We start from the raw sequence: 143742 nt of genomic DNA, 5'->3' as shown, positions 1-143742 counted from the left end.
TGACTTGTATGTAGTCAACTTGTCCTATTGTTTAAGATGGTAGCGCATCCTGACGGCCTTATTGAGGCTGTCAGGATGCGCTACCCCTCTATTAGAGCAGCTGTATTCAACTGCCCAGAGCAAAGCATGTTCTTTGCCTGCAGAAGCCAGAGGCTGGTTACTCAGCAAAGCTAAGCAGGCCTTAGCCTAGTCTTTCCTTGGATGGGAGACCAATTTGAAAAGGCCTAGGGTGCTGTTGGTGCTGCTTTTATGCTGATCAGCAAGGGGCGCTCATCCCCTGACATGTATGGTTGCAAAATTCCTCTTATAACTATGCAAACTTCAGACAGTAAAAAGAAACAACATTTTGATCAAGCAATCAAGCGATCCTCGCAAGAAGGAGCGATTTGGCCTATTGTTAAGAATGGTAGCGCATCCTGACGGCGGGTATTGAGCTTGTCAGCATGCGCTACCCCTTTGTTGGAGCAGCTTTATTAAGGTACCGAGAGCAAGTATGTCTTTTGCATTGGAGTCTGGTTCCTCACTAAAAGCTAAGGAGACTAGAGCCTGGTCTGTACTTGTTTGGATGACCAATACGAGAAGACCTAGAATGCTGCTGGGGCCAGTTATTTCTTGGCCGACCAGCAGGGGGCGCTGAATCCCTGACTTTTATGTAGTCAACTTGTCCTATTGTTTAAGATGGTAGCGCATCCTGACGGCCTTATTGAGGCTGGGATGCGCTGGTTAGCAGCTGTATTCAACTGCCCAAAAAGCATGTTCTTTGCCTGCAGAAGCCAGAGGCTGATTACTCAGCAAAGCTAAACAGTCCTCAGTCTGGTCTTTCCTTGGATGGGAGACCAATTTGAAAAGGCTTAGGTTGCTGTTGGTGCTGCTTTTATGCTGATCAGCAAGGGGCGCTCATCCCCTGACATGTATGGTTGCAAAATTCCTCTTATAACTATGCAAACTTCAGACAGTAAAAAGAAACAACATTTTGATCAAGCAATCAAAAGGTCCTCATAAGACGGAGCGACCTTCAGGTGAGGAAATAACCTGGAAATAAAATGTTGTCCTTAATCCCCACCTTAATAATCAACTTGGCCTAGTGTTAAGGATGGTAGCGCATCCTGACGGCGGGTATTGAGCTTGTCAGCATGCGCTACCCCTTTGTTGGAGCAGCTTTATTAAGGTACCGAGAGCAAGTATGTCTTTTGCATGGAGTCTGGTTCCTCACTAAAAGCTAAGGAGACTAGAGCCTGGTCTGTACTTGTTTGGATGACCAATACGAGAAGACCTAGCATGCTGCTGGGGCCAGTTATTTCCCCAGCAGCGACCAGCAGGGGGCGCAGAATACCTGACCTTTTATATAATCAATTTGTCCTATTGTTTATGATGGTAGCGCATCCTGAACGCCTTATTGAGGCTGTCAGGATGCGCTACCCCTCTGTTAGAGCAGCTGTATTCAACTGCTCTGGGGAAAGCATGACCTTTGCCTGCAGAAGCCAGAGGCTGATTACTCAGCAAAGCTAAACAGTCCTCAGTCTGGTCTTTCCTTGGATGAGAGACCAATTTGAGAAGGTCTAGGGTGCTGTTGGTGCTGCTTTTATGCTGATCAGCAAGGGGCGCTCATCCCCTGACATGTATGGTTGCAAAATTCCTCTTATAACTATGCAAACTTCAGACAGTAAAAAGAAACAACATTTTGAAAGCAAAAAAGCCTCATTGCAGGACAGAGCGACCTTGGCCTCTTGATAAGAATGGTAAAATTTGCCTGCTGACCCAGGTATTAATCAATTCTGGCGCAAGCTGGAGGGGTGGAGCTTAATCCCCACATCGCAAATAAGGAGAAGATACTATCCAGGAACAGACATCAAGGATGGAACCAGATTTGCATCAGGTGAATGGTTCCTCACTAAAAGCTAAAAGAGCCTGGTCTGTACTTGTTTGGTGAAATCTCAGAGAGAAAAGCTGGGGCCAGTTATTTTGGTCAGTACAGCAGTTTTGGATCCAGACAATATGAGTCAACTTGTCCTATTGTTTAAGATGGCAGCGCATCCTGACGGCCTTATTGAGGCTGTCAGCATGCATCCTCAAGGACTGAGCAGCTGTATTCAACTGCCAAGTGTGAGGAACAATGTCTTTGCCTGCATCCAGAGGCTGGTTGAGGCTGTCAAAGCTAAGATTGTTTTAAAGCCTTGTCTGTATTGTTGGATGAATACGGAAAGAGAAAGAGGCTTGCTGAGGCCAAGCCAGAAGCTGAGCAGCAGGGGGCGTGGGCAGATGACTAAATGGTTGCAATTTCCTTGGCAGTATGAACCACAGGAGGTAGCAATAGAAGAGGCTGAAGGGAAATGGCAAGGAACTGGTAAACACCAATGAAGGAGCTGTATCAGTGGAGAAGGAAAGCATTGAAGAAGCCTAACTATGGACACCAGCAGACATAGCTACAAATACAATGGACAAGCATAATGCAGCAGAAAACAGCTAAAACATGGACATGAGAAATGAAATTGAAGAGGGAAGTGATTTGGAGCTGATCAAACGAGGAGCAGACAGAGTAAGACTGGTAAGAAGAAGGACTTTAAAGGTAAAACCAAATTTGGAATCATGTAGGAAAAGACTGGTCAGAAAGGAAATAATGAAAAATGTCCTACAGATTTAATGTGTAAGAAACCTGGAAGAAGAAGAAGGTTAGTAATGGAGGGTGTTAAGTATTCTTTTTTGGATGATTATTTAATGGCCTAACATGTATTGCTGTTTTTAATGCAAGAGGTTTACTGGAAGAAAATTTTTGAAATTGTCAAAGAATTGTGTAAAAAGGAAGATTTAATAGTACTTCAAGAAACTTGAAAAGTGATGCAATGGATGATCTTAAAAAGAGGTGGGCTGGAGAAATATTTTTAATAATGGTGGCCAGTGATTGGGAATAGGGGTTGCTATTTTATAAGAAAAAGTATAGATGTGAAGGTAAAAGAAATATATGATGATGGTAAAGGAAAATGTATTGCGATTGAAATAAGACATGGAGATGAATGTTTTGTGTTAATTAATGCAAAATGCACCAAATTAAACTGAAAAAAAAGAAAGATTTTTTTTTAGTGAATTAAGAGTTTTGATGGAAAAGTGGAAGAAAGTAATGATGGTAGGGGATTTCAATACAGTTTTTAATAAAATAGATATAGCAGATGGAATGGTGTTTAAAGCAGATGTGGGCAGAAAAGAACTTAAAACTCTGATGGAAGAAAACAACTTAATTGATGTGTGGAGGGATGTCTTTTTGAAAAGAAAAGAGAATTTACCAGAAAAAAATTGTGACTAGAGCCTATCTGTACTCAAATGACCAATACGATTGATTACATTTTAAGTACAAGAAATTTAGATGATTTTATTGAGGACATATTTTATAAAGACACATCACTGAGTGATCATAAAATGGTTTTATTGAAGATAGATTTTAACAGAAAGGAGAGAGGACCTGGAGTATGGGTTTTAAACACAGAGCTTTTAAAGAGTGAAAGTTATAAATTGGAAATTGAAAATTTAATTGAAAAGGAAAAAGAGGATGGAATGTATGTACAGGATAAAAGGATATGGTGGGAGAATGTAAAACATGAAATAAAGAAATTTTCAATAAAATACAGTAAAAAAAAAAGTTCAGAGAGTAAAACAGAGAAAAGAAGAAGAAATATGGAAGGAATTTAAAAGAAAAGCAAAAAAGAGAGATATACAAAAAATAACAATCAGAAAAACTGAAGAAAATGGAAGAGAGAAAATGTAAAGGAGCAATGTTGAGAAGCAAAGCAAAATACATTGTGGAAGGTGCAAGGTGTACAAAATTTTCTTTAATTTGGAAAAATGGAAAGGGAGAGCAGAAGTAATTAAGGAAAAACAGTGGAAAGATGGTAAAAGAGTGAAGGGAACAGAAGAAATCCTAAAAGAAGTAAAATATTATTATGAAGACCTTTTTAGAACAAATAAGATAGATGAGAAGTAGAAAAGTAGAAAAAGAAGATAAAAAACATTGTGACAAAGAAATAGAAAAAGAAGAGATAATGCAGGCTATAGAACTTTTAAATGGAGGGAAAAGCCCAGGAATAGATGGACTGGGAGCTGAGTTTTATAAGGCTTTTAAGAATAAAATAAGTATAATTTTAAAAGAAATATATGAACAGGTTTTTGAGAAAGGTGAATTATATCAGATGATGGGAATGGGGTTGATGAAGATAATATATAAAGGAAAAGGAGATAAAATGGTTTTAAAGAATTTTAGACCAATTACTATGCTAAATACAGATTTAAAAATTTTAGCAAAAGTTCTGGCTGATAGGCTGAAGAAGGTATTACCTACAATAATAAAGACTAATCAAGCATATGGGGTAAAAGGAAGAGACATTGCAGACACAAATTTAATAGGCTATATGAGAGATGAAAGTAAAAGCGGATATGTCATCAGCCTTGACTTTGAAAAAGCTTTTGACAGAGTTGAGCATAGTTTTTTATTTTCAATTTTAGAACAGTTTGGTTTTGGGGAGAATTTTATTAAATGGATAAAAATTTTATACAGAGGAGCAATGACAAAAGTGAAATGCAATGGTTTTTTAACAGAGCCTTTTAAAATTACACGCTCAATAAAACAGGGGTGTCCATTATCTGCACAGTTATACTCTTTGGTGGCAGAACCTTTGGGGATGGTAATAAATAAAGAAGAAAGAATACGGGGAATAGAACTTCAGAGGGGAATAGAAGGACAGAAAATATTTCAATATGCTGACAACACCACAGTAATAGTTAAAGATATTGATAGTGTGAAAAGGTTATGGAAGAAGTGAGAAGATTTTGTCAAGGCTCTGGAGCAAAAATAAATGAAGAAAAGACGGTTTTTATGAGATTTGGAAAATCACCAGTTTTAACTGAAAATTTTGCTTTTAAAGAAGTACAAGAAATTAAGATTTTAGGAGTGATTTTAGGAAAAGATGAAAAAAGCACAAGAGTTAAGATGTGGGAAGAGATCATAAGCGGAATGGAAAGAAAATTAGAATTTTGGAGATACAGGTATTTAAATCTAAAAGGAAAGATTTTAATTGTGAATGTTTTAATGCTATCAAAGATATGGTATATTCTGTCTGTTTCATCGATGCCTTTATGGGTGGCACAGAAGATAAAGACTAGGTGTATTTTGTACTTCCTTGGGACAAAAAATCCGCGAGAATTGCATACAACATGCTGCTTGGTCCAGTTATTTCTTGGGGGCTGGGTTTAGTAGATATTGAGCAAAAGAAAAAAAATGAGAGTCAAAACAGTTAAAAAAATATTTGGATAGGGAAAACAAAAGTGAATGGAAAATAACAATGACACATTATTTAAACATATGTCCTATTTGAAGTTAGGAAATACTATTTTATGGATGCAGTTGAAGGATTGGATGCTGCAGAGAATACCAGACTTCTATAAGGAGGTTTTAAGTGCTTGGAGTTCTTTGCTATCAGAAATTGAGTTTAAACCACATGGAAGGGAAATGCTTTTAAACCAACCTTTTTTTTAAATAAGAATATTGTTTCAGAGGGAGAAGAGATTTATTTTAAGAAGTGGATTGAGGTGGGACTTTTAAAAGTAAGTCTTTCTGTGTTATTTGAGTACAAAGAAAATGCTTTGGTGCCCCTACAAGTGTTGATTGATGCTATGGAGGAAGCAAAGGATGTATATAATGTAAATATTCTCTTATAACTATGCAAACTTCAGACAGTAAAAAGAAAAGAATTTTAAAGAGATTCAGAATGGGAAAAAACCTGAAAACAGAATTGGCCTGTTTTTAAAAATGGTAGCGCATCCTGATGGTTTTTATTTGTGTACTTGTCAAAATGTTTTATCAATGTTTTGTAAAATCAGTTTTTAAAAAACCTATTGCAAACCAATTCTGGTTAAGACACTTTAGTGAACCAATTTGAAAAGGCTTAGGTTGCTGTTGGTGCTGCTTTTATGCTGATCAGCAGGGGGCGCTCATCCCCTGACATGTATGGTTGCAAAATTCCTCTTATAACTATGCAAACTTCAGACAGTAAAAAGAAACAACATTTTGATCAAGCAATCAAGCGGTCCTCATGATAAGAAGAGCGGAGAAGGTGAGGAAATAACCTGGAAATAAAATGTTGTCCTTAATCCCCACCTTAATAATCAACTTGGCCTATTGTTAGGAATGGTAGCGCATCCTGACGGCGGGTATTGAGCTTGTCAGCATGCGCTACCCCTTTGTTGGAGCAGCTTTATTAAGGTACCGAGAGCAAGTATGTCTTTTGCATGGAGTCTGGTTCCTCACTAAAAGCTAAGGAGACTAGAGCCTGGTCTGTACTTGTTTGGATGACCAATACGAGAAGACCTAGAATGCTGCTTGGGGCCAGTTATTTCTTGGCCGACCAGCAGGGGGCGCTGAATCCCTGACTTTTATGTAGTCAACTTGTCCTACTGTTTAAGATGGTAGCGCATCTTGATGGCCTTATTGAGGCTGTCAGGATGCGCTACCCCTCTATTAGAGCAGCTGTATTCAACTGCCCAGAGCAAAGCATGTTCTTTGCCTGCAGAAGCCAGAGGCTGGTTACTCAGCAAAGCTAAGCAGGCCTTAAGCTAGTCTTTCTTTGGATGGGAGACCAATTTGAAAAGGCTTAGGTTGCTGTTGGTGCTGCTTTTATGCTGATCAGCAAGGGGCACTCATCCCCTGACATGTATGGTTGCAAAATTCCTCTTATAACTATGCAAACTTCAGACAGTAAAAAGAAACAACATTTTGATCAAGCAATCAAGCGATCCTCGCAAGAAGGAACGATTTGGCCTATTGATAAGAATGGTAGCGCATCCTGACGGCGGGTATTGAGCTTGTCAGCATGCGCTACCCCTTTGTTGGAGCAGCTTTATTAAGGTACCGAGAGCAAGTATGTCTTTTGAGGCATGGAGTCTGGTTCCTCACTAAAAGCTAAGCAGACTAGAGCCTGGTCTGTACTTGTTTGGATGACCAATACGAGAAGACCTAGAATGCTGCTGGGGCCAGTTATTTCTTGGCCGACCAGCAGGGGGCGCTGAATCCCTGACTTTTATGTAGTCAACTTGTCCTACTGTTTAAGATGGTAGCGCATCCTGACGGCCTTATTGAGGCTGTCAGGATGCGCTACCCCTCTATTAGAGCAGCTGTATTCAACTGCCCAGAGCAAAGCATGTTCTTTGCCTGCAGAAGCCAGAGGCTGGTTAATCAGCAAAGCTAAGCAGGCCTTAAGCTAGTCTTTCCTTGGATGGGAGACCAATTTGAAAAGGCTTAGGTTGCTGTTGGTGCTGCTTTTATGCTGATCAGCAAGGGGCACTCATCCCCTGACATGTATGGTTGCAAAATTCCTCTTATAACTATGCAAACTTCAGACAGTAAAAAGAAACAACATTTTGATCAAGCAATCAAAAGGTCCTCATAAGACGGAGCGACCTTCAGGTGAGGAAATAACCTGGAAATAAAATGTTGTCCTTAATCCCCACCTTAATAATCAACTTGGCCTAGTGTTAAGGATGGTAGCGCATCCTGACGGCGGGTATTGAGCTTGTCAGCATGCGCTACCCCTTTGTTGGAGCAGCTTTATTAAGGTACCGAGAGCAAGTATGTCTTTTGCATGGAGTCTGGTTCCTCACTAAAAGCTAAGGAGACTAGAGCCTGGTAAGGTGGGAGAAGGGAAAAGCCTTGCTGTAAGACCAAAACAACATGGACTATATGAGGTAACTTTGGAAAAAGAAGAACTGTGTGATTAACTTTTAGATGGTCTGGAAATCAAAGGAATAAAGTGTGAAACCAAAAAGCTACAGGACAGGGAGTACGTGGTCTCCTTTATATATTTGCCTGCTTACCTAGAGGACTCGGACATTCTGGACAAGCTGGAGGGGTGGAGAGTAATCCCCACATCGCAAATAAGGAGAAGATACTATCCAGAAACAGACATCAAGGATGGAACCAGATTTGTAAAGGTGAAATTCCCAAGAGAAGTGGCATCATTACCTTACAGTACACGTTTTGGGACAGCAGAGGGAACACAACATTTTAGGATTATACACAGTCAGCAGGTTAAAACCTGTCGATTGTGCATGAGTCCACAGCACATCCTCAAGGACTGTCCAGAGTTCACGTGTTACAAGTGTGAGGAACAAGGTCACTTCGTAAGGGATTGTACAGCGGTCAAGTGCCCAGATTGTTTTAAAATTTTGAACAAAGGTGAATGTTGGATGAATAGCGGAGAAGAGGAAGAGGAAGCGGAGGAAGAAGAAGAAGAAGAGCAAGAGGATAGTGGGCAGATGCTAAAGGAGGCCATGGAAACAAAAGCAGTAAGTGAACCACAGGAGGTAGCAATAGAAGAGGAGAAGGGAAATGGCAAGGAACTGGTAAACACCAATGAAGGAGAAAAATCAGTGGAGAAGGAAAGCATTGAAGAAGGGGTATGGACACCAGCAGACATAGCTACAAATACAATGGACAAGCATAATGCAGCAGAAAACAGCTAAAACATGGACATGAGAAATGAATTGAAGAGGGAAGTGATTTGGGGGATCAAACGAGGAGCAGACAGAGAAAGACTGGTAAGAAGAAGGACTTTAAAGGTAAAACCAAATTTGGATTCATGTAGGAAAAGACTGGTCAGAAAGGAAATAATGAAAAATATAAACAGATTTAATGTGTAAGAAACCTGGAAGAAGAAGAAGGTTAGTAATGGAGGGTGTTAAGTATTCTTTTTTAAATTTTTATTTAATGGTATTGAGTATTGCTGTTTTTAATGCAAGAGGTTTACTTAAAGAAAATTTTGAAAATGTCAAAGAATTGTGTAAAAAGGAAGATTTAATAGTACTTCAAGAAACTTGAAAAGTGATGCAATGGATGATCTTAAAAAGAGGTGGGCTGGAGAAATATTTTTTAATAATGGTGATGGAAGATTGGGAATAGGGGTTGCTATTTTAATAAGAAAAAGTATAGATGTGAAGGTAAAAGAAATATATGATGATGGTAAAGGAAAATGTATTGCGATTGAAATAAGACATGGAGATGAATGTTTTGTGTTAATTAATGTGCATGCACCAAATTAAGTGAAAGAAAAGAAAGATTCTTTTAGTGAATTAAGAGTTTTGATGGAAAAGTGGAAGAAAGTAATGATGGTAGGGGATTTCAATACAGTTTTTTAAAGGAAGGAAGAATATAATGTAAACATTCTTAGAAAACAATATGAAGAAGTAAAGAACCTAAGAACCTACCTAAAGAATGGATTAAGGAGATTCAGAATGGGGAAAAATTTGAAAGCAGCATGGATGTGTTTTTAAAAAGAGGAGAAAAAAATATGGTTTTTATTTATGTACTGTTAAAATGTTTTATCAATTTTTTTGTAAAATCTGTTTTTTAAAAAAAACCTATTTCAAACAAATTCTGGTTAAGACACTTCAATGAAACAGATGAAAGATACATTTGGAAGAATATGAGATGGAAGTTTTTGGACACAGATCTTGAATGCTTGGATTATTTATTACTATTATTTAGAAGCTAAATAAGCCTAGGACTGGTTAGTACACTAATGGGAGACCCTTTGTGAAATGCAAGCTTGCTGTTACATGTAGTTTTAGTCCGGCCAGCAAGGGGTGCTCATTCCCTGACATGTACTGTTTTGGTTCAAAAGTCGTGGTATAACGAAAAGGAGTGACTTTTTAAAAAAGCCTTAAAATGCAAATCCAAATAAAGCTCTGTGAACACTGGAGTTTTTACAGCACTGTAAGTGTGTCCCATTGAAAGTTCCACACACACTTGTGGTCTTCAAGCCCACTTACACACTCACAACTATCAAATACAAATAAAGTCTGTACATGAAGTGTGTACAGAGTACACAGGAGTATTTTTTCTGATATCAGTGTTTCCTCTGGGTGGTCTGGTTCCTTCGTCTGTTTTCTTAACAAAAAAAAAAAAAAAACATATATGTTTTTCCATGTTCCATGTTATATATTAAACGATCATGTGACGTTCAAAACTCACCAGCTTTTCTTGCACAGATGATCTGAAAAAGAATCACAGTGGGAACAGCAAACACTGCAATCTCAACAATAATCACAATCACTGCAAGAAAGATGTGTGGATAGATGATTGAGAGAAAGAATGAATGAATCTGTGAAACTGTAAATGACTAGATAAAATCAAGGGTATAAAACAATGATCAATTACTGACAAATCATCTACAGATTCACTATGTTCAGTGTTGTTCATACCTCTGAGTAATGATCCAGCAGCCTTACTGACTTGTTGTGTTCTGATGTTGTGTCAGCTGCATCTGTGAATCATATCTTCAGTTATACTTGGATGTATGGTTTCAATTATACTTGGATATATGGTCTGATTTAGAGTTTTACCATGATGATGGTGAATATAAGGAAATATCTGATCACTGAATAATATAATTGACCAATAGGAATGAAGCATACCAGAGAGATGTGTTACAATGTTTTATATATTACCTAAAGTGAATTATAGTGAAACACAGCCCATGTACCTTTCAATTACTGGCTGAATAACATATGACACATGCTAATGTTATTTAGAGAAATAATTTGAAGAAAATATTAATTTCTTGCCTGAATACTTAACGGTATATGTGGCTGAGGTCTTCACTTTATTTCTCTGAATAACCTGACATTTCCACTCTCTGTTGTGATCTTCATTCTGGAGTGTTGCAGTCAGAGTGCTGATACAGTGTGTTGAGGAGAATAATATCTGATATCTGGAGTCTGTCTGCAGATTCACACCAGCCTGAGTCACCCAGATCAGCTGAATTCCCTTAGTACGGACCAAAGTATCACAAGAGACTGTAAATAAATACAACTGACAGGAAATAGACATAGAGCTGCCTGGGCTGATCTCGGTCTGTGAGGATGATGAAGAGACTGAAACAAAAAAATAAAACAGAAATCATACAATAGACGTCAGCCTTTTCATTGCACATGTGAGATTAAAGGAAGAATTTTAACCTTTTTGAAGTGAACATGTAATCGTAAACTACCCTCAAGAACATGCAGATAAAAAGGTGCATCAGTTCCTTGTTGTAGTCCATTCACATATTGTTGGCAGGTGTAAGATCCATAATCTTCTTTTGTGACTTTCTTGATGTTCAGAGAGCAGTCAGAGCCCAGACTCAGTCTCTCATGTCTCTCTATGTTATTCTTTTTTATTCCTAAAGTAATCAGTTCAACTGCCCCTGAATGTCTGTCACAGGTCCAAGTAGTTGATGTGCAGTCAGAAAGAGCATTATTGCAGGGCAGATGGACATTTTCACCAGAACTACAGAACACATGAAAGTCATTCACTTTACTGGTACCTGAAACAAAGAACATTTGACTTATCATTATGTAAAAATTTGAACTACATGGTCATACCCCTGTGACAAGAGGACAAGGTCAGTATGTTCAGGAATAAAACTCAGTAACCACAGTAACTCTAAGCACAAAAGACCAGCTCTGTTAAAATAGTGTTTTACTTGTATGCATGATTGTATTTATTTAACTGTAATTTATTTAATTGTACTTTTCACCAATGTGGTAGAAAGAAAATAGAAATGTGTTTACCTGTGAGATGCAGACAGAGAATGATCAGTCCCAGAAGACACAAAGGACACTTATCAGCCATTTTTTGTTGTTTTCGTCAGTCTTCCTTTCTGTTTAACAACACCAGCTTCTCTCCTGCTTGTAGCTTCCTGTGATCACAGAGACTATTATTATGAAAATTGGAAAGATGTGTGCTTTGTCAATAAGTTTATGAAAGAATTATTATGCTAACAGAATTAACAGTGACATTTGTAAATTCATATAGACTAGCATGAGGGTCTAGATCCTCACCAGCTTCTACAGTTGAGATGTTAAAACCAGTATAGAATCCTATGGAATGAGGCAACTTGCCAAAACGTTGCTAAAAGAAAGAAGAGGAACTTTTGGTTGAATGATTCAGAATTCACACCCATCTGTCTAAATTGGGTTCATACATGATCAGAAATGATGGTATATTGTGTTGAAATAGTGTGGGCAAACTAGGGGTGGGAACCTATAGGCCCTTCACAATCCGTTCCAAACACTAACCATGTTTAGCAATTGTACGTGTGAAGAACAGCAAACAGTGTCTTAACTATAACTTTGTTCACTTAGCAGAACAAAAGTCCATGTCTGTGTAATCCACATACAAATGTGTATTGTCATTTTTTGTCACTTATGCTTTTGCATTATTGCTACCTATTTTCATAAACTCTCTGCATTTTGGTTTCATATCATCTTGTCTCAAATATAATACACTTGATAAGCTTGAAAAATATATGAAAATGGTAAAGCACGACATGCATATTATGAAATTACTCAAAATTAATGTATATTAGCCAATGCATAAAGTTGACTGTATTGTGACGAATATGGAGGATGGATGTGAAGAATTAAAGGCAAAGGGGAAGAATCAGAGACAGGTTTATAAGGATAATAAGGTTTGAGATGGGAAATGTGACAGGGGCAGTCTGATGTCCAGGAGTACACCAAGATAGCATCAATGTAAACAATTACAAACCTGTGAAGGTACTCCTGGAGCACCTTATTCTTGAAATCCTGGAATATGGAGGGAGCATTTACCAGGCCATACAGCATAACTCAATATTCATAGTGCCCAGCAGGGGTCACAAATGCACTCTTCCACTCCTCACCTTCATTTACAAGTGGTGAGTTTGTGGAAAGCCCAGTAACTGATGCAAGGGCGCAAGCCTTCTCGGCCACAAAATAAATAAATAAATAAGGGGGAAGTTGAAGGGGGAGGATACAACATCTCCATTATACACTACAACAGTGTTAGTGAAATGCAGCTGTATTGTGAGGTTTGTGACTAAACACTTCATAGGACGATAGGAATTCTTGTTCTTTCATTGATGTTGTTTAATACTATCCACCTTCTCTCAACTTGAAAGAGAAGCCACAACTGGACCTCAAAATTTCAACTCTTGTGAACAAGAACCATCACAAATAAATCAAACAGTTATTAATTATACAATGACCTTGTAATAACATGAGCAGAGAAATACGAATCTATAGTACATAACTGACAGTTGTAAACACTGTCTTTCACATAATCAAATCCAAGTGTTGATCATGTTTATTTTTGTAGTATTTAAATATATATATATATTTATATATTTATATATATATATAGTTGTTGAACAGTTTGTTGTTAATTCTGTTCTGCAACACAAGTTGAAAGAACTGTAAAGCTGTTGTGTTGTGTGAATGAAGTAAATGTTCAGTTAAGAATAAAGTGTTCTTTTTTTTCTTTCCCAAAAAAGAAAGTTAGCATGTTAAGTTAGCATGGCTTTGACTAACTGTTTTGCACATTGTATTTTCAGGTTTGTCGCCATTTGCTTTACATGCTCAATCTCTTAAAAAAAGAATGGATTCTGATTGACTATCACTATTTTTATTATTCCAACTGTATCAGTCCTCTGTGCATTTATTGTTATAGTTATAATGTAGAACCAGCTGTGGCTATTTTAAATTTAGAACGACTTTTAAAACTATATCTTTATCATCCTTGGTGTGAACTTATCAGATGCTTTATATGGCTGGTTTAAACTCCTTGTTCTCTGTAAAATCATGACAGCATATTGATTCATATCTGGCACACATGAATCAGTTGTTTTGTTGGGTTCCTATGGCTCAAGATGTGTCTAAATATGGAAATCACTAAATGTGAATGCCCAAACACTTCAAAGAATAAGATAAATGCAGTGATTCATTATAATCAGATAACAAAAGCAAGAAGAACAGACAGCTGAGGTCTTACTGGGATATTGACTAGCCTTTAATAAGCAATTCAGTCTGGAAGGAGGAGGTGTTCATAAACTCAATAAGTATTTCTAAAATACAGGTTGGAAAAAAAATGACAAGATCACCAAAATGGGTTTTTAAATACTGTGAGACACAACAACATAATAAGCATGATTTTTCCTTATACACATAGTTAAAATGTTATGAATGCATTTATTTGTTTGTCAGTTCATTGATTTGAAGTTAATTACAACCAACTTATTAACCACTTTGAAATTCTCAAAGCTGCAAACCTTTTTACTTTGCCCGATTCTCTTCTCACCATCAGCCAGTGAGTTTGTGTCCATGTGGTAAATTTAAGAATGAGTATCTGGGGAAAAAAAATATTTTAATAAAATTAAAATATTTTGTGTATGTATGTTGACTCTAATGAATGGACAATATTTACTCACATTATTCTCTTACATGTTTCCTGCTGGAATCCCAGAATACGTCACATAAGTCAGCACCTAATCATCAATAAACAATGATTATTTATTTATTTATATTTATTTATTTATTTTGCTATAGTTCAAAGATAATTTATATACTTCATACATCAATCTAGCCAGTTAGACAAGAAATAATACTTACATCAGAATCAACTACCTCTTCTTTGTTATCTGAAAAATGTAAAGTAAGATAAAAATACTGATAATAATATGAGCATAAATAGCACATCTACATATATAGACTGAGTTCACTTGTATTCCTGTTGTCATGAAGTGGCTTTTTAATAGGAATTTTATTTTGGATAAAACATTTCATTTAACCTCCTTCATTTCATCATGTAAGCCTAAGTATTTAAAATCAGAACAAAGAAGATTCTAACTTCACAGCAGTTTTACAACCTGAAAGTGACATGCATATATTTAAAGTTAGACATAGTTTGAACTGTTTGTTCTTTATTGCTAAGAATTACAATTACCTACCAGGTTTTTTTGTATAAAGCACCCAAAGCATAACAGCAGGAAGGAGAACAGCTAGTGCAGGAAATATAATCACCACCACCACCACCAGGTGAGAGACTACAGACAGACACATTCAGGATTAGCTATTTGTTAGGTAATTATGTCTAAACCATATTGGTATGTACATATGACTAGTACAATTGAAAACAAGGTTCTCTCAGTGTGGGTTGCTGTTTTGGTGTCAAATTGACACAAAAATCAACAACATTTGAGTAATCTGAATGTCTGAGCACAATATTAAGATATAAACACTCTTTTATACATTGCATTTAATCTTGATTTTAAACAGCTCCAGCTCCACGGTCATCATTATGTAAGCTTTGATTAGAACATTGACTGTATATATACTGACATGCTTTATTATGGTCATGATGCATTATCTGAACATTTTTAAGCAAAATTCAGTCTCAAGCACAGAGAAAAATCATTAAAAAATCATTTAAATTTAGGGACTGATTTGAGAAGAAAAGAGTATGTGAGAGCCATTTTAAAACACTGAGTTAAGAAAGACAGTGATTATACCTAGATTAGGGGGTTCTGGTGTGATTCTAGGGTCCTTAGAGTTTGTGATGTGGACTGGAATCACTGTTGTTTCTGCATTTATACAGAATTGTTCATAGTTAGTTTCTTCATTATACAAGTAAGTAATGTAAATGTATACAATTATTCTTTTTTTTATTCCGTGTTATGTCTTGTTAGCTACTGCATCAGCGATTTGTATTTGATTGAAATAAGTATTTGATCAGCAAGATTCTGCCTCCTATGTGTCTTTTATACAGGTAAGGAGCTGAGATTAGAATTATTTGTGTTGATTATTTGCGAATGGAAGAAACACAAAATAACTGTCAATCTCCCTCAGTCTGGGGCTCCATGCTAGATCTCACCTCGTGGAGTTTTAATGATCATGAGAATGGTGATGAATCAGCCCAGAACTACACGGGAGGATCTTGTCAATGATCTCAAGGCAGCTGAGACCACAGTCACCAAGAAAACAATTGGTAACACACTACGCCGTGAAGAACTGAAATCCTGCAGTGTCCGCAAGGTCCCCCTCCTCAACAAAGGATGTACAGGCCCATCGGAAGTTTGCCAGTGAACATCTGAATGATTCAGAGGAGAACTGGTTGAAACTGTTGGTCAGATGAGACCACAATCGAGCTCTTGGGCATCAACTCAACTCGCCGTGTTTGGAGGAGGAGGAATGCTGCCTATGAACCCAAGAACACCATCCCCAACATCAAACATGGCGGTGGAAACATTATGCTTTGGGGGTGTTTTTCTGCTAAGAGGACAGGACAACCGCACTGGATCAAAGGGACAATGGATGGGGCCATGTACTGCCAAATTGTGGGTGAGAACCTCCATCCTTCACTGAAAATGGATGGGTATTCCAGCATGACAATGACCCAAAGCATCAACAAAGCAGTGGCTCAAAAAAAAGAACATTAAGGTCCTGGAGTAGCCTAGCCAGTCTCCAGACCTTAATCCCAGAGAAAATCTGTGGAGGGAGCTGAAGGTTCGAGTTGCCAAACGTCAACCTCAAAACCTTAATGACTTGGAGAGGATCTGCAAAGAGGAGTGGGACAAAATCCCTCCTAAGGTGTGTGCAAACCTGGTGGCCAACTACAGCAAAAGTCCTCTGTGACTGCCAACTAGAGTTTTGCCACCAAGTGCAAGTCGTGGTTTGCAAAAGGGACAAATACTTTCACTCATTAAAATGCAAATCAACTTATAACTTTTTTAAAATCCTTTTTTGTTGTTGTTGTTATTCTGTCTGTTCAAATAAACCTATCATTTATAGACTGATCATTTATTTTCAGTGGGCAAATGTACAAAGTCAGCAGGGGATCAGATAATTTCCCCCCTACTGTATAAAAACATCCTGAAAGTTTTAGACATCAAAACTTTCCTGTTATTCTAAAAACAGCTTATATTGAAGCCAGTCTACCAAAACAACACGTTATGATGTAACAGTGTGGCTAAATACTGCCTCCGCAGAAGAACATTAAAGCCTCTACATCACTGCCTGTTTAGCCCCATCCACTGATTTACACATGAAGTGTAAATAACGAGAGACAAATGCAGGTCTACGCAGAAACCAAATGATAAAGATAGCTTTGAATACAAGAAACGCTGTGCAGCGCCAAGTTGTGGAAAAACAGTTTTTGCGTCGCCTTCCTTCTGATCCCAACATTAGGAAAGAGTGGATGAACTTTATTTTTAATAAAGATCCAGACCACGTCAGTGAAAACTTTGTTCACATCATTTTACTGCAGATTCATTTATGAACAAGGCACAATTCAGGATTTTCAGGAAGATTGAAACTAAAAGACGATGCTGTGCCGACTACTTTGAATCTGACAGTCATTTCGCAACACACAAGTGTGAGTAACTGTTTTTATTATGTGGTTACTATTGCTTTGTCTGTTATTACAATTTGTTTGATATCCATCTATGTGTCCATCTATGAAGGATGCAGGCTGTCAAATATACGCAAGTGTTAACTACTCTGTTGTAGTTGAACACACCTATTCAAACTGAACTTTCCAAGGTAGGGAATCAAAACAAGGACAGACAATAGCCTATTGCTATTACTTCTTTTTTGATGTAAAAACCTTTATAAAATTATAAGTGGACCTCAGAGAACAGTACAAAATGATAATGATAAAAGGCAGTTCATGACCCCTATTTTACAATCTGAACATTTTTGTAAAGTATTATTTCATATTTAACAATTAAAGCACTTATATTTTTAAGCTGATATCTGTTTATCCTGGCTGAATGATATTTATAATTCTTAGAGTTTCGGACATTATGAGGACATTATTAAAAAAAAAAAAAATTATTTACAAGATATTGTTCCCACCTGAATACTTTGCAGGATATCTGGCTGAGGTCTTCAGTTAACAGTAAACATTAATCTTAACAGCTTATGTACCTGCTGCTGGTGTCTTTACAGTTATGGTTGTCTTTGAGTTTGGGCTGGTGACTGAAGTCATTGTCTTTGTCTCGACTTGAGCTGTAAAAGATAAATGTTCAGATACGTTGTACACTATGATCATAAATAAATGACTAAATATCAATACAAAGCTATAATAAATTGTTAATGTATATATAACAATTTACTTGGATAGTTGACAGTATATGTGGCTGAGGTCTTCACTTTATTTCTCTGAGTAACCTGACATCTCCACTCTCTGTTGTGATCTTCATTCAGGAGTGTTGTAGTCAGAGTGCTGTTACAGTGTGTTGAGGAGAATGATATCTGATATCTGGAGTCTGTCTGCAGATTCACACCAGTCTGATTCACCCAGATCAGCTGAATTCCCTCAGTACTGACCAAATAATAACAAGGGAATCGATCATACGAGTACAACTGACAAGAGAGAGTCACAGAGCTGCCTGGTCTGATCTCAGTCTGTGAGGTTAATGGAGAGACTGCAACAAAAAATAACACAGAAATAACATGACAGACTTAAAAGGATACTATTTTCAGCAATCATGCAAGTTTAAATTGAAGCTAGAATTTTGCATTTTTAAAATTCAGTTTACATGATCCTACAATTACCATGAAGAACATGCAGATAAACATGTCTTTCATATCCTTGTTGTTGTCCATACTGTTGACAGATGTAAATTCCATAATCTACTCTTGTGACTTTGTTGATGTTCAGAGAGCAGTCAGAGCCCAGACTCAGTCTGTCATATTTCTCCCTGTTATTCTTCTTTTTCCCCTGGACAAACAGTTCAATGGTCTCTAAATGCATTAGCCTGTCATAGTTCCATGTAACTGATGTGCAGTCAGAAAGAGCATTGTTACAGGGCAGATGGACATTTTCACCAGAAGTGTGGAATATGTGAGTCACTTCTGCTCCACTGGTACCTGAAACACAGTAAGTTTGGATGATCATTATGCTGTATATTAATAAGCAATACATTATTGTATATCTAAATGCCTCTCTTTTCCAGATGTCTTACAGTGCATATGAAAATGTGTTTACCTGTGAGAAGTGAGCAGAGAATGATCAGTCCCGTCAGACACATGTGACACATATCAGCCATTTTTTATGTTGCTGTCAGCTTTCCCTATTTAATATCATCAGCTCCTCCTCTTCTTGTGAAAAAGCACAGTTTAGCATGGTTTTATAAAACTTATTTATCACACAAATAATATACTTTAAAATAATACACTCAAGTGTGAATTAAATATAATGGTTTTAAAAACCTAACTGCACATATTTTTGTAATTGTGAACTAAAATATACTTTATCACTAATACATGCATTTATTTATTTTTTCAATAATGAAGTTTTAATTTAGTATATTTGCAATTTATTTTGACATTCAGTTAATGTGTATTTTGATTAAACGCACTATAACTGTATTTTTAATACATATTCTGATTAAAATGCATTAGCATAACAGTATACCAGTATATAATAAAGTGCATTAACATAACAGTACACTAGCATATAATATAAACACAACTGAAATGCATTAACAAATTATTACAAATGATCAACGTGAGTATACTTCTTTGAAGCATAATTTATAATGTGCAAGTAAAACCTAATTAATCACTAATACAAAGTGAATGAAAAAAAAAATGCACTTAAGTGTGTTAATGAAAAACATTAAGTGATACCTTCACTTGATGTGTAGACTCATGAAGACAAGCATGCCAGATCCTCACCAGCTTCTATACAGTTGAGATGTTGAGACCATATAGAATTCAATAGTATGAAGCAACTTGTTCAAAAGCTGCTGAAAGAAAGAAGAGGAACTGAAAGGATTCAGAATATACATCCATCAGTCTATATGGTTACTTCTATATTTGTGGGTTGAACCAGTGTGGGCAAACTCACACAGTTGTCACACGCAGAGCACGAGTTTCGAAACAGTAAAAACAGAGCTCTGAAAACACTCCGGAAAGCATGAAGCATAATACACAACCTCAGCAATTAAAACTGTAGACCTGCTGCCATAATCATAGACAAATAAACAAATACAAGACACATTTAAAACAATGATTTTAAAATAACTTTATATGGTGCATACATAAATACATTCATGAATGCAGTAAGAGAAAAGATGAGAAACAAAAATAAAGTTGCTCAGAAGAAATTACAGATAATTAAATGTAAATAAATAATTAACAAAATTATACCTTTAGTTACTGATATTTCAGAGAAAAGTATATTAGTTTAATGTGTTAAATATGTGTAGTTTAAATTCTCTGCCAAAAATATAACGCTGTATTCATACAAGCATTCATTTACAGTTTTTTTCAATTGCTAACAAGCATTTACAAACACTTGAAGTACTTTTTCTAAACTTAACACAGCAACACACCGACATCACATAATTAGCCAAATTGTTCATTTTCTGGCCAAAACCATTTTTTGTTAAACAAATACAAACTCTACATTTCAAAATGCTGAATACCTTTTTCTACATATACCAACTCTGTCAAAACACAGCAAACCCAATTCAAAAACGAGTCATTCGGTCAAAACATTAGCACTAGTTTCTATCCAGCAGAAACATATAGTCAATCATAGCACAGTGACTGTCAAAATACTAACAGTTGATGGCTTTACAAAAGTTGCATTGATTGTCATGTTTCAGTTCTACCCAACTATAACAGACATTTAAATCTATTGTTTTGTTGTTGTTGTTGTTGTTGTTGTTTGTTTTGTTTTTGTTTAGGTTTTTTTTTATTTTTTTTTTTTGTAATTTGATTTTTACCCTAAACAGAAACCCATTTTACATTTGTAGGCGTTGAATGTGTTCTTTCTTGGCAATATACTATCTAAAACGGAATGAGTCATCATTACTTTATAGAATGTACAATAGAAAAAGATAGGGTCCTCTGTGCAGAAATTTGATTGGAACATTGATTGCAATTGCTTTCCAGTGGGTCGGGCTTGGATGTGGATGGTGCCCCTATGATAGCTGATGCCAGTGATCGACAGAAATTCCAACATATGTGGCCTTTGGTTACTATGCAAGCTTGTTTCTGTCACAGAAAAAAAAAAAAAAAATACGACAATTGTGACCATTTTTATCTCACAATTCAGACCTATATTCTTGGAATTCCAAGTTTACATCTTGCAATTTAAACTTTATCAGAATTGTGAGATAAAAAAAAAAGTCACAATTCCCCTGTACCCTTTATATTCCATGGCAGACATAAGCTTTTGTAGGTTCCACATGTGTAAGGGGAAAAAAACAAACATAAAAATGCACAGTCCAGCACACATTCTTACTCTTCTCCCCTACCCTTTCTTCTCCCCTTTTCTGATCCAACTACTCCTCTACCTCCTACAACTATTTCTCTCCCTCTCCCAGACATTATTTTTTCTCTCCTTGATTCTTTGTGTTGTTCTGCATCCACAAAACCAATTCAAAGAGGTCTTTTTATGTTGGTGTAATGGAAAGAGCTTCAACACCTGTTTATTCCTCCAAATGAGAATGGAATCAGCTATTTCTAAACATTTAATTGATCTGTTACTTAAAAATGCTTATTAGATGTTAAAATATTTTATATAGAAATATGTTTCAATACTTTTGAGCTGCTCTTGTTGCAGAAGTAGAAGCTTTGTATTTAACACTGTATTTAAAACTGTATTTAAGGTTTGGAACATTAGATCTTCATTTCTGACATGCTGTTTAAGCATTTGCAAATAAGACTAAAAAGATCCATGATTTTGGTTTTGGGTAAGCTTGTATGAAAATAAAATGTATGCATTTTGGAAACATGGTAATTGACTGCATATTGTGTGAAAACAACACAAATTGTCTTAATGGTATGGTCACAGCAGACGGATGTTGTGCTTATTGTGTTTAGATTTTGAAAATGTGACTACAGATAGGACAAAAGGATGTTAGCAACTGAAAAAAACTGTAATACTATATTTAAGGATTGGAACATTAGGTCTTCATTTCTGACATGCTGTGTTTAAGCATTTGTAAATAAGACTAAAAAGATCCATGATTTTGGTTTTCAAGAGTTTTGAAAATGTGACTACAGATTGGACAAAGGGATGTTAGCAATTGAAAAAACTGTAAAAAGCAAATTCTAATTTTAAACATTCCCGGGGGGGGGGGAAAGAAACACTGATTTCTTTGTAAATTTAAAAGTAATACATTACTAGTTACTTGAAAAAAAGTAATCTGATAAAATAACTCATACATAATTCCTGTTGTCATGAAGTCATAATAAGGAAGAAAAAGGCAAACACAATTTCATTTTAATGCCGACTTGATCTGAACACAAAAACAAGCTCTAACACAATGCAAAAACCTGCTTCTTTTGCTTTTAAACTATTATTTCCACAGTAATGTACTAATTGAAAAATGAATTTCAGAGGTCTTTCATGCTATTTGTGTTTTATTCAAAAATTGTAGACATCTTAATTTCTTCTGGGTTGGGAGTTCTTCTTCCCTACAAAATAATTCAATAAATAATAATAATAAACAAATTACTGATCTCAAACAGTTTTAATCATCATTGCAGATAAATGTGAATCATCAGAAATTGTGATGCTCAAAACTCACCAGCTCTTCTTGCACAGATGATCTGAAGAAGAATCACAGTAGGAGCAGCGAACAATGCAATCTCAACAATAATCATAATCACTACAGGAAAGATGTGTGCAGAGAGTAAAGAGGGGGAAAAATAATGAATCTGTGAAACTGTACATGACTATAACATCAAGGATAGTTATAAATAGCATACAAAGCATTTACGTTATACATTAACATTTATGATATATGGTTATCAGCACAAATGAACTGCATGCAAAGACATTTCATACCTCTGAATAATGATCCAGCAGTCAAACACACTAGAGTTTCTGATGTTGTGTCAGCGAGGTCTGTGGATCATGACTATTAGTTCAGTTCAAACATATTGTAACATTAACAAGAAAGATTGTTAAACAATTACAGATGTGTATAAATAAATTAATAAATAAAATGAATAAATGAATATTTCTGTATAAATTGGTGGATGCATTTTAGTTTAGATGCACCATCTTGTGGAAATACAAGTAATACACATTCACATTTCTCATTGTAGTGTTATTTAATTGTAAGAGCCATTGAAGCCACTAAAGTGAGAGACTGATGGTGTCTTTCAGTGATCATGTACCTTGTTGTGTAGGAGCTGCTGCTATTGTTTGGCTTGATTTTTTCTCAGAGTTTGAGCTGCTGACTGGAATCAATGCCCATTCTCACAGCAATTCGAATTTATTTTACGAGGTGGCTAATTAGTAATTTTCTTCGAGCTTGCTTTATTATTTCACTTATTTCAGTTAAGTTTCAGAAACAAATTTGTTTCAGCAGTGTTTAACTAAGTGCCACAAACATGAGAATTACAACTAGAGCACAGGCAAATTATTTGTATTATTTTTATATTACTTGGCTAAATTGAAAAAGATTCTTAAAGGGGTCATCAGATGCCCATTTTCCACAAGTTGATATTATTCTTTACGGTCTTAATGAAAAGTCTATAATGTGTTCATGAAAGTTCATGACCTCTCCAACGAACTTAACATTCTTGTAAAGTATTATTTCATATTTAACAATTAAAGCACTTTTTTTTTTTTTTTTTTAAGCTGTTATCTGTTTATTCTGGCTGAATGATATTTATAATTCTTAGAGTTTCTGACATTATGAGGGCCTATTAAAAAAAATTGATTTACAAGATGTTGTTCCCACCTGAATACTTTGCAGGATATCTGGCTGAGGTCTTCAGTTAACAGTAAACATTAATCTTAACAGCTTATGTACCTGCTGCTGGTGTCTTTGCAGTTATGGTTGTCTTTGAGTTTGGGCTGGTGACTGAAGTCATTGTCTTTGTCTCGACTTGAGCTGTAAAAGATAAATGTTCAGATACGTTGTACACTATGATCATATTTAAATTACTAGATATCATTACAAAGCTATTATAAATTGTTAATGTATATATAATTTACTTGGATACTTGACAGTATATGTGGCTGAGGTCTTCACTTCATTTCTCTGAGTAACCTGACATGTCCACTCTCTGTTGTGATCTTCATTCAGGAGTGTTGTAGTCAGAGTGCTATTGCAGTGTGTTGAGGAGAGTGATATCTGATATCTGGAGTCTGTCTGCAGATTCATACCAGCCTGATTCATCCAGATCAGCTGAATTCCCTCAGTACTGACCAAAAAATAACAAGGGAATCGATCATACGTGTACAACTGACAGGAGAGAGTCACAGAGCTGCCTGGTCTGATCTCAGTCTGTGAGGTTAATGGAGAGACTGAAACAAAAAATAATACAGAAATAACATGACAGACTTCACTCTTTTCAGCAAACATGCAAGTTTAAATTAAAGCTAGAATTTTGCATTTTTAAAATTCAGTTTACATTATCCTACAATTACCATGAAGAACATGCAGATAAACATGTCTTTCATATCCTTGTTGTTGTCCATACTGTTGACAGATGTAAATTCCATAATCTACTCTTGTGACTTTGTTGATGTTCAGAGAGCAGTCAGAGCCCAGACTCAGTCTGTCGTATTTCTCCCTGTTATTCTTCTTTTTCCCCAAGACAAACAGTTCAATGGTCTCTAAATGCATATCATATGTCATAGTTCCATGTAACTGATGTGCAGTCAGAAAGAGCATTGTTACAGGGCAGATGGACATTTTCACCAGAAGTGTGGAATATGTGAGTCACTTCTGCTCCACTGGTACCTGAAACAGTAAGTTTGGATGATCATTATGCTGTATATTAATAAACAATACATTATTGTATATCTAAATGCCACTCTTTTCCAGATGTCTTACAGTGCATATGAAAATGTGTTCACCTGTGAGAAGTGAGCAGAGAATGATCAGTCCCGTCAGACACATGTGACACTTATCCGCCATTTTTTAAGTTGCTGTCAGCTTTCCAATGCAACAATGCAATCTCAACAATAATCATAATCACTACAGGGAAGATGTGTGCAGAGAATATAGAGGGGGAAAAATAATGAATCTGTGAAACTGTACATGACTATGACATCAAGGATAGTTATAAAAAGCATACAAAGCATTTACATTATACATTAGCATTTATGTTATAATCAGCACAAATGAACTGCATGCAAAGACATTTCATACCTCTGAATAATGATCCAGCAATCATACACACTAGAGTTTCTGATGTTGTGTCAGCAGAGTCTGTGGATCATGACTATTAGTTCAGTTCAAACATTGTAACATTAACAAGAAAGCTTGTTAAACAATTACAGATGTGTATAAATAAATTAATAAATAAAATGAATAAATGAAAATTTCAGTATAAATTGGTGGATGCATTTTAGTTTAGATGCACCATCATGTGGAAATATAAGTAACACACATTCATATTTCTCTTCATAGTGTTATTTAATTGTAAGAGCCACTGAAACCACTGATGGTGTCTTTCAGTTATCATGTACCTTGTTGTGTAGGAGCTGCTGCAATAGTTTGGCTTGATTTCTTCTCAGAGTTTGAGCTGCTGACCGGAAGCAATGCCCGATCTCACGGTAATTTGTATATATTTTACAAGGTGGCTAATTCGTACGAATTCGTACGACTTCACTTATACAAATTTATACGATTTTAGCTAAAGCGTATGTATTTTACGAATTACATATGAATTTGTGCAAATGCACTATACCTAATCCCGCCCCTAAACTGAAAACATATGAATTCGTACGAGTGAGGTCATATGAAATCTTACGAATTAGTTACCTCGTGCAAATTGGTCGTAAGACAGCATTACAGCAACAATGACTTCATTGTAAATAAAAAATAAAAACACCACCAACAACAACAACAACAACAAAAGTTATTTTCTGGCAGCAGGGTTGCTTTCATTATTTCACTTAATTCAGTTGAGTTTCAGAAACACAAAGTGTTTCAGCAGTGTTTAACTAAGTGCCACAAACATAAGAATTACAACTAGAGCACAGATTGTACCAGGCAAATTATTTTTATGATTTTTATATTTCTTGGATAAATTGAAAAAGATTCTTAAGCACATTAAGCGCGCACACACACACACACACACACAAATTACATCTAAACAGCAACACACTATATTATTATGCGTGTTGGAGCCTCTGTGTACCCCTTGTCTTCAGAGAGAAAACTATGATATTTAGGGACTAATTAGAGAAGAACGGTATCTATAGAACCACTATAAACCTATAAGTGAAAGACATGGATCATGTAACTTCATTTGGTGTAGGATGGTAGAAAGTGATCTGGGCTGGAATTACTGGTGTTGCATCACTTTGAGCTGAAAAAGATGAATGTGAGTTCAGACCCATCATACTGCAGCATTTGGCAGTCAAATTTTAGTTAAAGCGCAAAATGAAACCAGCATTGTGCATGTCTAATAGAGACTCTTTTGAAACTGATTGTTTGTTTGCTTTTGTTTTTTTTACCTGAATACTTGACAGTACATGTGACTGAGGTCTTCACTTCATTTCTCTGAGTAACCTGACATCTCCACTCTCTGTTGTGATCTTCATTCAGGAGTGTTGTAGTCAGAGTGCTGTTACAGTGTGTTGAGGAGAATGATATCTGATATCTGGAGTCTGTCTGCAGATTTACACCAGCCTGATTCATCCAGATCAGCTGAATTCCCTCAGAACGGACCAAAGTATCACAAGAGACTCTATCAATATATAACTGACAAGAGAGAGTCACAGAGCTGCCTGGTCTGATCTTAGTCTGTGTGGATGATAAAAAGACTGAAACATAAAGTGAGACATGAGTCGCATTATGACAGATTGTAGTCTTTTCATTGCTCCTGAGTGATTAAATAGAGAAGTGTTCCTTTAAAAGTCAACATATAATCATAATATTCACAGAAACACTGACCATGAAGAACATGCAGATAAATACGTGCATCAGTTCCATATTGTTGCCCATTCACATACTGTCAGCAGGTGTAAGATCCATAATCTTCTTTTGTCACTTTCTTGATGTTCAGAGAGCAGTCAGAGCCCAGATTCAGTCTCTCATGTCCATCAATCCTCTTTGTCCCTTCAAAAAACAGTTCAGTTGTTCATGAATATCTGTTATAGAGCCATGAGGTTGATGTGCAGTCTGAAAGAGCATTATTACAGGGCAGATGGACATTTTCACCAGAACTGCTGAATACATGAGTCACTTCTGCTCCACTGGTACCTGAAACACAAATACGCCTGGATGATCATTATCCACCCATTCTCCATACCATTTATCCTGGGTAGGGTCGTGAGATGCTGGAGCCTATCCCAGCAGGCAGGGGGCACCCTGGACAGGTAGTCAGTCCATCACACGACTCACATACCCAGGCAATTTTGTCTCTCCAATTCACCTATATTGCATGTCTTTGAATTGTGGACAGAGTTGAACCAGGGACCTTCTTGTTGTGAAGCAACAGTGCGCACTGACAACACATTATCCAGAACAAAACAAACTTCTCTGAAAATGTGTCTTGCATAGAGCTGTTCAAATCACTAACATCAGCTGACTTTTAAATGTGACAATAGGACATACTCAGTGTAAAATATCAGGGCTTTCAGGAATAAAACAGCATTTACAAATTACACAATTACTCTGAAATCATGACACGAATGCAATAAATGTAAGCACGTTTACATTTATCCCCCAATTTCAATCCAGATATTTGCAGATACTATACATATTTTTGATATGAACTGTATGCATATTTAAAATAATTCTTTCCCACATATCATAAAGAGCATATAGATGTGTTTACCTGTGAGAAGTGAGCAAAGAATGATCAGTCCAGGTCCACACATCTGACACTTCTCAGCCATTTTCTCTTTCTGTCAGTCTTCCCTGTAACATCATCAGCTCCTCCTCAGCTTGTAGCTTCCTGTGATGATCAAAGAGACCATTTTAATAACATGTCTATGAGATGTGCACTTCTTCCACAGGCTTACAATCTGATTAGTAAATTACACTGAGAGAATTAACAGTGTCTAGTGTGCAGAACACCAAATTCCTGAATGTAAACACCTCCTCAAACTGTTCAGTATAATACCATCATTCTACATTTAGAAAGATAAAGACTGAAGAAGAGGAAGAGAAACTGCCAACAGATTTCACACCCGTCAGTGTAAACTTGGCACAGAGATGATCACTGCTCTGTGGGTTGAACCAGAGTGGAAAAACTCACACACCCAGCAGTAACAAACCTCAAAAGTGAGCACGCAGCTGTGAAAAAAACTGCAGAAAACATATAACACTAAGCGCACACCCCACAGCCACACTGATCAATTTAAACCTAATCTAATTTTGAGTGCAGAAATCTTACCTGTTTGATTTACATATGACTGACAAATATGCTTTGCATGAAGTTAATTAGTTTATGTTAAAACTATAATCCAAATAGATGGAAAATTTATATCCAGTTCAAATACATAAATCTTGAATTCTTACATAAATCCAAAATATTTTTGAGGTCTCGCAGAAAGACAATGCTACACTTCTCTCAGCAGGCACTCAGCACCTTTGGCTGGATAGGTTTTTTACATTTACAGTATACCTGCTCACTGTTACTGCTATTCTTTTCAGCAATCTAATGTATTATTACAAAACACTGTAGTAATGTTTGTTTGTAAAAATGAATAAATAAATTATATTTAAGTAGGGAATTTAGGGATCACAAAATAGTAATCCAATAAAAGTAAAAAAAAAAAAATATCAAAATCATAGAAAGCAAATGTTTCTACTATTACTTTGGCAATTAAACTACAAGTAAACTTCAGACGTCAGACTGGGATTTTGTGAATAACAAAAAGAAAAACAAAAACAAAACTTTCAAAATAAAATGAATACATTAAATGCTGTACATAAAGTTTAAGTAAAAAACATTTCAAGCATTTAAAGACCTGAACTAGAATGGTGAAATTACCATTTCTTTACATTGTGAGGTCTGGTGATTTTAGTCAATTACTTATTTAATGTCAGATGTTCATTATGAACTACTGAAAAAGTATTTTAAAAGTAGTATGCAAATATCCATTATACCCTTTTACAAAACTAAATCTTGCTGTAATATACTGCTTTGAATGCTGCAGAGAATGATCAGTCCCTGTAAGACTCTTTAGTGTCCAGATTCTCATCAACATCTACAGAGGAGATGTTGAAACCAAAATAAAATATAGTGGCATGAAGCAACTTGCTAAAAGAAAGAAGAACTGTTAACGGAACGATTTCAAACACATCAGGCTAATCTGGGTTCAGAGATAATCACTTCTGTATATGTGGGTTGAACCAGCATGGGCAAACTAACCATATTTATAAGCGATGTGTGCATTTGTTGTCTGAGAAATGTAAAGAACAGCTATACATGTCACTTAGTGGAACAGAAATTCATGATTGGACTTTTTTTTCTTTATAAAATCGCTGTATGTTCATTCAGTATATCACTCTTACTTAATTTGTTACAGATATTTTGCTTAATAAGGTTGAAAAAGCATGCATATTATGAAATTACTCAACATTTTTGTTTGTTAGCCAGTAATTCAGGGTTAGAAAAGCAGAAAATTAAAACAGATAAACACGTTGACACACTTCTCCATTTCACACTACAGCAGTGTCAGTGAAATGCAGCTTTATCGTGAGGATAGTGACTAAACAGTCAGTTGTTCAGATGAGAAGGACAAGAAGGACTGTCAGGAGAAAATGACTGATAAGTGCTATATGTGTTTGCTGGGAATTCTTTGTCCACTTCTCACAGGTAAAGAAATCTGTAAAATATTTAGTAGATCTGTATAATGTGAACAACCATTTATTAAAAATATAATAATAATAATAATAATAATAATAATAATAATAATAATAATATATTTTTTTTATTTCCTTACTCTGGCATACAGTTTGTCTTACGTTAAACATTTATTCTTGCTGACGTTCATGTTGTGATCTCATGTGCTGTTTGGTACATACAGTTTTATTATAGAATGTACTAACAAATGCCAGTGTGTATGTCCTATTCTCACTCACAGATATCTGAAGCAATTCTTCTTTCATGTTGAGAGGATACAGTAGTTCAATCAAAAATAAAATTATTTTCATCATTTACTCACTCTTATGATGTTTCAATCCTGCAAGACTTGAAAGAATTAACATTTTTGATGATCAATATATAAGAAGTAAAATCTGATCAGTCATATGTGTTGTTTCAGGTATAAATGGAGCAGAAGTGACTCATGTGTTCTGCAGTTCTGGTGAAAATGTCAGTCTGCCCTGTAATAATGCTCTTTCTGGCTGCACATCAACTACATGGAACTATAACAGACATTCAAGTGCAGTTGAACTGGTTGCTGGAGGGAAAAAGAAGAATGACATAGAGAGACATGAGAGACTGAATGTGGGCTCTGACTGCTCTCTGAACATCAATAAAGTTACAAAAGAAGATTATGGATCTTACACCTGCTGTCAATATGTGAATAGACAAGAATATGGAACTGATGTACACGTTTATCTGCATGTTCTTCAAGGTCAGTGTTTCTGTAAATTATATGATAACACATTCAAAACTGTGGTGAAGACTGTCATTTCTGTCATATTTTCTGTTTCAGTCTCTTTATCATCCACAGAGACTGAAATCAGACCAGGCAGCTCTGTGACTCTCTCCTGTCAGTTGTATCATTATCAAATCTTTTGTGATACTTTAGTCCGTACTGACGGAATTCAGCTGATCTGGGTGAATCAGACTGGTGTGAATCTGACAACAGACTCCAGATATCAGATATCACCACCAGGACACTGTATCAGCACTCTGACTACAACACTCCTGAATGAAGATCACAACAGAGAGTGGAGATGTCAGGTTACTCAGAGAAATGAAGTGAAGACCTCAGCTGCATACATTGTCAAATATTCAAGTAAATTGTTATAATCTATAATAGAAGTTATTTAGAACTTTGTATTGATCATCATGAATTAAAATATACTCATATTCTGCAGTATGAAGCATGAAAATGTATCTTTTACAGCTCCAGTCACGACACAGACAGTGACTACAGTCACCAGCTCAAAGACAGCCACAACTACAAATACATCAGTAATTTCCACACAACCAGGTACATAATTAGCTCTTGAATGTTTATTACTTAATATGCTGTATTTAAATAGGGGTTTTGTATTCAATGAATTCCAGTAGAATTCACAAGAATTTAATAACTTGATCATGCATTGAAATCTTTTTGTATTTCCCAAAATATGGCTCATCTTAATCAAAAGCGTTTTTTAATCACTATGTAAATATACAACTAATTTGCTTTGGAGATATTAGTTTGAACATGTTTAATTTGTAATATACATTGCTCATGTACATTACCAAAAAGTAATCAACATGAAACTACTGTTATGACAAAAGTTATTCTTTAATCATGTGAATGCAAAACAATCATATCTGTGTCTGGGCATTTATGCAAGGTATACTCTTTTAACTCTATTATTAAGTGTGTAGATGGCTTTCACCACATAAAACAACATACAAAGTTGCAAGTGGCAACAGTATAGCTCAAAGCATTGAGGGCACCTTCAAGCTATAATAAACCCTGATAGAAACTTACTGAACTGTCTGTAAAACCAATATCCACAAATCTTTTTTTTTTTTTCATTTGAAATATAATTATGCTATTGAAAGTGTAATTGCTTATTTTGTTTGTCTGTCAGTGCTTGAAATGACACAGAAATATACAATAGATGTTCTGCTGTTGTTTCACTCTAAAAAATTGTTTCGTTTTAAATTTAAACTTTATGTAATGCAATTACATGCAAATTTTCTGTTTAGATTACATAGATTTAACTTAATCGTATTAATTACCTTATGTGATTCATATGCGTCAGTCATACGTGAATGAAATGGGTAAAATGTATGTAACTATAGAGGGTATGCATGTGAAGTCACCGTCAGCTGGAGTGGCTGCGGCTCCACCCACTGAGTGGCAAAAAGACTGAGTGGCAGCATTGGTTTCAACGCGAATGCTGCGACAGAACACACAAAACACCTCTAAAACCAGAACAAGCTTTGCGATTGACTGTACAAAAAGATTTAACAAGAAACCTGAGGTATATTTTTACAGACTGCTGAAAGCTACTGAAAAGAGAAGCAAATTAATCACTGCAGTTCAAAGAAACAAATGGTCTCCAGGCAAACATGGATTTGCAGTTATTTCATGTTATTACGTTAATTTGTGCAGTAAAATCATATCCTATATATTGTATTATAGTATTGACAACAAATCAACTAAATATTCACCATCTTAAATTCTGCATAACTGGATGTTTTTAAATAAACACTGACAAAAACTATACAGGTTTTTCAACTGGACGATATGACGATATATAACATTGATATAAGTTATCACCGGGGTTTAGACCAACCTATTTTGTATTTACAAAATGAGTTCACAGGCAAATTTGCTTTATTTATTTTCCCCTGTGTCAAAACGTGTTAGAAAACATGAGTGTTAGAAAGTGTTAGAAAACATGATTCCTGCCTGCATCAGTATGCATTCACCACTGGATATTTATTAAGTCATTAGGAACATTATATTATATCAAGTTCAGCAACCTTTAGTTTAAACTGATTATTGTTTGTTTTACTCATGTTTTCGCATCTTCCCTATTACATCCATTCATGTTGAAGGCTCTTTTGCCACTCAGTCTGGCTGAGGGGGCATGTCCCGGCAAGAAAGTGACGTCAATGCAGTGACGTCTACCCTCTATAGAATGTTCAAGTAGCATTGAAGCAGTGCTGGAGTTAAGGAGATAATTATGTGATGATGGACCATTAGTGATGAACACCTGCTGTTAACAAGCAGAATCACCAAAGGAAAGAGAAACACAAGAACTGACTTCAGCCACAGCCGAAGATAAAATCAACTGAAATAAAACAAGACATAAAATCTCTGAAGATCTGATTAAACAAACAGCTTTACCAGCTTCACTCATTACTAACCAGTCTGACTTTATTTCTGTCAGACTTCTAGAGAAGCTCTTATTAAGAATTAACAGAGGTTGTTTTATTTTTTTATTTTATTACGATATGGCGTGAACGCAGCATCAGCATGCATTGCACTATGAAGCATTTTGTTGACTTTCACCATTGTTGAGATTCATATGCTGATTCTTGATGTCTGTGGTCTTTCTGTTACAGCAGATGAAAACTTTTTGTTTCATTGTGTTTCAAATGAAACAAAACAACATCTGTTAATTCTCAATAAGAGCTTCTCTAGAAGTCCAACAGAAATAAAGTCAATCTGGTTAGTAATGACTGAAGCTGGTAAAGCTGTTTAATCAAATCAGAGAGATTTAATGTCTTGTTTTATTTCAGTTGATTTCTTCTTCAACTTTGGCTGAAGTTAGGGCTGCGTTAAACCCCGACAAAACGATACAAAACGTTTTTTAAACAGAAAAGATGGTGCGTTGAATACCCCGTTCTGATGATGCAAGAGTTGCAACTATGGCAGCTGAGAAGGCCATTCTTTGTGTTCTTTTTAAAGAATTTTCAGAGCCTGATGAAATCGGTATAAATACATGTTTAATACTGCAAAATATGCTCAATTTCATAGTCACTGCCCTTGCCGTCATCCCAGTCAAGTGAAGAGATTTGTGGAAACTGTGCTGCCTAATTATTGTGATCCAACATTTGCCTTGCATTTCAGGATGAAAAGACAAAAATTTCAGGTGAAGGATAATCCACTTCTTAGCTCCGAGACTGTGTTACGATCTATATGACCTTATTTTTTTTATTGTTAGGCTTATCATTATTGCTGATCACTGCTGTTGTGCTATGATACTGTAATATTTAATATTATATAGCCCAATTAGAGGAGTATAGAAAAGTTTATGAAGGTGTCACTCCGCAATACAATAGCAAAATATATAAATATATATATAGTATTTTTTTATGTTACATTAATCAGTGTCTAGCACACCTTCCTAAGGAAAGGATATGGACCAGAAGACATTGCAGTTACTACATGATATTAGACAGACTTAAAAAAGTTCCAGATCTATACTTGTGCTCTTATTATTTTAGTTATATTGCCTTTAATGTAAATAAACATGCAAACAATATACTTGCTTTTGTAAATTTATTTTTATGTTAATTACGTTTACTTACAAATTCCCACTGTATATAGCAGTATGTGCATCAGTGTGTAAACAACAGCCATAGCAAGAATTGTGTCAGCTTATTTACAGCATCATAGGGGATGTTGAAAATTCTACTATAAATGTATGCATTGTGCTAGCTGTCTCACTTTAATACCACATAGTTTGTATACAGGTTGCAGCTGATTAGGCTGACATTTTTGAAAACGTATCTCAAACCCCGTTGCACACCGTTGCACACCATTGCACACCGTTTCCAGGCAACATGTTGTTCAACCCGAAAACCGTAGCAAAACGATGGGTTGTAGTTCTTGTGTTTCTCTTTCCTTCGGAGATTCTGCTTGTTAACAGCAGGTATTCATCATTAATGGTCAATCAGCACATAATTATCTCCTTAACTTCTGCACTGCTTCAATGCTACTTGAACACTCTGCAGTGTGAAAACACATGAACACTCAGCAGTGTTTATTTAACACTGGGAACTATTACATACATTTTACCAGTTTTATTCATGTATGACTGATGCATATGAATCAAATTAAGTGTATTAATATGTTTGTATTAAATCTATGTAATTTAAATGGATGGAAAATTTGTATGTAATTGAATTACATAAAGTTTGAATTTGGAACAAAACTTTTTTTGAGTGCAGAACCTGAATGTGTCTCTCTATATTGTCTCTCCCACAGTGATTGGAATTGTTGTTGCTGCTGCATTTGCTGTTCTTACTGTTGTTATTCTTTTGGTGATTTGCAAAAAAAAGAGCTGGTGAGTTTTTAAATTTATCTCAGATTTTATGACTGACAAAACATCCAAAAGTATTTACAGACATACACATCAGTTTCAGTTTTATCATATAAATTTTATTTCAGAAAGACATGATGAAACAAATGTTGAAGTTCTTGGCTTGAACTATAGTTTGTATTGTTTTGCTGGTTTTGTGTAATTCCTGTCATAAATTTAGAAAAAAACAATAAACAAAAAGGATAGTCTGCACGTCCTGATTTTGCCGAGTTGGATGTGTTCCTGGGTCAACATATTTGGCAACTAAACGACTTTTTAATCCAAAAATTTAATCTTGACCACATCCTTACATCCTGACACTGATGTATAAGCACCAAACACTGACTGTAAGCCTAAACTTCACAAAAACTATAAACTTCTTTTGTTGTTGTTGTTTTTTTCTCAAATCTGATTGGTTAATCACAATGTGGTTCCAGGGTCAACAAAGATGTTGATCCAGGAACATGTCGTACTTGGTAAAATCAGGTTCTGCGGATAGTCCACACAAAAACTTTAATTGTTGCAAACCTGTATGACTTTCTTTCTTCTGGGAAATGTGAAAGAAAATATTTTGAGAAATGTTTGGTTACACTTTATTTTTATATTTCACTTTAGACATTCTATTAACCATAGGTAATGTTTCAACTACTTTTTTAACTACTACTAACTATAAGTAAGTTGCAAAGTTATTTATAGTCAGTAGAATGTCTAAAGTGGACTATGTGTATTTCTGTTTATTTAGTGGAAGTCACTGGTAACCAAAACTGTTCTTCTTTTGTGTTCTACAGAAGAACGAAAGTCATATGTGTTTAAAATTTAGCCTAATTTTGGCACAATCTGCTTGACGTAGAGTGATCTCGTGCAGTGTGTCATAGTGGATGACAACCAATGACACCACATCTGTGGTGCTTCACAACGTCAGCACAGAACAACGTAAGCACAGAATGACTAGCATGTTCAATTTTTGCATATTTGTCCATTTTTGAACATTAAAAAATAGTCAATTATTTTTTTATGTTTTGGGCTGTACTAATCGGTCAGACCGGAGAAAACATTTGGAGTACTATAGACTGCCAAAAGTTATAACAAATTAAGAAGAGTGCAAAAAACTGTCTGATGAACAAAAAGCACGTGTGGTTGGCCAAACTGAACTAGAATTTCCAGGGCAGGAATCTTGACAACATTCATGTTTGTTCTTATCATTTCCAGTCAGGTAGGTGAAATATTAGGCTTATATTTTAATTAATACTGCTCGTACGTATCGTTACTACCTATTAACTTTACTTTGTCAAAACATTGCTCCATTTCCTGCTTACTAAGTCCATCTCTATATGATTTAGAAGCTTTTTTTCAGTGGTTTAGACAGCATAAAATAGAAGAACAATGTATTCAGTAGTACATTAACCATGCAATCCATGCTGTTGTTTACATCCGAGTATCTCCAAATATGGCTGTGCATCCAGGTAACTGACCAAATCGTGGCGTAAGTGCAAATCCTCAGTATCAGTTCTCTTCGACAGACCATACTGTCCTCTTCATGCAACCCAGATTGGTGTCAGGTTGTTAGGTTTTCTTTCTTTTTTGGGCTTTTCTGACAACAAGACACACTGTTTGTCACTATGCTATCGATGGCAGCATGCATGTCGTTAAAAATGAATGGTTGGGTAGCAGCATGTAAGTAGCCTGACATGTCTCTTGTTTATGACACCACAAGATCTTAGGAGTCAAGATCCTGGTTCAGTTTTTTTATCATTTACGACAGTCAGTGTCAGATAATGCGATTTGGACTCCTTAACTCGCATGTCGTGAACAAGAAGCAGACTATATGCGGCTACCCAACCATTCATCGCTTACCGTCTTTAGCAACATGAGTTTTGTCATCTATATGGTGGGACTTGACAGAAGGTGACATGACTGTAAACAAACAATGGCTACTTTGTGTTTTGCACTTTCCTGTCATCAGAAAAGTCCCAATGAAGTAAGTTCTGTGCTCCTATTGGCCAGTGTCACAGATGTGGCACAACTCGTCGTGGATGACGGAAAAAAAAAGAAACATGGTAGTCTTTCTGTGGTAACGCTGTGAAGCGTCAGAGATAAGACATCGGTTGTCATCCACTATGACACAATACACAAGACTATTGAATCTTGCGTCTCAACGTCCATTGTTGTTTACGAATCCCCACGACACCCAAGCAGATCTTGCCAAAATGTGCCTACACTCTTAAAAATAAAGGTTCCAAAAGGATGTTTTTGAAGTGATGCCATAGAAGAACCAGTTTTGGTTCTTCGAAGAATCTTTCAGTGAACAGTTCTTAAAGGTGCAGTGTGTAATTTTTAGCGGCATCTAGCGGTGAGGATTCGAATTTCAATGCCCCCACTCACCCCGCCCTTTCGAAACGCATACAGAAGCTACGGAAGCTGACACAGGACAAAAATGTCGTTGTCTGTTACACCTGACAGTAGCCAATCAAGCGATGAGGTTTCTGTACAAAAGTAAGTCAAAGAATTATATTTACTTAATTATTCAGTAAACCAATATGTTATTGCGAATATTATTGTTATATACTCATTGATCATTGTCTCAGGTTTATTCGCTGACTTTAGTTAGATTTTTTGTATAACCGTTAGTAGGGTTGGGCGACGTCTACCAAATTGGCATCGGACGAAGTCTACAGTGAAACATCATGATGAAAAGTGAAAGTGAAATGCGATCATGCATACGAAATCAGTTTCAATGCCATGCACATTACTAGCGGCCCCCTGATGCCCGCAATTTATATACGGTGTAATTACTTAACGCTATAACTGCGAGAGAAAGTAATGAAATATATATATTTATCCATCTTGTGACGCGGCCCAGAGAAGACTCGTGAGGCGTGGGATCCATTTGCAACAGCTTTAATGAATCGGACAGTGTCAACAAGCGGGGGTCACCAACAGCAGACAGGGACAGTGAAGGTAAATCCAATAGAATGGTCAAAGTCCAGGCAAGGGGTCGAGGCCGGCGGCGATCAATAACAATAGTCCGAGGGAGAAGCGAGGGTCGGTGGAAGGCAGGCAGCAGAGTATCACAAACGAGTTTAACAGTCCGGTTGGTAACGATAAAGGCAGTCCGATTGAAAACGCTCAGAGTTGGGTACATGACCAGCAAAACTTTGCGATGGTTGTGCCGGCGAGGCACGCTGAAATGGCCGCCGAAAAGGAAGTGACCCGGGAGCACCCGGAACCGGAAGTGAGCGCCCAGGTGGGGGATTATGGGAAATGTAGTTAGTACTCGGGTGAAGGCTCCCGCTGGTGCGGGATGGAGGAAGCCACAGAGACCGTGCCTGTGACAGAGCCCCCCCCCTGCGAGTGCCTCCTGGCACGAGGAGGCGGCCGACGCCGGGGTCTACCCCTGGCACGGGGTGCTGGTCGATCTGGGTGAGCCGAGTGGAAGTCCGCGGTGAGAGAGGGATCCAGGATGTCTTCAGCGGGCACCCAGGACCGCTCCTCGGGGCCGTATCCCTCCCAGTCGACCAAATACTGCAAGCGACCGTTCCGGCGTCGGGAGTCCAGCAGGGAGCTGACTCGGTAGGCCTCCTCGCCGTCGATGATCAGGGGGGCGGTTCTCTGCGGGCCGGTCTCGTCTAGGCACTCCCCCCCCCCATCCGGGGGACCAGCGGGCTTTAAGAGGGAGACATGAAACGTGGGTGAGATACGGTATTCTGCGGGTAATGCAAGTCTATAAGATACAGGGGTAATCTGGCGTATGATTTGAAAAGGACCCACGTACCTGGGGCTCAGCTTCTTGCTGGGTAGGCGGAGGCGCAGATCCCGGGTCGAGAGCCAGACCCAGTGTCCAGGCTCATAAGGTGGATGTGGGCGGCGTCGCCGGTCAGCTTGGGCCTGGGTGCGGCGGACCGCTCTCTGGAGATGGACGTGTGCTCGGTTCCAGGTGGCGTCGCTTTGTTCAAACCAGGAGTTGATAGCTGGTAACTCTGAGGGCTCCCCTGACCAGGGGAACAAGGGGGCTGGAATCCGAGCACACACTGGAAAGGCGTAAGGTTTGTTGATGGCTTGCGGATCGAATTCTGGGCGTATTCGGCCCAGAGGATAAACCGACTCCAATTCTCCTGATGATCATGGCAGTAAGACCGTAGGAAGCGAATCAGTTCCTGGTTGAGCCTCTCAACTTGGCCATTGGCCTCTGGGTGGTATCCTGACGTTAAGCTGATGTTAACACCCAGAAGACGGAAGAAGTTGCTCCAAACACGGGAGGTGAACTGCGGGCCTCTATCGGATACGATGTCCTCCGGGAGGCCATAAAACCGGAACACTGAGTTGCACAAGGCCTCAGCTGTTTCCATGGCGGTGGGTAGTTTAGGGAGAGGGATGAGGCGGCAACCCTTAGAGAAACGATCGATAACGGAGAGAATAACAGTATGACCCTGGGACGGGGGAAGGTCGGTGATGAAGTCTACCGCTATGTGGGACCAGGGACGCCTTGGTGTAGGCAGTGGTTGCAGGAGTCCAGCGGGCAAGTGCCGGGAAGCCTTAGTGGTGTTGCAGGTAATACAATTCTTTACAAAGGCCGTGGCGTCGGCGCGGAGAGAAGGCCACCAAAAACGGTTGTGTAAGAGGTCTATGGTGGTTTCAATACCTGGATGGCCGGAGCTTGGGGTGGAGTGAACTTCTGAGAGGATTCGTGGGCGGAGCGCGAGAGGCACGTAGGTGAGGTCCCTGGGACAGTCTGCTGGTGGGGGATCCTGGGCCTGGGCCTCCGTGATCTCAGTCATGACATCCCAGGTAACTGGTGCAAGGAGTACAGTGGAAGGCAGGATGGTGGTAGGTGGTTGAGGAGCGTGGTCTGGTTCATGCATCCGAGACAGAGCGTCAGCCTTATGGTTCTGCGAGCCTGGTCGGTATTTAATGGTGAAATTGAATCGGGTAAAAAACAGGGCCCATCTGGCCTGTCGATGGTTAAGCACCTTAGCGGAGCGGAGATACTCCAAGTTCTTGTGGTCGGTCAGTATGACGAAGGGGTGTTGGGATCCCTCCAACCAATGCCTCCATTCCTCTAAGGCAAGCTTGATGGCAAGAAGCTCCCGGTTGCCGACGTCGTAATTCTTCTCAGCAGGACTGAGCTTATGGGAGAAGAAGGCGCATGGGAAGGTCTTGAGTGCTGACCCCTGCTTCTGAGAAAGCACCGCCCCAACACCGGTGCTAGAGGCGTCTACTTCGACCAGGAAGGGCTGTTGGGGGTCAGGGTGGTGCAACACCGGAGCCGTAGTAAACCTCACCCGGAGCTCGTCGAAGGCGCGTGAGGCGTCCGAGGTCCAAGTGAGACGGGTCTCGCCCTTTCTGACCATGGACGTGAGTGGAGAGGCCACCGTGCTGAAGTTTCGGATGAATCGGCGGTAGAAGTTGGCAAAACCTAGGAAGCGCTGCAATTCTTTGAGGGTTCTTGGTCGGGGCCAGTTTCGTACCGCATTCACCTTGCTTTCGTCCATGGCCACGCCCTCCGGACTGATCACATACCCTAAGAAGGCTATGCTCTCCTGATGGAATTGGCACTTCTCCTCCTTGGCGAATAGTTTGTGCTGAATGAGTCGTTGGAGAACCGCTCTGACGTGTTGAACATGTTCGGCATATGAGTTGGAAAGATGAGAATATCGTCTATATAAACGATGACCCACCGTCCCAGCATGTCCCTGAACACGTCGTTTACGAAGGCCTGGAAGTATGAAGGACTGTTGGCCAGGCCGAAGGGCATAACCCGGTACTCGTAGTGCCCTGACGTGGTGGAGAAGGCCGTTTTCCACTCATCCCCAGCCCTAATGCGGATGAGATTGTAGGCCGACCGTAGGTCCAGCTTAGTGTACCAACGGGCGGACCGGAGCTGCTCCAGGGCCGGAGGGACGAGAGGGAGAGGATACCGGTACTTGACCGTTACATCGTTGAGAGAGCGGTAGTCGATGCATGGTCGAAGGCCCCCGTCCTTCTTCTTCACGAAGAAGAAACCCGCTGAGAATGGTGAGGTCGAGGGTCGAATGAAGCCCTTTGCCAGCTCCTCCCTGATGTACTTCTTCATGGCCTCTGATTCGGGCTGTGACAGTGGAAAGATGCGGCCACGAGGCGGAGTGGTTCCAGGTGTGAGTTCAATGGCGCAGTCCCCGGGCCTGTGAGGTGGAAGTTCCGTGGCCTTGATTGTGCTGAAGGCCTCCAACAGATCCTGGTACTCAGCGGGCACGCTACTGCATGGTGAGGGTGTGGTTGGCCTGGGGGGTGACTGCGGGGCTGACTGGAAACAGTGCTGCAGACAGTAGGGTGACCAGTGCGTGATGGTCCCCCTGGCCCAGGAGATGGTGGGTTCGTGAAGGTGGAGCCAGGGGTATCCCAGGATGAGTGGAGTCTGTGGTGATGAGATGACGAAAAACCTGATAGTTTCCTGATGGCCGGGTTCCAGACGCAGTGTGAGATCTTGAGTGATGTGGTTGACGCGTCCGGTCCCTAATGGTCTCCCGTCAAGGGCGGCCACTGCCACGGGGGAAGAACAAGGAAGAATGGGCAGCCGGTTAATTTTCACAAAGTCCTTGTCAATGAAATTCCCAGCAGCGCCGGAATCTATTAATGCGATGGTCTCCATAGATACACCCTCCACACCAAGTAAAACAGGTATCTCACAACGGTTTATGGTAGAACTAGGAACACTCACCGCGGTGGGAGATCGTGGAGGTCGCGTTGGGCAGGTGGATCGGATGTGTCCCGCTTGACCGCAATACAGGCACAAGTTGTTGCGAAGCCTCCTCTCCCTCTCCTCAGTGGTGAGTTTGGTGGCTCCCACCTGCATCGGTTCGGGCGGTGCGGCGGCCGCGGCCTGGGGCTGGAAGGGTGCGGCGATGGAACGATAGGGCTTCCGGGCGCGCATCACATTGTCGATCCGAATAGAAAGATCAATGTACTGGTTGAGAGAGAGACCTTCGTCCCGACACGCCAATTCCACCTGCAAGTCGGAGTTCAAACCTTTGCGGTAATGGAGTTTGAGAGGGCCGTCATTCCATCCGCTCTGGGCTGCCAGTGTGCGAAAGTCCAACGCGTAGTCAGCCGCTGTGCGGCGCCCCTGACGCAGCGCCACGATCTGTTCGCCTGCCTCGCTGCTTTCGGGAGTGGGCTGGAACACCTCCTTAAAGCTCCGGAGGAAAGTCGCGAAGGTGGGGTAAGTGGATTGCCCCAGATCCCATACCGCAGTGGCCCATTCCAACGCCTTCCCGGTTAGGAGTGAGCAGACAAATGCTATTTTGCTTTCATCCGTGGCATAGAGGTTGGGCTGTTGGTTAACGAATAGCGTGCATTGCAGTAAAAAACCCTTGCACTTACTTGCAGTCCCATCAAATTTCTCCGGGAAAGCGAGGCGAGGGCTGGCAGTGACGGTCTGAACTGCGGGGGTTGGTGCAGGTGGCGGCGGGGCTGCCGCGGCGGGTGTCGAGGCGATCTGCAGGCCCTGAACCGCCTGTACCAGCTGCTCCGTTAAGGTGGTCAGACGATCCAGTTGCTGCTGATGTCGGGTTAACATGGCGGCTGTCGCTGGATCCGTAGTAGGCGAAGTTTTCTGTGACGCGGCCAGAGAAGACTCGTGAGGCGTGGGATCCATTTGCAACAGCTTTAATGAATCGGACAGTGTAAACAAGCGGGGGTCACCAACAGCAGACAGGGACAGTGAAGGTAAATCCAATAGAATGGTCAAAGTCCAGGCAAGGGGTCGAGGCCGGCGGCGATCAATAACAATAGTCCGAGGGAGAAGCGAGGGTCGGTGGAAGGCAGGCAGCAGAGTATCACAAACGAGTTTAACAGTCCGGTTGGTAACGATAAAGGCAGTCCGATTGAAAACGCTCAGAGTTGGGTACATGACCAGCAAAACTTCGCGATGGTTGTGCCGGCGAGGCACGCTGAAATGGCCGCCGAAAAGGAAGTGACCCGGGAGCACCCGGAACCGGAAGTGAGCGCCCAGGTGGGGGATTATGGGAAATGTAGTTAGTACTCGGGTGAAGGCTCCCGCTGGTGCGGGATGGAGGAAGCCACAGAGACCGTGCCTGTGACACATCTAATGTTGATTGCCTTTAAAACACAACGTTCTTTCCGAACACGGCATTGGGATGTGGTGGCTTGCGGGAGGAGAAAGGGAGGAGGGGGTGCGATGGGATCACGATGCCGGCTCAACATTGTTATGTCTGTCAGCCCAACCGCATAAGCGCCTTCCATCTGGGAAAAGCCACACCGATGTTTATCCGGGATTTCTGCCGTCGTCTGTCCCGACTTCGTCTGGCTGCATCAAGTTTTCTTTTTTTTACCGACGAAGACTGATGCTCTGCCGGTTCTTGAACAACGTACTGACGAAACGGGCTCTGTAGAATTTGTCCGTTTAGGGCTACTATAGAAACATGGCGGCACTAAATGGCGACTTCCATGTAAGGGGACCCGCGGTGTATGTAGATATAAATTGCTCGTTCTAAGGTTATAAAATCATAACGGCTTATTATGTAAGGTCTTTACACACCTCTGAAAACATAGTTTTGTATGTTATATTGCATTTCTGCCAATAAATTCTCCTAAATATTACACACTGCACCTTTACAAGAACTATCTTGAAGAACATTTAAAAAATCTAAAGAATCTTTTTCAACTATAAAGAACCTTTTCTGCATTTAAAAGGTTCCATGGATTTTCAAGGTTCTTCATAGAATCATTGATGGCAATAAAGAACCTTTATTTTCAAAAGTGTAAATGAGTGTAGTCTGAACTGGGTTTGAACCACAGGCTTAAGACAAACATAATTCTAGAATTCTATCATTTTTAGAATTCTAGTGAATAAATTGTCAATTTGCATTAATGTCTTACTGAGTTGTACTCATTTGTTTTTATCATAAATATTCCTATTTCATGAGGCACCATTATTTTTCAGATAAAAGAAGAGGGACTAATGACTCTGTGGTAAGTCGGAGTGTTATATGTGGACTGTTTTTACTTACATTAAATGTAAGCATCAACTAAATGTCAAGTCAGTCACACTTGTAATGTTTCTTGTCTAAAGGTCACAAATATAAATAAACATGATGGAACCAATGGTACAATCAACATTTCCATACATTCTACTCCTAGCACTAATGTAAGTAAACAAGTACTACTGATCTGCTTTTTATTATTATTCTTCTTAGCCAAATTTCTGAACGCTTCTCCTCCTAGAGTTTTCAAGCTAGAACCACTAAACTCCGCCCAGATCTACTTATCTATCTAGCTAAGCTTAGCAACTAGAATCATGCTAGTAACTTGCATGTAACTTGGACTTGGTCATTCTGGAAACATGCTAACAACTTGCGAATCATGCTAGAAACATGCTAACAACTTGCTAATTCTGCTAAAAACATGTTAACAACTTGGTAATCCTGTTAGAAATATGCTAGCAACCTGCTAATCATGCTAGAAACATACTAGCAACCTGCTAATCATGATAATAACATACTAGCAACCTACTAATCATGCTTGAAACATGCTAGTAACTTGCTAATCATGTCAGTAACATGCTATTAACATGTTAATCATGTTAAAATCATGCTAGTAACTTTCCAGTCATGCTAGCAACCTGCTTATCATACTAGAATCATGCTAGAAACATGCTAGCACCTGCTAACCATGCTAGAAACATGCTAGCAACATGCTAATCATACTAGAACCATGCTAGAAACATGCTAGCACCTGCTAATCATGCTAGAAACATGCTAGCAACTTGTTAAACATGCTAGAAACATGCTAAACATGCTAGCAGCATGCTAAAAACTTGCTAATCATGATAGAAACATGCTAGCAACCTGCTAATCATACTAGAAACATGTTAGCAACTTGATAATCATGCTAGAAACATGCTAAACATGCTAGCAGCATGCTAAAAACTTGCTAATCGTGATAGAAACATGTTGGCAACCTGCTAATCATGCTAGAAACATGTTAGCAACTTGATAATCATGCTAGAAATGTGCTAGCAACCTGCTAATCATGATAGAAACATGGTAACAATTTGATAATCATACAATAATCATGCTAGAAACATGTTAGCACCTGTTAATCATGCTAGAAACATGTTAATCATACTAGCAGCATGTTAAAAACTTGCTAATCACGAAAGAAACATGCTAGCAACCTGCTAATCATGCTAGAAACATGTTAGCAACTTGATAATCATGCTAGAAATGTGCTTGCAACCTGCTAAACATGCTAGCAACTTGATAATCATACTATAATCATGCTAGAAACATGTTAGCACCTGCTAATCATGCTAGAAACATGCTAATCTTAATAGCAGCATGCTAAAAACTTGCTAATCATGATAGAAACATGCTAGCAACCTACTAATCATGCTAGAAACAGGATAGAAACATGTTAGCAACTTGCTAATTATGCTAACTTGCTAATCATGTTAAAAACGTGCTAGTAACTACTTTTTTCTTCTTTAAACTTTTTTCATTTTTTTAACTTTTTGAACTTTTTCAAACTTTCTGGTCCAGCTTTCTCCAGCCAATTTAAAGTTTGTCTTGACAAACTTTTTTATCTAGTTAATGATTCATCTTCAAGTTCATAGATTGTTTATAATTGACAGTTAGTCCATATTATTCTCTGTAATGTACATTACACCATTTGTTACACAGCCTCTTACTAAAATCAACATTACAATGTAGGCCCACAAAACTGAATAGCAACAAGATGCACATAGCAATGATTCATCTGAAATCTCTAAGGTGATTTTTACTACTATCGATGAAGCAATGAAAGTCCCATACTGTTACGGATTTTTCATTATATAATAGGGATATTAGATTTTCACAAAACACCACATGTGCAAATTTAAAACATTTGCAGCACCTACAGGTAAAATAATTAGCCTACTTTACAATGTTTGTCTTTTCTTTACTTTGTTCACAATTTTTCCATTGTTGTTTAGGAGCAGAAAGAAGATGAGGTGACTTATACTGAGGTTGCTACATACAGCAAAATCCAAGCCAAAAAGAACAGGGTGAGTAAAAACTTCTTTGTTCTTCCATCAGTGTTTGATTCCATCCATCTTCTCTCAATATGAAATTTTGTATACCAAATCAGTTTAATTTTTATTATATGCAGTTCTTTTAAATTTGTGTCTTGAATTAATTTCTAACATCAACTGAGTTCAAATTTACAGCTTGTTTGACATTAGCTGTGATGTTTATTCAGGTTAATGATGATAAAGTGACTTATGCTGCCATAAGAGGAGGAACAGTTGGACCTCAGAATAACAGCAGTCAACTGTGAAGAAGAACCATCACAAATAAATCAAATAGTCATTAATCATACAAAGACCTCATAACTACAGAAAACATGACTAGAGAAATGTGAACCTATAACTGACATTGTAAATCTTTCACATGTTAGCAAAAAAGCCCAAGTGATGATCAGATTTATTCGCAGGACTTTGGTCAGTTTAGGATGCTTATTTTAGAGTAACTGTCTGCTTGTTAATCAAATGAACAGTTTTAATCTTTGATCAATCCAATCCATTTTCTCTGACTGTGGAATAAAGTTTATTCCCCTCCTAATATTTTTAATAACATAAAGTTGAGTTAAAATACATATAAAATATTTATTTTAACATTGTGATTTCATGTTGGACTTCTAAATGCAGTACATGACTGGTTAAAACCTACTGTTCTCTGTAAATATCAATGTCTGGTGCAGATGATTCAGTTTTATTGGTTTCCTCAACCATCACTATATATTAAACCGCAAACACTGAATAAGATTCAAATGCAGTGACTCATTATAATCAGATAACATGAACAAGAAGAACAACAGACAGCTGAGATGTCACTGGGATATTGACATGCCTTTAATATGCAATTCATTCTTGAAGGAAATGTTCATAAACTCACTGAATATTCCTGAAATGCATTTACAGGTATGAAAAAAAGATCATCAAATTGGTTTCTACATTTAAATCATGAGCATGATTTCTGTATATAGTTAAAATGTTGTTTTACATGTATTTATTTTTTATTAGTTGATTGATTTGATGTTGAGTCTCTTAATTACAACTGTTTTATAAAGTAAGTATGAAACTCCCAAAGCTGCAAACATTTTTAATTTGTCTGAATCATTGTGGTAAATCCTAGAAAGAGTATCTGAAAAAAAAAAATAAAAAAAAAAATGATGAGAGTTACTTAAATATTTCTTTGTTCTATAAAATAAAATAAACATTATTGCAGTGGTATCTCTTTGTGCATATCTTTTGGGAAAAAACGTGTGTAACAAATTTAACAAATAAGTGAAGTTATATAAACTTTGCTGGTAATTCTCTCTGACTGGAGTGTTGGTGAAAAATGAAGAATGGACAGTATCTACTACATAGTTTTCTGCTGGAATCCCAGAATATGTCACTTATGTCAGGACCTAAACATCAATGGACATGTGAATAAGATATGGTACATGTGGAAGGCATCTGTCACCCTGTTCTTACCAATTAGATAACAAATAAGAAATTGTACTTACATCAGAATCAACAACCTCTTCTTTATCTGAAAAATGTCATGTAACAAAAATATTTATAAAATGTGTAAAAATAGCATATCCACATATATATATATATATATAGATCAGCTATTATAGCTATTTTGTTTCATATCAATTTCATTTTTTTTTTTTAATATTAGTTACTTTTGTTTTGTTACTATTGTTAAGTGACTTTCTAATAGATAATATATTTAGTATAAAATATTTCATGTAGCCTCCTTTATTTATATGTAAGTATATCAAATTAGATAAAAGTTTATTTCTAACATATGTACATCACTGAAATCTCTTCATAGCAATTCTATAGCCTGAAAGGGATGTGTGGGTTTAAAGTTATGAATAGTTTGCTGTTTCCTCTTTTGAATCAATCACAGTGCAATGACCATCACTTGCAAGAGAGACCACTTTGTTATGTACATAATGCTAGTTTGTCAGTGTACTTGAGATTTTAAATCTTTAAAGAAATACTAAAACATGACCCTAATGGCCCTAATAAAGTATGTCAGTATGTATATAGTCAATGTTCTACTGAAAACCTATGCAATGATAAATAATGATAATTAAATAATACTTAAAATAATAGAGTTTCTGGTATTATAAGGGCCTACTTAAACTTGATTTATGATGAGATATTGTTTCCACCTGAATACTTGACAGTATATGTGATTGAGGTCTTCACTTCATTTCACTGTGTAACCACACATCTCCACTCTCTGTTGTGATCTTCATTCATCAGTGTTGTATTCAGAGTGCTAATATAGTATCCTGACGTGAGTGAGTATGATATCTTGTATCTGGGGTCTGTCATCAGATTCACACCAGCCTGATTCTCCCAGATCAGCTGAATTCCCTAAGACTGGAATAAAGTATCACAAGAGACTCCATCAACATACAAATGACAGGAGAGAGTCACAGAGCTGCCTGGTCTTATCTCAGTCTGTGAGGATGATGAAGAGACTGAAACAGAAGGTAAGACAGAAATTATATAACAGACTCTTTTCAGAGTTTAAAGGGAGTATTCTGTATTTTTAAAATTCAGTTTACATTATTCTACAATTACCTTGAAGAACATGCAGATGAACATCTGCTTCAGTTCCTTGTTGTTGTCCATTCACATACTGACGGCAGCTGTAAGATCCATAATCTTCTTTTGTGACTTTGTTGATGTCTCTCTGTGTCATTCTTCTTTTTCCCTCCAGTACTCAGTTCAACTGTCTCTGAATGTCTCTTATAGCTCCATGTAGTTGATGTGCAGTCAGAAAGAGCATTATTACAGGGCAGACGGACATTTTCACCAGAACTGCAGAACACATGAGTCACTTCAGCTCCACTGGTACCTAAAACACAATAGATTTGGGTGGTCATAATAGGCACTTTTGAACTGCATAGTTCTAAAAACCCAGATCTAGGAAGTGTGTTGGAAGTAGCACATTACGAGTAATGTGAGTTACATAATCAGATTACTTTTTAAGTAACTAGTAAAGTAACACATTGCTTTTTAATATACAAGAAAATATCAGTTAATTTTTCAAATACATAACGCCAGAAAACGTAAAAACTTAACTTTGTTTTCCCATTTATTGTCTCCTGTCTCCTGTCTCCATGTTGAGAGAGTAAGGAGTAATCAGTATCAGGAGTAAGTGCAGAGGCGTTGTGTGCACTGTGTAAACATGATTTTACTGTAGTTATAGACTAAATGTGAACATGCATTAATTCATCGTACTTGCAAAAAAACCTACAGTATTTCTCAAAATAAATAATAATGCAAAACGAAATGCAAACTTAATATGACGCCAACCTGCAATGATCAAATGTTAAATAACACAAATATCCTTAATGTATTTAATCCCATTTTATTAACCAATAACTATGCAGCTGACCTTCGATTCAACCATACTAATAAGCAAAAATTACTTTAACATTTTCATTGCTGAAGATTGTTCTCCAGTTTTACTGTAAACATTAATTTACTTTTCCTTCAGCCTGAGGCTTATTCATTTAACTTTTTGGTGTGAAAGGGCTTTTACATTTGCTAAAATAGAACTTTTTATATTAAAAACAAACAAGCATGCCCTGTCCAGATTTAAAAAGTAACGCAAAAGTAACGCATTGCTTTCCATAAAAAGTAACGTAATTAGTTACTTTTTTAGGGAGTAACGCAATATTGTAATGCATTACTTTTAAAAGTAACTTTCCTCAACACTGTCTATGAACTAACCAGCATGGCTGTTCCTAGAGAACCAATTCCCCCCTCGGGCCATTTTCCCATGGTTGCATTCACACCGGCAGCTCACCGGAACTCAGAAGCGGCCATGGGTTTTGTTATAATGGAGATGTAATGTAAACTTGCAATTTATGCGATTAAAAGAGGATGAAAAAAAGTGTTATATGTCATTGAGGCTGAGAAAAGAACACAACACTGCAGACAGGTTGCCTTTATCACTGTTTTCTATGTTCGTGGAGTAAATATTTTTACATGGCTTTTTAAAAAACGCTGGGTAACCAGTGTTTTCAATGTGTCTGGCCAATCAGCGTGCACATACTTCACTGTTTTAGACTCTTCCCTGAAGTAGAAGCTAATTTATTTCCGCCAAATGGAGTACCTAGAACTAACCATTTTGCAGGAGTTCTGCCAATGGACCTTTTTCACATTTCCAGGTTTCTTAGCAGTGGAAGTTGCCATTGTTGGGTTAACTTCAAGAGCAATGAATGGGAGAGTATCTGGTGTGTGTATATAAATGCATTCATAAATATACAGTTTGCGAACAAATGTGAAACCCACAAGAAATCAGAGCTAATAAAAAATAAATAATCAAACAATGAACACTGTAACACAAACAGAAGATTAATAATAAATATTTAAATAAATCATTATTTATTTAAGTATTTTCACACACTCTTGGTAACTGAACATAAGAAACTACCAGGATACACCTGAAAATTCTGAGATAATACTGGAACTACTGGAATTGAAGAAACAAACACTTTTGTGTTTTAAGAAAAATATAATTTGAATACAATTTAATGCAATGCTCACACTATTTACCTGGCAAACTTAACAGCACTTTCCTTTTAAACTGTGTTTGTACATTTTCACATTACATTTAACAAATATTTAATATAAAAGCTATTTTTCTTAACATTCAATGACTCTCATGAATACATAAATGCCAAAAAAATAAAATCTCTTAATAAGAAGTCATGCAATGACTTACATAATTTCTGACTTCCCAGCAAATCCCAGCAGGCACCGGACATCAATATAACAGATATCGACAGATATAGTGGTTGGGAATAAAAATTGGGTCGATGTCAGTATTTTATGTCCATTTGACGTTGACTTACTGTTGGATTTTGGTTACGCGACCTAAAAACAACAAATAATCAACATCGGCTGACGTCGGTGTTAGACATCAAATTACTGTGTTGAATTGACATTGAATTTTGATCACCTGATGTTGCAACCAAAATTTAAAGGGTTAGTTCATCAAAAAATGAAAATTAGGCCATGATTGACTCACCCTCAAGGCATCCTAGGCGAATGAGAATTTCTTTTGGAGTTCAATTGGAGTTATATTAAAAAATGTCCTGACTCTTTCAACCTTTATAATGGCAGTGGGTGGGTGTTTTTGTACAACAGTCCAAAAGAAGTCCAATTAAAGTGCATCCATCCATAATAAAACGTTTCTCACATAGCTCCAAGTGGTGAAAAAAGGCATCCTGTAACGAATCAATGTGTTATTGTAAGAAAAATATCCGTATTTAAAACGCTATAAACAGTTTTCTCTAGCTTGCGCTAACTGTCATATGCGCAAGCTCTTTCGGGTGGAAGGCATAGGACCTCGGCATAGCACATATAATGTTTTAAATATGGTTATTTTTCTTACAAAAAATGCATAGATTCCCTACAGGAGGCCTTTATTTACCCCCTGGAACCATGTGAGGCACTCTTTTTTATGGATGGATGCTCTTTATTGGACTTCTTTTGTTGAACAAAAACACCTGCCCACTACCATTATAAAGCTTGGAAGAGCCAGGACATTTTGATTGGATTCGTCTAAAAGTAGAAAGTCATATACACCTAGGATGCCTTGAGGGTGAGTAAATCATGGGCTGAATACACCTGGGTGAACTAACCCTTTAACCTAATGTCATTGTCCTGTGATGTTGTGTGCCTGCTGGAAATGTTTATTTGTGTTGGGGGTGTTCAGAGTGGGGTAAAGTCCATCCTGAGGTGCCTATTCTGTTCTTCTGATGGCAGCGTAGGTCACTGTATCATTAGAATGATTCTGCAAGAACATCACAGATTTTGTCAGTCAGTGTGTATGTTTCAATTCACAGCTATTGTTATGCTTCAGTTATCTGCAAATTCAGAGCTACCTATCAGCAAAATACAGATGAGAGAAGGTGGGTGTATTTCCTCTGAACAGGACTGTCATTGAGCAGTGAGGGAAGAACAAGTGAATGTGGTGGTGCTGTATCTACTCACATTGTCAATCTGTACTTGTTTTTTACTGGAAGCAGTAACCTCAGTGTAGGTCACATCATCTGTTTGTTCCTAAACATCAATAGAAACTTGGCAGTAATATAACAAAGTAATACAAAAGGATATAAACTGCATTATAGAACAGACAAATGGACATTTAATGAACTGTTTTGAGTCATCCCGTTCACTCACATTGGTGTTTGGCGTAGTAGGAATGAACATGTTGATTGTTTCATAGGTCCCTTTATGTTCATATTGATCTTTGACCTTTAGACAACAAGTAGTTATTAGTAATTGCATAAGTCACACACTTTACTGAACTTAAAAAACAGTAATCACATCCAAATAACTGGCATTACCGAACTCACCACAGAGCCGTCAGTCCCTCTCTGATTATCTATAAAAATGTAATGTGCACGTTATTATAATACAAAAATGCAAAAAACAGAGTGTCTTCTAATGCTAATAGCATTCAAATAAAAAATGATTTATTTGCAACATTAAAATTATGAAAAAGATTCTTTATTTTTACTTGATAACTCTAGAGACTGATATCGCAAGAATTCTCAGCAGGAATAAACTCCTGTTTGAGAACTTAATAGTTTAACATTCACATAATCTGTATGTTTCATATGATTTGAAAATGATGGTTGTTTGCTAATGATATAGTGAGATTTGAATACAATGTTTTAATTATTTTTATAAAAAGGTGCAAATGTGAAAACTCACCAGGTCTTTTTTTACAGATCACCGAAAGAACAGCAACAAGGACAACAGCTAATACAGCAACCACAGCAGAAATGATGATCGCTAAAGGAGAAAGGACATAGGCAGACATGACTTTCTCCTTATATTTTGCCTTGTCTTGACTTAAATATATGTCTATACAAAGATAAATACAATGCTAAAGGAAGCATCCTTTTTAATATTTGTTGTTGTTTTTAAAAATGTCTATATTATTTTTCATCATGATATATACATTTTATTAATTTTTATTTCAGTTTTAGTTATTTATTTTAGTAGGATAAACTAAAAAAAAAAAAAGAAAAAAGAAAAAAACAGAAATGCTGCCTTGGAAACTAGCTGAAATAAAATAAGCTTGAGCTCTTTTGTATTTTATTTCAGTTAGCGTTTATTTCAAGCAACAAAACTTTTTTTTATGGTTTTAATTTTAGTTCACTGTAACTAAATGACAAACAATTATTTATATGATGTATTATATTCTAACTACTGAAGTACAAAAGTACAAAAGTTAACATTTTTTAATTCAAAAAGGAACACTTTCGGGAATGTTGCCATATGGCAACTCTGTTTAATGGCTGAAAAAAAACAAAACAAAAAAAAACATTACCAAACATTGCTGTTTCTTGTCCAAAATAAATGATGGCAATACATTATTTGATGCCTATACACCATATGTAAAAACAGCCAATAAGAAAATACGGTAACACTTTATTATAGGGAACAATTCTCACTATTAACTAGTTACTTAGTAGCATGCATATTATTAACATATTGGCTGTTTATTAGTACTTATAAAGCACCTTTTCTGCATGACCATATTCTGCATTCCTAATCCTAACCAATACCTGAACTTAACAAGTGCCGTACTATCGATAAGCATTAGGGGTGTAACAATACATGTATTCGTACCGAACCGTAACGGTACGGGCATCTCTGTTCTGTGCATGAGGCCTTACAACGAATACAGGCAATTCACCCTCAATCCAGAAGGTCCTGCCTGCAGTAATGCATGATAACCGACAGCAGAAGAACAGAGAATGCCAGGAGTTGTGCACTTGAAAACAAAGACTACTAGACATTGAACATGTGCTGATTCTGAACGCGTCTCTCACTGACAAAGGAGTATAACGTTACTTTAAAGGCTTGAGCACTCAACGGTCTGCGAAATGGAGCTTTGTGCTCTTGTATCCTACCTCTCTCATTCAGCACAAATCCAAATATTTAATAATATTTCCATATTTTCAATGCATCCAACTGCTAAACTATTATTTAGCATGTAAATACTGTTTCCTTATACCAGCAAAATCAACTTAAACAATAAACAAATAGAATGTCGTTTTCTGCCATTTGAGTTTCCTTTCTGTCACAAAACTGAACTGAAACTCAGCAAATATAGGCTATGTTACGTGTCGCACAGTTTTTTCCCCTTGTCTATCAGTTAACTGAATTAAATATATTTCAAGTATTTATTCCTTGTATGTATATATGTACTGCAGATTTTGTAGCCTATATATGATATTGATTTGATATAATATTTAGTATTTTCACATGTAGTTGGGAAAAAAAAATTGTTATTTGTACTACTGTCTATTTAAAATAAATGAAAAGAACCCTAGCATAGCAGATTTTTTTTCTGTTGTACTAGGGATGCAACAATACAGTTAGTCCACGGTTCAATACGTACCTCGGTTTTAAACCACGGTTTTCGGTTCGGTTCTGATATCTTGCCAGTATGTTTTTTTGTTTTTTTGCAACAAATTAACAAAATACTCACGTAAACCTCTATACACTGGAAAAAGCGTAGTTTAGTACATGTCTGCTTAATTTTTCTTGTGATAGAGGTATTATTTTTTCGATTTTTACGCAAAATAGAATGGCTTTCATTCATACTGGACGCCAGAGGGCGCCCTCACATATGCGTCAAAGAAGTAGCGCTGATGACGTTCAGTTCTAGCTTCTCTAATATGGATAAAAGCATTGCTGTGACTGATTAAAAACAAGATAAAACGTTAAACGTTTTGAATGATGAAATGTAAGGACAATAAACACTCGTCTGCAATAATATATGGTTTATCTGTGTTCTTCAAACCATCTCGTGTACTTTCATAAGCCATTGCTAATCTACATACATAGAATATGAGTATAGAATTTATTGTCTGCCTCATTCTGTGATGAGAATCCACATCAGATCACACAAGGAAGTTATTTCAAACACTTGACTGATGTTGTTAATTAAAAACAAGTCATAATGCTTAAAAACAATGCATAATGTATAAAACTTTTGTTTTTATAACTCTTTTGTTGGACAGCAGGTTTAGAAAGGCTTATCATTGCATGTCATTAGAATGGAAGATGCTCTGCGTGTGTTGCTTTTTCAAATATAAGTGGGGAAGCGTTTCCTCATTTCAGCACGTGAAATCGCAGGCAAACATACAGCAAATTCCGAGATGAATAAAACAAGGAAGTTATTTAAATGCAAAACCGAAAAACCTCAATTCAAAAGCGCGTATTGAACCGTGGAGGTCCTACCGAACGGTTCGATATTATATTGAGTATTGTGACATCCCTATGTTGTACCGAAATCGTATCGAACCGTGTACCATTACACCCCTAATAAGCAGCAAATTAGGAGTTTACCTAGGCAAAAGCCGTAGTTAATGGTTTGTTAATAGTGAGAACTGGACCTTAAAATGACTGTATTGGTTGAGTATGCTAATATTCTTTTTCCCCCTGTAGAATTAGACAAAGCTGATCCGTAAATAAAAAAAAGAAAAATCTAATGTAAGGTCCAATCAAATGTCAGGTGGCTTAATTAGCATCAACATCAAATACCTTGTGTGGAAATGTCTGTTTTTGTTGTTGAGGGATCCTTAGAGTTGGAGACGTAATCTGCACATGATGAAAGATAGTTCAGATGCATCACGTGACAACATGTGAACTATGGTTATTTATCATATTTGGACACTTGGTCATCATTCATTATACTTGATTACTTCTGTCAGAGGCTTTTGTATGCTCAGTTTGTTCTGACTGATTATGAGGCTATTTTAAAGTGATTTCTTACCTGAATACTTGACAGTGTATGTGGCTGAGGTCTTCTGTTCATTTCTCTGTTTAACCTGACATCTCCACTCTCTGTTGTGATCTTCATTCAGGAGTGTTGTAGTCAGAGTGATAATACAGTTTGTTGAGGAGAATAATATCTGATATCTGGCGTCTGTCTGCAGATTCACACCAGCCTGATTCACCCAGATCAGCTGAATTCCCTCAGTACGGACCAAAGTATCACAAGAGACTCCATAATAATACAACTGACAGGAGAGAGTCACAGAGCTGCCTGGACTGATCTCAGTCTGTGAGGATGATGAAGAGACTGAAACAGAAAATAAGACAAATGACACAACAGGCTTCGTTATTTTTTTTATTGCACATTTGAGTTTAAAAGACACTTTTGTAAATTGACCACATAAATATATAATGGTAACACTTTACAGTGGAACTAATACGCATTAATTCATGCTTAATTAATGCATAAAGTTATGCATGAGTTAATGTGTAACTCATGAATAATTAAACCATTGATTAATGATTACTGAATCTGCAAGAAATGAACATTCTATATGATTTATAGATTAAGTGATCAATAAACAGTTTTTAGCATAATGCATTAATTACCTAATAGCAGTATTAACTAACAGAATAAGTTAATGTGTTAATTACCACAATGGGTTGAATCAGTGCATTTCAACTTCCAAGTTGTCTGCTTTAATTAATCATTAGCTAATGATTTGCAAAGGTATCATTATGTTATGACTTTACTTGTTAAGGCACATGACTAACTAATTCAAAATCTATAACCACAATGACACATTAATTAACAACTGGACAACTGGAAGTTGAAGTACATAGCTTTGACCATTGTGGTAATTAACATGTGAATTTATATCATTAGTTAATATAATATGTTATTATGGAATTAATACATTATGACACATTTAACTAATGACAATTTAATGAATACCTAATCTATGAATCATATAGAATGGTCATTAGTTGCTATTGCATAAATCATTAATTAATGGTTTAGTTATTCAACTCATGATTATCTGTGCATTAGTTAAGCATTATTTAGTGTGTATTAGTGCACCCGTGTTGTAAATTGTTACCCATATAATTACCATGAAGAAAATGCAGATAAACACGTGCATCAGTTCCTTGTTGTTGTCCATTCACATATTGTCGGCAGGTGTAAGATCCATAATCTTCTTTTGTGACTTTCTTGATGTTCAGAGAGCAGTCAGAGCCCACACTCAGTCTCTCACGTCTCTCTATTTCATTCTTTATACCTAATTTAATCAGTTCAACTGTCCCTAAATTTCTGTTATAGTTCCATGTAGTTGATGTGCAGTCAGAAAGAGCATTATTACAGGGCAGTCGGACATTTTCACCAGAACTGCAGAACACATGAGGGTCATCCACTTCACTACCTGAAACACAGTACAGCTAAGTAATTAATACACTATGTAATGTAAGTAACACTACTCAATTCAGAGATCACAATATGAATAGCTGCAAGAATAAACTGAGCTGATGTTCAAACAAACTCTTTCCCAGACTAACTCAACTACCCATGGATTTGTAAAAGAAAAATAGATTCCTTACCTCTGAGAAATGAACAGAGAATTATCAGTCCCAGCAGACAACACTTATCAGCCATTTTATCATCTGCTTAGGACAGTCTTCCTCAATTCACCCCTAATAGGTTACACCTCCTCTAGAGAGCTGAGTCTTAGCTTTTGTTGACTGTGAAAAGCCATTCAATATAGGAACTTACATGTACTGGCTCAACCCACACTTGATAATTTCTGAACCGTTTAGAGACGTTTGTGCAGAAGTGCACCACTGTTAGTTTCACTTCTTTTAGTTTCCTGCATGCCATTAAATTCTAGAAATACAATCGTTAAATTGTTCCTAGAATGTGGCTGTGATGTGCTGTAAATTTTCTGAATTAAGTCACAATGAAAAACTATTTTCCATTTTTTAAAAGCTTAACAGCAACCGAGTGGCCATTAAACTTCTTAGAACACTTGACTGAGCAAACAAAAGGGAGTAATGTGTTGCACTACTATTTGCGCTGAGCTTAGTAACAGATTTCAGTTTTTTTTTTTTAAATAAAGCTTGCTAGTTTTCAGTGATGTATGTTTTCTGTGTGCTGAATGTCCACAAGATCGGTTTGTGACTCATCACACTTGCAAAATCTTCCATGAATTCACAGTAAGTGTTATATTTAGCCATGAAGTGTCACAACACAAATGACCTTTTTGGTCTTTTTAGAACTTTAATTCAAATTGCGGCAAAAGTACAATTTTGTCTCTTTTCATAGACTTGTTGACCAAACAATAGCACATTTACACCGTAGCATACAATGACAATCACAAAACCATGAGTAAAATAAAAAAGAGAAAAAAAAAGATCCTCATTATCAAAACTACATATATAAAAGAGAAGCAAAAGATTAACTAAGCAAAACATCAGGGTATTGAGATTGATGTATTAAAGAAACGTGTTCACAGAGAGGACTGCATAAACCATAATGATAGATGTCGTGGGGGGTTTAAGGCAGAACAGGACAATTGAAAACAAGCATACATACAGTTTTTTACAACTTCAGTAAGTTCCTGAACAAATTATTTTTTGTTCAGAGTCTGCTCAGTTCTTATCAGTAGCACAGACCTTACTCGATAAATACAACTTCCAGAAGCTCCAAGTAAGTGTTTACTGACACGTCTACAATAGGAGGTACATTCAGTGCGTGTGTGTGTTTTACAGCAGTCGTCCTCTGCATTCTGTTGATCCACAGCAGCACAGAAGCTCCTTACCCTCCACGCTGCCAACTTCATAATTATAATCCCACGTCAGCTCCGTCCCTGCTCGGATTCGCCTGTAGAAACACACAGGTTAATACAGAGACCGCAGCTATGTTCACATTCAGCATAATAATCTCTAAATATTCTGACTAATAGCTCAAACTATAAACAAATCCTCTTTGGTGGAAACTTTAAAATGTTTATAAAAAAAAAAAAACAACTGTCATGTAAAGACCTGATTACTTAAAAATTAAGTGGAACATGATGAAAATGTGTGCACATCTATAAGGGACGTAAACACACACCCACACCCACACACACACCCACTTTAATGTTATGGCCAGTCACAGATAAATGGCTGGTTTTAAAAACTGTACTATTTTAATTAAATAATAAATAAAGCTCAAAAACTAAATCACATAAATGAATATGTGAATTCATGCATTGCAACATGATAATGTACAGTGTGAAAAAGACACTCATTTTGAGATTTGCTAAAAATTTAATTTAAGTGTTATTAAATCATTAATGTTTTTAAAGATTAACTTTAAGTGAACAGTAGACGACAGTATTACACAGACACCAACATTCAAAATAAAATAAATAATAGCAGCCAATAACTGGTCGGTAAATTTAAAATTTAAATGATTACATTCAAATGTAAAATAAAATAAAATAAAATATTTATATCAGCCAATAACTGGTAGGTAAAATTATTAAATGTAATTAAATTCAAAATGTAAAATAAAATAAAATAAAAATAGCAGCCAATAACTGGTAAGTAAAATTATTAAATTTAAATGATCAAATTTAAAATGTAAAATAAAATAAAATAAAAAATATATATTAATACCAGCTAATACCTGGTAGATAAAATTATTAAAATTAAATTATTAAATTCAAATGTAAAATGAAATAAAATATTAATACCAGCCAATAACTGATAGGTAAAATTATTACATTTAAATGACTAAATTCAAAATGTAAAATCAAATAAAATAAAGGCCGGTGTTATGCTTACTTGCTAGCAAAGAAGGCCACCCAGGGGAAGCGGAGATCATGAGTATCCACAAACACATTCTGGACGAACAGATTGGGACTGCAGCTATGCTGTGGGATGAAGGCAGCGGAAGAGGAGCGGATATAAACATAGTAGTTATGAACAATCTTTGAATTAAAACAATCATAAATGTCCAATGCAAGTCACTCATATCTGGGTCTGTTGTACTCACATTGAGGTAGCGTCCGAGGTTGCCCTCCAGTTTAGCATCAATGATATAACAGGATTCCTCCCCATCAAAAAACTGGCGGGTGTTTTTAGGGCCACTGTCGGCCCCATCACCTCCCTGTCTGTGAGATGGGCCTGAGCCACCTCCTCCTGCTCCCCCGCCCCCTGTTTTCACCATCAGACTGTGGGACTTCAAAGCAATGCCACGCGTGGACTTCACTGCCACCTGCCTCTTCACCACAGCTGAGATAGACAAAAGAGAGCTTGTTACTGGGACTTGATGAATGCAAGACTACTCAACCTTTTATTTGTGCTATTGTGGTTTTCATAGCCTGTTACTATGACAACACCTTCAGGATGAGCATCTCATTTGTAATAAAGAGGGACATAAAGAGTTAAAAAGGGTTTCTGGTTGTCTGCCTCTAGTACAAGCAGATTCAGTCAGCTGACTGAAGTGTACCAACAGTTACTTAGATAAAAGGAAGTCCAGTGACGTAACACAGGAAAACAAGCAATTTCCCCTTTCCTCCATCTTACCCTGAGTCTTTTTCTCTCTCTCCTTGTTGTCATCTGATCCTGAGCTTATAGTTTGCACATCATCACTGTCAGAGAGGGTCATTACATCCTAAACAAAATACAGAAGGAAAGATCATAATAAGAGTGCAAGATCAGAGGATGAACTAAATTGAGAAAGACAGTAGATTGTGTATTATACATAGTGTGAGACAGAAAGAAAGAGGAACAAAGAAACTGCACATTTCATGTGAAAATTTAAAAAGGAAACAGGGGTGTGTGAAAATTAAACTGACCTTCTTCTCTGTCTTTATCCCTCCCTCCACCTTGACGCTCTGATTTGCAGAAGTGGACGACTGACTGGTGAGCCAAGATGCCACTTTACTCTTCCCAGTCTCCTCTGGCATTGGAGGTGGCTTCCTCTCCTCACCTGTGGACGCACTCAGTCCATCCTTACTGTCCTGACTCTCTACAGCCAAGACAGAGAATGATGGGAAAGTCAAATATTTACTGAAATGAACAAATTAGTGAATAGTGGTCAAGATTTTTAAGCAAAATAAAGTGCATCCATCCATCCATCATAAAAAGCTCCACACGGCTCCGGGGGGTTAATAAAGGCCTTCTGAAGTGAATCAATGTGCTTGTGTAGGAAAAATATCCATATTTAAAACTATAAACCAATCTCTTGCTTCCGCCAATGAGCATTCACAAGGAAGTGGCGTTCCAGCGGATGACGTAGGACATAGTCATAGCTTAAGTGAATGAACGTACAACAGTTATCAGAAGTTAGAGATTACGTGTTAAATATGGACCCAAAGGCCTTGAGAAAATCCCCATGAGCCTTGTAGAGCACTCTTTATAATGGATGGATGCACTTTTTTGGGCTTCTAAATTTCAACACCCATTCACTTCATTATGAAGCTTGGAAAGCCAGGAAATTTTTAAAGGAGAACTTTCTTGACGATTGAAGAAAGAATGTTTTTTGAGGAAAACATTTCAGGATTTTTCTCCATATAGTGGACTTCTGTGGTGCCCAGAGTTTGAACTTCCACAATGTAATTTAAATGTGGCTTCAAACAATCACAAATGCAGTTGTAAACGATCCCAGTCGAGGAAGAAGGGTCTTATCTAGCTAAATGATTGGTTATTTTCATAAAAATAATAATATTTTATATACTTTTTAATGTCAAACACTCGTCTTGTCTTACTCTTCCCGACCGTTTTTTTCTGGGTCATGACAGTCAGGGTATGTCGAAAAACTCCCATCTGATGTTCTCCTTCAACTTCAAAATCATCCTATATCACTGTTTTACCTATTTTTTAAGGGTGTTTGATCTTCTTTGCATGTTCACTTTGTAAAGACTGGGTCGGTACTTCTGCAGTGATGTAGGATGATTTTTAAATGATTTTTGACGTTGAGGGAGAAAATACGATTGTTTTTCGACACACTCTAACTGTCTTGAACCAGGATACAGAGTTCAGGCAGAGACAAGACAAGACAAGACAAGCATTCGAGCTTAAGAAGTATTTAAATCGTATTTGTTTTAATGAAAATAACTGATAGTTTCACAAGATAAGACCCTTCTTCCTTGGCTGGGATCGTTTACAACCACATTTGGGATCATTTGAAGCTGCATTTAAACTGCATTTTGCAAGTTCAAACATGTCATATCAAACATGACCATATCAGTCCATTATATGGAGAAAAATGAAATGTTTTCCTCTAAAAATATAATTTCTTTACAGCTGAAGAAAGAAAGACATGAACATGTTGAATGACAAGGGGGTGAGTACATTATCTGTAAATTTTTGTTCTGGAAGTGGACTTCTTTAAGATAACAGATTATATTTGTTTAAAAGAAGAAAATCATATACATATAAGATGGTTTGAGGGTGAGTAAATCATGGGGTAATTTTCATTTTTGGGTGAACCATCCCATTAATAATAAGTAACTGTTATGAAAATCGTACCTAGACCTTGTGACAAAAGACTTCAGACAATCCTGCCCTCTAGTGGCCTGTTTTTTGTCTCTGTGTTTAATCTAACTGTCCTCTCCTCCTCACCTTCCTTCATTCCCTTAGCCTGTCTGCGTGTGGTGTAGCTCCTCCATACTGAGCTGGTGGAGTAATATGTGTCTTTCACAAACGTGTCATCTGAACTATCGCTCTCATCCTCGTTAGACTCTTCATCCTTGTCATCGTCACTGTCTTCAGATGAATCATCTTGGCCTAGAAAGTAGGTAAAAACAAGTATTATATACACATTTGAGAAGATTATAACCTTCACCTGCTGAATATACATCGCAGCATGATTAAAGGAGATGTTCACTTCCAAAACATCTGTATATAAAATGTATATACTTTTTAACCCCAATTAATTGCTTGTCTTGTCTAACTCTGTGTGTACTCTGTGTATTCCGGTTCAGGACACTTAGGGTAGGTCGAAAAACTCCCATCTCATTTTCTCCTCCAACATCGCTGCAGAAGGACCAACCAAGTGTTTACAAAGAGAACATGCAAAGACGATCAAACACCCTTTACAAAAAAACCCCGATGTAGGACGATTTTGAAGTTGAGATGGTTTTTTCGACATACCCTAACTGTATTGAACTGGAATACACAAAGTACACACAGAGCTAGACAAGACAAGCATTTGGGGTTAAAAAGAATATAAACTGTCTTTTTTTTTTTTTTTTTTTTAGAAAATAACCATTCGTTTCATTAGATTAGACCCTTCTTTCTCAGCTGGGATCATTTAGAGCCCTTTGAAGCTGCATTTAAACTATTTTGGAAATTCAAACTCGGGGGCACCATTGAAGTCCACTGTATGAAGAGAAATCCTAAAATGTTTTCCTCAAAAAACAATTTTTTTATGACTAAAGAAAGAAAGACAAACATTTTGGATGACAAGGGGATGAGTAAATTATCTGTACATTTTTGTTCTTGAAGTGAACAGTACATTAAAAATAAAAGAATGTGATCAGCAAATAAACAAAAAATTCAAGCACATGCTATTTTAAAGAAACATAAGCTTTTTATTATATTTCTGCTAAATATTTTCACAAAAATAATTTAAAGCTGCAGTCCATAACTTTTTTTGTGTTACATTATGTAAATGTTGAATACATCATGAATTTATTTTCCAAACCATGTTTTTGGCTATGATACTATGGTACATCTATATTAAGTGTTTATATTCTGGCTATTTCAGACTGGTTCTGGTAGGAACCGCTGCAGAGTAGCCCAGTACCTGTGTGATTCATCATAGACATAAACAGAGAAAAGTAGCTTTGGCTACAGTGTTCTAAGACAAATGCAGTTCTGTTTGCCAACCACGAGGGCACCAAAAGTTAGGGACTGCAGCTTTAATGTTTAAAAAACTAATGGATCATGTTTATAGTTAATGTGATGAACTACACTTGCTAGAAGTCCTGTGTGAACTTGAGAAGAAGTGACTTCACACTTAATTACCTAGAGAGCAGTTAAAAATGATTGTTGCAAAGGCGTCTCTGAAAAGTTATTTGTTTTTAATGCAATAAAGACTATCCATCAATATGGCTGAATAGGAGGATTCATGACTGACACCCAAAACCACTTGTTTCTTTTGACATTACAAAAACTGGTGTTGTTCATATTTTCCCCATTAACATTGATAACCCCACAGCCATTCATTTTTATAACAAGCAGAATATTCAGATGTGTGCATAGGTCTCTCACTTTTGCCGGTAGTGCTGCTGTTACGCTCCTCCATCTTGGTGGTGGATTTACCATGTTGGGAAGCAGGTAGTTTAACCCTGCTCATGTCCACCCCGCTGCCCTCGCTGTCGGAGCAGTGGGCCTCACTCTCATAACCTTCCTTAAAGTTCTCCACGCTCTCAATGTGGTCAAGATTGGCAAAGTATTCATCACCCATTTCCAAACCTTCTTTATCGGCAAAGTCATCTGTCAGGATTTTACCTGAGAGAGAAAATAACAATCATTACTATAAAAACAATACAAAACAACTAACAGCTCAGTGGTGTTACCATCAGCAAAAACACAAAAATTAGGCTGCTTTGAGTGGGTTACCTGCATAGATACAAACAAATGAGCCCTTGGCGATATCATCAAGGCAACGAATGCCCCAGCCCTTATTCTGGGTCTTAAAAAGTTGCAGTCGGACCTGCAAACCATGCTGAACTAGACGGTTAGTGCACATCTGTGGATTACAGCGGCAGCGCTTATTGCATTCATAGATCCTGAGAAGGGAAAAAGAGAGACAGGACAATTAAAAGAAGGCTGATGACATGAAGTTGAATGGTCATGATACAAGATAATGACACTATGGAGGGTTGGTTAAATATCACAGACCCTGTCGGGAGACACTCTTCCAGTCTCTTGTGATGGTATCCAGCGTTGGGGTTGATCTGCCCACCTGGTGCACACCCTGTAGCCTGCAGAGTCAGCTGATGACATGAACACTTGGATCTAAAAACAAGCAAAAGGTACAGAAAAAAGGACATGAGGTACTCTTCTTATCGATGTAAAAAAAATTGTGATGTAACAAACAGGCAAAAAGTAATAACAGTGTTCAGAATCATTTTCATTAAAGTAGGTCATATGGGTTTGTTTGTAATCTTATACTTCAAATGTAAACAGTCTGCAAAGTTGTCAATCAAAAAAAGTGCATGATAAAGATATTGTCTCTCAAAAGAAAAAGTCGACTCAGAGCCACCTTAACAAGTCGCCATATTTTCAAATCTTCTGCCAGTTATACATCACTAGCTAATACATAATCCCCACGAAATACGAACACTCTGACGTGCCCACAAACACTTCCACTAGTAAGCATTTACATCATGTCGAGAAGACGCTGTGTTCTGCACTGCCAAAGCGAGTTTGTTTTGTTTTCATTGCCGAAAGATGATGATGTGAAGAATCAGTGGCTCAAATTAATTTTTCCACAATACCACACCAATACAATTCGAACCTTTTGTTGTGCTCATCATTTTACAGAGGACTGCTTTTCTAATTTTGGCTTTTATCTTTGTTGGCTTCTAATCTACTTTATTTGGACTAACAAGCATCTCTGAACCACAAAATGCAAGCATTATTGATACATTATGTGTACAAGTTGTTTGTGCTAATATGTGATGTATACCTAGTGCAGCTTTAAGTTTCCAGATAAAGCACGATATTACTGTCTTACTCAAATAGTTGTGATAATTTGCTGTGAACCCACTATTTCCTAAGAACATGATGATTAATGTAGACTGTCGTTGCTCTAATTACTTCATGTAATAATAAAAAGAATGTAGACATATTTTGGTTTACAGACTGTATTCTTTTATCAGATAGTCACTTTAGCACTCAGTTAACATATCCAGTTATTGTTTGGTTTAACTGTAAGTGTTTACAGTTTAGTAGCTAAACTTTTCCTGATGTTTCCTGTCACTACTATACTGTCCTATTAAAGTGTTTAAATGTTTTTATGTCATTATTGTAAGAACAAATTAAAGCAATATATTATCGTTTTGTTGCATGCTTTGGCAATAGAAGCTAGAGTTGCCAGGTTTTCACAACAAAACCACCCAATTGCTACTCAAAACTAGCCCAATCAGGTCCCTATTAAAGACTGCGTTCGGGCAGGCGCCAATAGCCTTGCAGTTAGTGCGCTGACATACAGTGCAATAGCGCTCATGGTGACTCGAGTTTGAATCCCGGGTCGTGGTCCTTTGCTGATTTCACTCCTCTCTCTCTTCACCCAGTGCTTTCCTGTCTGCTCTACACTGTCCTCTCCAAATAAAGCCATAAAAAGCCCATTTAAAAAAAAATAAAAAAAAACGTTCGTAGGTATAAAATACAATTTTTTTTGGCAAATTTGCTTTCCATGGGCAAAATATGACGTTATTGGGATTGCTTCAACCCGTGGACATCAAAAACAACCGTGGATTTGGCAACACTGATGGCAGCACTCACTAACTTGCTTGAGTACTCCTCTCTGTACCAATCACAACAGGCTTGTCCAGACGACTAATCAGAGAAGAGTAGGCTTACAGAAGGGAGGGGTTTACAGATCTTACGCTCAGAACTGATTGAACAAATCATTTCGAAATCATTGAGAAATGACTATGTCTAAATGCATATTAATGAGAAAATTACAATGTTTTCTGACCTTAAATGCATTTTAACCTGTTGTAGGGGAGGGAGACTTTGACAGAATTTTTTTTTTTTTTTAAATAATAAAACTTTTTCCTTTACCCTGAAATTTTTAACTTGACTGAAAGTTTTGGTTAAAAGCCAATTATACTAACTTGTCTCTGCAGCCATCAGTGCAGTCACAGCCCACCAGGAAGTCTGTGCTGGTGTTAATAAAGACTCCATCTTCTGGGATCCTCTCTTTACTGTAGGCCACCCTAGGTGGAGGAGTGTTGTCGATCTCATTCACACAGGACAAGGGAATGTCTTCGCGACCACCTGTGATGTCCCGGATGAAGTAGAACGGCCTCTGGGGTTGGAATCGACGGTCCACCAGCACATATGGGTCCAGACAAAACATCTCCAAAAAGATGAAGTCACAGTGTGTCTGGAAGAGGTAGCGCTGGATTTCTGCCATATTTCTCAGACTCAAGCCACACGGGGACTTGTAGATGACATGGAATGACATCTGAGGGAGAGAGAGGAAGAAAGTCAATAAATTAGTAAGTGTGTTTGAATCGACTCATCCATTGAAAAATACTTCAGGAATGTTAGTTTCTAATTTGGGCAACTTTCACTGGAAAAAAGGCCCATTGTGCATTATTAATACTATAGTAATGCATAAAGCACAGTTCACACATAAGTCACTTTCAAATCAAGCAGCTTTGTTTATCAACTTGAACTTGATGCAAAATCTCCATGGGGAAATCTTTCGCCCTCACACAAAACTTCTGATCACTTAGATTCCTATAAACAGATTTTGAACGCAAAATTTTGCTGAACTGCTGTTGCACCACAACCTTAAGACATACAAACCTTGCGGTTAAGGCGTCTGCGGGCAGTCATACGGCGAAACTCATAGAGCAATGGAGTAAGAAGTGGATTACGTCCTCGATGCAGGTTGTGACGGGTGGGTCGGATGCGCTTTAGACAGTCTGGCGTGCAGTTGTGCATAAGGTAGAAGAGTCTGTCATTTGGAGCCTGGTAAGATGGCTCCTGAGGAATACGTTCACTGGTGTAGCTTGACACAGTTGTCTGCAAATTATGCGGAGCTGGTGTGATTGGTGTCAGTGTATGCACAGGTCCAGACTGCAGAAGAAAGAGCCTGCAAGAAAGAGTACACTGTGTTTCCCAAAATATATTTATTATATTTAAATACACTACAAAATACACTGATGGTTGAGCAGGCAGTCTGCACTATAGGATAACACAATATGGTTTTAAAAATCAGAACCACCCGAGACACTAATACTAAGCACAAATGCTGACAGAGAGGCAAAGTCCAAAAATGTGGCATATACAGTGTTAAGCAGATACATAGATCACAGCAGTAACAAGTACCAAGTGCCTGGTTGTCACACTAACCTGGAAGTATTAGTTTGGTGAACAGTGCCAATTAGTGCTTTGGGCTGAAGGTCAGTGGTCACGGCCTGACGAGGCTGGAGTGCAACCTGACCAGTGCTTTTTTTAGCCATTTGACTCTTTAAACTAGGACTCCTGAAATGGAAGAGACATAGATAAACATGGTTTAACACTTAACCTGGATTAATAAATGCAATATTATCAAAGAACAGCAGCTCTTGAAGCACCCACTCGGTGCGGGAAGGCTGTAGGGGTCCTGCAGCCATAGGCTGAGCTGGTGGGATCTGTGGGGCTACAGGCCGACTGGAAGCAGAAGCACTGTTATCACTAGTGTACTGCACAACAGGTCCCTTCGTCCTCAATGCTCCTAAAAACACATACACAGTTTTAGTAAGATAAGAATCGGACAGACCAGTAGCAGTCAGTTGCAATAAAAACTGTTTGCACATAAAATTTCACATAAAATTGTACAAATTAATGCATATTTCACAGGGCTCCAGACTGCGACCAAAAATATTAATTTAAGAGTGACATTTTTGCTGAGTTTGCACAGTGGCAACTATAGAAATGTATGTCATATATTTAAGTCATATATGTTATGACTTAAAATTTGCATGCCTCTTTTGTGTTTTGTTATCACATCTTTTGTTATATTGATGTAATAAACTGAGACGATGCGCATCAAAGTTTTAGTGGGGGAAAAAAAAACAAACAAACAAACAAAAAAAAAAACACCTGCTAAAATCAGTTCCAGTTGTGACAACATGAGGGAGATCAAAAATGACGGGCACATGCTAAGTAAAAGTGAATTGCAAAAAAGTAGTGTCTATTTAGAGCACAACTTGAACAAATACAGGTAAAGCTGTCAGCTGTGAGGATATCAATACTGTTAACAATTCTCATTTATAATCTATACTAAAACGGCTGCTTCTTGTTATCAAGATATATAGTCTACTGTTAATGCCAACTTTATATTATTTTTTGCGCATCTGCCATCCAGTAATCGCAATAAGCTCTGTTACCTTTTAATAAACAAAAAGTATCAGCTTTAAAATTACTAAAGTTAAACATTAAATACCGATTTGGCGCTCATAAATGTAGCATGAGAGATCGCTCTAGCGCCTCGGTTCAAGTGGTAAGTTACGTGAACCAATCATATCTTTGTCTTTACTAGTGTAAGAAACTATAAGACAGCCGACAATACAAATTTATGAAATGTTTTTTTGTAATCAGGCAATTTCAAACTGCGGAAAACATGTAAACAATGCTACGTGACAATTTACCTCAGAATAAGCATTTGGTGTTCAGAAACTCTTCAGTCAGCTAGAAAAAAAATAACTATATAAGGAGCATTTTTCTAAATATGTGTTATCTTGCACAGAGCTGTTCATATTTTCACCTGATCTGTTGTCTACATAAGAAAGAATGTAAGGAGCAAAAGATAAAATTCAACACCTCCAATGAAACTGCACGTTACTATTTATTCTGCAGCACTTAAACTAATTTGGCACTCTTTTGTTTCTTATAGGAGCTATTTTTTTCATCTGGAGCCCTGCATAAAATATAAAAGACAAATAAACATAGCCAAACACAAAGCAATCTGTTACCCATATTAGGCCGCTGTCTTTGTTGACCAGCCATTTTCTTCTCTTGACTGTTAGCTGTGTTCATTTTCAGATTAAACATGGGTTCTAGTCTTGTAGACCCACGATAAATCCACTCACTCCGCTTATCATCCTGCAATATTGAATAAACAATACTGATTGCTGAGGGATGATTAAAGAAATCTAACAACAAATGAACTATAAGAAATCTTTAACTATAACAGTTTCAGCTAGATGTGATGCTGAGCTGACCAGGAAAAGCATTTTGACAAGGCTGCCATCCACTTCTTCCACACGACTTTTCCACCACGTTCCCTCCCATTCCGTCTTTATGATTTGTCCCGGCTTCAACAGCACCATGGGTCTGTTGGGATACGACGTGATGTACTCCTCAATGAAATCCCTGCATGATGCATCCTCAATATCCTCCCAGGTCTTTTTTACTGAGTACAAACAGGGAAAGAGACAAAAATGCAGACTAATATTTATTTTTTAATAGTTAATAATTTATAAATTAATAAAATAAGTTCATTTATTTAATTTATTATTATTGATATTTTATAAATATTTATGTGATATGTTAAATTTGAAAGGTCACTCAATGAAAAATAAAATCACTTGAAAATATCAGCAGTGCTTAATACTACATTATAAGAGAAAAGGCAAAAACAGAAATTACTGGAAACTTTTTAAAAAAAAGTTTTAAAGTTTAAAAGCTTAAGTTTCTCACATGGTCTGCAGATTGGGTAGAGCTCCGGCAGGCCCACATATGAGGCATAACCGTCATCGAAAAAGATCAGGAACCTACAACACATTCAATCAGTAAGCAATGCCTTCCATCCGTCAGTAACGTTTTAAGATCTTCTGTTCAGATTCTTACCTCATGCGGTTCTTGCTGTTGGGCATCTCAGCAACTACACCTGCATAGAGCCAGACTTGATTGCCATCCTTGTACCTGGCGACAACACGGGCACCAACAAAGAGTCTCTCCAGTGTTGGGTGGTAATCAAATGCCACGTGGTTCCCAGAAAGAAGACTCTTGCCTTTATTCTCAAACTTCACCTTGTACTTAAAATTGTTTCCTGTGAAAATTTGATATTGAAAAGTAGAATTAAGCTTTTTGATTACATTTTATTTTTCATATACACACACATAGCAGGCTGAAATGTACAGTAAAATCCCAGAGAATGATTTTTCAATCCAGGCAATAAACTCTGTGCACTTACCCACTTGTTTGATGGCAACAAGTGTTCCACGATGCCAAGTCTTGGTTCGTTTTTTACCCAAAAGTGTCATGTTGATTTTAATATTGTCCTGTTTTAAATTAGGGTTTGGTTGAGTGGGTGCATTCCTTGGACCTGAGGACATAAACACTGCAGGAACAGCCAGAGCACCATGGGATTGTGTGGGAGGTGCCACTGCTTTAGCTGGTGTGATACTTGATTGGGTTGTTCTGTTGACAGACTGGGCCAGGTTTTGTACCTGCTGAGATGTTCTTTGAAGAGCAGCCGAAGCCTCCTTAAACTTTAAATAAAATACAGACACAACACACAAAAAGGAAACATCAACTAAAGCACCTGAAAAATAGCTTCATGAAGTGCTAACAGTACAGCATTACATATTGTATCATATAGTACAGCTTTCTGACTCTGCATAGACAGCAACACAAAGCATTGTGGTACTCTCGTAAACATCATAAAGTCAAAGACTGACATGGAAGAGTAGAAACAGTTGAATAATCATTATTTTTTGTTTTCTTTGCACACAGAAAGTATTCTTGTGGCTTCATATAATTACAGTTGAAGCCCAGATGTCACATGGACTTTTTTTTAACAGTGTCTTTACTACCTTTCTGGGCCTTCAACATGTCAGTTGTGTTGCTGTCTATGCAGGGTCAGAAAGCTCTTGGATTTCATCAAAAATATCTTTAATTTGTGTTCTGAAGATAAACAAAGGTCTTACGGGTTTGAAACAACATGAGGGTGAGTAATTAATAACAGAATTTTCATTTTGGGGGGGAACTATTTCTTTAAACTTCACTACACCTTTAGGTTGTTTTGCAAGTGTTACAAATGAAATGCTCCTCTTACCGCTGAGTCCTTGGCTGGAGTTACAACCTTCTTGGGAGGAACCACTGTGGAGGAAGTCATGCTGTTACTGTACACATTTTACATCTATAAAATGAAATGAATGAAATATAGCGTCTAACTTACCACATCCCACAGCAATGACATCGTCGTCGTCATCATCATCAATCTCAATGACCTCAGAAGTTTTAGCTCCGCCTCCTCCCTCATCCTCCGAGCTGCTCTCACGATACACTAGACCCATATTACTGTACACTTCCTTCACCAGAGCTTCACACTGAACCACAGACCTTTGAAAACAGTCATGTATTTATTACATTTTTAGCTCATAAAAAGAAGGGTTTTGGATAATTAATCATGTTCTCATAACCTAAAGTACTGGCTTGTTCTAATTGTTCTAATTTGTTTTCTTTGTGGCTTCATAAAATTACAGTTGAACTGATGTCACGTGGACTATTTTAACAATGTCCTTACTACCTTTCCAAGCCTTGAATGTGGAGTTGAGTTGCTGTCTATGCAGGTCCAGAAAGCTCTCAGATTTCATCAAAAATATCTTAATTTGTGTTCCAAAGGTAAACTATCCCTTCAAAGAATAGAAAAATGGACCTACAGCTATTGATAGAGTAGAAACTTACACCTGCTGAACTTGTATTTTTGTTTATCATATCGGGTGCTGAAGTTGTTTACCATATGATATTAAAAAATTAGCATGTTGCATAAAGGGTTGAATATTTCTCAAGAAACTTATAAGAAACAGTTTGGCTGTTTGCCTGAAGCCTCACTGATTTTAGTTTTTCACTCCACTTTTAGGTGTTCGTCTCAGCGCATCAATTCTCACACTTTAAACTTACTCTGAGGCATTGGAGCAAAGAGCATCCATATCAGCGACCTCCTTTTCCCTCTGCTCAACCCATTCCTGCAGCTGCTCCAGCTGAGCTTTCCTCTGCTGCACGGCCTCACTGCTGTCCACCTGCTCCTCGATCCACTTGCGCAGCTCATCCAAAGACACCCCTAACTCCTCCTCCAACTCCGGATCCAATTCCATATCCATCCCTGAGGCCAAACTGGCATCCACCTCCATAACTCTGAAAGAAAGTAAAAACAATGTTAACATGTCACAGCAGGAATCATAAAACAACATCTCAAAACTGTATTATGTAGCTCAACTGGTAGACAGCTACATTTCCCATCAACTGTGGATCACTCCTGCATATTGGCTTGGAGGAACTCATTACTACAACATTTCAATCATAAGGTCAGAAATTTACCTTGGTCATTACGATTTTGTATTCTTTCAGTTGAAAGTTAAAGGGAAAGTTTTCAACCAGTTTTTTTTTATTGTTACAATGTCTTTTATTAAACTTATTTTAATAAACCTCATTTTGCCAGCACAAATGACCCCTTTAAGGGGGTTAACAATCCCACATTACTCTACAGCAATATTTAGTCTTGAAACATTTTGCTCAATAGTTATTAAACAAAAAATGCATGTTTTATTTGATACAAGACAAAGGAAGGCTGTACTGTGCCTGCTCAAAATGCCCTGTAACATCGCAATGTCACATTAAAGCAAGACTGTTTTATGTCTGCTGCCCAAAAGTACACAGTTTTAATTTGTAAATGCATGTATGCCACAATGTCTAAATGCCACTTCAGAAGCTCTTATGACTGAGCCACCTTTGCATTGCAATGTGGCACTAATCTAATTTTCCTTATGATTGTAAATGACATACAAAACATCAGATATGCTGTTGCAAATATAACGTTACATCACATGAACAAAGTGACCTTTCTGTAACAATGAATTGACTTTGGTATATGTTAACACAACCTCTCTGATCATGCAGATATCATTGGTGTGAATGGCATTTTAACTGGCATTCATTTGATAAGTTGAAAAGCTGTATTCACAACTCCTGAAAATGGTCCGTATGTGTAACACACTTCAACCTCAGTTCCTGCAAGCAGGACCCCTAAACGGCGCGCAATCCACGGATGAAAGGGCTGAACAGATGATTTTGTATATTTCTACTAAAAAAATGTAAATGCACAAGCTGCACTTTAACGTTAGATGTATTAAAAGGCCAATATACGAACACATAAACAAAGGATCTGTAAAATGCAGAATATCGAGTGGGCTTTATTGAATTGTGTTGATGCTAACTGTGTTAGCTTACCTCCCCTAACGTGAGTGTTCCTCCAGCTCTATTGCAGATTCCTCCTTTTCACCGTGCATTAACTGAACAGAAAACCAACAATAGTACGTTTACAGCTTTTTCTTATACCACAGGCATTTTAATGTAATTGTTTTTATTTGAAAATAAATTTTCCAGTCCTCGAACACCTCGCACACCAAAAACTCAATGAATGTGTTTGGCTGATGACGATGCTACGAGCTGACCAATTGGCTTTTGCGTGAGGAGTGAATGGCAGGTAAAGTGACCAATTAGGTGCAAGAAAAATACCTGGGCACGCCCCCACGATGCAACACGCTGTGAGATGGAAAGATGCCTGCCCTACAGGACTGCACTTAACCACACAATGTGAATCAAACACAATTTAGCCCCTTAAAAAACAATCAATACAACTAAAATATATATTAAAATAATTTATTGAAATACTGGCTATACTGCAACATTAACTGATAGCTCAGTATTAATAAATGCAAAACTTTTTTTTTTTTTTAAATAAAAATACGTGTAGGCCCATAGCCACAACCAATGCAAAAACCTACTGTACACACTGTTCACGTATTATTAGTGAAACAAGAATTTCATTGTTGACTTATGTTGAACCATTTTGTTATATGAAAGTCAGATTGCAACTATCATGCATTTTTTTATTTATGTTAAAGGCGCATTTCAGTATTTTGTCCCCACATTGAAATATTTTACACATAAAGTAATAAATACTGTGCTTTTACAGATTTCACATGAGATGAATACAGACTCCATTTTAATTTTTTATTAATTGTTTATTAGCTAATTGCCGAATCTTGTGATTTGAAATGGTAGGTAATAGCATTTTTTAGAGTTTAGTGAATCATAATATTTTCTTATATATTTATTATTATAATATAATACTTATAATATTTTAACCTCTTTTGCAAAGTTATGTAAATGTATTTTTATTATTTTATCTTTTTTTTTTTTTTTTACTATTAGTATTTTATTTATTTATTTGTTTATTGTAATACATTTCATCTTCATTTTGTAATTCAAATTTACCTACTGTCATACGGTGTATATACCTTATAGTTGTTTCTGCCTTATGTATTTGCAACTGTGTATTTTGATATTTCCTGTTTTGGTTGTATAACATTGTATAACTGTTACGCATTCATTACAGCCATTTGAAAAACACTACTATCTAATGTTGTTATGACAAGAAAAAATTACAGCTGTTTTAAAGACTGCATTTATATAATATTCAAATGTATAATTTATAATAAAATTTATAATAAAATTCAAATGGAAAAAGTTAACCCTTCAAATAGGACACTATGACGCGGTTCAAACAATTCATTCAAAAGATCCGACTCGGTGAAACGATTCTTTGACGTCGCTATAGCTTACTACTGTACATAGCTGAACAACGTAGACTTGCTCCGTCATAAACACACGCACGTACATTGAAGTTATAAATAATTGGCTGCATAAAGCTGTAAAAACCAGCTTGGACTTTCTCGTCCCGTTTAAGTAAGTGTGTGTGGTTATAATGGGGATAAACTCCGTTTTGCCCCTGTGACATGCAACAGGTAACTTTACGCATTGAAAAATAGCTGCATCATAATTTCACGATAACGGCCACCTTTGTGAAACAACACAGGCAAACTAAAGTTAAGCATAAGAAATCAACTGCTCTATTTTCTCTATTTGACTTCTGACAATATCGACATTTGCATGTGTACACTGGAAAGACACGTTTTTTTTTCTTCAGAGGTGACGCAAATGCTGTGCGCCGTCCTGGGTCACTCCAGGAGTAGACGAGAATATTTGGCCAGGTAAAAAAAAGTTTTACGCTTGCACACATAAAGCAACAATACACGCATTTATCGCTTTGCATTCACTATAAATATATATGCGGACTTATAACTGCCATCATCATCTTATGAACTTCTTGTTTGTTGTATTATCGACGTCAGACGCTGCAGACTGCGCATTAAGCTAATCTACTGTAAGTTAGCTGTTGAGCTAGGCACTTTAGCAAGACTATTATATTTGACAGATACGATTCATAATGACAAACTTCAGACTGACAGTTATTGCAGAACTGCATTCTCTGTGAAAATAGGTGACCGTGCAGTCGTGCAAAAAACAACTCATATACTTTTGGGTTAGTTAGCATATGGAAAGACTACTGTAAGTTCATATTTACATATCCAGTTATAAACGCGTGCACTACCTGGTTCTCCGTACATTTACAGAATAAATTGCATCTGGGCAAAGCTACTGCATAAACATAAAATGTCATATGCAGAATACCTAATGTTATTGATAACCTACTTCCTGTAACAGCTGACGTTTATTTCCAATTTACGTTTGTTTTCGTCTATTTAAAATAGCTATTATAGATATGTACACACATAGATTCTTATATTTGTTGTTTATGACAAGCATATTATGTGTCTTTTTTTCGTGTTTTCCAAATGTTGATGCATCTGAACACATTTTTTACATAATTTATTTTCTACATTAAGAACAACTGATTTTATCTGTGCTTTGGTGATGTCTTGTAATGCAGGTATTTATCATCCACATGGTAATGGGGGACATGAAGACACCTGATTTTGATGACCTGCTGGCAGCGTTTGACATTCCAGACATTGATGCCAAAGAAGCAATTCAGTCTGACACTGATGGTAATCATAATGAGCGCAGTGGAGTTGTTGGAAAAGAGAGCAGTGGAAGTCCATGCCTGAGACCTCCAGAAAGCCCTGAGCCTGTTTCTCCTCATAATGACCCCTCCATGGTCAGTGTGATTGTGAAAAACAGTGTACATTCTGATGACAAGACTGAAGGGAATGTAACTGGGGACATTTCTGGTGCTGATGCATCACATGTGTCTCCCCAGAAGGATCCCAGCGAAGATGGCCTGGTGCCTCCAGATCCATTCATCTATAATGGACTCAAATCAGTCTCAGAAAGGGATACAGAACATTCTTCACCACCAACTCTGACTAAGATGCAGCCCAATGGGCAACTTTGGTCTCTGTCTGCTCCAAGTGTTAGTAGTGATGACAACAAAGATGGCATTTCTCCTAAACACCCTTCTAACACATTCTCTCCACCTCAGTCTTTACCCCTGCCTGATCCCCCCATCTTATCTTCGCATTTAATTGGTCCAAACTTTCCTCCAAGAGTTGATTGTGAGGAATCACAACCATTAAATGGCGCTTTGAAAGCAGGAATGCGTCGACACTTATCTGAAGATGAAGAATCTGAACCAGACCTTGGTAGCCCTGCACTTGTTATACAAGAAAGCCCGGATTCCCAGCTGTGCTCTGCTCCTAAGGTACCACGCTTGCAGCGGTCTCCTTCAAGTGTGTTTCAGCCACCCTCTCCCTCGTCCCCTTCCTTACCAGTTAGTAACACTCAAATTGAGGAGCCCTCAGTCCAGCGTCCAACACTTCTCCAATCCAGCATCAACCCAACATCTCTGACCTCCACAAATGATCTGCCAGTTGAAGAAAAAGACGTGGAGCACATAATCGAGGAGAGAGATTCTCCAGAAAGCCCTGAGCCAGAAATCCCTCAACCTCAAACATCTCTGGCATCAATTCAACAAGAAGCCAATGAGCCAGAACAGAAGGTCAGAAAGGAGGAAGCCCCTCAAGATCAAGGTATTGACATGAACGTAAGTGTTCTGGAGAAGAGTGGTCTAAAAATAGATGATGATGGAGCTGAGGAAACAGAAAAGAAATCCGTGGAGCCTAGTTTGGTAGATGTCAGCAAGACCTCCTCCAAGCCTATCAAAGTCAAAATCAAGACTGTCAAAACATCTGCTGGAAACATCACACGTACTGTATCTAAAGTGGCTCCCAAAGGAGGGACCTCGAAGGGTCCTGGTGGCTCTAAAGTTCAAGCAGGAGCCCATAGGATTCAGAGGTCTGGTGCTGCTCCTCAACGGCTAACTCAGGGTTCAAAGGTGACGATGTTGCCGGTGTCCACCCTTCAGGATGCCAGCACAGCTATGTTATTTGCAGCCAGTAAGGCACAGAATCAAATGGCCACCAGTCTTTCCAGCACTGCAGTCAAGATCACCAGAACATCAACCCTCCCCTCCATCACTTCTTCACAAATGCCTGGGGTTCGCTCTTTGGGGCAGAAAACGATGAATGGAAATCCTGGGACAGCCAAACCAGCGTCCATTGTGAACAGCCCGGGAGCTGTGATTTCACGCAGCCAATCTAGCCTTGTTGAGGCCTTCAACAAAATCCTAAACAGTAAGAATCCACTGCCAAGTTACCAGCCAGACCTCTCCATCCCGCCTCCCCCAGAATGGGGTCTTCGATTGCCCTCAACAGGATATCGATGCCTTGAATGCGGGGATGCGTTCGCTCTGGAGCGCAGCCTGGCGAGGCACTACGATCGACGCTCTATGAGGATTGAGGTGACCTGTAACCACTGCTCCAAACGCCTGGCTTTCTTTAACAAGTGCAGCTTGCTGCTCCATGCACGAGAGCACAAGGATAAGGGGCTGGTTATGCAGTGCTCACATCTTGTCATGAGTTCCGTCAGTGTGGAGCAGATGATTGGCCAGCAGGATACGGTGCCTATAGGTTTGTTTTTCTATCAGTGTCAGTGTATTTATAGACATACTTGTATGGCCTTTTTTAAAAAACTCACTATATTTTAAGACATTATGAACAAACAAGACTTATGAGTGAAGGAGTAAATATTTTAGGTTTACGTTACACATTTTGGTTCAGGCATTGTCAAAATAAGGTCCACACAGGGAAGAAATGCGGTCTGTGGAAAATTTGAGTAAAAAATAGGGTAAAATAAATGTATTTTAAATGTTAAATTAGAATCAATTAGATCAATTTTAACACACATTATTTCTTTTTTTAATTTTGGTGTCTAAAAACTGTTTAGAAATCCTGACATTTGTGACTACAGTTATTTTATTCTGTTGAAATCCCTAGATATTAACATTTGAAATTTGCATGAAGTTTTGTGGAAAAAATATTCATACTTTGTTGTGGTTTTTTATTTTCTCTTGCCACTTGTCACTCTTGTCACTTTTTGCTTGCTAATAGTTAGTGCTCTCAAATCGATTTATCGTGATTAATCAGATAATCACATCCAAAATAAAAGTTTGTATTTGAATATGCATCTAAATATTTGTTAAATCTACACATGTATGTGTGTGTATTTATATGTGCATATAAATATACACAGTACAAACATATATTATGCAAACACAAACTTTTATTGTGGATGCGATTAGTCACGATTAATAGATTTGACAGCACTACTAATAATTTTCCCACACAGTCAAAACAGATTTTTACACTACTGCTCAAAAGGTTGGGTCAGTAATTTTTTTTTTTTTTTTTTTGCTAATTTAATTCAGTATGGATGCAATAATTTGAATAAAATTGACATGAAAGACATTTATAATGTTACAATATAATTAATGGTGTTCTTTTGAATTTTTGTATAAATGAATCCTGAAAAAAATGTCCAAAAATATTAAGCTGCACAGCTGTTTCGATAATAATAAAATAATTAAAATGATTTCTGAAGAATAATGTGATAGTGAAGACTGGAGTAATGGTAAAAGGAACAAAGTGCTTTTAAACAACAATTGAAATTTGTTATTTTTAGCACTGTTGATAATAAAAGTAATAAATCAGCATTTTAGAATGATTTCTGAAGGATCATGTGGCACTGGAAATCAGCTTTGCATCACAGGAATAAATTATATTTTAAAATAGATTGAAACAGAAAACCATTATTTTAAACTGTAGTAATATTTTACAATATTATATTTTTTTCTGTATTTTTGATCAAGTAAATGCAGCCTTGATGGCCATAAGAGAATTCTTTAAAAAACATTACAAATCTTACTGCTCCCAGCCTTTTGAACTGCAGTGTGCCTACTTTTATATTTTAGGAATGGAATTCCTCACAAAGGGATCATCATACTTCAGGGACCTTGGTATCAAAACATTTAGAAACTCCTTGTCTGGATAAACTTTGAGTCTTAATTTGACCTTACTGTTTTCTTTGTGTCTAAACAAAACATTACATTTATAAAACATTCCAGATGTAAAAACAGACTCATATTTGTAGGTAACAGTAGGAGTTGTGCACACAGGGATCAGTGCAGAAATCAACCAGTCACTGTCTCGATCCACAGGGAATCCGTGCACTTCAAAACAAAGGACTCAAGCATTGATGTGGAATAATTCAGCTGGGGCTTCTTTCTGCACGCTTTTTCAAAGAACAGTCTCTGGGCTCTTTACGTTGCAAAAGTATTCTTTAGGGAGCAGAACTATAAATCATAGTAGCTTTACAGTGTTGTAGATAATTGACCATGATAATCTACATTAGTGTATTTTATTAATAACACATGTTCATTTCAGAATGATTTAGCTAATGTATATATGTGCTTACAGTACAGTCTCTGTTACAGGTGTACTCGCTCCAGCTGCCTCCGCTCTGTCTGCCGTTAAAGAAAGTGGTGTCCATCTGTCACAATCTTCTGATAACAGGTAATTGCACGCTGTCAGATGAAGTTTGGTTTTTATGTTTGAATGAGTAAGAAATAAAGGAAAGCGTAGTTGTTCTAATGAAATGAATGGAGACTGAGTGATTAAGATGCTGCCTTGTATGTTTGTACACTCAATGTTCTCAGCTGTCCAGAGTGTTGGAGTCCATTCAAAGGGAAGGCAGAAATAGTAGCACACTTTCAAGAGGTGGAGCCTGGTGGCACGGAAACGGTGAGTAAGTGCATGTGTAGGAGTCAGGACAATAGTGAGACTTTTTTTTCGTATTGTGTATTTGGGCCAGTAGTTTTGCAGTAGTGTAGACTTGCGTTTGCCCTGCTAACATTTTTCGAAAAATGTCCTACATGGAAAATATGTTTACATTTTTCATTACAGTTTTTAATTAATATTATTTAACATTAAAATAAGTAATAAAAATGTACAAAATTGTTATTGGAAATTGTTAATATTAAAGAAATTGTTGTTTCGTTCGGTTGTTGTCAATCATAGCAATGACTCTGGCATATTTAGCGGATTTACTCGCATCATTTTTTACACTCGCGTTTGTCATTCTTGAAACTGTGTACATGGACGTTTGGTCCTCTTAGACAAACAAACCTTTTCTTTGAATTGTGAATGGATTATGTAGAAAAATGAGTAAAGGACGACACAGTACAGTTGACCGGAAATGACTAAGCTGGCTTGTCTAAAACAAGGAAGTAATGTGTGCATATGGTTAATTACGCTGCTATCTATGGAGGATCAGAAAGCTTTTAGATTTCATCAAAAAATATCTTAATTTGTGTTCCAATGATACAAAGGTTTTTCATTATACCTTTAAAAGTGATTAATAATATAAATATTAATATTATTTACATTTTGATTTCTCTCTAGTGTTGTATGCAGTGTTCTCCTCCGATGCCATTGTGGAATTCATGTAGTGCTGCGGCTCACCGTCGTTTACATCAGCAGCTCCCTCCACTGGTTTGCCCTGAATGTGGTGTCATCTGTCAGATTCACGACCTCAACACCCATCTGAATCAAACCTGCCTGCACTACTCGCGGCGCCTTGGATATAGGTATCATACAGGTGCCATATAGGTGCCAGAGTACTCTTAAAACCCCTGTTTCATCTATTAGTTTCAAAAGTGCAATTTCATGTTCAATCTCTCTCATTTTCATTGCAGATGTGCCTGTTGTCATTTGGTGTTTGGAGGAATGAATAGTTTAAATGCTGTGAAGACTCACATGCAGACAGCTCACTGTGAAGTCTTCCATAAATGCCCCTCCTGCCCCATGGCTTTCAAATCTTCCTCAGGTGCTGAAGCCCACTGCGCCTCCCAGCATCCTGACCTCCCTGAGACAGCAAGACAGTCCAAGTAAGTGTATGTTGGGGAAATTATTTTGAAACTGTAGCTAAAGGGGACATCGGATGCCCATTTTTCCACAAGTTGCTATGATTCTTTAGGGTCTTCATGAAATGTCTGCAGCATACTTTGGTTAAAATTCTTCATTGGTTGTGTAAAACAACACCCTTTTTACCTGTCAAAAACAGCTCTGTTTACAGCGACCCATTTCGGTGCATGTCTCTTTAAATGATAATAAGTGCGTTACCAATCAAAAACAAAACAAACTACAAAACCGACTACAAAACACCTGCATTTCTTACGAGACATTGTCGTCGCTACAGCTGCTCCAGCGCAGAGAAAATGATGGACAGTATGACTACTCAGAAAACCAAAATGGCTTGATCATTGAGTTTAGTTTTTTTGGGGATTAAAAAAAAAAAAGGAGTGAATGTTTTTTTTATCATTGTAATGTGATTGTGTCCACACTGCTAAGACACGTTTATATGCAAACACCACGTAAAAGTCAATTTTGCATCTGATGTCCCCCTTAAACTGCAGTCAAAAAATAATAATAATAATAATTTGAAAATGCACTTTTTTTTGATGTGCTAAAACCATTGTTTTTTGTGACAGGGAGATCTATAAATGTGTGATGTGTCGGACTGTTTTTACTCAAAAATCATTGCTCAGCATCCATATTGACACTCACCTAGCCAAACAGAAGATGAACGTCTTTAAATGTCCCGACTGTAACAAGCTGTTCACGCAGAGAGGTTCCCTTCTTGAGCATGTTAAGGTTTGCTTTCTGTTCGGTTAAACAAAAATAAGCTCTATTCGTTGACATTTTGAGTGTTTGATCTAATTGTAATTTGTCTCTAGAATTCTCACAGGGACTCTATTCATGACACATCAGCACAGAACAATTTGGTAAAGATGGAGAGCTCTGATGGGGAGGAGTGGGGACGGGATGAAGACGAGGACAGAGGAAGAATGGCAAGAGAGGATGGAAACTCTGCTACCCAGAGCTGGAGCTGCTCACAGTGCCAGACGCACTACACAGACAAAGAGAACTACATCACCCACATGTCTGAGCAGCATGGCAAGGTCAGGATTTCATCAGGCAGAACTCAACAATAAGGAGATTACTTGTGCTGACAAAAGCTGACAAAATGTTTCAATATCCTTACCTCAAAAAATATACAGAACATTTTTAATAGTCTACTGGTGTTAAAACTTCAGTCATTTTGAATTTGAATTATCTTTACTTTTGAGATTTTTTTTTTAAAGCATTTTACTCATATTATTTCTGAACCTATAATATGTATAAGACAAGTTTGTACAAGATGTATCTTTTCGGTGAAGATATTTAAATGTTTTATTTAACATTTACCATTTTATCATGTTGACATCTTCATGTGCACTTGGAATAGAATTTTCTTTAACTAGAGGGTTAGTAAAGAAAAGGTTACTTGAATCATGTTGTAGTTACATTTTCAAGATTACTTGAATTAATGAAAAATTGAGAATCGGTCAAATGTTCTGAAAAAATCGAGATTTACATTTTTGCCATATCGCCAAGCCCTGGCTTAAACATGGTGTCTCATCATGATTCAACTCTATAATACCTGTATTAATGCTTTACAAAAATCACACTGTCATTTTGTGTCAATGTTTTTTGTTAAAGGAACTGAAGAAGTTTCCATGCACTCTTTGCGAAGGGTCTTTCTCATCATCCTCAAGTTTAAGACGCCACATTCGTGTCAAGCACAAAGGCATCAAAAGAGCGTTTTATTGCCAGTAAGTATAAAACCTGCTTTAAATGTTTGAATAGGTTGTAGAACAAAATTTCAAATATTTGCAAACAAATCATGTTAACCTTTTCTCACAAGTACTGTAATTTTAAGTATGCCTTAATTGTCCACATTTAGCAGTCTTTATATATATATATATATATATATACTTGTGTGGTGCGACACTACTGTCAGATCCAGTATTGTCAGCACAGCATCATCATTCTGAAAATTATGTGTCGAATTGTGCCTTGTTTATAAACAAATACAGGGTAAAATTAAAGGAGAAGTCCACTTTCAGAACAACAATTTACAAATAATTTCCTCACCCGCTTGTCATCCAGGATGTTTATGTCTTTCTGTCTTCAGTCGTGAAGAAATTATGGTTTTTGAGGAAAACATTTCAGCATTTTTCTCCATATAATGAACTTCATTGGTGCCTCGATTTTGAACTTCCAAAATGTAGTTTAAATGCAGCTTCAAAGGGCTCTAAACGATCCCAGCCAAGGAAGAAAGGTCTTATCTAGCGAAACGATCAGTCTTTTGTTTTTTTTTTTCGAAAAATAAAAAATTGTGTATTTTTTAAGCACAAAAGTAAACAGCGTTTGACTTACTTGCACTTCCTTAGTCTTTGCGCGTTCGCACTGGCTCTGTAGTTCCGCATGACCTTACGACATGATTCCATAGTACGTAGCGTCGTGGATGGGCATACCAGAGCCTGTGCTACACAAGCTTTTGTGCTTAAAAGGTAAACAAATTTTTATTTTCCGAAAAAAAATGACTGATCGTTTCGCTAGATAAGACCTTTCTTCCTCGGCTGGGATTGTTTAGAGCCTTTTGAAACTGCATTTAAACTGCAATTATTACTACTTTTGGAAGTTCAAAATCGGGGCACCATTGAAGTCCATTATATGGAGAAAAATGAAATGAAAATGAAATGCTTTCCTCAAAAAACATAATTTCTTCACGACTGAAGACAGAAAGACATGAACATCTTGGATGATAAGGGGGTGAGTACAATTTTTGTAAATTGTTGGACTTCTCTTTTAAGTGAACAAAGGACTAAGTTCTAACTGACGTGGTCTAGAACTTGAAGGAAGGTATTGCAATGACTGTTTTCCACAAATTGGCACTGTACGGTGTTGTCTTATATTCTGAGCCTGTGTGGACCTGCGTTTGTCTCTCGTTATTTACACTACACGTTTGAATCGGTGGGTATGGCTAAACAGCCAGCAATGTAGAAGCAGGCGTTGATGATCTTCTGCGTTGGCGATGTTTAGCCACACTATTACGTCATAAAGTGGCACATTCCACAAGCTGTCATTTTGGCAGACTGGCTTTGATATAAGCTGTTTTTAGACTAACTAGAACGTTTTGAGTTCTGAAACTTACAGGATGGTTTTTATAGTACAATGACCTCTTATATGTCTAAAGATCAAGGGAGTTTTGATTTTTCATTTTATGACCCTTTTAACACTCATTTCTCTCATTTAAAAGTAATTTACTGTCATTTCTTGTTATGAAGACTGTGTACAGGTGGAAAGAGGAGTTTCAGCAGTAAGCTGATTCTCGAGAAACATATTCAGTCTCAGCATGGAGGAGCAACCACACAGAGTCAGGTAAGAGCTCAAGTACATTCTCAGATAAACAAAACATGTCCAAAGCCATAATCACCTGGCAATGATTTTTGTTGCCTGAGGCCATAGTAACATTTGCATCTGGCTATAGCTTTTGAAATTAAATTACACCTAATATTATCACTGATCATTTAAATGTATTAGGAAATTCAGGGACAAGCAAGTTAACAGAATACAATAGTCTCGTTATTCAGCTTCAGTGTTGATTCAATTCAGAGTCTGTGTCTTAAAATGAATCAGTTATGAAACATTCTATTTGTCAAAGATAAAGTCAGACATTTTCCAGTTTTATTAAGTAACTAAACAGTTTACCCACAGTAAAGCTCATTGAAAGTAAACGACTTCCTGTCTCTCTCACTTTTAGGTAGTTCCTCGAATCACAGATGCAGCTGACAGCTCATCTGAGCATGATGGTGGTCCTGCCACATTTGGGGGCAGAGCCTCAGTTGAAGCAGAAAGCCGATTGGCTGAGAGCAGCCTGACCAGGCCTGGCAGAGGGGCTGCAGTTGAGGAGCAGGAAGTCACAGGGTTCCGCTGCATGCCATGTGGTTTTACCACAGAGGACAGAGAGGAGTTTCTCCAGCATATTGTCTGTCACCGTGAAGGGGGCAGTGGGTTTCAGTGTCAGCAGTGCGGGGCATGTTTCGCATCCTCCCCCTCTCTCAGCAGGCATCTCTTCATCAGCCATCGTGTGCGAGATTCCCCCTCCGATCATGCTCCGATCATGTCTCCTGTCACTGGTTCAAATTCTGTGGCCTCCGACTCTGCAATTACAGCAGGGTCCCCGGGGTCACCCTCGAGTGTAGGGGGAACACAGGTGGAGGATGGGGAAGGTAAGCACACCTGTAAGGTGTGTGGACGTTACTTTAGCAAACCTGCTGATCTTAATACACACTTCAGAACTCACGGCATGGCCTTCATTACTGCGTACAAAACAGACAAACCAGCATAGAGAAATAAAAAAAAAAAAAGGTAATGAAACCTGTCAAGAACATGTCACCCCAAAATCAACAACAAAAAATTTGAAATTATGTTTTTCTTAAAGTGAAGCGTAAGTTTTAGGATTTTTTTATTTAGTGGCACTTCTTTTTTAATTAAAGGCAAAGTCCACTTCCAAAACCAAAATTTACAGATAATGTACTCGCCCCTTATCATCCAAGATGTTTGTCTTTTTTTCTTCAGTCGTAAAAGAAATAGCTTTTTGGGGAAAACATTTCAGGATTTTTTCCATATAATGGACTATGGGCTATGGTGCCCTGAGCTTGAACTTCCTAAAAGCAGTTTAAATGCGGCTTCAAACGATCCCAAATGCGGTTGTAAATAATCCCAGCCGAGGAAGAAGGGACTTACCTAGCGAAACGATCGGTTATTTTCATTAAAAAAATACAATTTATATACTTTTTAATCTCAAACACTTGTCTTGTCTTGCTCTCCCTGAACTCTCTGACTCAAGACAGTTATGTCGAAAAACTCCAATCCAAACTTTTTCGACATACCCTAACTGACATGAACCGGAAAAAAACAAAGTTCAGGCAGAGCAAGACTAGACAAGTGTTTGACATTAAAAAGTATATAAATTGTATTACTTTTATGAAAATAACCAATCATTTCCCTAGATAAGACCCTTCTTCCTTGGCTAGGCTCATTTACAACCGCGTTTGGGATCATTTGAAGCCACATTTAAACTGCATTTTGGAAGTTCAAACTCGGGGTGAGTACATTATCTGTACATTTTTGTTCTGGAAGTGGACTTTTCTTTTAAGCTCATAAATTCTCATTACTGTAATGCTGAAGATGTAATTTTCATTACTGTAATGTAAAAGCATTTTTAATTTATAGATTTTTATTTATATAATTTATAGTTCTTTATGCTGATTTAAATGAAAAAATTACAGCAAACCAATATAACAAAAATTACAGTTTTACCGTAATAAATATCTAAATACAGAAAATGTAAAGAAATAACATGTTAAGATTAAGACAGTTTTGGTGAAAAATACTTAATTGTAATATTTACTTTCATTCAAGTAGATTGAAAATTCTAAATGCAAAATATAATTTCTTGTATTTATTTTTTGCATTTTTGGGGTGATTTTGTGAGATTCAGCATAAAGCATCTATGTAATTAAAAGTCTGCAGATTTTAAACGTTTAGGTTTGTCACAGGCTTTTAACACTCCACATTCTCACTTAAAAACTAGAAAAATACACTGCATCAGGGCAAAACATGTTTGTAATAACATGTAACTGCTAGACAAGTTTTGTAGAGAAGAAAAGTAATACTTTTCAAGTCAGTAGAGAAGAAAAGTAAAACTGTAGAGGAATGATTAGGTTTGATCAACTTAAAAAGTGATTGCAACTAGCTTATATATAGATCTGAGAGGATTGAGAGACACTGTGCATTACATTCTTAACACATTCAGAGTGTCATACACACGTTTACCAGCCCTGCTAAATTCCTGTGCCTACTGTACAGTCCGTTTTTTCTTGTGCGAAATGCAGCTGCTTATAGATAAAATACTGTAATTACTAAAAGTTTAGCACAGCCAAATGCTCCCGAATCAGGTTACTCCTTTGTGCTTGAATTATTTTTATGTTTAATGTTTGTGTTTCTTCTATTTGTGTTTCCACAGAGGCATTAAAATCAGGAAACTTGCTGAATAGTTGCTGATCTTTAGAATGAGAACAAAATAAGTGCCTTCTTCATTAGTCTAAGATTCATTATGTCAATATTACTGTTAAAGGCTGCAAATTAGTTTCTGTTGTGTGTGTGATGGAGAGCTGATAAAGTTTTTATGTTTGCGCTGGAATTGTTTCATTGGTGCCTTACGTATCTCCTGGTTTTCTTTAAAAATGATTAATATAGATTTGTTTTACTGTATCCTTATGCATTTCTTGTTTTTGGCTGTTTCATATTGATTCTGTTGAGATAAATAAAAAAACTGCAATGGCTAAATCACTACTTTATGCCTTGTTATAGCCTCTTGTATATACTCGTTTGATAAACCGATCAATAATAAAAACAAAATAAAACAATTCCCCATAAATTCAAGTTAAGTCCCACAAAACCTAAAGTGGTGCTACTGTATTTTTTAATTAATTATTATTATTATTTTTTTTTTTAAAAAAAAAAAAATGTTCAGCCTAGGATTTATTTTTGCCGGTGTGTTTCTGCTATTTTAAATTACTTTTCTTTTTAATATATTTTATAAATCTCAGCATTATTACTCCAGTGTCACATGATCATTCAGAAATCATTCTAATTATGCTGTTTTCATACTTAGGATTAGTTCACCTCCAGAATAAAAATTTCCTAATAATTTTCACCCCCATGTCATCCAAGATGATCATGTCATTCCGCAGTAGAGAAGAAATTACGTTTTTTGAGGAAAACATTCCAGGATTTTTGTCCATATAGTGGACATATAAAGGTCCAAATTGCAGTTTCAGTGCAGCTTCAAAGGGCTCTACACAATCCCAGCCGAGGAATAAGGGGCTTATCTAGCAAAATGATCTGTCATTTTCTAAAAAAAATTACAAATTATATACTTTAACCACAAATGCTCGTCTTGCACTAGCTTGACTTCATGTATTACATAGTTACATTGGAAAGATCACTCGCGACGTAGGCGGAAGTACCGTTCCAGTGTTCACAAGTGAACATGCAAAGAAAGTCAAACGGCCTTTACCAAAAAATGTAAAACAATGATTTTGGATTTTGAAGTTGGAGGAGTTAGTTTCATCTTGGATGACATTCACTTCCAGAACAACAATTTACAAATAACACCCCCCCCGTCATCCAAGATGTTCATGCCTTTCTTTCTTTCTTCAGTCGTTAAGAAATTATGTTTTTTGAGGAAAACATTTCAGCATTTTTCTCCATATAATGGACTGATATGGTACCCCGATTTTGAACTTCCAAAATGCAGTTTAAATGCGGCTTCAAACGATCACAAATGCGGTTGTAAACTATCCCAGCCAAGGAAGAAGGGTCTTATCTAGTGAAATGATTGGTTATATTCATTTTTAAAAATACAATTTATATACTTTTTAATGCCAAACGCTCATCTTGTCTCACTCTGCCTGGACTGTTTTTTTCCGGTTCATGTCAGTTAGGGTATGTCGAAAAACTCCCATCTCATGTTCTCCCTTAACTTCGCAATTGTCCTATATCGCTGTTTTACCTTTTTTGTTAAGGGTGTTTGATCTTCTTTGTATGTTCACTTTGCAAAGACTGGGTCAGAACTTCTACAGCAATGTAGGATGATTTTGAAATGATTTTTGAAGTTGAGGGAGAAAATACGATCATTTTTCAACATACCCTAAGTGTCTTGAGCTAGAATACACAGAGTTCAGGCAGAGCAAGACAAGACGAGCATTTCAGATTAAAAAGTATTTAAATTGTATTTTTCAAAAAAAATAACGATCATTTCGCTAGATAAGACCTTTCTTCCTCGGCTGGGATCGTTTACAACCGCATTTGGGATCGTTTGAAGCCGCATTTAAACTGCATTTTGGAAGTTCAAAATCGGAGCACCATATCAGTTATTACATGGAGAAAATGCTGAAATGTTTTCCTCAAAAAGCAATTTCTTTACGACTAAAGAAAGAAAGACATGAACATCTTGGATGTGTCTTACTGTCACGTTTGATCAATTTAATGTTTCCTTGCTGAATAAAAGTATTAATTTCTAGTGTACACTGCATTTGCAAGGCATTTGAGTGTTTGGGAGACCAAATGCATTTCCATTTTAGCTTAACTCTTAGACGATAAATGAGCTGTAGTAGCCTTTTTGAATAATTTTCCTAACTTCCCCTTTATGCGACAACACGAGACAGACAAATTAGTTGAGACAAATTACATGGCTTGTGCACCTGACTGAAGGTTGGCACGAACCTAACGTCATCAGAATCTAACCAGTCTGAGTCTGTTTCACCGCATGAGGGTGTGAAAGTCTCATGTTTGACTAATCAAATCTCACACATATTTTCTCTACAGACCTTTATTAACCCTTACGTTTGCGTATAAATGATTACACAACTTCTAATACAAACATTTAACTGGAATTAAATTACTGATAACAATGTTTGACTATTCAAATCTCACACATATTTTCTCTACAGACCTTTAATAACCCTTTTGTTTGCGTATAAATGATTACACAACTTCTAATGCAAACATTTAACTGGAATTAAATAACATAACAAAACTACATTTTTAATGAAGTATACACAGTGTTTAAAGTCTCTCATAGAATAATAGATCTGCATTTGAAAATAGCTAAATAGCAGTATAGTCAAATATAATTTCTCTCTAAAATACATTTAATTAATTAAAGATGGGCTAGACCCAAATTTTATCAAACCACCATCTCACCATCTTTGGCTTTAGTCTAAAGTTTAAATGTGCAATCAGTGACTTTCAAATATAGTTTTAAATATAGTTTTGAAATAAAGCAATTATAACATTTCTTAAATCTATTTGTTTGCTGGTTGATCATACATCAGCATCTGAATCTGCCATCTGACACATAGCATCTGCTCCTTACAGAACGTATCCAAACAACAGCAGCGCAATGGCCTGCATGAGGAGGACAAATCCTGCCATGCTTTCTACTGCTGCACCTGGAGTAGGAAGAGACAATTTGTAAATTTGTTTTTAAATAATTATCATTTAGTAGAATTTTTAAAAAAAATCTGGATGACAATGAGATTATTAATAGTAATTTGTGGGTTACTATTACCAAATAGTAAGAACACTTACCTCCTTTTAGTGGCAATGGGGCTGATCCACCAGAGCCTGGATTGGAGATTCCGGTGGAGTTTACAGCGGGGACTTCAGCACGTGCAGTTTTCAGTCCCACAGCTTCATCCAGTGCAGCCCTTTGATCGACCTTCAGGCCTGCACGCTGAGCCTCTGTTACGGCCGCAGCATTGTCAGGACCCAAAGCCTTCAACTGGCTGACTGACAGTGCCTGAACACAATTGACAAGAGTCACTTTTTCTTTGTTTTCAAAGCAACTCAATTAAAGGGATCCTCCAACCAAAATTAATCATGCCATCCCACATGTATGATTTTCTTTTTTTTTTTTAAGATGAACACAAACTGAGATTAAAGGATTAGTTCATTTCCAGAATCAAAGTTTCTAGAAAATTTATTTACTCTCATGTCATCCAAGATTTTCACGTCTTTCTTTCTTCAGTCGATATTCCAGTATTTTTCTCCATATAGAGGACGTCAATGAGGATCAATCGGATGAAAGCCCAAATTGCAGTTTCAATGCAGCTTCAAAGCCAAGGGGATTCCAGGGATTCCAAGGGTCTTGTCTAGCAAAACGATCGGTCATTTTTCAAGTTTTTATACTTTTTAACCACAAATCCTCATCTTGCACTAGCTCTGTGATGCGCGTCTATTAGGGGTGGGAATCTTCAGGCACTTCACGATCTGATTCCGATTCTGGGAGTCACGATCCGATTCCAGAACGATTCTTGATCTACATTTTTCCCCAAATAATTCTTCTAGTTTATAGTTGGAATTTCTGTGTGTCAGTACTGCCATCTTAAAAGTAGGGGTGTGAATCTTCACTGGTTTTAATGATTCAATTCAATTCCAATTTTCATTATCAACTCAATATCACTATGCATCACATTCTCAGTTTTCAATATTTTTGCACTTGTCTACATTTTGATAAAAATTTTATATCAAATTTATTTTGTGCAAACTTTATTTTCTTTAATTATATAAACAGGCTACTTTTTAAAACAGTCACTTATTTAAAATAAGTGTTCTACACTGTAAAAAACAATTTGTTGAGTCAACTTAAAATAATTTGTAACCTGACTGCCTTAAAATTTTAAGTTCAGTCAACTCAAAAAAAGTTTATTCAACTTGAAATGTTAAATTATACTAAGTGACAACTTAGATATTTGAGTTGAATCAACTTAAAATTTTAAGGCAGCTGGGTTACTTACCCATCTGTTAAGTTTAGCAAACACAAATATCTAAGTTGTTAGTACAACTTATTTTAGTTGACTGAATTTAAAATTTTAAGGCAGCGGGGTAACAAATTATTTTAAGACGACTCAACAAATTGTGTTTTTTATTTTTTACAGTGTATAAGTATCTGAAAGTTTTCAGACAATAGTTATGGGTTTTTCTTTTTTCCTCAGTATTATTGCCGTTTGATTATTACTGATGAGATCATAGACAGTGGCAGCTTTAACAGACTGTATTCACACTAATGCACAGATCTATTTCGATATATCAAATGTTTTGTCCTGCTCTGAAAACATGTGTGACTGTGTGAACATCAATTTTGTATAAAAGTATTTGAAAATGAGAAAGTGCATTTAACCCACATGCTTTCACTCCGACCGCAGAAAGCACTGCGCTGTGAAACCCATTCATTGCAATTGCTTGTGCCGCCTGAGGACGGCTTGTTTCTGCATCGACCAAAGTGCACGCCTAAGCTGCATAAAAAGTTTAAAATAGTTATAGAACGCTTATAGAAATAGAACGCTTTCCGCGTTCAGTGTGAAAGCCGCTTCTTACAGCGCAAATTCTGTGCAATGAAGCCCGCCACGTCTCTAGTGTGCACATGTGCCACATGCGGAAAAAAACCCCAAAAAACTCAGAATTGATTGTGAATCGTTGAAGAGAGAATCGTGATGCATCGGAGAATCGATTTTTTCTCCCACCCCTAGTGTCTATGACTTCGCACATTACGTAATCACGTTGGAAAGGTCACCCATGATTAGTTGTTCGTCTGTGTACTCCAGTTCAAAAAGGTAGGGTAGGGCTCCATCTCCATCTTATTTTCTCCTCTAACTTCTAAATCATCCGACATCTTTCGCTTCGTAAACACTGGGTCGGTACTCCCTCCTATGTCACCTTTCCAACATGACTATGTAATACGTGAGGATGGCTGTTGCAAGACAAGGATTTGTGGTTAAAAAGTATATAATTTTTATTCTAATTTTTTTGGAAAATGTCCAATTGTTTCGCTAGTTAAGACCGTTATTTCTCGCCTGGGATCATTCAGAGCGCTGTGAAGCTGCATTGAAACTGCAATTTGGACCTTCAACTCCAAAATCGTGGAATGTTTTCACTTAAAAAATTTCATTTCTTTGCGACTGAAGAAAGAAAGACATGAACATCTTGGATGAAATGGGGTTGAGCAAATGGGGTTGAGCAAATCAGAAAATTTTTATCTGGAATTTAACTAATCGTTTAATAAAATAATCCCTCTCTGCGAGTTCATATAATGCTAGAGTACAGGATCTCCAAAGCAGTTGATGAATCAATATCTTTTTAAATGAAACAATAGGTGTGTGTGAGAGAAAAATACTAATATTTTAAACTTCCGTCCAACTTTCAGCTCGTTGTGAAACTCGTGCGAGAACTGAAGTTCCCTTTGTGCTTCCACATCATTTCTCACACAAAATATTGTTTCACTTCAAAAGACAATGATTTATGGGATCTTATGGATGACCTTTGTGTTTGTTCCTTTTTTACCTTTGACTTACATGGATTATTTTTCTAAAGATCTTTGTTTGTGTTCCACAGAAGGAAGTAAGTTATATACAGTTAAAGACAGAAGTTTACATATATCAGCCGGCACTTAATGCATCATGTTTCCTTTTGTAGCATCAGTGAGCGTTTGAACCTTCTATAATGACTGTCAAGGACAAACAAGGGACTCATAAACAACTATCACTAAAAAAAAACACAGCTGTGGATCAGTCAGGTAACAATCCTGTATTAAGAATCAATACTGCATTTTGTAACATGCATTTTGTATGATCCCTCTTATTTTGGTAAATAATTAACATTTTGCATATTCTGCAAGAAGGTGTATGTAAACTTTTGACTTCAACTGTACATGGGATGGCATGATGAGAGATTAATTATTACATTAATTTTCTTTTTCGGGGTGGTCAAAAATAAGATATGCAACAATAACGTCAAGAAATAAAAACAAAGTTTGCAAATTAGAGTAAACTTACAGCTAAGCGATCCGAGGGTATGAGAGGGATGGCGGATGGCTGAATGAATGGCAGAACGGTTGAATTTAGACCTCCCAGCTCAACAGCACTTAGACCAGCTAGGTGGACGTTCAATGACAAAAACAGCTCTCACATTTTAAGCCTGAACAAGTCACGTGTAAATATTCAACAGCATATCACTTAGTTTCTGTTAGTGTATCTCACCAATAATGTTGCCCATAATGCTGACTTGAGCTTCAGTCCAGGTTTCTGGTTTTCCAAATGCGGCCACTGCCTTTTCCTTCAGACGATCCCTAATGTTCGGAGGACAAGGAGCACGACCCACCACATCTGCCGCCTCCCTGAGAAACAAACATATCATAGAAAATCACATTTATTGACCAGGTCTGTATATGGCATTAGTTTTTTTGCGCTTTAGTGTACTTAAACATGAGAATATAACCAAAAATGTGGAAGTATGTCTAACCTGAAGCTGGAGGAATTGAGCTGATCGATCTGGCTAGGTTGTAGACCACAGATAAACTGTCCCAGTCCCACCATCTCCAGCTTTCCTAGTCCAGCAATGCTGATTCCAGACGCCTTTTCATAAGCCTGCCAGATAGCTGTCCTCTGCAGAATTCATCACTTTAAGTATTTGATTTTGTATAATGTTAATAGACAAGTGTATATTTAAGCTAAAACCAAAGAAAAAAACATTGAAATGTTCAGGGTTGGTATGTTTTTTAAATGTTTTGAAAGAAGTCTAATGCTCACCAAGACTGGATTTATTTGATCAAAAAAAGAATATTTGTGAAATATTCTTACAATTTCAAAAAAAATTTAATTTGAAAATATTTATTCCTGTGATGGCAAAGCTGAATTTTCAGCATCATTACTCCAGTCTTCAGTATCACATGAACGTTCTTATGTTTTTAACCACGTTTTATATACAAATTCTAGATGCTGTTTGGTGACTAAATGTGTGTGTTTGTGTTGTTTTACCTGTGTCTGGGTAAAGCTGCAGGTGGTCAGTGTCTCAAGAGTGTCCAGTGAGGCAATGCTGAGATTGCCCAGCTCTTCAGTACTGAAGCTTTGGCAGATGCAGCCCAAATCAGCAATCTGGGACTCGTTCAACATGGAAACACTCCCCCATGTCTGCCATATAAAACAGAAATTGTCTTTAACCACTGAAGTCAAGCTGTAAATATTTTCTTAGATTCTGATGTTGTACATATATTAGCATTTAAAACTTCTGGTGTGTGTATGCACCTCCAGAATTTTTGCTTTGAGTGCAGTCAGTTGTTCTGTGGTGTAGTTGGCTATTTGTCCCAGTGTTGGCACAGCATCTTTAAAAGTCTGCACAGTCATTTTACTGAACTGTGAGGGAGTCCAGTATACATTCCCCTGTTTGAGGTCCTCAATATAAGTGATCGTGGGCTCTGATGCCACTATCAAAAAGAGAAAATCAGGACAGAGGGCATATTTTTAGATAGAAAGATCATTAATATCTTCACTATTGGTTATTTGAGAACATATAGCTGTCTGGTTTCAAAAAGATATTGTTTTACTTCCATATGTACTCTCTGGCACACATACATTCTCGCTTCCTGCGGCTTTGTAGTGTGGTACTTGTTTTGAGCTCAAAAAGTTTGCGGCGAAGTGCAGAGAGATCAAACCAAGTGCGGAACTCCTTTGGAGGAAGAACTGCAGGCTGACCGGGCAAACTGTCCATCAGATCTGACAGGTATAACATTATCCAGCTCTGCAATATACATATGAGCAGAAGTATGTAAAATTGTAACCGTGTAAAAATGTTAAGAAAAATAGCCTGTCAGTTATAAAAAATAACACATCCATAACCATATATACAGTTGAAGTCAAAAGTTTACATACACCTTGCAGTATCTGCAAAATGTTCATTATTTTACCAAATTAAGAGGGATCATACAAAATGCATGTTATTTTTTATTTAGTACTGACCTGAATAAGACATTTCACATAAAAAATGTTTACATATAGTCCACCAGAGTAAAAATAGTTGAATTTATAAAAATGACCCTGTTCAAAAGTTTACACCCCCTTGATTCTTAATACTGTGTTGTTGCCTGAATGATCCACAGCTGTTTTTTGTCTCTTGTTTTTCCTGAATAGTTAAACTGCCCGTTGTTCTTCACAAAAATCCTTCTGGTCACAAATTACAAATTTTTTTTCAACATTTTTGTGTATTTGAACCCTTTCCAACAATGACTCTATGATTCTGAGATCCATCCTTTCACACTGAGGACAACTGAGGGACTCATATGCAACTATTACAGGAGGTTCAATTGCTCACTTATACACCAGAAGGAAACACAATGCATTAAGAGCCTGGAGGTGAAAACTTTTTGAATTTGAAGATCAGGGTAAATTTAACTTATTCTGTCTTCTGGAAAACATGTAAGTATGTTCTGTAGCTTCTGAAGTGCAGTACTAAATGAAAAAAAATATATGATATTTAGGCAAAATAAGAAAAGTGTACACATTCATTCTGTTCAAAAGTTTACACCCCATGGCCCTTAATGCGTTTTTCCTTCTGAAGCATCAGTGAGCTTTTGAGCCTTCTGTAATAGTTGCATATGAGTCCCTCAACTGTCCTCAGTGTGAAAAGATGGAAAATCATACACTCATTGTTGGAAAGGGTTCAAATACACAAAAATGCTGAAAAACCAAAGAACTTGTGGGACCTGTGGGACTCATGAACAACTATCACTAAACTGAAAAAAAAAAAAAAAAATCATCCAGGTAACAACCCCATATTAAGAACCAATATGTAAACTTTTGAACAGGTATTTTTTATACTATATACTTATACTATTTTCTCTTGTGGATATGACTATGTGAACATCTTTCATGTGAAATATCTTATTCAGGTCAGTACTAAATAAAAAATAACATATTTGTATGATCGCTTTTATTTTGGTCAAATAATTATCATTTTGCAGATTCTGCAAGGTGTATGTAAACTTTTGACTTCAACTGTATTTCAGTAAGAGACATAACTTACGTTCTATTAAGTCATACAAATCATAATACTCGGGGTTTCCTTTAATAATACTAACATTTATAATTATTGTTATAATATATAATTACATTATAATTATTATTTAAAATTATATAGTAATTACATATTAATACAAATGTAATAATTATAATAATCATTTATTATTTATTGTTGTTTTTATTTAAACATTAATTACATTCATTTTACATATATGTACATTTAAAAATTGAATCCTACTTTTTCATAATCTACTGGTCAACAGCATTGCTAAGATTCTTACTTTGGATGGCAGTTTTTCAACAGCAGTGTCATTAAGTAACAAAAGTGGCCCAAGCACCCTCATATCTTCCTCTGACCAGGAAGCAGGATCCCTTGAAAGAAAAGACAAATGTCATTAACATCATTAACAGAAATGGAAAATGTCTAATTCCAGCACAGGTTTTAAAGCTGCTTGACTCAAGGCTGTTTAATATAAAGAATTTTTCAAATGTTTAAAATGCTCTTGTTCTGAAGCCAGAGCAGCCACAGTCTGTTTAACGATGAAACAACTAAAAAAACATTGATGTGGGATCTGAGGTCTGCAGAGGTTATGTGTAAGACTGTGGGTTGTATGAACCCATTGTGGTTGTATGTGAGTTTGCACATGCTGTTACCCATAGGTGGTTGTAAGCAGCCTGAACAGATGTTCTCTGTGCTGTTGCTGGATATACTGACAGGATGCGAGAGCCTGCAGGGTGGAGTTCAGAGCCGCGGAGTTCAGAGAGGACATCCAGGCTGGGTCTAATTCACACACCAGAGGGCCTAGAGTCAAAACATCTGCCGCAGATAGATCAGACACGTTCCCCTTCTGCAAAGATACAGGATACAGATTAGTGCCTGCAGTTCCCAACAGGAAAATCCCTTTGTTTTTCCACTGAAGTCACATGGTCTGCATTGTCTACTGGATAATGTTAAGCATCAGCCATTTTGTATTCTACGGTAAAGCTTTTCCATTGTTTTTTCCATGTAAACATTCAGTAGTTGGACATGACTGACTTTGCAGCGTCTTGTGTATGACCGATGCATTTTTAAAACACTGTCATGTTAAAGGAGAAGTCCACTTTTAAAACAAAGATTCACATATAATGTACTCACCCCTTGTCATCCAAGATGTTCATGTATTTCTTTCTTCAGTCGTAAAGAAATTATGTTTTTTGAGGAAAACATTTCTGCATTTTTTCCATATAATGGACTGACATGGTGCCCCGATTTTGAACTTCCAAAATGCGGTTTAAATGCAGCTTCAAACAATCCCAAATGCGGCTGTAAATGATCCCAGCCGAGGAAGAAGGGTCTTATCTAGTGAAACGATCAGTTATTTTCATTAAAAAAATACAAATTAGTTACTTTTTAATCTCAAACGCACGTCTTGCCTTTCTCTCCCTGAACTCTGTGTATTCTGACTCAAGACAGTTAGGGTATGTCGAAAAACTCCAATCGTATTTTCTCCCTCAACTTCAAAAATAATTTCAAAATCATCCTACATCGCTGCAGAAGTACCGACATAGTCTTTGCAAAGTGAACATGCAAAGATCATCAAACACCCTTAACAAAAAAAGGTAAAACAGCGGAACAAAAAAAGTCCAGGCAGAGTTAGACAAGACAAGCTTTTGGTATTAAAAAGTATATAAATTGTATTATTTTTATGAAGATAACAAATCGTTTTGCTAGATAAGACCCTTCTTTCTCGGCTGGGATCATTTACAACCGCATTTGGGATCGTTTGAAACCGCACTTCAACTGCATTTTGGAAGTTCAAAATCGGGGCACCATATCAGTCCATTATATGGAGAAAAATGCTGAAATGTTTTCCTCAAAAAACATAATTTCTTTACGACTGAAGAAAGAAAGACATGAACATCTTGGATGACAAGGGGGTGAGTACATTATATGTGAATTTTTGTTTCTCCTTTAATAGGATAGTTCACCCAAAAATGAAAATTCTGTCATTAATTACTCACCCTCTTGTCGTTCCAAACTTGTTAAACCTTCATTCATTTTTGAAATACACATTAAGATATTTTTGATGAAATCTGATAGCTTTCTGACCCTGCATAGACAGCAATGCAGCTGACATGTTCAAGACATTAATTTTTTTGCCCAGCCTTACTTATTTTAAACTGAATATACAGACAGCACCACACGCATATGCCGCGATACTCTCGTGAGCGCACATCAAGACTGAAACAGAAGAAAAGAAATTGTTAAATAAAGTTGTTAATTTTGTTTTCTTTACACACAAAAAGTATACTCATAGCTTCATAATATTGCGGTTGAACCAATGCTGTCATATGGACTATTTCAACAATGTTCTTACTACCTTTCTGGGCCTTGAACGTTTTAGTTACATTGCTGTCTATGCAGGGTCAGAAAGCAGAAGATGAACAAAGTTATTATGGATTTGGAACGAGATTAGGGTGAATAATTAATGACAGAATTTTCATTCTTGGGTGAACTATTCCTTTAAAAAAGTTCCTTGTGTGCTTTTCTAAAAGCAAAAATGTGTGACTTAGGGCAGTGGAATGAAAAAAAACACACAAGGTCTAGAGACAAAAGTTTAACTTTTAACTTGTTTTTAGAACTCTGGGTCACGCATGAGATGCTGCAAACGATGCTGCAAAAATTACAATCCCATGCACAAAGGTCAGACACATCAACTAGTGTATATCTGCGTAAAAAAATCAATGAAACACAGAGCAGTGAAATGCAAATGCGTAAAACAGAGAGTACTAAAAAAATCAAGGGTTACAGGTTTTTAAAAGTTGAAAAGGTGCCATTCCCACAATACACTGTAATGGTCGTAATATGAAGTTATATTCTGCTGTCATATTTCAACATATGATATGCAAAATGAAAAAAAAAATCACTCCACAATCTACTCCTCATGTGCTGCAGATTAAAAGTTTGCATTGTTTTAATTCAGATAAGAGGTCATGCTGTGACATATCAGTTTGGAGAGCAGCATTTGCATGAGCGTGCGTTTCCTGTCTGCTGTATTTGCATTTGAATGAAAGTCATTGGAATGAAAAGTGTAGTGAGACGCCTATTAAATCTGATTGCATTCTGGTATGTAATGCAAACCATCCAATCAGTCCATGATGGATAAATCTTACCCTGCATTTTTTCTTGTTAAATATTCTATTTTACTCAGAAATGTGTCACATTATAGAACTGAAATGGGTTGCGAAGATGTGTGTGGGTTTTTTGGACAGGAGATGAAAAGCCTGTGAATGTGTATGGACATATTACCAAGCAGCCGATGGCTCTTTTGGTAAGTGCGTTGCGTGCTGGAGAGCTGTTTGGTAGAGAGGACAGGTTGGCTTCCTTCATCTTCTCCATGAAGGCAGGACACACAGCATCGGACAGGTTTTGAATCTTCTCCACTCTGTGTCAGTATGGATAGTGTGAGAGGGGACAAGTAAAGAAAACTTAAGTTAACGTAAGTTAAATTCAGTTTGAATGCATTTAACTTTTACATTTATGTTAATTATGCATATACAGCACTGTTCTGGGCTTACGGTAGATAGATGAGCAGCATAGCCGGGATGGCCTGGAGCTCAGAGTTTTTAATGTCACTGAAATATCCTGGTCTCTGTTCCTCCAGACTCGCAAAGAGTTTCTGAGCTGCACAGCGAATCTAAAAATGAAAAAAGAGACTTTTTTTGTAGATTTGATTATGATAAAGTGGCAGAGCTCAGCTGATGAAAGAAGGTGTGTTGAAAAATGTGTGAATATGTGATGTTTACCTGAACCCTCGAGAGCCACACACAGGATTTGTTAAGTGTCTGTGCCATTTCCAAAGCATCAGTTCGATTGATTTTTTCAATCATTTCACACGTGACACCCTGTACAGCCTGACCCAGCTTCCTGTTGAAAACACAGTGAACTTTGTCAGGATACTTCGTCTTAAAGCGATAGTTCACCCACAAATGAAAAGTCTGTCATTAATCACTCACCCTCATGTTATTCCAAACCTGTAAAACCTTTGTTCATCTTCGGAACACAAATTAAGACATTTTTGATGAAATTCAAGAGCTTTCTGATCCTCTATAGACAGCAACTACCACGTTCAAGAAAGGTAGTAAGGATATTGTTAAAATATTCCATGTGACATCAGTTATGAAGCTACGAGAATACGTTGTACAATTTCTTCTCTTTGTTTTCTTTGCGCACAGAAAGTATCCTATCTATGCAGAGTCATAAAACTCTCTAATTTCATCAAAAAAGTCTTCATTTGTGTTGCGAAGATGAGCGAAGGTCTTATGGGTGTGGAACATCATGAGAGTGAGTAATTAATGACAGAATTTTCATTTTTGGGTGAACTAACCCTTTAAAACTGCAGTACACTACATAACTTTTGCATAGAGTTTTGTCCCAATTTGCAGTCTGGACAACTGAAAACTAGTTGTTGAAAGTCAAAGCCAGTCTGCAGAATCTGTGTGAATGTGATTCCATCCAGTCAATTATGTTAATATTTTAAGCCAATTTTAGAACATTTTTAGCCAATTATTTTAATTTGTCACACATCTTCCAGCAACAAGGCACACATTTCAAGTTAGTTTTAGCCGAGTGACTTGAAAGTCTCGAAAGTAGTGTGTGATTCTAAGTTGTTTAGCGTTTTTCTTTGTAACCGTTTACAAAGTTGGCATGTGTATGATTACTAGTGTTTTTTCCAACCTTTTATGCAGACAACATTATTTTTATTAAGATGTAATTCTGCTCACAAGTTAATTTTTTTGTATCAGTATGGTTAGTTAATAGTGTCGTTAAATTAGTACCAGTATCAATACTGGTTCTCTATTATTTAATCTTATCTCTCTTATTAAAATAAGATTCTTCAATGTCTACATAAAGTATAGCGTAGCTGTATTATGTTGCAGTCATATAGGGTCTCACCGTAATTGGCCAAGGTTGATCTTATTACCCAAAATATTCTTCAAAAGGAAAGCAGACTACAGAGAAAAATAAGAAAATTAGAGAAAAATTGATGGAGGAACAATGAATTTGGATTTTTATATTACTATCTAGTGTGTTTACTTGAGCACGAGTCCAGCCGCGTCCCTGCAGCTGATCCACAGAGCTGAGGTTTGCTTTCTCCAGTGTGGACAGAGACACAGAAGAGAGGAGAGAATCTGGCAACCCCTTCACCAGTTCAGATGCATTTACATCACGACGGAACTGAGAATTTGATGAAAGCAGAAGGGATTTCACTGATTCATCATATTTGTGGAAGCTTTTTCATCTCTTTCTGAATTAACACGTCATTCTTACCGCTTCCAGTAGCGCTGTTCTTTGTAGGGAGGACATCTTCTCACTCATATTTTTCAGAGATTCATTCCCCAGCAGCCCTTCTGCCTTCACGTTCTTGAGAAGGGAACTGGCCACCCCTCTTACCATTGTACCCAGAGACAACAGCTTCTCACCACTTATATTCTACAAAAGAAAACATTCTTGTGAAACAATAAATTGGTAATTAGGAAACAAAACTCAGCTCTATAGGTAGAAAAGCTAACCTTAGCAGATTCCAACAGTTTCTTAGCAAGAGTCTTCGCTTGAGCTGGGCTCCAGTTGACCTGACTCAAGCTGGTCAGGGTGTTGTTCAGTTCCTCAGGGGTGAAGCGGGACAGCTTAGAAAGAGGAAGCACAGAGACGGCGGATCCCAGAGAATTCAGAATCTCAGGAGAGGAAGAACTGTCATCTTTCAGAATGTTCTGTACTAGCTGTCTTTTCACCTGAGGGAGGGTTGAGTGGAATGAAAGAAACATTACAATTATGCTACGGAATTTTGGGAGCAACAGTGATTCCAGAAAGTGGAAGTTCTAACCTTTTCTATTTCAGGGTTGTTACAGTTATCAATCTGAGACAGCAGTTTTCTACTAAGATTCAGATTCAGAGAAGGTGCACCATCAAAGAAACAAGCCAGAGAGCCCAGCCTGTGAAAACAGGAAGCAATTGATGAAACGGAAGTGAATATGATTTGAAGTTGTTCTCAAATGTAGTACAAAAATAAAACAATGCCAGTGATACATAACATTAAAAAGTGCATAAATCACTCGTTTTTCTGAAAAAACAAAACAAAACAAAACAAAAACGACACCAGCAGGTAAAGTTACTGGGAGTCCGCATCTTTCTCGCTTCTGAGCCCATTGAGTTTTTAACAGAGCCCTTAAAGGGGTCATCGGATGCCCATTTTCCACATGTTGATATGATTCTTTAGGGTCTTAATGAAAAGTCTCTAATATACTTTGATTAAAAATTCTCAATGGTTTTTTAAAACAACACCCTTTTTACCTTGTCAAAACGAGCTTAGCAAAAATCATCTCATTCTAAGGGGTTGTTCCTTTAAATGCAAATGAGCTCTGCTCACCCCGCCCCTTTCTTCTCTCTGTGGAATGACGATCTTGTTTACTTTAGCCGCATTTAGCCGTGTTTAGCCGCTAAACTTCCTAACTACCACATTATAAGGAAAGGCGATTGCAAAGATTCATTAAAAAAACGCTTATACACACTTTTGCTGTAAGTGAAGCTGGATCATGAATAATTTGCGCGAACATAGACGGATATATGTAAATCGGGAGGCGCATTCCATTCACAAACAAATGTAATCTACTGCATCTTCAGCTGCTCAGATGTCGGGAGTAAATGAAGACCACTATGTTCATTATTACATCCAGCAACACAACACCTCAATCGCTCAATCGGAGATATTCTTGTCTAATTACATCCCTGCTTTGGCATCAAAACAAGGAAAGTTACTGGACTGTTACAGCTGATCTGAGGTAAGACGCTCATGTCAATCAACTATCGTGGGAGCGGCCTCTGTCGGTGTGACGGCACACTGACAGGCATCTGAGAACGGCTCGATTTGAAAAAGGGGATATTATTTTTGCAGATTAATTAAAAACCACTGCATGAATTTTTATCATTATAGGGTAGATTTGTACATACACTGCCAACACACATTAATGTTTAAACAACATGAAAAAGTGAACTTAGCATCCGATGTGTTTTTTTTTTTTTTTTTTGTTATGTCAAAATAAGACTTAAAATGGCACGGAAACTGTAAGTAATCAGCTTGGTGAAATCTAAAGTAAATCTCTGTCTGTGACTAATATTTACTGAGCTTTGAGGACCGATGATCCTTAAAATTCTTTTTCTTTCTGATAGCGTAAGTAATGTTTGTTTAACCAAGAAAATGTGACTGGGACATGAATTTAAATTTGATTTAAAATGAAATTTGCAACTCTATTTTAAACAATTGTGACTTTACAATTTATGTTACTTTAAAATTCACAATTGTTATTTTATATCTTACAAATATGACTTTGTTTGTAAATGCAACTTTGTTTTTACAAACCGCTACTTTATACTTCATGTCTCCCAATTGTTTTTCATAAGTGTAACTTTAGGTCTGTGACTTTATTTTTTGTAATCTTGAAAATAGTTTCTTATAATTACGACTTATTACATTTCACACTGTGAAATTATATCTTAAAAATGAGACTTTACATCACACAATGTGACTTTCTATATTGTAATGCATGTTTTGCGAGTTCGCCTGCCCATCTAGTCCTGATGGGCAATGTTAAACAAACTTGGCTTGCTGTTCTTAATGGAGGCTCAAACTCGAGGCTCAGCTTGAGCGCAGAGTTCAACCCCTCATTGCGGTATTACCTAGAGGGAGAATAACAGAAATAGAGAAGAAGAAGGGGAGGTGGAGGGATGACAGAAGAACTGAGGCTGGGACGGTGCAATGAGAGCTGCTCGTAGTGAGAGGCTCGTAATGATGATTGACAGAACTGAATGATAAGGCTCCTCCCGAACCTACGTTTGGAACTTCATGTAAATTTTAAAATTGTGACTTCATTTCTTATAATTGCAACTTTATTTCTCACAGTGTGACTCTGTCTCCCTATGTGGCTTAATGTGTATTTTTAATCACTCATTGTTTATTTTTAAGTGGCAACAGGCTTCGAGAGGAATTATTACTGCGGTTAACCTGAATATAATTTACCAAACACATGTACTAGACACACACTAATGATGCAAATATTGACCTGTCCATGTAGTAAGTGAAATTGTCGCTGCTGGAACACTCTTGCTTCAAGCGTTGAAAAAATGTTCGTCCAAGGTTGGGCTGTATTCCACTAACATTTTGAAATGATGGAGAGAAATCTGGAGTCCTGAAAAACTCACAAAGCTGAGAAAGAGCAAGATTACTATAGTCATTGGATTTAGGTGGTTTGGGATTTAGTTATTATGTTAGTATGGTATGCTCTGAGACACAAAGGCAATGGAACAACACACAAATAAATAATGGCACTGGTTTGTATATCATATCACAGACACTGACCTGTTCTTTAGGGATGGTTTTTGCTTCCTCTAAAGACAGACGAGATAGGAAAGGCCCCATCATTTTCAACACATTAGCCTTTAGCCAGGGCATTTTAGAGGGACATTGAGGGGTTGCTGAAAAAAAAAAAAACATTTGAATGTTTAACAAAGCACTAAAAAAACTAACATTGAACTCAAAATGTTTATCTTTGGTTTTCCTCTTTCTTCACTCTTCTGTTTATAATCCACTGCATCATTGCAGTTCCACCACATGAGGGGTTTTCACACCGGAGTTTTCTTTTCATAGTTCCTAGAACTATTAGCAGAAGTACCCGCTGTTTTGGGGGAACTAAATTAGCTCATACTTCATGCTTCCTCTCTACCCTCACTTTGCCACTCCATTTCAGTTCGCCAATTTACTTATTTATTTTTCAGTTATTTTATCCACTTCTTTCCAATTTACCATTCATCACTAGATGTGGATTCCCTGGAGCTCTTGGTGCACTCATCACTGCCTCGACTGATGAAGCATCTTCTAGATTAGTCAAGAGAAATAGATTATTTGTCTGCATGTCTGTTTTCATGATAAAAGCTCGAGCAAAACTTACTGTTAGGTTTTTGCAGCAGGTTGCTGATGGCAGGTGGTTTCAGAAGGCAGTTAAATTCATTTTGTGCAACTCTCTCTTTGACCCACTCTATAATTGCATTTCTCTGTCCCTCAGACAGAACGCTGAACACCTCACCGAACGTCTTCATCCTTTAGCATAATGAGGGGGAAGAGACAGCAGACCCAAACAAGGAAATCAAATTTTACTTTAAAATCGAGGACTATGGTAAGGATTCTCTGTATGTTCAGTCACTTGAGTTTAATAAAAAAGTAATCTGCTCACATTTCAGCCAGATGAGAGCTTTGTGAAAATGCTGGCAGCATAAAGCTAGATGGAGGCATTGTTTCTAAGAAGGGTTTAGCCACCCATAAAAACTTCGTTAGATCTTCTTTGTTGAGTTCTGTTCCATTCTGCATGATGATCATCCAGGAAAGAGGAGCCATGAATGCCCGCATGAAACAACGAGGGCCTTCCTGAGTATGTGTAAATGTGAAAAAGAAAGAGAGAGAATGGAAAAAAGGGGTGTTGATGCCATTTTGCCTCCAAAGTACCTCAGTTCTACGAAGACTGAGAACACCACACAGATAAAAGTGAGCAAAAATATATTATTATTCTTTTTTTCTGATAGTCCAGTACTAACCGTACTATTCTTCATGAGATCAATCATATGGCCCATGTTGGTGCAGTTCTGCATCTTCTCAGCAAAGTTCTAAATTTATTGTAGATTTCCCATCAGGATGAACATAAAATAAAGACAGAATAAAGATATATGGGTCTCTCCTGTATAGCTTTTATTGTATGCAAGCACAAACATTTCCCAAACAAGGTCCCAAGCACTTAACTAAATCTGGAAGAACCCTGCGAATGGTTTACAAAGAGCCTAATAATAATTTATTCATATTAAAAGTGGAAAAAGTTGTATTGTTGGATTGGGGTTCAGCTTTGGGTTAGAGCAGGGATGCTCAACCCTGGTCCTGGAGAATGACCTTCCTGCAGAGTTCAGCTCCAACCTGACCAAACACACCTGAACCAGCTAATTAGGATCTGAAGGAGCACTTGATAATTACAGACAGGTGTGTTTGATTAGGGTTGGAACTAAACACTGCAGGAAAGTAGATCTCCAGGAACAGGGCTGGGCACCCCTGGGTTAGAGTTAGTCCATAGAAAATAATCATTTTACTTTAACAACAAGAGAAGTCATTTGGAAACCCACAGGTAGCTATAAGTTAAGGATGAACTATCGTCTCGATCACGGTTATGGTTTTCTATGCCCGTGTTTGCAAGTATTATCAAAAACACAGTCATTTAGGTCTTAATAAAACGCAAACCACTGAGAAAAAAAAACACATGTACAACTGTATATTGGAGAGCATTTCTTATTTATTTGTTCTACTGTAGTTTTTTTTTTTTTTTTTTCAACACATTCTCACTCCGAACTCGTCACATATTGACACTTGGTCAGGACCCCCTGGTGTCACTTTTTGACACTCAGGGTACCCTTTTAACATCACTTTTGTACGTGCAGGGTCCTCCATTGCTTTTAGTTGTTTGTATGCGTTGCATTTAATGGTTTGCATGCATTTGCAAAAATATAAGGCAAATAAAAGTACAGTGACAGGTATTTATTGAAAAAACTGACCAAAAAGTAGTAAAAATGTCCACCGAAATCTTAATGAGTATCTTAATGCATGACACAGTCGGTCACAAGGCACACAAGAGCCAGTGGCATTACACAACCAAAGCTGATGTAATGCTTCTTCTGGTGGCAATTTTTAAATTTGTGCACAGGAAAAAATTTAATTAAGTTAAATTTGTGAACAGGATGAGTTTTACAGCATCTGCTGTAATCTAGAGATGGTGATCGCGTCTGTTCCTCTCAGAAATCAATCGTTTTGCATCGGAAGTTTTGATACTTTTTAAATAAATTGTGACTGTAGTTGTATCTGCCTGTTGTATACTGAGTTTTATATTGACACATGGTTAGATTTAGGGGCAGGGGTTGGGTAACCTTCTCATAAATGTGTATATAGTGTAATGTAAAAAAAAAAATGTTTTGACTGTTTACATTAAAAAAAAAACACACACACACACAACCCAACAAATATGCAGTAATGGCAAAATCATTACCCAATTTGTACTTAATTTAATCATGACGATAAAATTCCCAATGCCTTTTGCGTCAGCATATTGATGTCAAAAGTTTCTTATTTAAAGCAATGGAAGACACTGCATAGCGTCAATATGTGACGAGTTAGGAGTAAGAATGTGACTGTGTTTTCTTGTACTATTGCTTGTAATTAGTTTCTTATTCTTATTTAATCGCTGACTGTTTACTTGTCTTCAGTGAGCTTGAGTTATTTTTATAAAAATAACATTGTGATATTAAAGTTTTTTGTGACAAAAATTATGCAGTTTACATGGCATCAAAAATGTGGATATCATAAAGACCTTATTTAAAGCAAAAATAACTATATTGTGATGTATATCATTACCATGAAATAAAATGACTCACATAGTGATATAAGATTTTGGTCATATCGCCCACCCCTACTATAGGTAAATATATGCATGTGTTTGGGATATTGAGTTACCCAGGCTGTGTACTGTTCTCCTGTCGATTCATTGGACGACAGGCTGGAGTGAGAGGGGAAAGATTGAGGGAGTGAGGAGAGAAGTTCTGGAAAAATAGAGATGGGGCTCTCCATCATGTGTCCATATGAGCTGAGAGATAAACAAAGAAACTGTAGTATAGTTTTCCATGCAATGAAATGTGATCATTAGTATTCAAATATACACCTGGCATATAGTTCCTCTATACATTAGCTGAATGGACGTTTACCTGTTCAGTGAATTGTTCATTACAGGCACCTGGAAACCTGAAACAATACAACCGCATAATTTAACAAAAAAACACAACGCATGACTGAGAAACACAAACACTCTTTCTTTATCACTGAAAAAAAACAGGAACAAACATTTGCTGGTTCTTAATAATGGAACTATAACTATAAGGAGCTATGGAACAATTGTCATCTGACTTCAGAATATCTTTACATTTAAGATGGACGTTTAGTAGATTGTGATTGGTCTTAATAAATGTCCAGGGCGTGGCAGCGCTCGAATGGAACATTTTTTTTTCTTTCAGATGTAATATGCAAATATATCCTACACTGCTTCCTTGGGCACTTGTATTTGCTTATGGTTTATGCAGTATAGCTCCCTTCATTTATTACATTAAACACAGGTGCAACACATAAGTCATTTTGATATGATTGATATAATATGATTATTGATATGATGACAAATGTAGCTGTAGAAATTTTACCTCTGTGGAAGCATGTGCTCATCTGTCAAAAAAAAAAAAAAGGAAATGTAAATATTGATTACAAAGCAATGTAAAACAAAAAATCAAATTTGTTCTGAATGAGACTTACATAGACGCATATAAATGTATGAGGGAGTAATGACTGGTGAACAATGCTAAAAATCAACTACTTAGGAATGAGTTTATATTTTAATGATAGTTTAATCTTACATATGACCCAGAAATAGATTTGTATTACCTTATTACTTTTTTCTTTATTTTTAATATGAATTTTGGATGAAAAAGTAGTTTTTACTACTTTTTTACAACCACTATTACTTTTACAACTTTTTTTGTACTTTTTATGTTTGTATTTTTCAAATGCCTTTTATTCGAATGTTGTTTTAACCTTGTATCAGACCCAGCCTTTCAATATTTAAATATGAAAATCCATAATAAATATATGAATTATTTGGTTACACTTTATATTAAGGTGTCCTTGTTATAGTGTAATTATACATTAAAGTACTGAGCAGTATTAATTTACTACATTTATACTATGAGCCAATGAATGCTTGAATCTGACAAATGTTCTGAAGGTATGCTAGTAACTTGCTAATAATGCTAGAAAAATGCTAATCATGCTAGTAACTTGCTAGTCATGCCAGAAACATGCTAACAACATGTTAATCATGCTAGCAACATGCTAAACATGCTAGAAAAATATTAGAAACATGCTAACTACATTCTAATCATGCTGACAACATGCTAATAATCTAATCTATCTATATAAAGTTTAAAACTTCAAGCTTTTACAGCTGCTTTAAACTTTCAGGCTAGGCTTTCTTAAGCCAACCTAAAGTTTGTCTTGATTAACTTTTTTTTTAATGTAGTTATGCATGTAATTACGCTAAATTAATTGTTATTATAATAGTAAGTATATGTAACATGTAACAAGGACATATTAAAATAAAGTGTTCCAATTATTTATATATTAATTATTTTTTTTAACATGATCTTAAAAACAGACTTAAATAAACAACAAAAAAATATTTTTACTAATTTTTACACAAGTCATTTTATGTTGACTTATTTTAAAATGAGAGCTATTAAAATTAATATTCTGTGTAAAGGAAACCAAGAAAAATCAAAACTGAGCATTTTACTTCAAGTTTTTCCTAATCAAGTATTTTAAAAAAAAATCTTTAAAAAGTGTAAAAATATTATTGTCTCTGTTTAGGATACTTAATATGCTACCAATAAAGTAGCAAAAAAGTAATTTCCACTTAATGTTATGGAAATTACTGCATTGTTGGTTCAGAGAAATTATGATTCAAAAATAGTATTTCACTTGTTGAAGAAACAACTTATTTATCCTGACACATCCCTGTATTTTCAGTATAACGAATGATGATGTAAGTTACCAGTTTCTTGGCCATTTCCCTGAAGTCTGCAGGTGGTCTCGGAAAGCTTATTGCTGACTGGTTAACTGGCACGTCCATCATATCCTGGGACATTACTGTAAATTCTAACAGCACAGAACCTACAGAACATTTATATTGAAATTAGTAACATTTTAGTTCATTGTACTCCAAGAAGCTTCACAAAACTCTATCTCTTCTATTTAATTATAAAATTAAAAAGTAAACATACTATTAAACCAGTTACCTGTAGTCCACTGGACTAGAAAAGAGAGGATCAAAGCCTCTCCAAATAACCCCATCTTGCTGTTCCCTGTTCTCTTTCTCTTGATGGGGCTCTATGGATATTCAATATGGATTTCAATAAATTCATCACACTACAATGAATACACACAGACGTTATAAATAACCATATTATGTCATGCTTATCTGTAAATACAGCAGTAGCTACTTTATTATCTGAAATGGCATTGTCTGGCATTACATGCGGACAGTACAGACATATCTGATGACACGCTAGACAGTTCCATTCAATTGAATCAGTGTTTGCATATGGTACAAAAACTTTGCATTTAAAAATGGAAGAGAAAAAATGAAACAGTAGATACTCAAATCAACATGTCAAATATATACAGGCATGATGTTTGAATAGCAATAAAATACACAAATTTCTACTGCCAAACCCAGAAACATACCATATTTATGTTGTAGTTGCATAAACTTGCATCTTATGTTTCTGTCACTATGGTTTTTGTAGGTATGCCAACCGACTCACATATACCGCCTATCGTTCCCTTCATCTACCTGTGAGGGTTTGGGATGAGTGCTAGGATACTGCCTGTGTGAAATCGCTCTCCCTGGAATACAGCTAGACAAAAACAGCTTTTATTTCTGACCTAGCGTCGCTGTATGACAAAGCAACTCTGTACAGTTTAACTGATGATTGGGTTTCCTTCTATTTGAATAGATTTTTTTTTTTTTTTTTGGCCCTGCGGTATTATGTCGCTCCAAAGAACATTGTCAATGGACAAACAGGGCACACAATTTCTTCTGTTATGAGTCTCCCTCAAAGTAAATGAACCATGGTAAATACATATCTTTTACATTAAGTTACCTCAGCTGACATCATTTTAGGGTGTTACAGCAAGTACAAATAGATCAATCGATTCTGATGTCACCACCTTTTACAAACTCTTTAGTAAACACATTTTAACAGATGTTCCTATAGATGATAATGAACGACGATCAGATATTAAAATAAGATTCTATTCCTGTTTCAATTCATGAGCTTTGCTCTTAATAAATTTAAAAAGATACATAAATATTATTACATTTAAAGGATCAGCAACATTAATATAAAACTCAGTTTTTAATCCTATGCAAACATTATAGAGAGAAAAAAGCTGAAGCAAGAAACTAGTAACCAGGACTTTTAACAACACACAGTAAACAATGTCATGGAGGTACTCACTGTGAGCAATGATCTTGAGATGACACCAGTACACTGCAGCTGACAGTCTGTTCAACAGGTGCACACTGGGTTCATTTTAACATGGGTTTTCCTCTCTCATGTCCTCTAAACTCCGCCCAGCACAGAATATGGGAAACCATCTGTGCAGGTGTGTCATCTATATGAAACTAAATATGTGGTTTTGTGGGAACAAGACTTTCTATTATCTTGCACTCTTAAATTTAAAAACTGATAAAAATGTAACATATAAAGCCACAAGACTTTTCTTACAGCAGTTGAGATTGTTATTTGAAATGTTAGATGGAACATATCTGACTGCCTTTCAAGTACCTGCTAAATTATGTTGGTATAGGGGTTAATGAGTTTGATGTACTGTACTAAAGCCAGATGTTACATTAAGAGGATAATTAGATGTTTCTATGAGAATGAGCAGTAACTTATTAGGTCTCTGGTGACTTGTTAAGTCCAAAAAAGAAACATGTCACTCGTACAATGGTTTGCCCTTGGGCAGTGAAACTTAAAAAAAAAAAAAAGAAAAAGAAAAAGAAAAGAAAAGAAATTGTAAATGAATAGCCAAATGTTAAAAACAGCAAATTAAGGATAAATCCATGAAAAAAACTGAATGGAAACAAGTATCTTGAAATGTTCTAAGCAGTCCATGCTATAAAATATAATAGAAATAATAAGTAAATAATTAGAGCCAGCCCCAGTATGTTCAGGAATATTTAAAGAACAGAAAGACCTGTTCAGTTCATCTTATTTCACCTTTTGTCTCTGTGGACTCGTTTAGCAAACAAGCTTGGACTGTCCTCTCCCATGATACTCACACACTAATTGTTGCTGATAATGAATACGTACAACAATGATGCTTTTAAACACAGTTACTATGTATACGGAAGAATCACACCAGACACACGTTGTATCATTTTTCTTTGCTTTTATTAAAAAACACTTTACAGTTTTCACTTATTTTGGATATTCATTTGCGCATGGATTTTCTTTGGCAGTCCTGGGTCACTGAAATGATCTGGAAACAAAACGAGATGTTGGCTTTAATTTAAGAGTGTAATTTCACACATACAAGTACACATTATTATTATTATTGAGCTCAATTTATATTGTAACATTAGCTCAATAATATGTGACCCCGGATTACAAAAACAGTCTTAAGTCGCACAGGTATACAGTAGTCAACAATTGAAGTGGATCAAAACCTTTCATTAAATTTATCCTAAAACTAAAAAGAATACCTGTTCTTGTCTTAGGACAACTTTGAGTAACTTTTTTTGATCCACTTCAAATGTTGACTACTATATTTGAAGAGCTCAGATGCAAAACCAGCTAAAAGCCATCTCGGTCAAAAATGAGATAATGATACAGAGTGAATGCTCCTGACACATAGAATACGTCCATCAAATACTTCTTCTTCATACTCGCTAAATTCCAGCCTCTGCCCAATCAAAAGTACATTTACATTTACGTTTACATTTATTCATTTAGCAGACGCTTTTATCCAAAGCGACTTACAGGTGGGGAATACATCAAGCGATTTGTCCTAAAGAAGCAAAACGACCTACGAGGTGCTCAAAATACCATATAACAGGCATTGTTCAATTAAGTACAAGCTAGAAAGGGAAAAGAGTAGAAAAGGAATTTTTTTTTTTTTTTTTTTTTAAGTCAAGTAGTGTCGAAAGAGATGGGTTTTCAGCAGTTGCTTGAAAAAGTACCAGAACTTATACATAGAAATCTATACAAAGTAGCCAGAAAGAAATGCTTATTTTTAAAAAATACGTCTGACGGATTTAGAGGCTTTTGCATCTGAACTCTTCATTTATAGCAATAGCTAAAAATACATTGTATTGGTCAAAATGATTTATTTTTTACTTTTCTGCCAAAAATCATTAGGAAATGAAGTAAAGATCATGTTCCATAAGGATATTTTGTAAATTCCCTACCATAATTATATCAAAACTTAATTTTTGATTAGTAATATGCATTGCTAAGATCTTCATTCAAATGGGATTTTATCAATATTTAGATTTTTTTGCACCCCCAGATTTCAGTTTTTTAAATAGTTGGATCTCTGCCAAATATTGTCCTGTCCTAACAAAGCTAACAAGTCCTAACAAGCTTAATTATTCATCTTTCAGATGATGCACAAATCCCAATTTCCAATCATTGACCCTTATGACTGGTTTAATGGACCCAGTTCACATATTTTTCTGAGAAGTAGAATATTTACATGCTAAATGTAAAGCTCGTTATCAGAAGATTGTACCAAGTGTACCTAAAAAACTGCAAATGTGCCCCATACAAATTTACCTGCTGCAAATTCACGAATATCTTTAGGCCTTTTCAGAAATACATCCCTGTAAAGAGAGAAAGAGTGAGTGAGAGAGTATGGATGAATAAAAAAAGTGTGATTGTGTGACCTTGATTAACAAAAAAACATAAAGACTGACCTTAAGAAGTCACTCAGTAACATCTCCACCTCTGGATGAGACCTTAAATATTTTTCATTAGCTATCCGGGTCTTGACCTGTATGTGAAATCATACACAATTTGAGTCTTTAAAAAAGAAATCACATTTCCCATACAATTTATTTGATCAATATCAGGCTATATCTCTAATGTTCTTTAGAGTTACGAGGTTAGTGGGACTTTATCCAGCGGCAACAAAATCTGCAGACTCTTAACTTCCACCTGAAGAAAATGAAATACCTTGAATTGATGCAGTTTCTCCTGCTGCTCGGGACTTAAAGCGCCGAAATCGAGTTTCTCCAGAGTGTTTCTCTCCGCCATCACAGCACGCTGTTGTTTCCAAGCACCTGATGTTGACGTGCGTCATGCTTCTGTTGCTAAGCAACATACACTTTAGTATGCTTTTATCAGACAGATCCACTGACCCAAAGCAGTTAAAAAACATATATAAAATTATCTATTTTTTAGCTTTCTATTGTTGTATGTTTTGATTGTACTATACAGTTTTTCTATTATTAGATTTTGTTTTAACTTGTTTATTTTTTAAACTTGATTATGCTAATTGTTTAAATTGGCTGCAGTTGTATGCAAATAAATAAATAATAAACAAACAATTAATCACCGTTTGTGGGCTCTGTGAACTTAATTCTCAGTGAGCCCCGTTGCATGATATCATTTATGATGAAATGATGATATCATTTATTCCATTTAGCAACGCGTCATGGCAATAAATAAGCCGCAACTATAACAGTAACATATGGTGACTTGGTAAACTCACTGAAGTAGTTATGTCATTCGATCTATCGGATACAAAGCGAGACAGATGGCATGTAAGGCTGTTGCCCACCGGTAAGTGATATTCTATTTGTTTTCAAAGCTATATTTCTTAGTTATTTTCCAGTTAACGTTACATTTTCTGAGTCCTTCTCCAGTTCACTCAAGGTCGCTTGGTTATATCTAACATACAGTTAATCCAACGGCGAAATATTTTTTTTCGTCAATTCAGAGAAATGTTCTTGAATCTTGAAAGCACCTCTTGTTCAAACAAATGTTCACAAATCCGAGTGTTGGCATTTCCGTTTTGACTTGCTAATGACTCGACAGATTCAAAAACTTAATAGTCATGCCCAAAGTTTAATGGCAGTTTTCAGAATTATCCAAAAAAATAAAGATGATATAAGAGATACAAAGATGGGAAAACCTGAAATAAAAAAGAAAAGCCCAAAGAGTGTCCAGAACTACAAGCAAACAGGATTTACAGCCAAAAATAAACTAGGCTAACAGATACAAGGCTAAGCTAACAGACAAGTACATGTAATGATTTGTAGACAGTGACCTCTTATGGTAACTTTGTGTAAAACACAACATGTAACAGAGATTGTAAATTCATGCAGGAGATACAAAGTTATAAAGTTTTATTAGCCTTTATAATATAATATAATATAATATAATATAATATAATATAATATAATATAATATAATATAATATAATAATACTCTACTATATAATATAATCACTGCTGTACCTATTATATTATAACTAAATATTATTTAGCCTAGTAAAACTCTGATAATTCACTGCTGGTGTCACTTAGTGTGTCTGTATTTCTCTAACCAGTGAGAAATAGGAAATTTGTAGTTGAAGTGAAACACCTTTGTAAGTTATTGAGCAAGGAGAGGAATTTGATGTTGTTCCACTCCCACATACTCTGTTGTGTGTTCTGTGGCAACATCAAAAGCATGATATTGTTATATTGGTTTTATACAATGATTGAGTAATATTAAGTAACTTAAGCAAATGAATGAAGGATTTAGTACCTTGTTTAAACAAAAATACATTCAATACAGAACCCTCGCCTGTCATCAGCGTAACCAAGAATCAATGAAAAAATCTCCCCAGTATTAAAACTGGCAAACACAGACAAGCGGAGTGATACAAACTGTGAAAAATCCCAGTTTTGGACTATATAATATAATATAATATAATATAATTAAAATATAATATAATATAATAAAATAATATGTGTTACTTCATAGGATAATGTGTTCTCATGACTCCACGCCATGTTATTGTTTCAAGGGCAATTGAAGTTGCCTGTTCAGGCTAATTCTCCTAAACCAGGCTGGTTTTCTTCAACAGGAGCATGTTTTGCAGTGCTAGAAAATAGAAAATAGTGCATTATTTTCGCAGTCTGTGGTTCCATAACCTCGACCAACAACGAAATAAGGACTACTATTATTCTTATTACTATTCTTATTCTTATTACTACTATTATTCTTCTGTTTTGTGTGGAATTTCTGAACTGCAACCATAACAAAGACAGTGAAGTCAGGTAATAAACAATGTGCATGTGATTTGCATTAAGCTTGTCATGCAAGTACACTTTGTGTAATGCTAAAATTGTGTTCATATTTATTTGCAATGTCTATAAAAGTTTATCTCTACATATTTTATATTGTATTTTTAACCTATCAGACAGTAGTAAACTAGTAAAAGGGTACTGCCTGATCACTTTTTCCAAATGCTGGGTATTTGGTCATTCATCAGTGTTTTAAAGACTATACTTACAGTGTTGTCTCCCTGAAGTCTTGATGGCATCTGTAAATCCAGTTATATTGCAGTTATAAAATGTCAGAACATGCATTTACAAAATCTCCCGCTAATATCACCACATACTATATCCCTGCTATTTCCTGAAGGCATTTTTGCTGTGCTCGTAAAAAAAGATATGTGTTCTGCTCCAATGCTGGACTAAACATTTTAGGTTATTTTAGGTGTTGCAAAAGCAGCAGGATTAATGTTTCAGATGTTTCAAATATAAAGGTTTACCTCCACCTGGCAGAGTTGTGTTAAAAACTGGATTGCTCTCTGTGGAATTGATGCCTGATATAAGAGACAAAATTGGAATCCCGTTGTTATCTTTTTGTAATAATATTTTTGCCTAGCTTCTGTTAATGGAGAACAAAAATCAAACCAATACAAAGTGAAAAAGTACTCACAAGAACACGTGAGTTCATTTGTGTATTTCTACAAGAGAATTAAAACGCATTCAATTTATACAGTAGATACAATCCTTAAAATAAAGAGCAGTAAAACTATTCTGAGAAAATGAATAATTGTTAGTGAACTCACATCACAAGAGATGTGGAATCGAACTGTAAATGGACAGTAGGGCAAACTGATTCCACGACGAGTTACTTTTATGAAGGGATGAGTAAAGTTTATTGAGTTTCCCTCCAGGGTTGCTGTGAATTGCTAGTGGAGAATTGTGAGACATACAGTAAACATGGTGAAACTTTCACACGTTGCTTATTTAATGCCTACAAGACAAGGCAGAAGTTGCATATTAATTCCACTAGGGGGTGTTACAGTAATATGTTCTAAGTAAAATCTAGACAGCACAATTTGGATGTACTGTAACATGAACCTTATGCCAACTTAGTATCTTAGTGGCCATTTTGACCACAGTTAGTCTTTTTATGGACTTTTTTTTCTCATAGGGATTCATGTCAGAAGAAATCTAGTTTTGATATTTACATTAACACTCCACTCCGCATCACAGCTGTGGTCTTGCACGTTCTCAGCCACAGCGTCGGGCAGGTCGAAGTCAAAGGACGAATCTACTCTCCGAATGCCAACACACGTTTCACCTGCTGCGCGAAATTCATCAAATTAATCAAATCTGTTGTAATCCCAGGACTGAAACAACGTCTGAAGTTTAGCGTCAACAGTACTCTATGGCTTCTTTGAATCGACAGGTTGCCTATTCCTAGAAATAAATTACAACTACTCGAATTGAGCTAAACTCATACGATCATTTGTTTGACAAAATGCAAGCAGACTATATTTTGGAATGTGCTCTTTTAAAAAAAGAAGAAAAAAAGTAATTTTGATAAGAAATATAATAACTCCGGTCAAAAACAGCGCATCATCAGCCTGTTTTCGTGCTTTAGCGACACTTATTGGTGCATATCACCATAGTTATAAAATGCAGTTTCGTTAACAACAGTATAGTATTAAAATGAGAAATACGCAATCCTACCTTCAGGCGACTTTCCCTCGATAGGAGAAAAGCACAAGAACAAAGCAAGAAACAACAGAGCGGTCTGCATAGTGATACTGTATATGAGAGACTGAGGCTGGAAGACACTAGAAGGCTAGAAGGGAGTAACCCAGGGGCGTTACTAGACCTAAAGCACTGTGGCAGGCCCCCATTACACATACTCATACTCATACATATAAATGAAAAAGACATTTATACAAAAAAATAATGCTTTTCATCTGATGTCATCATCTTTGCTGGTTTAAGCTGGTCCTTTGCTGGTTTTTGCTGGTCCTTTGCTGGTTTATGCTAGTCATATTGCTGGTCAAGGACCAGCATAAACCAGCAAACGACCAGCATAAACCAGCTAAGGACCAGCACAGACCAGCAAAGGACCAGCTTAAACCAGCAAAGGACCATCTTAAACCAGCACCAAAACATACCTAACCAGCATATGCTGTTTTTTTCACCAGGGCTACCTGCTACGTCACTTGCAATCCATACAAATCGTGTGTGTTGCCAATGGAGACAAGAAGCTGTGGCGGTAATTTAGCACAATGTCATGTAGGAGATAAAGACAAGACCCGCAAATCCGTGGCCACAGAACAGCAGAATATGAATGAATATGAATATGAAGCAGAATATGAACGAGAGAATGTGAAGTCTTTTCCTCCCGTAGAAAACCATTAACACTTAATATGACTTAATGTATTAAGATGCAATTAAAATTTTCAAATTCAATATACAGTTTATTAATGTAATGCATGTAGGCTATATAGCGCTTTCCTTCGCAAAACGTGGCATAATGTGGCATAACGGACTAAACTCAATATGATCCTATTCATTATTAAAACAACTACACACAAGCAGGTGAGCCCAGAATAAACCCATACATTCGCCATTTCCCATAAATAATAATTTCTACAGCTCTTTTATATAATTGTCATTTGTTTATATTGGTTTTCTACAGGAGGAAAACGTCTATTTAACGCATTACGTTCTGGGCACGTCTGCTTGCCTATACAGAGTTGGTCATTTTAATATCATCTAATGCCTTTCTTATGGCACGTTCATATCTGCTGGTATATCATTTGACAACAGCAAGGTTTATATTGAATTTGGTCTTTATCATCTTAGTGCTTTTGCCACATTAAGTGTTTGCTGGGCAAGTACAAAAGTGAAAGTTTGCGCATTGTGTTCATGGCCATATGCTTGCCTTGAAGTACATTAAATTAATAAACTGTATTATAAATTTGATCGTTAATGGCACTTAATGTATCTTAATACATTAAGCCATATCAAGTGTTAATGGTTTTCTAAGGGAGGAAAAACCTTAACCAGAGACTTTGCGCATTGCGTTCATATTCTGCTGTTCTGTGGCCACGGATTTGCGGGTCTTGTTTTTATCTCCTACAGATGACTTGCATGACCCTGTACGTTATGATGTTAAATTAGCTTTAATCTTTTAACGACCACAGCGTCTTGTTTCTATTGACAACATGTACCATTTGTGTGGATTGCAAGTGACGTCGCAGGTAGCAGAGAGTGCAAGTGGCGATTGCGAGTGACATTGTAATTTAGTTTCTTTTTTCTTGTCTTCACCACCTGGCTACTGTTGTAAAATGTTGATTTAATTACAAATAATAATAAATAAATAAAATAAAGTAAAAATAAAATAGACTGTAAGTGACGTCACTTCCGGAAGTGCAGTTGTCTGAGAGTGCAGGTCTGAGAGTACAGTTGCATGTCTGTAGCCAGACCCTATTGGTATGTGCAACGCCCATGGAGCAACCCAGTCAGCCACTGGGCATGCGCACATCTATGTAGTTTGTCTAAAGGAGGCATTTTCAGTGGGCTGACCCATTGCCAACATATACAAAGATTACATGACGTGATTCCATATCTTCTTACACAATGTACTTACTGATGTATCTGAGAATATCAGAATATATGAAAATATATATGAGAATATTAATCAAAAGCATTTCTAATTAATTTTAATTTAATAATAAATTATGACACACAATCTATTAAAAGAAATGTAAATTTATTCAATTAATTAAAAGTTTAACAAAAAAAAAAATTACATTCTAAGGCCCTATGGAACTTGTTTAATTAATTAATTAATTAATTTATTTATTTAACCAAATTCTGTGTTTTCCATTCATTTCATTAAATATGAATAATCAAAAGCACGTCTAATGAACTGATTTTACAAAAAATATATATGTATATTTTTTTTTCTTAGTACATTTTTTATGGTAAATAAATTCTGGTAAATATTTTTTTCCCGGTAAACATACCTTTAAAAATATATATATTTTAATAATAATTTTATTAGTATTAGTACTATCATTACTTTAAGTAATTTATTTCTGTCATAGTTAAACCGAACATTTATTGCTGTTGCTGTAAAGACCTTTTAGTTTCTGTTTGCATACATGATAGTTTTGTTGTTGTTGTTTGTTTTTTCAAATGTTCATGAGGTGACTCTCAGAGCAGTTCAAGAGATTGTTTATTTGTTCGTGTACTCGTATATTGAGGCAGACATAGGCTGAAAGCACTGCTAGCATGTAGTAAACAAATCCGCACATCAGTGCGATTCATTCACACAAAGATATGCAGAACATGCAGGATTGTAGAATATTCACAGACACTAGTCCTAGTGTCACAAGAACAAAGCAAGAAACTAGTTTGATTTATTGATCCAAAAGTTGTCAAATTCCTTTCCATTCCATTCCACATAAAATGCCATTTATATTTTGGACGTCGGTTACACAAACCTATCTGTCACAGGGAGAAACGGACGAGAGGCGAGCGGATCCATTTGCGAGCCTTTATTGACATTACGAGACAAATACATAGTTGAGCAGGCAGGGTCAGACAACAGTAAACGGGAGTGTAAGAGGCGAGACGAGAGAGAATAGTCCATAAACGAGCGATAATCCGAAGGCAGGCGGCGAACAGTCGAGAACGAGGAGCCAGGCGAGAGAATCAAAAACACAAGGAACTATGAAACACTAGACAAAGGGAGAAACACTATAAACAATCCGTGGTTAGCATGGGGAAAGACCGGGGCTTTTATGGTGCTGCTGATTGGTCACATGCGCAGACGCGATCAGCATGATGCATGATGGGAGATGTAGTCCGGGGTGTAGTACAACAGTCAGAGTGTGACGATAGGGTGAGAGTGACATCTGGCGGTGAGCGGACAGCGGGACACCGACCAGATTTGTGACATAGCCCCCCCCCCAGGGAGCGGCTTCCAGACGCTCGAAGGGAGCAACGGTCCAGGGGAGCGGTGGGGCGGGAGCGAGACAGGGCGAAGGCTGGAGGGCCAGGTCCATGTAGAGGACCCGGTGATTGAGGCTGGACCGACAGAGCAGGGCCGGAGGCAGAGCAGGAGCCCTCCAGGGCGGAGCCGGAGGCAGAGCAGGAGCCCTCCAGGGCGGAGCCAGAGGCGGAGCAGGAGCCCTCCAGGGCGGAGCCGGAAGCGGAGCGGGAGCCGCAAGGGCCCTCCAGGGCGGAACAGGAGGCGGAGCAGCCCTCCGGGGCGGAGCAGGAGGTGGAGCAGCCCTCCGGGGCGGAGCAGGAACCCGCGTCACGGTCTGGAACCTGGGGAAAGCAGGGACAGAGGAGGCGGACAGAACAAGGAAAGAAGCTGAGAGTTTATAGGGGGACGCCACCTCCATGGGAGGTTCCACAGCCAAGGCGGACACCTCTGGAGGCATTGGCGCAGCTTCTCCGAACGAGAGGAGTTCTGGAGCAGGCTTGTGACCAGGCGGGAGCTGGGACAGAGCAGGAAACTGCGTTATGGTCTGGGACCTGGGAAAAGCAGAGACACAGGAGCCAGACAGAATAAAGGGAGAAGCAGAGAGTTTAAAGGGTAATGCCCCCTCCATAAGAGGTTCTACAGCTGGCGCTGACACCTCTGGAGGCATTGGCGCAGCTTCTCCGACGGGGTAGGCCTCTGGAGCAGACTTGAGACCAGATGGGACCCCTGGAGCAGACTTGGGACCAGACGGGACCTCTGGAGCAGACTTGAGACCAGACGTGACCACCGGGGCGGACTTGTGAACAGACGTGACCTCCGGGGCGGACTTGTGAACAGACGTGACCTTTGGGCGGTCTGATGAGTCGTGACTTGATTCTGGGTGGTCAGACAAGACGTGATGGGGCTCTGGGCCATCGGGCAGGACGTGACTTGGGCCGTCAGGCGGGACGTGACTTGACTCTGGGCCGTCAGGCGGGACGTGACTTGGGCTGTCAGGCGGGACGTGACTGGACTCTGGGACGTGACTGGACTCTGGGCCGTCAGGCGGGACGTGACTGAACTCTGGGACGTCAGGCGGGACGTGACTGGACTCTGGGACGTCAGGCGGGACGTGACTGGACTCTGGGGCAGCAGCAATAACTTCATTTGGCTCATGAAGGTCAGCTGTGGTTTGGCTTGGTTCGTGGAGATTGGCTGTGACTTGACTTGATTCATGAAGATCAGTAGTGAACTGCTTTGACTTATGGAGATCAGCGGTGACTTGACTTGGCTCATGGAGATCATTGACTTTACTTGACTCAGGAACCACGGCTGTTACCTTGCTTGACCCAGGAACCACGGGTATGACGTTGCTTGACTCAGGAAAGACTGCCTTGACGTTGCTTGACGCAGGAACGACCGCCTTGATGTTGCTTGACGCAGGAACGACCGCCTTGACGTTGCTTGACGCAGGAACGACCGCCTTGATGTTGCTGGACTTGGCAGCCTGACTGGACTTGGAAGTTACAGCTGTAGCCTGACTTGACTCTGGAGCAGCGGCTGAAGCTTGACTTGGCTCTGGAATAACAGCAGCAGCTTGACTTGGCTCATGAGGATCTGCTATTACCTGGCTTGGCTCATGGAGATCCGCTGTAACGGGATTTGACTCAGGAACAACATGGCTTGACTCAGGAACAACAGCTGTAGTGTGACTTGACTCAGGAACAACAGCTGTAACGTGACTTGACTCATGAACAACATGGCTTGACTCAGGAACAACAGCTGTAACGTGACTTGACTCAGGAACAACATGGCTTGACTCAGGAACAACAGCTGTAACGTGACTTGACTCGTGGGGAACAGATGTAACTTGGCTTGACGCATGGAAAACGACAGCTTTGGCTTGACTTGATTCTGTGTCTTGACTTGACTCAGGGGTAGCCGCCGCGATCTGAAGGAGCAGCATTTTAGCTGCCCATACCGTCATTAGGGGTGAGTCCAGCACGTGGGCCATCATGATAGGCCGTGATCTTGAGATGTCAGACGAGACATGGCGAGGCTCAGCGCCGTCAGGCAGGTCGTAACTCGACTCAGAGACCACGGCTGCGACTTTGCTTGACTCAGGAACCGCTTCAGGAAGGGCGGCCATGATGTGTGCAGACTCAGGAGCAGAAAACATGGCGTGAACAGGCTGTGACTTGACGGAGATGTCCTGAGCAGGCTGTGGTTTGGCTGACGTGGCGTTAGCGGGCGCTGGCTTGACAGACGTGGCGTTAGCGGGCGCGGGCTTGACTGATGTGACGTTAGCGGGCGCGGGCTTGACTGATGTGGCGTTAGCGGGTGCTGGCTTGACTGACGTGGTGTTAGCGGGCGCTGGCTTGGCGGCCATCTCTGCAACAGACTCTGGCGTGACGGCCATCTTTGCGACAGGCTCTGGCGTGGCAGCCATTTTGTGCAGTGGCTCTGGCGTGGCAGCCATCTTGACAGTGCTTGGCCCGGGAATGAGGGCTGTAACTTGACTTGAGACAGAAGAGACAGCTGTAATTTGACTTGACACAGGAGCCACAGTAGTAGCTTGACCTGACACTAGAAACACAGCTTTAACTTGACTTGCCTTGGGAAGAGCAGCTCTGACTTGACTTGATGCAGGAAACACGGCTCCAGCTTGACTTGACATAGGAACAGCAGCTGTAATCTGACTTGACTTGGAAACTTGACTTGACTCAGGAAGCGCGGCTGCAACTTGACTTGAAAACTTGACTTGACTCAGGAAATGCAGCTGCAACACTATATGGCTCTGGTATGGCAGCCGTGACGTGACGGAGCTCTGTTCTCGCCGCCATTGTGTGGACGCGCTCCGACGCGGCCGCCATTTTGTGAACGGGCACCGCCGTCGTCGCCATTGTGTGGACACGCTCCGACGCGGCCGCCATTTTGTGAACGGGCTCCGCCATCGTCGCCATTGTGTGGACGCGCTCCGACGCGGCCGCCATTTTGTGAACGGGCACCGCTATCGCCGCCACTTTGTGCACGGGCTCTGTTGTCGCTGCTGTGGTATGAACGCGCTCTGGCGCGGCCGCCATCTTATGAGCGTGCACCGGCGCGGCCGCCATTACACGGGCGGGTTGCGCGGCCGGCGCTGCCGCGATATCGCGTTGCTTCTCCGCAACATCCACAGTAAGTGAAGAACCGCTGATATGTAGTGCAATGTCAAGGTACTGTCTTAGAGTCCAATGGGGCTGATGCAGTGGCATTGAGGAGCCGAAAGGTTCAGAAAGCCCACCACGAAAAAATACCATCAGACACAGATCGTTCATTGCAGTCTGACGTGCTAACGTAATAAAGTCCAAAACGTATTCCTCCACTGATCGCTCACCTTGCTTGAGGAGCATGATCTGGACTGCAGTGTCCTGAGCTGCTGGATCCTTGTTGACGGATTGTTCTGTCACAGGGAGAAACGGACGAGAGGCGAGCGGATCCATTTGCGAGCCTTTATTGACATTACAAGACAAATACATAGTTGAGCAGGCAGGGTCAGACAACAGTAAACGGGAGTGTAAGAGGCGAGACGAGAGAGAATAGTCCATAAACGAGCGATAATCCGAAGGCAGGCGGCGAACAGTCGAGAACGAGGAGCCAGGCGAGAGAATCAAAAACACAAGGAACTATGAAACACTAGACAAAGGGAGAAACACTATAAACAATCCATGGTTAGCATGGGGAAAGACCGGGGCTTTTATGGTGCTGCTGATTGGTCACATGCGCAGACGCGATCAGCATGATGCATGATGGGAGATGTAGTCCGGGGTGTAGTACAACAGTCAGAGTGTGACGATAGGGTGAGAGTGACATCTGGCGGTGAGCGGACAGCGGGACACCGACCAGATTCGTGACACTATCTTTTCAAACACTTTTACAATAACCCCAATTTGAATACAATCAAAGTGATTTACAGATTTCTGCAAAGACACTGTCAATGTTGTGTTATGACTGGATATGTTACTCATTACTCTCTGCTTCATACTAATTCATCTCTGATCTTTCTCATTCTGCTTTACTAGCCCTACATCATCATATTACTCACTTTATTTATTTTTATTCATACACTGACATACTCAGAATTACTTTATTGTGTCATTACAAGTATTACCTTAATGGTTGAACTATCAGGCTTTTTGTCAATAATTAGTGGTAGAATTTGAATATTGTGATTTGTTCTGTCACTATCCCCAGGGCTAAAACATGATTCCTCAAATTGATCTGAAGGGAACTGTAATTTGGTATAATGTAACTACTTTGGATTTGCACAACTCTAATGGATTATAAAAGTAGGTAATAAGATATAAACATCATATAGAAGAATATAAACATCAGTAGAAGCCAGGTGTATAAACACCCATCTCTAAAATAAATTGCTGTTAAAAAAAATGCATATGTCCTTGGTCATGTTTTTTTTTTTTTTTGTGTATCTTTAAAGGCAGTTGGAAAGTACCTCCCTCTGGCACCGGCAGGGGGGTGGTAACAAAACAGGGAAGGTTCAACTGCAGCAAGTTTATGACACGTTTGGTCTCCTGCCAAAGTATCGTAAAGAAAATCTTATGAAACAGAAATATTCATACTACACGTCTTTTGTCATTCTATGTCACACTGAAGAGTGCTCCTCTGTATTAGACCTTCAGAAAACAAGGCAGGGCACAACACAAGGCACATTTAGACAATGGTTTGTTAGTTGCTACTAAATGCATTTCATAAAGAACTAAAGTGGCATATGCTGAGGTATTGAGCAATCGCTGTTCTCGCTGTGACTCACTGACTGCATGGCCTAAAGCTCAAGAGATAGGATAACTTTCGCTGGTTATTTGGAGAACCAACAATTATTTTCTACCAGTTAACTAATCTGTGAAAAACCTTTTTTCTTCTTCTCTGCACATTTGTTTATCAGAGTGAATTACAATCAAATAATATTGGTGTTTGTTAAACATAAACTAATGTCTGTAATTGTCTATTTCCCTTTTGCTAAAGTCTCTGAATAAACCAGAAAAGATATAAATGTGGTTGGTAAACAGTTGTTACAGATTGCTATTCTCTTAGCTAGGCTATATTAAAACATTCTAACTATAGTCTAATACTGCTCATTAATGTTTCATTTCATGTTTCCAGGAACACAGCTAGGGGTTGGTTTAGGGTTGGACTTGTCAGCAGTTTCAGAAACGTTGTGTAACAGAACTGCAAACCTGTACACGCAAAAAAGAAAAACATCTATATTTCTTCTAAACTGTGGATTACCACGCTGTTTGGATGAAGAAAACCGTGGCCTGTACTTGTCTGAAAATGGACACCAGCTTGGTAAGACATATTTAATATTGGACTTGCCAATTATTTTAATATTTGACATTTTCTGCTACTGTGACATTTCCTACATAATGTGTATAATGCTTGCAACTTAGCTGACACTGCATCAATAAATCAATCCAAATGGCTTTCACATTATATGACATATTTAAAATAGAAGTGGTATACAAAATGAAGTTATAAGCTTTTAAATTTAGTGCTGACAAGTGGAAGAGACCATTTGACATTTGAGGGGTATTTCAGCAGCATCTAATTTTGGCTGATATTTTTATATTCTTGAACTGATCTTCAAGCATTTTCTTGCTTTTCTAGATGATATGCAAATGCGTTAAGTTTATGAGTAAGGAAACATTATCTGTCACAAATAATTAGTTGGAACAACACAAAAGACACGTGTATTGTAGCTATCTGATTTATGGTGCAGTGCCAAGTCCTTCTCTGGTCCGCTTAGGGTATTTTTTTATGGATATGACATAAGTGTCCTTATAATAAGCAAAACCATTTTTCATTTTCATGTGCAGCTTCATGAAGCCATTTCTCAGAACTGATTTTGAATTTAATAAAAATACTATGATGACATATTGACAACTGTCAAACTAGTTTCACACTGCAAAGAGGTTTTGTTTCAGAACTTGAATAAAAAAACTTAGAAATAAAGATGCACTAGGGATAAATGTAATGAATATTTAGGTTAACACCCACTCAAAATTGAGTGGGCTTCCTCTGGTAAGCTCTTTGCTTCTTAGAAATGCAGCAATCTTGCATAAAATTGGCCTAAAGAGATGACATCATTTCCTGCTCTGGTGATATGTGAGGTGATCTTAATGGCCCATGATTGGACAACATTAAGTTCAGATTTTAATGTGGCAGCAGCCCTAACCTCTGATATGAGCTAAAACTCATTCTGTGCATGGGGAATCCCCAGCACTCATCTATAATGTAGTAATATTTGTCTATTTCTGTTGTAACAAAATATGGAAGAAATATCTGTTTCAGTTTTGAAGGCCTGTGATATTCATTGCATAAATTATTAAGCAGGCACGTGGAGTCACATGATAGTAGTAAGTCACTAAAACCATCAACAAAGTAAACTTTAACAGTAAGTTGATCTTTTGTTGCTGCTGGTAACATGTAAGCACAACTGTTTCCCGACATTCTGATCATCTGATCAACAGTTTCCCAGCAAAAATATCTGTGAGGTTGTGAAACTAGTCGGTGAAATTGAAACCAGTGCTAATATATTAATGTGTTTATATTATTTTAATGGTTTTGAGATACGTCTTTTCAGCTTACCAAGCCTGCATTTATTTGATCCAAAGTACAACATAAACAGTAAAATTTCGAAAAAAAATTGTACTATTTAAAATAGCTGTTTCCTGTTTGAATATATTTTAAAATGTAATTTATTCCTGTGATCAAAGATACATTTTAATTTCATTTTTATTGTCAATATTTAAAACAGCTGAGTCCCTTTTTTAGGATTCTTTGATGAATCGAAAGAGCCAAAGATTAGTATTTATCTGAAATAATAAGCTTTTGTTTGGGGTGTGGGGGATGTTCAACATAATAATAATAATAATAATGATAATAATAACAATAATAATAATAATAATAATAATCAATGTTTTATGAGCAGCAAATATTAAACTTAAAATGAGTTCTGAAGTCAGTCTCTGACTGGAGTAATAATAACGATGATGATGATAATAATAATAATAATAATAATACATGTTTTATGAGCAGCAAATATTAAAATGAGTTTTGAAGTCAGTCTCTGACTGGAGTAATGATGACAAAAACTTCAGCTTTGAAATCACAAGAATAAATTTCATTTTAAAATATATTCAGATTTTCTGAAAAAACAATTCAAAAATTTACTGCTGTACTTTGGATGAAATGTATGTAGGCTTGGTGAGCAGAAGAGATTTATTCCAAAAAAAAAAAAAAAACGTTAAAAATCTGTGTGTGTGTGTGTGTGTGTGTGTGTGTGTGTGTACTTCTATCTTTGTGAAGGTCGGTTTGAGTTTTAGACCATTGCAGTAGGGACAATTTTGGCCAGTCCTCACTCTCTGAAACTTCTTTAAAGACCTGTTTGAGGGTCAAGACTTGATTTTAGGGATCAGGTTATAACTGGGTAATGTTTAGGTTTAGGGTAAGGGTTTGGATGAATCACTTCTGATGAGTAAGTAGCTAGAGATTGCATTGTGTCAATGTATGTCCTCACAAAGATAGCTATACAGAGTTGTGTGTGTGTGTGTGTGTGTGTAGACAATAACTGGCAACCTGCCAAAATGACTAAATAAAAACTTGAGTAAATGCTTGGTGATTTTAGGTTGTTGAAAATTCATATTAAAAAATGTAAAAATATAAGTGTAAATATTAGCATTGTATGTTTAAGTGTACTATAAAATAATTGTATTTTTATTTAATACTCACTTTTTATTTTAAAATATAGTATTATCACACTGTTCTTATTTTATTAATAATAAACGGCAACAGTAGTATTATTTATATTGTTAATTATTTTGTTTTTATAGTTGTACATATTTATTTATAATTACAATATAGTATGTTGTATATTTTGTGATGTAAATGTAACTTCTAAATATTCTGTTTTGAAATTTTGCATGGCTGGAATCCTCAAAGACCACTTTAGTGTCAGACAAACCCACCGTGCCTAAATATATAAGCACAGCTGTCTGTCAAATGACATAATATGTTACAGTCTTGGTCAGTGTTAAGGGTTAGTGATCAGTCAGCACTTTCAGAGAGCTGCTTTCATCCTCTCAGCGGCTGTTTATTGAAAAATGTTCTGAGGTGTAGAAAAACAAATCAGGCACACACTTGAAATGTTCTTCTAGCATTTTATTAACAGAAATCCCCCATATATCCCCAAATATTTTGTACCTGGACAGAAGGGGATTAAGTGCTTAAAAGGAAATGCACTGTAACAAAAACATTTTGTTGAGTCTACTTAAAATAATTTGTAACCTGGCTGCCTTACACTTTTAAGTTCAGTCCACTCAAAAAAAAGTTTATTCAAATTGAAATGTTAAAAAAGTTATACTAAGTGACAACTTAGATATTTGAGTTGAACTTAAAATTTTAAGGCAGCTGGGTTACTTACCCATCTGTTAAGTTTAGCAAATACAAATATCTAAGCTGCTACTTAGTACAACTTAACATTTCAAGTTGACTAAACTTTTTTTAGTTGACTGAACCTAAAATTTTAAGGCAGCAGGGTAACAAATTATTTTAAGCTGACTCAACAAATTGCGTTTTTTGTTTTTTACAGTGCAGTCATTACAATGAGTATAGTGACTAGTGATTACAATATTATTATACAATATTATATTACGTATAAAGCTTTAAAGAAACATTTAATACAAATATGATCAAACCTAGCAGTGTCTACTTCCTTTGGGAAGGAAAGAACTTTATCAGCAGATAGAATAGCACACATAGATCATGTTGTTATCGTAGATTTACATTAGTTGTTTGTGTAACACATGTTAGTATTTGAAGCCAGATCTGAAGTGGCAGGTGCTGAGTGGATTTCACTAGCAATGTGTTAGATGTATGAATTCACTGGCACAGCATTTTTTTTTTTTTTATTCTGCTTCCACAGCAGCAGTTTACAGGAAATAATTGCCCTGGACTGTATGTTTACATTTATGTTCACACACATTTATAGTCACTATAGTCCCATGAAATCCACCAAGTTCTTTCCTACAAACTGACTGGACCAGTAACAGATATATTAATAGTTATACTAAAAGTTACATATGAAGAGTTCAGATACAAAACCAGCAAAAAGCCATCTCGGTCAAAAATGAGATAATGATACAGAGTGAATGCTCCTGACACATAGTATATGTCCATCAAATACTTTTACTTCAAACTCGCTTAATTCCAGCCTCTGCCCAATCAGAAGTACCAGTACTTACATAGAAGCCTATACAAAGTAGCCAGAAAAAAATACTAATTTTTAAAGAAATACGTCAGATGGATTTAGAGGCTTTTGCATCTGAGCTCTTCATATATTAAGTTACATTATAATTTAGTTATTTATTTATAGTTTTACTTGCATATATATGTACAGTTATGCATATTAAATGTGTCCGTTTGCATAGCAGACACAAAATATATAGTATAAACAAATATAAATACATAATTCTATAATCTATATAATTAAATAATATAATTATTTCATCATATAGCTTTATTTCAGTTAGTTTCAGTTAGTACAAATTGCACTGAAATAATGTTCAAGACATTGCTATGACCTTGTTAATTAAAAGATAAAAGTATAATGAATGACTGAAGACTGAAGAACTTCCAGGTGCAATAACGTAACTTCTCCTGTGGATAAAAATAAAAAGGGAGATGCTTTTAGCTGGACTCACCGCTGTTTGTACTGTAATTTGTAACATTTTAAAGGATAAGATCAAAGATAATAATTTGAACCATTTCACATCGTAACAGCAGTATTTTATAAAATACCTGTGATGCTACATACCACAATCAAACAATCACTTCAGTAGGACGTAGAGCATATCCTGACCTACAAGCACAGAATTATACAGACATTAAAAGACATATGTTACACAAAGCCAAGTGTTTAGCTTGTTCTAGGCAGTTTTTATGAGGACCTCACCTTTGTCTTTTCCGGTAAACCACAAAGATGACAATGAAAATCACCAACAGCACAAACACACTTACTCCAATCCAAATATGAACACTCTGGTTAGGAGAATCCACTAGGAAACAAACAAGCAAACAAAAAACGCATAACAGGGAGGTGTGAGAATATAAACACAATGACGCAGATAAACTGCATCATTAACAAGACAAAATTGTAGGCTAAATTAAAGGATTAGTTCACTTCCAGAATCCTGATTCCTGATTATTTACTCACCCCCATGTCATCCAAGATGTTCATGTCTTTCTTTCCTCAGTCGAAAAGAAAAATGAGATTTTTTTTCACCCTACCCTAACTTTTTAAACTAAAGTACACAGACGAAAAACTAACCACATGTGACCTTTCCGACATATAGCCATGACATAAGTCATGGACTAGCATTGGCAAAGCTAGTGCAAGATGAGCATTTGTGCTTAAAATGTTATTTTTTAGGAAATGGCCAATGATCTCACTAGATAAGAACCTTATTTCTTGGCTGGAATCGTGTAGAGCCCTTTGAAGCTGAGTTAAAACTGCAATTTGGACCTTTAACCCATTGATCCCCATTGAAGTGAATTCTCAAGATATGGAGAAAAATCTTGGAATGTTTTCCTCAAAAACCTTAATTTCTTTTTAACTGAAGAAAGACATAAACGTCTTAGATCAGGGGTCTCCAACCTTTTTTCTCCAGGAACCGGATACGGTGTCAAAATATTCTTGGGGAAATCAATTTGTTACCTATGCTCTGTTGCAAGAACAGAGCGTAAGTAACGAATTGAGTTCTGTTTCGTTTCTTCCTGTGGAAACAAACACCCTTAACAAAAAAAGTAAAACAGCGATATAGGACGATTTTGAAGTTGAGGGAGAACATAAGTTTTACGACACACCCTAACTGCCTAACTGTCCCTAACTGCCTAACTGTCCATAGAAGTTCACTATATGGAGAAAAATGCTGAAATGTTTTCCTCAAAAAACATAATTTATTTACAACTGAAGAAAGAAAGACATGAACATGGATGACAAGGGGGTGAATACATTATCTGTAAATCTTTGTTCTAGAAGAGGAGTTCTCCTTTACAGGCTTTAACTACTAGTCGACCAGAAACATTTTTAGTCGAGGGCAGCCCTAAATATATTTGAGATTGTAAAGTAATAAAATATACTTCAGTAGAAGATACTATACTATAAGTGAATGACATTAAAGAAAAAGTTTCTTGAAAAACTCGAGTGAAAAACCACATTGCCCACAAGCTGCAAAACAGCATGTGCCAAAAGAGCTCAGCAGTGACAGTCTATTGTAAGCTGTATAATCAAGTGAGTCTATCTACACCGCATAAACTACTTTTTTTTACAACTGTTGCTATAAAGAACTTGCAAAAAACTAATTTTATCAACAGAAAATATGTGAATGTAGAATGGCAACACTTTATATGAGAACATTTAGGTTAACAGCTTGATACAAATTAGCACTAGTGTAAGCACTTGACCTTACCTTCAGGAAGTGTAGTCGGATATGCATCACCTGCAACACAACAGTTTCACTCAGTATGCGTACTACGGAAATAAAAGACCTCTACTGTTTTGTTTTTAATCAACTGATATTACTATGCCCTAAACTGAGTGGATTGAAGACATTTATAAGTAAAAAAGTGTGTAGAAAAATATAATATTCTTTTATCTTATTTTATTCTTGTAATGCAGACTCTTGTTTAGCAGTTCTTGACCTGGTAATAAGTATTCTATTGTCAAGATATGCAGGCATGTTTATAAAGATTATATAGTCAGTCAAATTAGTATATAGTAGTAAATGTACTGTACTACTTACAAGAGCACTGCTGCTTTTCATTGATCTGCATGATAGAAAAAAAAAATCAATGTTAGTTCAGTTATGCTATTAAATGATTTAAATACCTAGCAACACATAAAAGCTGAAACACAAACAATATTACACTTACATGGGATCAATGTCTTGTTTATTGCAAAATATCTTAATTACTAATACATTTTTGTCTGACCTTAAAGAGATCTGTCATGAAATACTCACCCTCATGTCGCTCCAAACCCGTAAGACCTTTATCTTAGCAACACAAATTAAGATATTTTTGATGAATTCTAAGAGCTTTCTGTCTGCGTAGACAGAAATGCAACTACCACATTCAAGGCCCACAAAGGAAGTTAGGACATAAGTTAAAATTGTCCATGTGACATTAGTGGTTCAACCTTAGGCACGACATGAGGGTGAGTCATTAATGACAGAATTGCTGCATGTCTTGTTGGATCACCCAACAAGGCCTTGGTGTTGGTGTGCAGTGCCATTTTTCCTTTAAATGACGTATTGTACATTTTTGGCTAAAGGTTTCAGTTTTATATTTAACTGTTCACAAAACATTTTCCAAGAAGTGTTGGTTTTGTGTGCCTTTATTTAAAGGTCATGGCACCTGAGCAACCCACAATCTCAATCTCATACCCTCAAATGACTCCAGTTATCTTGTGCAGAAGTTATCAAATAGACTTAAATTTACTTAAATTTTCCCCACAACTGGCCTTGTCAATGATCACTCATTGTCTTCAATAAAATGTTGAAAAGAACAGTTGTTTGTGTGTTATTAGTTAAGCCAGTTTTCTGTTTGTTTTCAGTTTCAATTCAAGTGATGTAGTAATCTAAATATTTTTTAAAGAGTTTACAAAATGATTCATATCACTGTATATAAAATGAAAAATAAAAATAAATAAAAAATAAACTGTGATAGCAGTCATGGATGCTATCCTTAACTTCATTTGATATGCTAAAGAAGAACTGTCCATCACTTAGTTTCTCCCCTGTGCACTGCAGGACATCAGATGCTTCTGCTGACAATACAATACACAACAGCATGGCCACAACTGAAAGAGACAAGCAAAACAAAAAGTATAGGTTAATCCAACAGTTAAAAAAATAAATATACAGAAGTCTTTGCTGCTCTAAAAAGTCAAAATGCAAAGTCTGATGAATGAAATACTTTTAACTGAATACTACTATTATTTATTTTTTATAATATTTAACATTTTTATAATATTTTATATAATATTTAACAATATAAAACACTTTTAAGACTGGGGTTTTCAAACTTTTTGATGCCAGTGAACCCTAAATGGCAAGATCCCCATTCAAAGGCCCTTTTTTCTAAAAAAATTTCAGGGTAACTCTATAAGATTCATTTATACTGTGTGAGGAAAAAATAGTTATTTTTAAAAATAATTAAACACATGACATTTATGTTGTCATTGTACAAAGCCAAAACAAATATGTAGATGTAATATTTAATCAAGCATTATCTGGAAAATATTTTTCAAATAATTCAGTTTTCACTCTGAAATCGGTTTTATTTTTTACCAAATTTTTACGTTTTATTTTATTTTTATTTTCTAGACTTAATTATTAACTTAACAAAAATATTAATCAAAAAGCTTGTCTTATCTTGGCATATCGCATTTTGATTTAAGTGTACTGACCTACTTTTGATTTAATCATCCAAATTTTGGCAAATTCTATAACATTCCACGTTATACAATATATTCCATTGTTATGACTGGATTCTGTGTTTTCCACATTGCGGAACTCATAGGGCCCTAGACACGCACACACTCATGTATGATCAGCAGCTGATAAGAGCTAAATTACAGCCCAAGTGTTTACACAACATCCCAAGTGTAGCTACACAATTAGCTACATTGACAAGCTTTGGAATGAGAATGGAGTTTCCTGGAAAATACATATTTACATGCATCTTGATTTTCTTCTTAATATTGGGTGTAGGATTAGGCAATCGGATAGTTGCTTCAACCAGGGGGTAGTAATTTAGCAGGCAGTCGAAATTTGGCACAACATCAGGACCAAATAATACCGATGTAAGGTTTGTTAATAAATGCAATCATTTTGTCTCTAGTGAAACCAGAACATAAACCCCAGTACAGCAAACAGGATAAGGACATTTTAAATTTTACCACCAGCAGTTATTTTAAGTGATATAATGATCACAGAAATCTTTTAATTAACTGAATAAGCTAGAAGAAACGTATGGATGTAAATCATGGGTATATAAGACCTTTTTATTTTTTTCATTTCTTCTCAATACTTCAAAAGACAGGAATACATTAAAGTTTTAAACTGTAAATCATCACAATTGTATTACAAGAGATCCATTTAACAGGACAACTAGATAGCAAAGGCAAAAACAAAAATATACTACAATGTAAAAATAATGATATAGAAAAAAATATTCAAGTAAAATTCTTACGACTGATGAAAGAAATTAACTATTTTACGTAGTTTTCTATAATGGTGTTAAGTTAACACATTAACACAAAGCCAGTGTTGGGGAAAGTTACTTTTAAAATTAATGTATTACAATATTACGTTAGGCTACTTCATAAAAAAGTAACTAATTGCGTTACTTAGGCTGCATATAAACTGCAAGATCGTTTGACCATATCCTATTTTTTTTTTTGCCCGCCTGATTACATTTACTTTAGACACGACTGCAAACCGATATCCGTGTTTCTATTAATTCACACCCAAAATGATTTACTAGGACATGGTAGACCCTCGGGTTGTTGAATTCCCGTGCTATTAAAACTATTTATTTAATTCACGTCGAGTGCCCATTATTTTATATCAGCACAAAATCTGACTGAACGAATAAAGACCGAAAAATAACGGTAATTTTCAATTGTTATTTTATCTACAGCTCGTTAGAGGTAGAATTCTTTAGTGAAAATTAAGTAGCGCAAAATTATATTTATTTAAATGTATTCGAAAGAATTCATGAGAGAGAGAGAGAGAGAGAGAGAGAGAGAGAGACGCATACAGCACACCGGCTTTAAAACGCTATCTTCAGGCAAACGTGTCTAAGGGGAATTGGATATATGAGTTAGACTTGAGATTTAAAGTCCACTTTCGGAAGTGGCCCAGATCTGATACGACAAAATCGGACCACGTGCGGATTTTTTGGAACAAATTTATAACTGTGTCAAATGTGAGCAAAAAAATCGGATATTTTGTGACAGTGTAAATGCAGCCTGGGCTTGCTTATTCATTATTTCAGTAACAAAAAACCCAAAAGTTATATTTTTGACAACTGTAAAGGCCCTTTCACAAAGCCTTAAGCTAAAGGAAGTGCCCCTGGTCTGCACCTCACTCCCAGTTTCTCTCAACATTGGGACAGAAGAGATGTCAGTGAATAAACCAAAAAACAAAGTAACAAAATGCTAATGTATATAGTATAAAGCTATAGTTAGTTTATGCTTTTCTCTGATAGTGTGGTGGAGGTGCCCTATTGTTATTGTTGATATTTAAAATAGTTGAGCTCTTTTTTTTTTCTTTCTTTTTTTTCTTTTTTCAGGATCCTTTGGTGAATATAAATATCCAAAGATATAAAAACAGCTTATGTAATGTAATATGTAGAATTACACACTACACCATTCAAAAGCTTGGAGTTAGTTTATTTATTTATTTATTTTACTACAAATGTTTTCAAATAAGAATATTAGAATGATTTCTGAAGGATCATGACTGGAGTAATGATGCTATAAAATGAAATCACAGAAATTAATTACATTTTAAAATATATTCAAATTAAAAAAATATTTTAAATAGTAAAAATATTTCAGAATTTTACTGTTTTTGTTGTACTTTGGATACAATAAATGCAAGCCTGGTGAGCAGAAGGGACTTCTTTAAAAAAAAAAAAAAAATCTTACTGCCCAAAAACTTTTGACTATATGCAACAGCCTCTACTGTTATACATCTGTACATTTATCATCTAAATCATCTAATATTTGCCATCTAAATTACCCAGACATGTGACTTAGTTCGGAGATGGTCAACAACAATTCTATCTATGAGTGGCCAAAGACTTTGCACTGAGCTTTTTTCACATGTCAGCAGGGGGCTGTAGTGTTTCCGTAAAGAGACATAATCTGTTGGCTGTTTTGTGGTTAGTCCATTTTCTGTGAAAAGAAGCTTGATGACTGAAAACGTCACATGACGTGAACCCCTTACCACGTTTTGTCTTTGTTAGACAGGCAGCATTTAAAGACTTCCTTTTTATTGTCACTTTTCAGAAATCCTACCATCATCCTTCACCACTAAACATACATCTGTTCAGTAAAATTACTTTAATTGCTGCCTTCACTGTAAAAAAAAAAAACTATTTGTTGAGTCAACTTAAAATAATTTGCAAGATACCCTCAAAGCAATGGCCTAGCAGAGAAAACCATTCAAACTGCAAAGCGCATTGTAGGAAAAGCGAGCGCTGATGACAAAGACTACTATCTTGGACTACTAGAATACCGGAAAACACACCTGTGGATAACCTACACTGTAAAAAAAAATTCCGTAAAAAAACGGAAAAAAGTACTGGCAGCTCATTACCTGGACTTTGTACCGTAAATTTACAGTCTGTTAATTTACAGTCTGCCACCAAAAAAAAAACAGGACTTTTTCTGTTTTAATGGTATATTTATATATTTATATATACATAAAGCAAATAAATCCAGCACAATATACAAATTTGAACATGGTTTATTTTTACTTCATGTAAACATTCTTAAAAGTGCATTCAATGGCTTTTGTTTGCCTTAAGTGGGTTAGGACTAAACAACATCAAATACTCAATTCATTTAACAATGTGTCAACTCAGGCAAAATGGCTGTATTGTAAAAGACAGTTTAGCTTTAAACAGTAAGGGACAGAATTTAAAAAAAAAAAAAAAAAAGAAAACATGAGCATCTGTACAATACAGGTGTTGTACTAAAAAGTGGTCACAAAATTTAAACGTCACAATGAGAAACAGTCAAGATTCAAAACTTTTTTTTCTTATAAGAGAAAACAATATTGTTTAGAGGGATAGTTCACACAAAAAAATGTTAATTCAGTCAATTACTCATACCATTCCAAACCCATAAGACTTTCATTCATTTTTAGAACACAAATTAAGAGTATTTTTAGTTAAATCTGGGTACTTTCTGTCCCTCTATTGATTGTCTATGCAACTACCAAGGTCCAGAAAGGTATAAAGTATGTGACTCCAGTGGCTTGACAACAGAATTTTGAAGTTCATTATAACAGAAATATCATCGAAGTGATGCAATTCATTATAGGGGATGTATTATTATTTAACTGCATGTTTAATGCAAGTGCCATTTTTTTTTTCAATTTAAAAACTCAAATATTACATGGATTTTTGAAATTGTTCATGCAAGAGTCTTGGAGGAATGCACAGCCACTTGGTTGCCTTCATCTCAAACCACGTTCAGGATTTCTTCACAGGAAAATTCTGAAAGAAATGGATATGACAAAAAAAAGAAATGAATTAAACTGAACTACAGAGTAATATGCAGGTTGGAGTGGAAAAGTAGTCATACAGTATTTTAAGTTAATTAAATCAACTGCAATCCATAATACTTTCCAATTGTTTACACATTGCTTAACTTACATTTTCAATAGTCTCCATTTGCATCGGTCATATGAGCTTGTCAAATCAACTATGTCCTAAAATATACTTCATTATTTTCAACTAAATAAACAGCAACACGACCAAATGCTTCATACACTTTTTATAACACACGTGTTGCTTACTTCTGTATGAACTCCAGAGTAAGTGCCGCCGCCTCTGGGTATTTTGTAGCTCACAACCGCAACAGGAAAGAAGATTTGTTCATTAACTTCTCAAACGACAGCAATCTTGAACTGCCCATCACCTTAAACAAAAAAGACATTACAAAATGACCATATACATAATGACAAGCATCTTTGAACACCTTTGAAGGCGTGTTCAGCAAACAACTTCACATTGTTGTAAAAGTCAACAGAATAAATGACTCAAAGACTCAATTTTCTTTTCAATATTGAACACTAATGTTAAATGAAATAGAATACAAACCCACTTGGTTTCCTTCATCTCAACCCTCATTTAGGATTTCTTCACAGGAAAACTCTAAAAGAAATGGATAATGATAAATATGAAATGAATGAAACTGAACTACAGAGTAACATGCAGGTTGGAGATGGAAAATCAATCATACAGTATTTTAAGTTCATTAAAATAACTGCTAACCCTAATACTTGTCAATTCAAATATTTATTTATAAATTGCTTAACTTACATTTCCAATAGTCTCCATTTACATCTGTCTTATGAGCTTGTCAGATCATGTGTCTTACAATATACTTCATTATTTTCAATTAAATAAACAGATACACATTTCATAACATATGTGTTGCTTACTTCTGTATGAATTCTAATGTAAGTGCCACCTCTTCTGGGTATTTGTAGCTCACAACCTCAACAGTGGTCATTAACTTCTTGAACGACAGCAATCTTGAACTGCCCATCACCTTAAACACAAAAGACATTACAAAATTACCATATACATAATGACAAGCAGTTTGAACACACCTTATACACACCAGGATAATAACATGCAAAAGTAATCAATCCAATCATTTTGGTAAGGTTAGCACGTTGTGACGTGGCTTCCGACGCATCAGACAGCAAACAACTTCACATTGTTGTGAAAGTCAACAGAATAAATTACTCAATAACGATTTTCTTTCTGATACTTAACACTAATGTTAAATAAAACTGTTAATAAAACAGAATACAAACGCATGATAAGAATGCAGGTGTGCTTGAGATTCACAGTACAGCAGCAATCACGTCCTGTCATTAAAAAAGAAAAGGAAAGAAACACAACGGTCATTTTGACATAATGTCGTGTGCATTTGTCCATTAAAGTGATAAAGATAACTCGAGGAGCTGACGTTACTGTCACGCTGACCTGAAGCCGCATCATTATTCTGGCGCGGCTGCCGCGCGTCGGACGCCTGTTTACAGTCGCTTCACAGACAGCTTGCTAGTAACGTTACCGAATTAGTTTGTGTTTTGCATTTTATCTTCCGTGTGTGTGTAAAACAGACAATAAAAGGTCAAAACTTACCTCATTTGGCAGAAAACTCCACGAGGAAGATGTCTGACGATATGCAGAGAAATGTTGAGTGCGACGGCTCCGACGTCTATTTGTCAAACAAGCCAGACAGCAGCTAAGTTAACATTACGTAAACAATTTATGTGACATTTAACTCGTTTACCACGAAGAGTATATGAAAAACATGTTTTCCAAATTCGAAAGCCGACATTAAAATTAAACTTTGACCGAGAAACTCTCCGCGTCTGATCGTCACTGTTTTCGCGCCTGTGCAAGCCACCAACGTTCTTGTTCCCACAATGCGAATCGTAATTCAAAAATACGGAAAATTTCCTGTAATTATTAGGGTATATTGTACTGTATTTGTACGGATTTTTTTTACAGTGTAAATTCCCCAGCTTTTGATGAGCCGCAGGCTGCGATCAATTCTTCCCATAACTGTTGCACGACTCCAGCCTAAAGTCACCCCACAGCATGTACTCCGGAATCGGAGAGGAGCATGTCAGTACCGACAGCAGTTGTACTACAACAGGTCTGTCAAAGCTCTACCCCTCTTAGCTGCAAGGACACACATGAGGATGGTTCATATGAGGACACCATGAGGATGGTTCCTGGCAGCCAGCCGAGATAACACAACCTGCCAACACGCACAGGAGTTACCATATCCAAACTGATGAGGACAGATGCTCTGGCTCAATAGGCGACACCTCCGCAAAACGAGCGAGAGCCCAAGTACACCAGAGGACCACCAACCTACACCACCTCACAGCGCTACCCCAGACCTGCAAACTGAACCTGCTCAACAGCCATTTAGCCAATCACAACAAGAACATTCTGGCTATACCACAAGATTCGGCTGTGCAGTCAAGCCTAGACAAATACTTGACCTATAATCACAAGACTGATTAGTCAAGCAGAACAAAACAACTACTATGTTCATGTCATGTTAAATGAAATGATCATGTTATACTCTCCTTAAGTACTGCAAAAGTTATATTAAGTTAATCTCCCAGGTTGGCATCCATACGCACACAGAAGGCTGAAGGAGCGTGGGAAAATGTTTCTTTACTCTTGTTATTTAGCAGATGTATTTGATTTATTCACTGAAAGACTTTCATTCTTACCAAGAGTTGTAACAATTTAAGCCTAATTTGATGCTGTTGAGTCATGCTTACAACTGGTTTAACATTGAGTTAGAAAGATTTGTTTCAGTGAAATGCACACATATAGATGCTACGTTTTTTGTTTGTTTGTTTTTTTATTTTTTGTTTTTTGTTTTTTTTTAGGAGGGAGATGTAACATCCTGATGTTATCAATGCCTCAGTTGCACTGAGTACATCTAGGTGACGTCATCAGTATCGAGAGACTACCATATTGTGTGTGATTCTGGTGTAACTCAAGATGTCAGAGTAAACAATAGTTGAAGTTAAGCCGGTCTCTTCTCTTCATTCCTATAGAGTGAATAACTTGCCAAAGGGCAAAGGTTTACCTTAGATTCAACAGTAATTATAAATGCACCTAACCCGCCAATCACATACTTCAGGCTTATTTGAAAACCACATGCATGTGTTTTGACACCTGTAAAGTAGGGAGTTCACTATGCTGGTAATAGCACATAATTGTTCGTTAAGATGTGTGTGGAAAACACCCACTGCCCGCAAAAGGACGAGATCCTTTATACTCAGGAGAATAATAACTGACTTGTGGGCTATTTATATTGCCTTCTTGCCGGAATGTTGACCCCCCCTCCTCTCGTTGACTTTGCTGATTGCCATGGCAACATAATATTTATGTCTCACATCCCTGCTCATGCCTGGATTTTATACTCAGTCAGCATTCAGCATGAGTAATATGTAATGTAATAGACTACACTTGATTTACAACAAGCGGTGCTGGACCAAGGTCAGGAAGATCGTGAAGGACCTCAGTCATCCTAACAATGCACTGTTCTCTCTGTTGCGGTCAGGAAAACGCTTCCGCTCTCTGAAGACTAACACAGAGAGACTAAGGAGGAGCTTTTCCACAGGCTATATCAGTGCTGGACTGGTAATCTGGCACACCGGGCATTTTCCCGGTGGGCCGACGCACTTTTGGGCCGGTACATTTCCCTCCACCCCCGCCAGGGACAGCGGCCCATTACAAAGCACTACAGAGTGATAAAGGATCTTGCCTCGCCTATGTTAAAATATCGCTTCACCTCTCAGAATGTACAGACCAAAGCGAAACGGTGGTGCTGAAAAGTTCATAGAAAAGTAGCTTAAAAATTTGAAGGCGGATGCCGCAAAATGTGCCTCGTCGTTAGCAATTCCGAAATGTACACAGCAGCGTTATCAAGAACAGGCTTGCTCTGCAGTGAGTAATGCGGGCGAAAGGGACAGGCAGCAGGAGGAGAGGAGTTTAATCGGTAAGGAGCTTGATACCAGGGGCTCGCATGAAGGGGAAACGGAGGGATCTAACCTGTCCCAATGCGTGTGCGCGTCATGAGTGTAGAATACGTAAACATTTTCTTTAATAAAACGAAAATTCGTCCCTTGCGCTTTTTTGGCCAAGTCAAGTGTGTTCACAGAGAGTATTTCATGACATGGGCCAATGCGAATAAATCTAGATTTAAATATGATCTGACGTTTTGTTTTTATCCAAAACAATGAGATGGGATAGGCAATTCACATTCTTTTTTTTTTTTTTTTTTTTTTGTGAGTTTGCAATATATTCAAATCAGCGGCGATTTTTGGATTTTCAGTTTAGGGGTCTCAGGGGTCTCATATATATATATATATATATATATATATATATATATATATATATATATATATATATATATATATATATATATATACACACACAGTACTGTGCAAAAGTTTTAGGCCACTAG

The 143742-nt window shown here is 37.1% G+C and overlaps 9 protein-coding genes, 3 long non-coding RNA genes and 2 pseudogenes across 18 annotated transcripts; 3 read left to right on the top strand and 11 right to left on the bottom strand.

Moving 5' to 3' along the window:
• Positions 1–10561: 10561 nt before the first annotated feature.
• LOC127178619 (uncharacterized) lies at positions 10562–11940 on the bottom strand. Its single transcript, XM_051131594.1, has 4 exons — positions 11860–11940; positions 11590–11717; positions 11028–11342; positions 10562–10911 (listed from the first exon to the last, which is right to left on the bottom strand). Exons 2-4 carry the CDS (start codon positions 11648–11650, stop codon positions 10562–10564), a joined length of 726 nt encoding a protein of 241 aa, XP_050987551.1. The 5' UTR covers positions 11651–11717; positions 11860–11940.
• Positions 11941–15995: 4055 nt separating this feature from the next.
• LOC127178618 (uncharacterized) lies at positions 15996–19489 on the bottom strand. The gene is made up of 6 exons (XM_051131593.1): positions 19468–19489; positions 18824–18933; positions 18391–18705; positions 17949–18260; positions 17761–17841; positions 15996–16126 (listed from the first exon to the last, which is right to left on the bottom strand). The coding sequence occupies exons 2-6, from the start codon at positions 18882–18884 to the stop codon at positions 15996–15998; spliced, it is 900 nt and encodes a 299-aa protein (XP_050987550.1). The 5' UTR covers positions 18885–18933; positions 19468–19489.
• A 2585-nt stretch (positions 19490–22074) lies between these two features.
• Positions 22075–25095, bottom strand: LOC127178689 (uncharacterized). The gene is given in 9 exon segments (XM_051131718.1): positions 22075–22269; positions 22383–22463; positions 22643–22702; positions 23619–23699; positions 23804–24115; positions 24239–24423; positions 24425–24554; positions 24671–24791; positions 24966–25095. Coding segments are annotated over 8 exon segments (942 nt in total). The 5' UTR covers positions 24732–24791; positions 24966–25095; the 3' UTR covers positions 22075–22237.
• Positions 25096–26056: 961 nt separating this feature from the next.
• Positions 26057–27713, bottom strand: LOC127178691 (uncharacterized; annotated as a pseudogene).
• Positions 27714–29537: 1824 nt separating this feature from the next.
• Positions 29538–46073, top strand: LOC127178690 (carcinoembryonic antigen-related cell adhesion molecule 3). Its single transcript, XM_051131719.1, has 9 exons — positions 29538–29592; positions 30041–30355; positions 30437–30742; positions 30854–30940; positions 34673–34751; positions 43705–43733; positions 43834–43908; positions 45736–45807; positions 46002–46073. Coding segments are annotated over exons 1-6 (843 nt in total). The 3' UTR covers positions 43706–43733; positions 43834–43908; positions 45736–45807; positions 46002–46073.
• Positions 46074–47528: 1455 nt separating this feature from the next.
• Positions 47529–50591, bottom strand: LOC127178692 (uncharacterized; annotated as a pseudogene).
• On the bottom strand, positions 50192–57350 carry dicp3.1 (diverse immunoglobulin domain-containing protein 3.1). The gene is made up of 9 exons (XM_051131717.1): positions 57226–57350; positions 56742–57050; positions 55628–55936; positions 55396–55452; positions 52549–52629; positions 52179–52216; positions 52012–52086; positions 51823–51891; positions 50192–51622 (listed from the first exon to the last, which is right to left on the bottom strand). Exons 1-9 carry the CDS (start codon positions 57278–57280, stop codon positions 51572–51574), a joined length of 1044 nt encoding a protein of 347 aa, XP_050987674.1. The 5' UTR covers positions 57281–57350; the 3' UTR covers positions 50192–51571.
• Positions 57351–57893: 543 nt separating this feature from the next.
• setdb1b (SET domain bifurcated histone lysine methyltransferase 1b) lies at positions 57894–73791 on the bottom strand. The gene is made up of 22 exons (XM_051132096.1): positions 73579–73791; positions 72253–72486; positions 71528–71691; positions 71405–71448; positions 70541–70838; positions 70195–70396; positions 70045–70118; positions 69567–69757; positions 69318–69447; positions 67942–68077; positions 67714–67845; positions 67165–67453; positions 66465–66817; positions 64522–64638; positions 64240–64409; positions 63889–64128; positions 62236–62400; positions 60468–60640; positions 60196–60283; positions 59663–59901; positions 59452–59540; positions 57894–58504 (listed from the first exon to the last, which is right to left on the bottom strand). Exons 2-22 carry the CDS (start codon positions 72480–72482, stop codon positions 58387–58389), a joined length of 3642 nt encoding a protein of 1213 aa, XP_050988053.1. The 5' UTR covers positions 72483–72486; positions 73579–73791; the 3' UTR covers positions 57894–58386.
• A 1231-nt stretch (positions 73792–75022) lies between these two features.
• znf687a (zinc finger protein 687a) lies at positions 75023–87859 on the top strand. 2 transcript variants are annotated; one of them, XM_051131700.1, is made up of 13 exons: positions 75036–75158; positions 75341–75404; positions 76145–78182; positions 80045–80123; positions 80267–80351; positions 81012–81196; positions 81305–81496; positions 82100–82262; positions 82346–82570; positions 83151–83263; positions 84782–84875; positions 85258–85726; positions 87526–87859. In XM_051131700.1, exons 3-13 carry the CDS (start codon positions 76160–76162, stop codon positions 87561–87563), a joined length of 3666 nt encoding a protein of 1221 aa, XP_050987657.1. In that variant the 5' UTR covers positions 75036–75158; positions 75341–75404; positions 76145–76159; the 3' UTR covers positions 87564–87859. The 2 variants fall into 2 exon arrangements, with proteins under 2 accessions (XP_050987656.1, XP_050987657.1); XM_051131699.1 differs by lacking the exon at positions 87526–87859 and having other exon boundaries at positions 75023–75158; positions 85258–86513.
• Positions 87860–89879: 2020 nt separating this feature from the next.
• Positions 89880–112152, bottom strand: otoa (otoancorin). Its single transcript, XM_051130563.1, has 30 exons — positions 112095–112152; positions 110871–110961; positions 110627–110745; positions 109224–109245; positions 108738–108774; positions 108490–108619; positions 106539–106607; positions 106181–106371; positions 105899–106047; positions 105754–105825; positions 105310–105425; positions 105014–105156; positions 102781–102889; positions 102470–102688; positions 102228–102389; positions 101994–102134; positions 101853–101908; positions 100703–100823; positions 100475–100593; positions 100206–100341; positions 97571–97764; positions 97198–97288; positions 95474–95639; positions 95147–95325; positions 94880–95032; positions 94365–94507; positions 94103–94239; positions 93899–93996; positions 90657–90867; positions 89880–90517 (listed from the first exon to the last, which is right to left on the bottom strand). Exons 2-30 carry the CDS (start codon positions 110923–110925, stop codon positions 90438–90440), a joined length of 3618 nt encoding a protein of 1205 aa, XP_050986520.1. The 5' UTR covers positions 110926–110961; positions 112095–112152; the 3' UTR covers positions 89880–90437.
• An 870-nt stretch (positions 112153–113022) lies between these two features.
• LOC127178098 (RIIa domain-containing protein 1) lies at positions 113023–118681 on the bottom strand. 5 transcript variants are annotated; one of them, XM_051130759.1, is made up of 11 exons: positions 118619–118681; positions 118114–118229; positions 117709–117831; positions 117576–117603; positions 117406–117459; positions 117145–117174; positions 115487–116732; positions 114816–114952; positions 114557–114633; positions 114417–114463; positions 113023–113121 (listed from the first exon to the last, which is right to left on the bottom strand). In XM_051130759.1, exons 8-11 carry the CDS (start codon positions 114894–114896, stop codon positions 113057–113059), a joined length of 270 nt encoding a protein of 89 aa, XP_050986716.1. In that variant the 5' UTR covers positions 114897–114952; positions 115487–116732; positions 117145–117174; positions 117406–117459; positions 117576–117603; positions 117709–117831; positions 118114–118229; positions 118619–118681; the 3' UTR covers positions 113023–113056. The 5 variants fall into 5 exon arrangements, with proteins under 5 accessions (XP_050986716.1, XP_050986714.1, XP_050986715.1 ...); XM_051130757.1 differs by lacking the exons at positions 115487–116732; positions 117145–117174; positions 117406–117459; ... (2 more) ...; positions 118114–118229; positions 118619–118681 and adding an exon at positions 115354–115434; XM_051130758.1 differs by lacking the exons at positions 115487–116732; positions 117145–117174; positions 117406–117459; ... (2 more) ...; positions 118114–118229; positions 118619–118681 and adding an exon at positions 115354–115417 and having other exon boundaries at positions 114816–114946.
• On the top strand, positions 115291–142298 carry LOC127178101 (uncharacterized). 2 transcript variants are annotated; one of them, XR_007829302.1, is made up of 3 exons: positions 115291–115424; positions 127032–127217; positions 142157–142298. It is a non-coding gene; the product is annotated as an uncharacterized LOC127178101 (long non-coding RNA). The 2 variants fall into 2 exon arrangements; XR_007829303.1 differs by having other exon boundaries at positions 141255–142298.
• Positions 131458–133426, bottom strand: LOC127178103 (uncharacterized). The gene is made up of 4 exons (XR_007829305.1): positions 133397–133426; positions 131881–131983; positions 131743–131787; positions 131458–131585 (listed from the first exon to the last, which is right to left on the bottom strand). It is a non-coding gene; the product is annotated as an uncharacterized LOC127178103 (long non-coding RNA).
• LOC127178102 (uncharacterized) lies at positions 139828–141271 on the bottom strand. Its single transcript, XR_007829304.1, has 3 exons — positions 140883–141271; positions 140171–140605; positions 139828–139880 (listed from the first exon to the last, which is right to left on the bottom strand). It is a non-coding gene; the product is annotated as an uncharacterized LOC127178102 (long non-coding RNA).
• Positions 142299–143742: the final 1444 nt, after the last annotated feature.

The sequence above is a fragment of the Labeo rohita genome, chromosome 16 (assembly GCF_022985175.1).
Source record: "Labeo rohita strain BAU-BD-2019 chromosome 16, IGBB_LRoh.1.0, whole genome shotgun sequence".
NCBI classification, from domain to species: domain Eukaryota; kingdom Metazoa; phylum Chordata; class Actinopteri; order Cypriniformes; family Cyprinidae; genus Labeo; species Labeo rohita.
Note: the sequence above shows the minus strand (reverse complement) of the source record. Positions and strands in the feature narration are given on the sequence as shown.

Bases quoted from the DNA above. Each gene is read 5' to 3' on its own strand.
- LOC127178619 (XM_051131594.1), bottom strand. From the start codon at position 11,650: ATGGCTGATAAGTGTCCTTTGTGTCTTCTGGGACTGATCATTCTCTGT. The intron at 11,343-11,589 runs GTAAACACATTT...TCTTTGTTTCAG, and splicing joins TCTCTGTCTGCATCTCACAG to GTACCAGTAAAGTGAATGAC. The intron at 10,912-11,027 runs GTAGTTTACGAT...TTTTTGTTTCAG, and splicing joins TTATCTGCATGTTCTTGAGG to TCTCTTCATCATCCTCACAG.
- LOC127178618 (XM_051131593.1), bottom strand. From the start codon at position 18,884: ATGGCTGATATGTGTCACATGTGTCTGACGGGACTGATCATTCTCTGC. The intron at 17,842-17,948 runs GTAAATTGTTAT...TATCTTTTACAG, and splicing joins ATATACTGTCAACTATCCAA to CTCAAGTCGAGACAAAGACA. The intron at 16,127-17,760 runs GTACATAAGCTG...CCTTTGATCCAG, and splicing joins TGTAAAGACACCAGCAGCAG to TGCGGTTGTCCTGTCCTCTT.
- LOC127178690 (XM_051131719.1), top strand. From the start codon at position 29,538: ATGACTGATAAGTGCTATATGTGTTTGCTGGGAATTCTTTGTCCACTT. The intron at 30,743-30,853 runs GTAAATTGTTAT...TATCTTTTACAG, and splicing joins ATACATTGTCAAATATTCAA to CTCCAGTCACGACACAGACA. The intron at 30,941-34,672 runs GTACATAATTAG...TCTCTCCCACAG, and splicing joins AGTAATTTCCACACAACCAG to TGATTGGAATTGTTGTTGCT.
- dicp3.1 (XM_051131717.1), bottom strand. From the start codon at position 57,280: ATGGCTGATAAGTGTTGTCTGCTGGGACTGATAATTCTCTGTTCATTT. The intron at 57,051-57,225 runs GTAAGGAATCTA...ACTGTGTTTCAG, and splicing joins TCTCTGTTCATTTCTCAGAG to GTAGTGAAGTGGATGACCCT. The intron at 52,087-52,178 runs GTAATGCCAGTT...TGTTGTCTAAAG, and splicing joins ACGGCTCTGTGGTGAGTTCG to GTCAAAGATCAATATGAACA.
- setdb1b (XM_051132096.1), bottom strand. From the start codon at position 72,482: ATGGAGGTGGATGCCAGTTTGGCCTCAGGGATGGATATGGAATTGGAT. The intron at 70,119-70,194 runs GTAAGAATCTGA...AATGTGTTGTAG, and splicing joins AACAGCAAGAACCGCATGAG to GTTCCTGATCTTTTTCGATG. The intron at 68,078-69,317 runs GTAACAGATTGC...ATGTGTTTTTAG, and splicing joins AAGACAGCGGCCTAATATGG to GAGCATTGAGGACGAAGGGA.
- znf687a (XM_051131699.1), top strand. From the start codon at position 76,160: ATGGTAATGGGGGACATGAAGACACCTGATTTTGATGACCTGCTGGCA. The intron at 78,183-80,044 runs GTTTGTTTTTCT...TCTCTGTTACAG, and splicing joins GCAGGATACGGTGCCTATAG to GTGTACTCGCTCCAGCTGCC. The intron at 80,352-81,011 runs GTGAGTAAGTGC...ATTTCTCTCTAG, and splicing joins AGCCTGGTGGCACGGAAACG to TGTTGTATGCAGTGTTCTCC.
- otoa (XM_051130563.1), bottom strand. From the start codon at position 110,925: ATGGGGTTATTTGGAGAGGCTTTGATCCTCTCTTTTCTAGTCCAGTGG. The intron at 100,594-100,702 runs GTAAACATCACA...TTTCATTTTTAG, and splicing joins TGTGGCTCTCGAGGGTTCAG to ATTCGCTGTGCAGCTCAGAA. The intron at 94,240-94,364 runs GTTAGACATACT...TTTGTTTCTCAG, and splicing joins CTCAATTCCTCCAGCTTCAG to GGAGGCGGCAGATGTGGTGG.
- LOC127178098 (XM_051130759.1), bottom strand. From the start codon at position 114,896: ATGGCGGAGAGAAACACTCTGGAGAAACTCGATTTCGGCGCTTTAAGT. The intron at 114,464-114,556 runs GTCAGTCTTTAT...CTCTCTTTACAG, and splicing joins TTACTGAGTGACTTCTTAAG to GGATGTATTTCTGAAAAGGC. The intron at 113,122-114,416 runs GTAAATTTGTAT...TTTTGTTTCCAG, and splicing joins TATTCGTGAATTTGCAGCAG to ATCATTTCAGTGACCCAGGA.